This window comes from Galeopterus variegatus, unplaced genomic scaffold, assembly GCF_000696425.1.
Source record: "Galeopterus variegatus unplaced genomic scaffold, G_variegatus-3.0.2 Scaffold1823, whole genome shotgun sequence".
Lineage (NCBI taxonomy): Eukaryota > Metazoa > Chordata > Mammalia > Dermoptera > Cynocephalidae > Galeopterus > Galeopterus variegatus.
In genome coordinates, this window is record NW_007727934.1 from 160,486 (window position 1) to 304,664 (window position 144,179).

The 144,179-nt window shown below is 40.9% G+C and overlaps 1 protein-coding gene across 4 annotated transcripts; it reads right to left on the reverse strand.

Annotated features, from left to right (window-relative positions):
• Positions 1 to 6,559: 6,559 nt before the first annotated feature.
• KIT (v-kit Hardy-Zuckerman 4 feline sarcoma viral oncogene homolog) lies at positions 6,560 to 85,940 on the reverse strand. Of its 4 annotated transcripts, none has more exons than XM_008579152.1 (21): positions 85,819 to 85,940; positions 49,695 to 49,964; positions 46,283 to 46,564; positions 45,111 to 45,247; positions 40,933 to 41,101; positions 36,785 to 36,974; positions 34,667 to 34,782; positions 22,789 to 22,903; positions 21,012 to 21,193; positions 19,715 to 19,821; positions 19,497 to 19,623; positions 19,108 to 19,212; positions 18,913 to 19,023; positions 17,523 to 17,673; positions 15,286 to 15,377; positions 14,656 to 14,783; positions 13,461 to 13,583; positions 10,059 to 10,170; positions 9,852 to 9,951; positions 9,393 to 9,498; positions 6,560 to 8,217 (listed from the first exon to the last, which is right to left on the reverse strand). In XM_008579152.1, the coding sequence occupies exons 1-21, from the start codon at positions 85,883 to 85,885 to the stop codon at positions 8,089 to 8,091; spliced, it is 2,919 nt and encodes a 972-aa protein (XP_008577374.1). In that variant the 5' UTR covers positions 85,886 to 85,940; the 3' UTR covers positions 6,560 to 8,088. The 4 variants fall into 4 exon arrangements, with proteins under 4 accessions (XP_008577374.1, XP_008577372.1, XP_008577373.1 ...); XM_008579150.1 differs by having other exon boundaries at positions 21,000 to 21,193; XM_008579151.1 differs by having other exon boundaries at positions 40,933 to 41,104.
• Positions 85,941 to 144,179: the final 58,239 nt, after the last annotated feature.

Consider the following 144,179-nt stretch of genomic DNA (forward strand, 5'->3'; position numbering starts at 1 on the left):
TGGGATAGATGCACAACTCTATAAATTTAATAAATACATTGAATTATGTACTTACAATGGGTGATTTTACATGTTAATTATACCTCAGTAAATGTACTAAAAAAATTCTCCATGCACAGGAGTTGAAGGGAGGTTCAGATAACAGGAAGACCAGAAATTATCTTGCATGCAGCATAGAAAGACAAAAAGAAGGAAAATATGAAAGATAAAGAGACATTGGGGATAAAGTGAGAGGCTCTAAGATGCATTTAAATCAGAGTCCCAGAAAGAAAAGAGAAACAGGATGGGGCACAGGCAATTTAAAAAGGATTGGGAATTTTCCAATATTGATAAAAGGCACCAATCCATACATCTAAGAAGCCTAAATAACTCCAAATAGTATAAATAAAAAGAAAATTCAAACTTAGACATACCATAGTGAATCTTCAAAGACCATAGACAAGAGAAAATGTCACAAACAATAAAGAAGACAACTATCTTAAGAAGAATGACTGAGCTGACTTCTCAATAGCAACAGTGAAAACCAGAAGAGGCTGGTAATAAATGTGCTGAAAAACATAACTGCCGTCTTTGAGTTCTATATCTAGTGAAAATATATTTTAAGAATAAAGGTGAAATAACAATTTAGATAGTAAAAGCTGAGGGGGTTTGCAACAGACAACAGGAATACCAAGTCCCTCCTCTGTATTTTACTACCACTGGAACTCTGCATTTCTTCCATGAGCTGGACATTGAATATCCAGTGATTAATTAGGTACAGTCCTTAACTTCCAGAGGCTCAAAATCCAGACAAGGGTTACAAGATTTAGCAAACAGGACGCCAAGTTAAATTTGAATTTCAAAAAAAGAGTAAATTTTTAGGATCTGTCTGTCCTAAGTATTGCTAGGGACATACAGATGATCTTTGATATTTGATGTGGTTACTCCCCAATAAACCCATCATAAGTCAAAAATATCATGTCAAAAATGCATTTAGTATCCCAATAAACCCATTATAAAGTCAAAAAATTGTAAGTCAAAACATTATAATGCTGGTGCCACCTGTACTTATGTTAAATGCTATTTGTTCATTTGATATTCAAATTTAACTGGGTGTCCCCTATTTTACATGGCAACCCAAGTATATATGAGGGGACAGGTGTCAGAGCCAGAAACAGTTGGAAATTGTCCATTGGTAGGTGACAGCCACAGCTCAGAGATTAGATGAGATAGACCAGAGCTGAAAACCAGAAGAGGGTGGTAACAAATGTGCTGAAAAACATAACTGCCATCTTTGAGTTCTATATCTAGTGAAAATATATTTTAAGAATAAAGGTGAAATAACAATTTAGATAGTAAAAGCTGAGGGGGTTTGCCACCAACAGACCACAGGAATACCAAGTCCCTCCTCTGTATTTTACTACCACTGGAACTCTGCATTTCTTCCATGAGCTGGACGTTGAATATCCAGTGATTAATTAGGTACAGTCCTTAACTTCCAGAGGCTCAAAATCCAGACAAGGGTTACAAGATTTAGCAAACAGGACGCCAAGTTAAATTTGAATTTCAAAAAAAGAGTAAATTTTTAGGATCTGTCTGTCCTAAGTATTGCTAGGGACATACAGATGATCTTTGATATTTGATGTGGTTACTCCCCAATAAACCCATCATAAGTCAAAAATATCATGTCAAAAATGCATTTAGTATCCCAATAAACCCATTATAAAGTCAAAAAATTGTAAGTCAAAACATTATAATGCTGGTGCCACCTGTACTTATGTTAAATGCTATTTGTTTATTTGATATTCAAATTTAACTGGGTGTCCCCTATTTTACATGGCAACCCAAGTATATATGAGCAAAAAATTGTAAGTCAAAACATTATAATGCTGGTGCCACCTGTACTTATGTTAAATGCTATTTGTTCATTTGATATTCAAATTTAACTGGGTGTCCCCTATTTTACATGGCAACCCAAGTATATATGAGGGGACAGGTGTCAGAGCCAGAAACAGTTGGAAATTGTCCATTGGTAGGTGACAGCCACAGCTCAGAGATTAGATGAGATAGACCAGAGCTTGGGGAGAGCATGGCAGCTGAAAGAAGACATTAAAGGACCAAACCCTAGAAGTCTGACCTTTAAAGGGACAATGGAGGAAGATGTGAGAGAAGGAGGACCAGGGAAGGCTGGCAAGGAGGCAAGTGTCAAGGACGAGGCTGCCCCCCTTGCATAAAACTTCATTTCTTCAACAGGTGTCGAGTGTGCTGTGGGCCAGGTATGTTCTCAACCTTGTTCTAGATAATAGAATAATTGCAAAGAGGGCTCTGAAATTGGCACTTTGGAGATCATTCAAGAGTTTTCAGAGAACCAATGTCATACTCTAGTGAGGATCAGGTCACATGCTACAATAAAAAGGGTTTTTGAGACCTTTCTGTTATGGGTTGATTTGGGTCCCTCCCGATTCATATATTGAAATCATAACAATAACCCCTAATACTTCAAAATGTGACCTTATTTAGAAATAAGGTCTAATAGATGTAGTCAGTAAAGATGAGGCCATACCGGAATAGGGTGGACCCCTACTCCAATAGCACTGGTGTCCTTATAAAAAGGTGAAATTTAGACACAGACACACACACACACAGAGGGAGAGTGCCACGTAAAGATGAAGGCAGAGATCTACAGCCAAGGAATGCCGAAATAGCCAGCAAACCACCAGAAGCTAGAAGACAGACATGAAATGGACTCTCTTACAGCCCTCAGAAAGAGCTAACCCTGCCAACACCCTGATCTTGGACTTCTAGCTTCTAGAACTGAGACAATTTCTGTCGTTGAAGCCAGGCAGTTTGAAGTACTTTGTTACAGCAGCCCTAGCAAACCAATACTTTCTTTCCTTTATAAAAGTTCACTCAGAGGCTGCCCAGCTGGTACTCTCTGAAGCCCGGCTGTCCCAAGACCTCTCTAGCAGGGGCGTTTCCCCATGAAAGCAGTGGCTCTGCTGACCCTCTGCAAGGTCAATGCTGGGTGGCCTGGTCTTTCTTCAGTCCTCAGCTTCTGTACCTCAAGGCCACAGACTTCTTGGCAGCTTCGGCTCCTCTCCCCACTTGTGAATAGGGAAGAGAACTTCTACACACTTTCCCTTCCTCTCCACCCTTCCCCATCTACCCCAGCCTGCTTTTCTTTACTTCTCTTCTTGTTCCCACAACGGAGCTGCACAGGCCTCGGTAAGGAGTAAGGGGAAAGGCTGCCCAAAGGAACATTCCCGGTTCCCCTTTCCCTCTCCCCAAAGCCCCACCCCTAGTGTGAAATGAAGGTGTATTCCTAGTCCCACTCTGGGTAAAAGTTTTGTCTTCTTCCATTTCCTGTCTTTCCTGGATCCATTTCCTCCTGGATGGCTCTTCCTCATTCCCACATTAATGTCATTTGTTCAGAAAAGTGTTCATTAACCACTCATGAAGCATTGTGCTAGCAGCTTTAGTGAAGTCTGAGATGGAAAACACCTGTACCTCAAGAAAATGGAAACTTGGTAACCATTTAAGGGTGATAGGGAAGTCTTAGGCTAACTCCAAGTGATTTGTATGGGCTTCCCGGAGAAGATTGAGACTCCAGGCATCTTGGCCCAGTGGGAGAGTGCTAGGCTGGGTGACATCTGCATGGACAGGGCCCTAGCAGATGCAAGCATGGGAAGACCAGGTATTTGCTATCACTGAAGTGCAGACAGATCTGGATTCAAATCCCGCCTCCATGTACTGCTAAGAGAACTTGTGCAAGTCTTACCTCTTGCAACCTCTTGGGCAATTTAACCTGTCCGGATAATTCAAGAAACAAGTAAATGATACTAGTGAAGCCAGTGACTCTAGCACACATGGGTACTTTATGGTAACTGATTTTAATTCTGTATATAGTAGGGGTGGGAGAAAGCTAAGATGAGCCAAAATAATTATTGTACAAGTCAGAATCGAGTGTAACAGCCATAAATAGAGTGTTACGGGAATTCAGAGACAACCTCCAATTGAGGTGATTCCACTGACCTTGGGAGATGGGGGCTTGTGGGAGAGAAGAGACAACATTGAGTCTGAGGATGGGAGCAGAGAAGAGCATGGGGCATATTCGTGGTCTACAACAATGGGCAGAAGCTTGGAAGGAAGGCTGGAGCAAAACCGGAGAGCCTTGAATTGAGTCTGAGGATGGGAGCAGAGAAGAGCATGGGGCATATTCATGGGTCTACAACAATGGGCAGAAGCTTGGAAGGAAGGCTGGAGCAAAACCGGAGAGCCTTGAATTCCTGGCTAAAATGGGATTGTAGTAAAATCACAGAAGTCTCTATAGCAAAGCCACTTTCAATAGGGCTAATCAGCCATGACAAAAGTTACCATTTTTGAGCACTCTTTATGTGTTACACACAGGAACAAGGTGGTCTTGACATCTTCATATTAATACTTAGCAGTAGAAACTACTACTATGGAACTGAGATTTCAAGAGCTGATCTGCCGAATGTCACACAGCAGTAAGTGGTAGAGACAGCGCTGGCATCAAGATCTGAACCCAGTTTGAGCCTGGACACCAAGCACCTGATAGTACTTTGCTGTGAAGAGCTGGGCTGGTGAGAGAAATTAGCTAGACTCAACACGAGCCGTCATTGGTTTCCAACTCAAGATCTGACGCACATGAAAAAGGCTGAGAGTGAAAACGCTGGAAAAGAAACAACTTGTTTTGTGGTCAATTAGCATTCATTGCTGTCTGTAACAAAATAATGGCAATTCCCTGACTGAAATGAGGGTCTGTTTTTCACTGATTATTGATGTGTTCCTGGCCACACTAATTCCCTGCTGATTTTAAAAGGATTCCTCTTTATTACAGGTCAAACCCTTCCTTCTCCATTTAGGAGACACTTCTGCAGGTGTAGATGTCAGGTCAATTAAGGAAGTTAAAAGATTGATGGTGCCTGTGCCTTACTCATGCTTAATAGGACAGCATGGTTCAGGGTGGTTCTTTGTGTCAAGCTGGAATAACTTTCAGCCTCTGTGAAGGTTCCAGTGGTCTGGACAGTATTGTGTGGTCATGCAGCATGCTCCAGCCACATGACACTACCAAACAGGCACAAGGCACCCCCTTCCAAGTGAGTGATAGAACTTAACTCTTCCAGAAGCAAATAAGAGTAAGGATTGAGGGTGGAACATAAATATCTTGTGATGAAAAATCTCTCTTCAAAACCTAAGCCAATAAGAACACAAAACCGCTTTCTTGGGATTCCTGATGTCAACCTTGTGAATTTTCAGGTAGTCACTTTTAGGAGGAAACATGCCAGTTCTATTAGACTGGACTACATGAAATTGCTGTTATTTTGCTGACAAAAAGGGTCATTTTCACATGAATCAACCTAATAATGATCAAAGCTATATGCAAACTTCTCACAATGTTTTCTACATTTACTTGAAAAAAAAATTTTTTTTTGGTAGACGGCCAGTATGGGGATCCAAACCCTTGACCTTGGTGTTATAAACCATGCTCTAACCAACTGAGCTAACTAGCCAGTCCTATTTTTCAATTTAAATAGAGACCCTGGGTTGTAGGAATAAAATGAGAAAATAAAGCACATACTAAAATTCCTAATAAATGTCTATTGAATCTTCAAGCATGTAAATCCCAGGCTGGCTAATTAGCTCAGTTGGTTAGAGCACAGTGTTATAACACCAAGGTCAAGGGTTTGGATCCCCATTCTGGCCAGCCACCAAAAAAATCAATCAATCAATCAATCAATCCCAGTGTAATCTGATAGTCCTGAGTGGATTTTATGCAAACTGGGTACAAAACCTTCTGAATGTCAGGGTGAAAGCACTTTAATACTTTAAAGTTTAATTTCACTAATCATGAAATAATCAAAGAAATCCATGTGACATATATTTACATTTTTATTAGAATTCTTCAGAACTGTCAACAATTAGACAACATATCAGGAAAAAACAAATGAAATACCAACATCCTTTAAACTTGCACCGCTTACATATTTACACATAAAGTTACTGTATATATAAAAAATATTTTCAAGGACTCATGAGCTTGGGAATTTTCAAAAGACATTATTGCTACATATCAATATTTACAAAAAAGGCCATAAAATAATTTCAAACATTAAGCCACTGCAAAGAAACATCTGATGTAAAAAAAAAAAAAAAAAAAAAAAAAAAAAAAAAAAAAAAAAAAAAAAAAAAAAAAAAAAAAAAAAAAAATTATAAAAATATAAACTTTCCAGAATATCCAAGACAAAACTCTCAGTGAAGTGCCCCTGAAGTACCTAGACATCTACAATTAACAACTACTTCTTTTACTATAATCAAAGTCAACAGAAACACAAAGGAATTTTTCAAAGTATGGCAAACAGTGACAATTTCTTAAGTGACAACACAACCCCAAAACCTGTTAACTTTGGAAAGGTGCGAGAGCATAGAACTCCAGTGCAAATGGTTACTTCCAGATTCATGGCCACAGTTCTCTAATGTAGTCTAAAGGATGCAGGAGGGGGAAACTGTAAAGGTAACATACCTGAATCTTGTAAGACAACACAGAAACCTTGCCATGTATGTATTTACCTCTTATATTGGGCAGTAATAAGGGAAGGAAAAAAAGGTGAACTACAAGAATAATATCCAGGCTACAGCCTAAAGGGTAGACTTTAAATACGTTCTAGTGGGACAGTAGCATTATATACGGCCTAAGGAATGGGTACAGTATGTTAACTATAAATAACAGAGTGCCTTAAGTGCAGGTGGATTGCAAATAAATAGTTCCTTAAGCACTCTACTGCTTATGTGCCTCTATGTATGCTCTGGTAAGCTACTCTAGACAGCTATGTGGAGAGAAATAGGAGCACACTGATGATGAAAGCCAAGTCACTTCTCGGGTACTGAAGGACCCTCTTGGACTCAGGGCAAGAACACTTCCCCAAAATATTTGTCTGCAGGCATACATATGCACACACACATACACACTTATAGAGATACTGGCCCAATGTCCAGGCCATGCCTGTCAAAAAGGCTAAATCTAAACTTTATTTCCTGCTATGTAAGAATCCAAAGGAAGACAGCACTGTTTTCTCACTCCTGTGGGACTCTCATGCTGTAAATCATTAACTTTCTCGAACAGCATCAAATCCATTGAGGACAATGCTATTCTGAAGCTGGCAGGCTTGTTCTAGAGAATCTATGAGCAAGTTCATCAGCTAAAAGAGGAGATTTTGTTAAGACTGTGCTTGGCAGTTACAGTTTTTCTTTAAAAAACCAACAAAAGTATTAACTTTTTCCTTCAAACTTATATGGCTCTTAACTTATCCCTACAGACAGCAGACATAACACCAGGGTTGTGTACAGAAACTAAACCTTGTGGGGTTTTCCTCTCAAATGTATGAATGTGTACAATTTATAGATGCATATATACAGATGCTTGTTGGGGAGGCCTTCTCTCCTAATTCAACTCCTAATAGCAAATTCTATTTAAAAACCAGACAGGTCAGTAGTATGTAAGCTCGTGCTGTGGCCCAGGCAGTGCCTTTTTTCATACTTGGGGAGTATTTTTTAAGACCTACATCTCATTCCCAGCATGAAATTCTAGATTTCTTAAGCCCAGTTGTTCATACATCTGTCCTTTGTTCTAATAATGTTCTATTTTCCATATAAAGGGCTGAGGCTTCAGCTTCTCATCTTGCTGCATCATTACATCATTATGAAACGTTTTGAAGGCCAAATGTGACTACTACCATTTATTCAAATAAATTATCAACCACAGTTTTCAAACAGAATTGGAGAAGCCTTGGAAAGGACTCTGGGCATCTAGCCCATCTCACTCTTCCTCTAAATCAGAATTGTTTTCTGTCTACAGTAGGGGTGCTACTCTGCTATTGGGGATATATACAGTTCGAACCTTTGCAATGGGATGGTGGCCGATAACAAAAATCATCGGCCACTAAAGTGTGCTCATAAAGACAGGATTACAGTGGGGTGCCCACTACTACCCTGGAGTAGGATGCGAGTCGAAGGAAAATAAAATAACCATTATGGAAGCCAAAAGAATGGGGATCATTCCTGAAGGGCAGACGCGTATGCTCATTCTGCTCAGACATCTTCATGCACCAGCAGTGGCTGGGAGGAGGAAGCGGTGCTGCCGACAGAATTGATCCGCACAGAATGGTCCACCGCGGGGTTCTCTTGGTGGGGGCTGCAATTTGCTAAGTTGGAGTAAATCTGAGAAAAACAAGTGCACAGTCAATACCCCAGTCCCTAACAAGGAACACAGCAACAGAGGGTACGCTTACAGTTTCAAAATTGCAAATAACTGGTGAAAACTATAAAGAGAGGTGGTTTACAAGAACTTTGCAGCCAAAACCCAAATCCTATTGACAAAACAAATACAAGCTTTGTTTTTCCCCTCATTTTCCCCAAGGACATCACTTGACAAAAGATGTAGTGGCAAAGCATGTGCAAGTCTTTCCGTGGGACACGTCTGGGAACAAGAACCATCTAACCTACGAAAAAGGTTTATAAATCTCTGTAGCCAACTATAACCCAATAGCCACTGTAATTTGCTGAGGAAACCCATGGATCTCCCAGGGGTCTCCTGTTAAGAATCAAAGCACTTGGGTGGAAAATGCTGTTTAACTTGAAATATACTTTGACACCCAGAAAAGCAAGCTTTAACCCAAAAGAGTACCAATGGTGTGCTATTAGAGAAGAAGAGAGAGAGCTCCAAGCACACAACCAGAAAAAAAGCAGCTTAAAAAAATCTGAGTCAAAGTAAGGATCACTAATTCTTCCTTAAAAGCAGGAGAAGAAATAATGGATTTGAGTCTTCATTTCCCCCTCTCCAAATCACCGGGAGGGCTTTTCCAACTTCAAACAACCCTTCATTATATATGGCTCGTGGGCATGACAGCGATCTGCCATTTTCTGGCTATGCTTGTTTAAGCAGAAGGCTCATTTCCCTGCAGTAACAAGCTGTCCTTTCTATGCTTTTATTCTAGCTCACATCACCCCAACCCTCCAAAGGATGAATGGCCCTGACATGTGAGAGGGAGAATATACCGACCCCATGACCAGCATTTGGGGTGGGGTGCGGTGGGGGAGGAAACATGGTAAATTCTCATGGAAACTTCTACTTCTACACTTCTGAGCACAAAGCTCTCCACCCACCCCCTGCCTCATCTCACATCCTTCTTTGGCTCAGGACAGGGGGGCTGGGCAGAAAGAATTGGTTTCCATTGCTTTACTGCCCTCATCTGAAACCCAATTTACAACCTAAGCCAAGGAGTAGAGGAATAGAGGGGAAGGGAGGTTAGTCCTCATGCTTAGAGTGCCCAAGAAAGATGACACACCTAGAACCAGGAGAAGGGGATTCTTATGCCTGGCCACAGTGTACTCACGTGACTGGTGCTATCGGAAATTTGCTTCTCAATGAGCTGAACGATCTGCTTGAATGTTGGCCGTTTTAGGGGATCAGCATCCCAGCACGTCTTCATTATGTCATACCTGCAAAATGAGAGTCATTTACTATATCACTCCTTCATGCCCTTAACCTGTCTTCAGGTGTATGCCACGCAACAACTTCAATAATAATTTCAGGGCTATGCAACTGGACATATGTAAGGACATATGCATAAAATAAAACCCTGTATGTATGAAATGTTGCCAAAACTTTCTGTATCTTTGGTGACAAGAGATTATGAAAATACAGAAATGACATCTGACCGGGGTGTTCTAAAAAGGAACCAAGTGACATGTCTAACTGTGCTACTGAAAACCCTCAACACCTGGGTTTCTATTTTCAAAAAGAAAATTAAAAGAGGAAACATTATCTAAAGGAAAAACTTCTTGGCCCTTACATTTCAGCAGGTGCATGCTCAGGGCTGAGCATTCGGAAGCCTTCCTTGATCATCTTGTAGAACTTGGAATCCACCGGCATTCCAGGGTAGGGGCTGCTTCCTGAGGCACAGTTTGCAAATCAGTGTTAATCACAAGCAGGAAACTAATAAAACATCAAGAAGATACTCTGAATCTAATGAAGGGGTCTTTGACAAGGATCACTTTACCTAAAGAGAACAACTCCCACAGAAAAATCCCATAGGACCAGACGTCACTTTCAAACGTGTACACACAGTTGAAAATGCTTTCAGGTGCCATCCACTTTACAGGGAGTCGAGCCTGTCATGGAAGCACAGATTCAACCATGTTAATTAAGAAGCTCAAAAAAAAGTGAACAGAAGATATACCTGTAGATGTTGCTCCTGCTGAGAGGTGGGGGTGAGAATTTGGATACCATCTCAGAAACACCTTTTACCTGTATGATCTCAGATGATCCAACCACCTCTGAAATATGTGGCTCATAATTATATTATCCCCATTTTAAAGATGGGGACAGTGAGTCAGTATAGCATGGTGATCAAGAGTACAGACATCAGAGACAGACAGGCATAGATTTTAATCCTGGCTCCACCACTAGCCTTGAGTGATGCAGATTTGTTAGTTGTCACCAAATATGTTTCCCTCTTCTTCCTTAATAGAAACATGGCCTCCCACAATTAGGACTACATTTCACAGCCTTTGCAGCCAGCTATAGCCATGCGACTCAGTTTTGGTGAATAATCTGTACGTGTTAGATGGCAGCTTGAGGAAAAACTACTTAAAACGTAGTTGGCACGTGCCCTCTCCCCTCTTTCCTCAAGTGTCCTTTCCTCCATCCTGCCCCTGGGATGTGATGAATGGATGGATGGAGGACCACGAAGATGGGGGGGCTACCCTCAGGAATGGCAAAACACGGAAAGGTAGAAGGAATTGGTCCTGAGGCCTTCATGGAACCTCTGTACCAACCATGGACCTGCTATCCTTTGGCTTCTTTTACTTTTATTTTGGGTTCTGTGTCATATGCAGCCAAAACTATCCCTCACTAATACATTGGGAAAGTCACTTAAATATCTGCAAATAAGCCTCAGTGTCATCTTCTGCAAAACAAAAATAATACTTCCAATTTCATGAGTTGTTATATGGGTTAAATAAGATACTGTAGGTAAAAATGTTTATGCTTGACTCACTAACATCTGAAAAAACCATGCAACATAGGCAAGTGCTCAATAAATAGTAATGGCTTATGGTGATTATGATCACTCTGAGGTGTAAGTGGCAGATTCAGGGCTTAAATTCAACAGCTAAACTTCATATTCTGAACTCTTTCCACTAAAGTCAAGCCAAACTTACCATGACTCTTAAAGACATTCTGGATTCCCAGATCTTAATCTACCATAAAAAGCTAAACCAATCCTTCTCTTAATCCATTTAGGACTGAAAACTGAGAAGGCAATTTTTTTCTAGTCTTAAAGTTATTTTAGTAGTTAAAAGAAAAAAAAAAAGCTTTCCAATATTCCCTCCCAGATTTTGTGCAAAAGCCCCTATAAGGGCTCTTAACCTGAGATCTATGGGTGTCTTAGTTGCAGAGGCCTGTGAACTTGGAAGGGAAAAAATTACATCCTTATTTTCACTAACTTCTGAACAAAGTTTACATTTCCTTAAATCGCAAATGAAAGCAAGAAACCATAGTAATACTAGCAGTATTTGTGATTCTGTCACCAACAGTAATCACAGATATCTTTATATCCTATTACGCTATTTACAGATATCCTAAAATAATATTCACATTCATCACCACTTTGCATTTCCACTAGTTTTTAGCACCACAGATAGAATCTGTTACTCTGTGTAATAGCAAAGCACATGTACTGACATATCTCAGATTTACTTTCTAAAATTTTGATAACTGTATTTCAATTTAATTTCTTTTCTTGGTAATCCTATGTATTTTATTTTATGCATTTAACATTGTATTCTGACAGGTATCCATAGGCTTTACCAGACTCTGAAAGGGGCTACGGCATAAAATGATTAAGAACTCATGCAAAATGGAAGAACCTTCAGAGAACCCGATCCACCAAGGAGATCTGAAATGACTACAACATAAATTTGGGGGCAGTGATATGGGTGAGTTTTCTTGTTTTTAACTTGTTCCATAAATTCTCCTTACCCAGTAGCCTGGTGAAAGCAATGTCTGCAATTGGTTAGTTCAACTGACTAGAACTGGAGTCCACAATCTGGAAGCCTGATGGGGCCTAACCTGTCCTTGTCAATTCCAACTAGTCACTAACCAATAACAAGCTAGTAAGAAGTATGACATAACCACTATCATGATTATTTAGATTTCAAAGAAGACATCTATAAAGAATAGTAAGAATGTGCCTGACGGTTCTAAGCACTATATATATTAACTCATTTATCCTCTCAACAACTTTATGAGGCAGGTGCTAGTATTATTCCCAAGAGGAGAAAAACCAAGATTCAGAGGTATTGGGTAATTCTTGCCAAATATTACACAGCCACCAAATGATGGAGGCAGATTAGAACTCAGGAAGGCCAGGTCCAGTGGCTACAACCTTCTCCCTCTTGCCCTTTGGTCAGTGTTCAGAGACCTGGAGAATGAACCACTTTTCCTTAGTCCTTCCAATATTGCACCAGAATGAAGACAAGTTGGTTTTATTAGCACTCCTGATGATGATATCTAGCCTTGGGGGAGCCTTTTCAGAAATGCATGCTTTTGTCAGGAGACAAACCCAGCAAGACTTTTACAAAACCAAGTTGATTACAGCCTACCAATAGAGATGCCACAGTGATGAAGGAGAAAACATTACATTATCATAAGGGACACAAAAATTCACCTCGAGGAATAAATCTGGACTGTAGAAATGAGCCTAGGAAAACAGGCATAGAAGAATACAGGGCACTGCAGTTTTACATACTAATGGGATACTGCTCTGGAAACCATGGGCTCTTGGTTTCAGCCTCAGATAAAAATCACTAAAATATACTGTGCCATAGTTTCTCCAACTTTTAAAATGTGAAGATGCTGCATTATAGGGCATGAGTTTGTCCAGAGAATACAATGATAATTGGCAATGAAATAAAGCACTCTCAAAAAATTCACTATGTTCTACAAACCTATCATTACTTATGAGCTCTCTACTGATTGTAAGATCCAACATTCTACATAACCAACTCTGAACATGATCTTGGATTTTAATCTTTTTCACACAGCATGTCAATCTTAAAACAAATTCTCCTGCTGTGACCTTCAGGTCTACATTTGTTACACTTGAACAAAATCAAATTTGTTGCTATTCTCAGGCCATAATGAAAATTAAGGCTATTTCTGTTTCCTTCACATGCCCCATAATTACACAATTAGAATTAAGAATTCTATTACTGAATGTTAGTTGTAGTAATGTTCAGCATACCATGCAAATTTTGCTGAAGTATACTTAATTTGACTGCTAACATGCATGATATCTCAAAGTATGACTTGCATTATGAAAATCATAGAAAACAATTTTTATCAAAACTTGAAACTAAAAATCCTTTACAGGATTGGGAAGCAGACAATGGATACTCACGTTTCCTTTAACCACATAATTAGAATCATTCTTGATGTCTCTGGCTAGACCAAAATCACAAATCTTTGTGATTCGACCACGAGTAAGGAGGATATTTCTGGCTGCCAAGTCTCTGTGAATACACTATTAGGTTGGGGGAGGAAAGAAAACCATTTAAATTCATTTTAACTTTTAAAGAGTGAAAACTATTTTTAATACTAGAGTGCTGCTTATATTATAAAAATCCAATACTTTTTGTTTTACATTTAAAGTATTCAGTGCACCAAAAATTAAAATCAAAATTATGCCTTGAATGATGTTCACATTTTGTGTTTCACGTTATCAAGGCCCTAATTACTATAATCACTTGCAAAACCATTTCTAATAAATGCTTTTCCTTCTCAGGACTGCTTGCATTCATAGGAAAATACATTATAAATAGTTGTGTAATATTTTTGAAACTGAAAATTCATTTTGCATGCATCTCTTTGAAAGTCCTTTCAGAGAGTTTCTAAAATGTCTTTGCAACTTCAATTTGTTGTCTCCCAAGGATGCAAGGAAGAGGGTCTTTATTTCAGCCATCCTATATCCCCTTTTAGTTTGGTAATTGTTTAGAAATGTCACCAGTGACTCTTAAGGGTAGGATCTGTAACCTCATTCTGTTTGGTTAGTACCATTTCCCAGAGAATTCCTCTCACCCTTCCAGAGACTATGTTCACTGTTTGGTTCCATGATTCTCTTCCCATTTCCATCCTTTTTCCAAATGCTTATTATTCTCTCTGACTTACTTCCTGACACTTCATAAGCCATACATATAATTTTAGGGGTCTAATGTCAATAAAACCCAAGGATATGTTTCATCAAGCATGGCAACTATAAGTACCCCCTGCTTTTGCTAATAAAATGATTATCTTCTCTATTTTCTAGGAGCATATCCTATATCGTAAAAGCCAAAAATTTTAAGTGAATTCACTACACATAAAAGAATATTCATGGAAAGCTCATTTAGACAGGCTTGCACTTTAAAGCTTATAAATTAGAACAGGAATTCCAAAGAGACAGCAGTTGGAACATGAAGAAACTAAATTTCCTCTGCTTTTGGTTACCACACTTCAAAATGACACTGCATTCTAACTATGGCTCTAAAATGCTCTGTTCTCAGGAAAAAAAAAAAAAAAAGATCCTTCTGATGTTTCTAAGAATCACCCCCACTTACGTTCTTCGAGGCGAGGAAAGCCATACCCTTTGCCACCTGGTAAGAAAAGCTCAGCAAGTCTTCCAGGTCTAGGGCCAATTCATCATCCTCCATGATGGCAGGAGTCACATCTCTTTCTATGTATGAGCCTGTCAGGAGGAGAAGAATTTTCTTAGCAATTAAAACCTTAAAGGTTAGGAAAAGAAAAGACGGTGACAACGACAATACCAAAGGTGGTAATGAATGAATGGATGTGTACTTGCAGGCTAATCACCTCCCCAGTGTTGAGGAAAGGTAGGTGTTGAATCAGAGCATTAATATTCAGCAACTCTGGGCTACATTACAAAATCCTTTAGGGACAGGGATGGTGGGTTAATACAAAACACACACACACAAAGATGCTCAGATACAAAATCACACACACCACACACACACACACACGCACGCACGCACGCACGCTCAGATACAAAATCACATGCTCTGACCCCAAGCACCCACTTGCAGCCTTAACTGCCCACGACCGTGGTGGACACTGCCATTGGACCCTGGTGTAAAGGAAAACTGGTCACTACCAGGAATGGTATTATATTTCACAGTGGTATGATATATCCTCCATAAATGAAGTTATTTTGTTGTTTGATAGGTACCCACCTATTCTCGCAGATCTCCTTTTGTCTGCCTTGGTTGGGACAACATAAGAAACTCCAGGTTTCATGTCCATGTACTCATTCGTACTGTCACTGCTGGGAGAGATGAAACATCCATCAAATCATTACCGAATAAAGTGGAAAACAGGGGAGCACGAATGAGTCAGGCTCTGGGCTCTATCTCCACCCCCCTTTGTTACATAACTGATTTTATTTGAAAAAAGTAATGCAAAGTTTGAACAAATAGTGAAAATCTTGTTCTGTAATACATGAGTTTTTAATATTCCTGGGGATCAGATTAGAGTTCAATCCCCGGGAATTAGACGTCCTCTTTGTGTTCAATCAGAGAGGACTCAGGTTAGAAATGTCCCCACCTCTTGACATGGTAGATTTAATGGGAAACAGAGCCAAAATATTACCCCATATTACTTCAAACTCTCTAAATTAGCCCCAAAAGATAAGATGAAAGGAAGACAAAGAAGACGAGATTCTGAGATGTGTTACGGGGAAGGCAGAGATCGTTAACATGTAGCAACTGATGGAAAAGGTTTAAAAAAACCAAGTCTGGTTCAGATAAACACCAATAATTTGGATGATTTTCTGAACCATCTGGACCTCTTGAATCTGCAACATTTGGCTGGAGATTCTTCAAGATTTCTAGTACTTCCTGCTTCTGATTAGCATAGAAACACCATGACAACAATCTCCTTCAGAATGTGCTGGTGGTTCCAATCCCATATGGGATCCCAAAGCCACAAAGAACATCACACAGGACTGAACAATTTAAGCCATTATCTCAGAAAGTTTAAAAAAAAAAAAAAAAAAAATATATATATATATATGGCCAAGGTTTCAGAAAATAAGGCAGAACAGCTCATTTCTTCATATAAAGAGCATATGCTCAGGAGAAACTAATGAAAGATGGTTTGTACAGTATTTTACTACTTTCTTTAAGTGTACAGGATTAAAAAATATGTACAATCTTTACCTGGGATTTTAAACTTTAGCCAGAGGTACAGAAAATGGCTTTAAGAGGTAATTGCCCATCAATCATATTTACTGAGGGGCTGGCCAGTTAATTCAACTGGTTAGAGTGTGGTTCTGATAACACCAAGGTCCAGGGATTGATTCCTGTACTGGCCAGCCACCAAAAAAAAAAGACAGAGAAGAAAAAAAATTTACTGAGGTCTCCTCGAGGGCCTAGTGTTAGGAGTTCAGGAGACAAAGTCTTGCCATCTCAAAATGTAGGGGACATCGAGTGAATAAAAAAGGAGAGGAGAAGACAGAGAAGAAAAAAAATTTACTGAGGTCTCCTCGAGGGCCTAGTGTTAGGAGTTCAGAAGACAAAGTCTTGCCATCTCAAAATGTAGGGGACATCGAGTGAATAAAAAAGGAGAGGAGAAATCCACCACACAGCTGCAGCAATATAAAGTATAGCGGATTGGGTATGATACCTACAATTTCTCTTGGGCTGGGTGAATCTAGGAAGTCTTCTTAAGTGGTGGATCTTAATGGCATTTGGAAAGAAAGAACAGATATGGTACGGCAGAGAAGAATTCTACTCCAGTTGTAAAACAAACTAATTTTCCTTAAGAACTTGAAGCTTTTTATACATCATTTAATTTCAAAATGGTAACAATGATGAAAGAGATGAGAATAAGATCCAAAATTTTTTAAAAACGTGCTAGAGTAGTTATGCCTCTTTACATCATGATGATAGGGGGGGGGGGAAGGTATATAGAAATAATTCAGAGGTAGGTGGCAAAAGCCTACATGTGGAGATGTGCTCAGAGCTCTTTGCCAGTCTGCGAAAGGTTTTAAAGGACTTTACTATGACAACTTGACAGGCTTTAGCATTTTCTCTATAAATAGTGTCTCACTATAAAGATGCATATAGCACTAAGCTAAACAGTATGGAAATACATGCAAGTACGAAACCACGATAAGAGAAACAGGTATAGAATTCATTCAGTTGCATAGAACTAAAGCTTGGGGGTGGGGGGAACCCTAAAGATGCATTTTTTAAAAATCAGCAAAAATCTAAGTTTAACACAACTTGAATTTTTAAAAACACTACTTGAACTTTCTAAACTGTTAATCACATTTAAATGATTTAATAATTTTGATTTCGCACCTCAGAGTACCTCAGTTCATTTTTTAAAGAATCAACCTTGATTGCAAACCCTTATGACCCCACGAACTGCCTGCCAACAGCTGACGATTTATGTAAATCAGTCCTACCAGGAATACTCCTTTGAATGCAGAAGGTTCTTATAAAGTGCTACTTCTGTGTGATCTTCCTGCTTTGAGCAAATAAATGAATCACGTTTTCTTCTCAAAAAATTCAAAAGATCTCCATAGCAACAATATTCTGTAATGACCAGGGTGGGCCCTACAAGCATATAAGAAAAGGTTAGGAAGAGCTGATATATACAGATAAGTCTGCCTCCTGCATAAATACCCAAGGGTATCATGGCCATTAACATTCGGCTTCAATGGATAAGCTTACTTAGTCCCAATACAATCCTATCTATTAACATTGCTTATCAACAAAGGAGCATCACATACAGTAAAATAAAACAAGCAAGCCTGTTTTTACCTTAATTTCTAAGTGATGTTAGTGTTTGGGGCCAGGCGTGACTGCTGGTTTTAACAGACAGAAGTTACTGCTTTCAAAGGTTCTACTATTATCAAGCTTCCTACATGAATCCTTTGATTCACTTCTGTTTACAGCAGGGCTTCACGTACTCTCCGTAATGTTATCATGGAAATGATGAAGAGCACAAATTGTGGCATAGTAGGAAAACCAACCACATGGAACAGCCAGCTGAGACAAGACTGGAAAGTGGGTGAAAACCTGAAATGACCTGGATTCTGAGCACTATGAGTCCAAGTATTTTTTGGTGTCATGAATGCTTAAAACTGAAGCTCTGAAGTAACAGGCAACTAATTAGCTTGGGTAGAAATTTTCTCATGAACAATTCATGATGTGGTAAAGCAACATTTATGGGGGTTGTTTTCAGACATTATATAAAGCTGTCAACTTTACCGTGGATCTCTCCAGATCTCGAGGAGCTGTCAACTTTACCGTGGATCTCTCCAGATCTCGAGGAACGGCTCATTTTACACATCTTTGTTCCTTTAGAACAAAATGTGTTCACAGACATCCTTGATGGGAACCTCGACTTAGGCTTCAGAATTGGAAATTCATTTTTACAGAAGTGAAATGTTTGCCTCATTTGGTGTATATCTGAGAAGTGGTAGACTTAGGGGCCTATTTTAAATTATGGTATGCAAATGATTTTAACCCTTTAGTGACTAAATACAATCTGGCACTATGTAAACTCACAAAATAAGCCTTCTAGTCAAGACAAGATGTTCAAGAGGTTAATGTTATTGAATAACATACATGACAGCAACTAGCATATGTCCTGGGCTGTTCCACCCCAGGATATAAAGCCAAAACCTACATTCTTAACAATACAGAAAAACAAAATCTAGCAAGAGAGAAAAATAATGTGGGTAAAAATCTTGCAAGCAGTTAGTAATCAACCACTGCCAAAATCATATTAAAGTGTTCCTCTTTTGATAACTTGACACATTATAAAAGGCGATGTGGACATGGCTTTACCTCCAATGGTGCATGCTCCGAGAAGATTCACAATATTCATATGATTACCGAGGTAACTCAGGACTTTGAGTTCAGACATTAGGGCTTCTCGTTCCGTTAAATGGGCACTTGCTAAAATCAGAAACATCTTATTTTAGCAAAAAACAAATGTGGCAAATTGCCATTGAGCGCATGCAGCAGCCTACAGGGACTTACGTTTGAGCATCTTCACAGCGACAGTCATGGCCGCGTCTGACTTAATCAAGCCGTATGCAGTTGCCTCAACCACTTTCCCAAAAGCACCAGCACCCAAGGTTTTCCCTGCATAAAGGAAGAAAACAAGGTGAGAGGTAGTGGTGAGAGTAGGAATGAAGGACGACCATTTGCGTAATTTGAAAATCAACAAAGGACTTAACAAAGATAAATTTGTCTAGAGACATTTCCCTACACTATTTTCTGCGAAACCTATCAAAGGTGGTAAAAATTTCACAGAAAACACTTATTGTTTCAGGTGGAATAACACAAAGGAAGCCATCCAGGTTCCCTAAAGTCACTGTTATGTGTACATGAAAAGGACACATGGAAAGCCCCCGTTTCATACTGACCAAAACTCAGCCTGTTTCTGGGAAACTCCCATCTGTGATCATAAGGAAGCTGGGTTGGGTCTATGTAAACATAATTGTTTCCATTTATCTCCTCAACAACCTTCCACTGTACTTCATACATGGGTTTCTGGAGGGAGAAAGGGAAAGATATATCACCTTTTAATGATTAATGTCTCAGTCATTATAGCACTCAGGGGAGAGAACAAATAAAAGGTTACCTGTAAATATTTGTAGGTCAGAATCATCACAATGATGCACATCATACCAGCGACGACAACGAAACCAATCAGCAAAGGAGTAAAGAGCGTGTGGGGATGGATTTGTTCTAAAATGAAAGAGAAATATGGAATTACAAACTATTAGCAGGAAAGGATCTCTGCCACAATCATGCATCCCCAAACTGGCCCACCTCCCTTCTTACAGCCCGTGGCAGGACACAAAGCTATGAGTCTCAGAACCATGCCTTGGTTATACCTTACTCTTGCTATTTAAATACATCTTTAAAAATATAACTTTAAAGCGTATTACTTCGGAAGAAAAGTTGAGATTTCTGTAGGACAAGAATAATTTTATGCTGTTTTCAATGAAAAGCAACATCAGAATGAACTTCGTATTTCAATCAAATTCCTGCCTTGGACAACTTTACAAAGAAGCTTCCTTTATAGATGATTTATATTTTCTTCTTTATGCTTTCCTCTATTTTCCAAATTTTCTACAAATATAGAATGTCTTCCATTCTAAGAAAAACATTTTTAAGTGTTCTTTTCATCACCCTGTCTGGAAAATCGATGATGTAGAACAATGTAAGATTCTTCTCCTCATTACTCAAAAACAGAAAATACAGCACTTTTTGGCACTAGTCTTTGCCAACTCAAAAAAAAAAAAAAAAAACCAAAAAACCCAAAAAACCAAGCACTAAACACTTGAGTGCCCAGTTTCTTTGTTTTCTAACTTTATACCAATTCATCCACAAGAATCTATTCAACTTATGTTAGAAGAACTAGATTCACCCATGAATCAAATTTTAAAGATTCTAGCTTGCTGAGATGACTTCAAACAGGCACTTAACTTTCTGATATAGTGTCTGGCTAAGTGTTAAAATAACTCATATTAATAATAACTAAAATTTAAAATTAAATTTTAATCTTAAATTGTTCTAAGTCTGTTTGCATGTAAGGTAAACACATTCCTCTTTGCTTTCTCTACCCCTCTTAATAGAAACAATTATAAATATACAATTAATTATATATATATATATATATGTAGAGAGACACACACTCACATAAGGTATATAAAAAGCAGCATGGTAAAAGCATAAGCTTTATTAACAAACTAGTATGAGACGAAACTTAGACATGAAACAGCTGAAGACAGTACTTGTATGGTATGATGTAGGTTATTACCAGAAATGACATGACCAATGTTGGAATGAACTTAAAATCATGACTGATATGGTAGACAGAGCCTAAATATCCCCTTAAATTGGATTAAAAAGAAATATACCTTTGTTGTTACCTTTAAATGCAAAGTTAAAATAGGCAGAACTCTTGCCCACATCATTGTAAGCCTTACACTCAACCGTGCCATTGTGCTTGAATGCACTAGAATCTATGGAGCTCTGAACCACTAGTTTTCCGAACGGTGGCACAGATGAGTTTTGTATGTGCACATCCACTGGCAATACAGGCACAGAACATCTAAGAGGGAAGAAAACAACAGCCCAGGCTTACTCTAGGAAAATATATAAATACACAAAATACTTTGGATTTGGCTTCCTTTTAAAACAAAGTTACAGGTTTATAATCAGTAAAAACCTCCTTTCACAACCCTCAGTGTCTGATGAAGAACGAGCACTTCTGTGGCACAGTGAGTGAGAAAAGCACCGGGTAAGAAAAGAAACCGGGGAGGAGGCTGTGGACATGTGACAAGTCACTTAATGCTCCAAAACTTAGTTCCTACCACTGTAAAATTGGGATGGTAAACCCATCTGGGAGGGTGACTTAAAGGATTAGCAAAGAATGACATAAAATGGCTGGCACGCTCCTGGCACAGAGTAGAGCCTTATAAAGGAACAGTTGAAAAGGAAGAGTGTGGAGGAGGAAATATGAAAAATCTGTAAGGACGAGGACAGGGAGACCCTCAAAACCACACCAGCGAGGCCCCTGAGGTTCCAGGTTCTAGGCAGGGAGGTGCCGGTTGTGCTCCAGGTGGCAAAGACCACGACCACTGTGAGGGACCTTCTCATAAGCCTGGCCCCCACTACACTGTTTTAAATGTCTAGCCATTTCCTATACCCTTCTTCACACCTACATACATTAGTCATTTATTCTGTCTACTGTATGTTTCTACCCACTAGGATACAAACTCATAAAGGCCGAGAGACTCAGGTGAGTTTTGTTCATTAGCACAGAACTGGGCACACAGTTGGCACTACATAGTTGCTGAATGAATGACCAACTACTGAGGTTGCTTCCACTGTGGGCTTCCTTTCCAGGAATCTTGAACCCTTATTATTCCCCCAAAGACAACAGTCTACTACAACTCAGCCAAAAAGAGCAATCCTGAGTAACCTCCTTTAACATGTTGTGATAAAGAGGTCTGGTCCATGAAAAATAAAATTTCCACTATCATCCTGACTATTCAGTTGTGATCGTAAACTGTGATTTTAAAGCCAAGCATAAAATAGCATCTAATGGATAAAAACAGCAACGTTGACCCCATTTTCATCTTCAGGTAATGCGAAAGGACAATTTAAAGCCTAAGTGTAGATTGAGAGGAGAAGCAGCACAATGCCAGATGTTCTCTGTTCAGGGGCTGGGCACCTAATCAAGGAGAAAACCTTTTTAAAACCCATAGCTTACAAACGCCATATGCATGTTGTAATTGTATGATCATTACTTTTTGGTAACTTGGCAATTAACTTCTGGGGTAATTTTTTCATGATAACTACAGCCACATTTCCCACACACATTACCTCCTGTGTATAGAATGGAAATCTAATTACTCTGTCCTGGAAAATTGTTCTACCTACCTGCAGGCTAGAAATTGCATGATAAATCCAAAAAGATAGCTACCAAAATAGAGAAGTCATTTAGTAATCATTTTTTAGCAAACAAAATTAATGTCTACAAGGAAAAATACAGCAATTATCCCCTGTAAAAGTCACATGGATAGAACAAAATAATAAGCAAAACAAAGCTTTAAAAAAAAATATATGAAAACGCTTGAAATTCAAGTGAATTGCAGTCCTTCCCTCATGCATTTTAAGCAGTGCCAAAAATAATCATCTCACCTCTGCTCAGTTCCTGGACAAAAATACCAGTCTATTGTGGGCTCTGGGAATCCTGCAGCCACACACTGGAGCATGCCATTCACAAGCCTGTCATAAGTCAGGATTTCTGGTTTTGCTGCAGGGAAAGAGAAGTTGCCATATGTCAGACTGCTGAAGAACCTCAGCAAGATTTGCTCCACGATCTTTCTAATCCTCAGAACACAGTGAGGCTGCTGAGGAGCCAGAGGGAACATGTTACTCACAGGGAAGAATCTGAACCAGTGAGAGGCATGTACAAGGAGGCGGATTTGAGGGGCCACCCAAACAGGTTCCACAGTTCCAGCTGCCCAGCCCCAGAGCTGCAGGGTGACAGTCCACCCTGCAAATGTGGAGGTCTTAAGAACTCTCTGTCCTGGGACATGGCTGCAGCAGAGGTTGCAGGGCCACCCAGCAGGGCTTCCAGTGAGGGGCAATCTGAAAGATTGCTTCTAATCAAGACTCTAGCATTCTAAACTGTTCTAAAGCTGGAAATCCTGTTTAAAGGATTCCCACCAATGGGATTTCAAGTCACTGCACCTGCCATAGGAATTTCAAGTTATTTTGGGAACTGGAATAGATGAAATTAGAAGTTGATACAGGAAATGAAAAGGCCCCACTCTCTCTGATGAATTTTCTCTTTTTTGGGGGGATGGAAGGGGCAGTGCTGAATCACCTTATTTACAGGGAAGTGAAAACATAAAACTAAAATAATATAGGATTTTAACTCCAAATTTTTATTTCAAATGCAAAACAAGGACAGAAAATTATAAGAAAAAAAAAAGTCCAAGAATTTTATTCATACATTTATCTGTACCTTAGTATAATCACCAAAAAAGTAAACTGTATGTAGGAATACTCTAATTTGACGTTTCTATGTGTAGCTATAACAATCAACGGATATTCAAGAATTTCAAATTCTTGAAACTTTCTAAAGTGAAAGGAAGGTGAACTGTGTTCAGTTACTCTAATAGCAATATATTTGAAGGATTCTAATTCTTTGGGAAGAAGTAAGTTGAACTGTAAGCATCTTGATGGCAGGGATGGCAGTGACGTGCTCACCCCTGCACCCTTGAAGGTTCAGCAGTGGTTGTGCCAAGTGCAAAACCAGAACTACGGGATCTGGCAGATCTGAACACCAGCTCCCAATGCTTAGCAGTTCTCTGCCCTTGATTAAGTTTCTGAATCTCTCTCTAAATTGCTGTTTCCTCATGTGTAAAATGAGGATAATAACAGTACCATTTCATAGGGATGTTGAGACAATTAAATGAAATGGAGCATTCAAAGAACTAAGAATGATTCACAGAAATGAAACAATACAGTTATTATTTACTGACTCAGTTATTCTTTTCTAATCAGAGTATCCACTCTCCTTGGTTAATCAAGTGTGCTGCAGATTAAGTTAAGTGTATTTGCTACTCTAGATATTGTCTTCAATGATCTAAAAATTGCTTCTTTAAGATAGTCTGATAATGTGTTCTATGTGTTTTAACCTGATGCATTAAGAATTTAACATCGATTATGTTGCAACTGGTAGATAAAATAGATGTGGTGAGAAGGAGACTGACAGATCAGAAGCTTAGGAAGTGTATTTCCCAAAAGAAGGTAACGCTGACAAATAACACCTTTGAAGAACAACTTCTCAGCATCTTACCATCCTTGGAGGCACAATGAGTTGGCAGAGATCAGAGTGTCCACATGCATGACACACCCACATGTCACTCAACCTGGCCCTGCTGATGGGCAGGCCATTTGGCTAATACACACAAAAGAGCAACTCTCCAAAGCAATCTCAAGGTAGGGGCATCCTTGAGAGTTTGGATCCAATGCCAGCTTTCACAAATAGAGCAAGAAGGCGAGCCATCGTCTTGCGAAAGCATCCATCTGGCAAGTTTCATTTAATTATCATGGGCAACTGTGTGATTGGGCTGAAAAGTAGGACATAACACAAAAAAACAGTGGACCCTTAGGAGGAGAATGCTATTTGCTGGAGAATGCAAGGCACCATACGGTGGGTCTCTCTGGACTCAGTTTTTTAAGTGACACCTCCTTTTCTAAGCAACCCCCAACTCTCTGAAGCCAAGCTGATTGGTCTCTCTCCCTATCCCAAAAAGCACCTGACACTGCTATGCAAGACCTTGATCTGCCTCCTCCATCAGACTATATGTTCTCAAGGTCAAGAACCACACCTTACTGATTGTACTTATAACTCCTAGCACAGAGTCTGACCCACAGCAGACACACAGTAAGAGCTGTTGAATGCTTAAAGATCCCACCCAATGAAACAAGTCTCTAGGATTCACAAGAAGGGACCTGGGAGAACAGCCTGGTGACTTTCCTAGGTAGGGGCACTATTTCTAAGATTCTTGCAATAGAAGCCTATAAGATAAGAAATCCACATGTATGCCTGGCCATGTAAAACTTTTTTTAATACTGAGATTAATGGTGAGGAGAATCTACACATAGATGACAGAGATTATCTGGATAGGACTCAAATGGGAATCAAGTTCATAACAGATTTACTCATACCTACACTCCCTTTATCACTCACTTTTCCTAATGGCCATAATGTTATGTGATAGATTTGTTGTGGAATTAAATATTGACTCAATAATAAAAAAAAAAAAGTCTGAAAAGATACCTTAAGATGTTAACAATGGTTATCTCTAGGTAGTATGGTTATAGATAGTTGGTAGCTAAAAATGAACCTATAAGACATTTTTTAATTAAAAAGTTGGAACAGCTCAAAATCACATAATCAATTACATTTAGCTTCGGTTACAAGTGCTCCAAGATCCAAGCCTTCTAGCGGGACACCTGGCAGCAGTTATACAATGGCCATGGCTGGCAGTGGTGCAGTCCGGCTGGCCTACTTTTTCCTGTATGCCGGTTAATTAGGCAGTTTTTTAAAGCTACTGTCCCAGGTGGGTCATAACCTGAGGCTACTGGAGCAGCTTTTGTCCTGTTGGGACTGAGAGGGTCCTCAAATGGCAATGTGCATTAAAATCACTATGGGAAGAGGTTAAAATGCAGATTCCTGGGCCCCACACCTCCAGAGATTCAGTAGGCTAAGGCTCTGACCCAGCAATGTGCTTCTTTAAAAACACCTTCAAGAAACCCTGATCAGGGCCAAAACTAGAGAAGCATCTCGAGGGTATGAAATTTAAGAAGACACTAAACCTAAAGATCTTGCAAGTTGCACCTGTGAGGGAGGTACCTCCTTCAATTTTGCACCTTAGGTCTCTCTCTAGCCTCACCCTAGTCTCAGTTCCATCCCTATTGTTGGTGATGTAAGACATTCTGAAAAGGCTGTTACACCACTAGCGTGTGGGCTGTACACAGCAAGCGGCATTATGAAAATGTTTAATGCATAAAGAATGAACCAGGTAGAAATCTGATTCCTAAAAGTGAAAATCTGGGCTCATCTGCATTTTGTAAGTGCCTCAATGCACCATGTAAAGCATTAAATATACATTTTGCTTTTAAAGATACAAAACTCCCTGCAATTTTCCAGGTTAAATCTGAGCTGTGGTTTCTTAGATAATCTGCAATACGCAGTATACCAAATGACACATTCCCTAATTCCTCCCAAGTTGGAGGTTTAGATAAGCCTAAGAGGTGTATGAGTTATATATTTCCTGTGGAGATTAAGGGGAAAAAAAAAAATAGCCTTTTCTACTTTCAAAGCATTGTGGACCTGAGCCATTCTGGTGTCTCCAATAATACTGATCAGCATGTTAGGCAGATTTCAGAGTGCTTGTAATTCTACCAAGAATTTATTGCTCATGCAATTAAAAATCTTAAACATCCACTGATTTACCCCATAGATTTGTGATCTTGAAAAATATTCCTTTTCACCACCATCAGGTCTATGTGGAAGGCAAGAACAAAAATGAATTTTAGGAGTATGGCATAGATGAGTTGGGGGCTGGGTGTGGGGGGATCTGTCTTTCATTCATCTAAGTGCGGGAAGCATTTTTGAGTACAACTCTCCTCTCTCTCCAACCACCTTAACAAACTCCTGCTGTAAATGCACACTTGCCACACTGTATAATCAAGAGGACAAAGAACAGAGACTCCAAATAATAAAAGATTAAATGGAGAGGGATCATAAGAATGAATTTCTGGGTTTTACAACACCAGGTTTGCTTGTGTTTAACAGTGAGGCAGCAACACTTTCCAACAATTTGTCATTATCCTGGTTTTGGTCTCGGTGAAACCTACATTCCTGCCATAATACCATTATAATAAAGGAATTTAAATCAGGTACAATAGGAGCATAAAAATAACTCACATTAACTTTTACTTATAAAAGGAGTATTATACTTCTTTAAAAATCCGCAGAATAGATATTTTGGAAACATATTGTGTTTTGTACATTCTTAAAGATATCCAGAAATTGGCATATGGGCACTTCAACAGAACTTTAACAAAATTTCAACTATAATCTCCTGCACCCAGTTGTTTTTAACAAAGTGTCCATCGTTTAAAAAAAAAAAAAAATTCTCCTAATGAGGTTTTAAACTAGGAGTCAGCAAATTTTTACTGTCAAGGGTGACATAAATATTAGGTTCGTGGGCCATAGGTCTCTTGCAATGCCTCATCACTGCAGCTACAGCACAAATGTAGCTGTGAACATTAGGTAAGTAAATGGGCATAGCCGTGATGCTATAAAAACTTATGTAGGGACACTGAAATTTGAATTTTATTCTTATGTCTCATGAAATCTCCTTTCGATATTTTTCAAAATTTAAAAACTAAAAAAAAATAAACATTCTTAGTTCTCTGTGGACCATTCAAAACAAGGCTTCGGGCAGAATTTGGCCCACAGGCTGTAATCTGCCAACCCCTGTTCTAAACAGCCATTAAAAAGACAACCCAATCTCAAAATTAAGCGAAGAAATGATAAAACTACTTGGAGAAAGCCTTCCTCAGCCAGAATCACTGTGCTTATACACCAGACATGGGTTGCTGTATAACCCAGATGTGGGGAGGAGGACCTGTCTATACATCATAATGCAACTCTGCTCGCTGCCAACGAGTGCAGGCATGGGACAAAAGACTATTTTCCTCCTCTGTAAAAGTAGCTAATTCATTTTTGCCATGTAATTCAGAAGTGGAGAGAAGGGTATTGACACAATGCCCATGGAAATATTATCTATCTATTCTTGGATTAATTTAAATTCCCACTAAATTACAGGTGACCCCGCACACATGTGTTAATGAAGGGGGCTAATTTGATGTAAAACACACATGGCTCAACTGAGATTTCTATAGAGTGGAAGTTCCACAACATAAAAGGAACTATTCATGTTGTTTTCAGAAAAGTTCAGGGTCAATTCCAGCAGAAGTGTACTCGGTTACATACCTAAACCTGTTTCTCCTGCTTTTCCACCATAAACATAAAAAAATGGCTAGACCACATAAGCAGGGACAACAAAGGGCCTACAGATCCAGACAGGTTACTTTGTTCTCAAACAATTTGGGAATTTAAATAGATTCCCCCAACTTAGCAACACACCCCACAAGACCAACTTTCTTATGAGATATAAAGGAAAAATCATGATACCAACATTTGAGTGGTGGAAAATGTTTAGTTCAGAGCTACATCTGTTAAATTTTTTCAGAATAGAAGAGAATCAAGTTCTACTTTAAAAGTAGGTTGCCATGATATCTTTTTTTTTTTTTTCTCAATTTAAGTGTCTATACAATTCTTGTATCCACAGAGATTCTCTTTATAAGGAGAAAGAGATATTAGAATCATATCAAAAACAACACTCATCATTCCCAAGCAATCTGAAAACAAAAAATCATTTCAAGTTCAGGAAGAGAAAATAAAAACAGTTCAAACACTGTCAGATATCTCAAATGAACATGCATTACCTACAAAAGATTAATGTGAACAGACAAGCGACTATTTTTACATGGATTAGCTATCACACTAAGAAAATCTGAAAATTGTTCCTTAATTTAGAACTGTCCTGAAAGCTAGCACAGTGTATCTTCAATATAATATGTTGAAGACATAAGGACATAAAAGATAATGACAGATGATAACCTTATTAACTTCCAGGCACTTACGCAAGGTCACTCATTTGAGATAAAACACGATAATTATAAACTTTAAATAACCATCTGACAGATTTCTTTTAAAAATTCAGTCACATCATTTCAGAGTCCCACCTTACTCCATGATGTTTCAAAATTGCATCAGACGTGGCCTAAAGAAATTACGAAAGATCCATACAGTGAGATACCAAAATGATGCTGCAGAAGAGTATTTTATGACATGAAAAGATATTCACAATGCATTTGTTGTTCAGCACCAAAAAACCAGATTGGGAAGCAATATGACCTCATTTTTGAAAAATAAATAAATAAAATGAAAATGGTCTGGATCAATATATATATAATAAGGGATATTACTAATGGTAATCTGCAAAATATAAATAAACTTAAAAAGCTAAATTTACAACTTGCTTGATTTTTATTTTTGCTTTATTTATATTTTCTAGGTTATTTTGTCCTTCAAATAATACTTTTATAATAAAAAAATTGTTTTAATTTAAAAACACATTTATACAAATGTTTGCACAAACCAAGTTACATTCCGGTTACTGTGGTAGCCTTACAGCGAACTCTCAAAAGCAAGTAAATAAATTGGAAAAGAGTTCTATTCAGCAGTAGCATTATTTAATGATTAAGAATTCCGATTATTTAATATAGGAGTAAGTCTAACAGAATCCACCCAACAGGAGGAAAACACTAAAAAGCAAGGCCACTCAAGCAAAAATCAATAGATAAACGTGATAGTAGCCAGTCTTAAAATTTTGGGCCTCTAACACAAGTATGGCTTGAACAACCATGTGTTTGGAACATCATACCATTTTTTAAAAATGGAAATAGAAAGCTAACAGGTTAAGAGGTGGGAAAATGTTTCCATCTTCCAAAGAGGGTAATGTTCTAGTAACTTTGCTCTCTGTTTTGTAAGGATCTTCTTGAAAGGCACAGTGGTCCAAAGGCCCAAAACTGAGCAGAGTCCCTGAAGGCAAGCCTGGCGTTATTATTTTAGCCTGGGTAATGGTCCCTGAGATTCCAGCCAGATGGGTGACCCAGATGGCTAGCAGGCAGTCCAAAGCCAACTAGGTGGCTAGCCTGACAGGTCTACCTCCACTCTTGGCAAATGGTGGGCCGGCCATGTGCTTTATCTGCAAGGTGTTGCACTTTACAGTGGCTTCTCCCTAGAATTGGTTCAACCACCCGTAATTGGATTTAACTGTGACTAAAAATACATAAAACACAAAAAAGGTAGCTCAGACTTTGCGCAAATATGGTCCCAGGGGAACTTTCTTATCAAGAGGCCTTACTCCAGGTGATTTATTACTTTGGCTGACTTTGGCATACTGTATGATCTATAAATAATTGCTAACACCAGATAGGATGTTAATTATATGATGCAGTGATTTAGAAATAATACATTATTTAGCATTTCCTTAAATGGTTCCTCATCCCCCTGTGAACACCCTTCCATAAGTGGAGTAAAATTGGTGACTTTTGAGAGTTAATTTGGTGCATTTCAGCAGTCAGTTGGGTATCCAATCTAGCTCAACATTAAATATGTTCTATGTAAGCCCAATGATGAAAGGGGAATCCTTTAGTTCTCACTGTCTGCCTCCCTGTTACCAGTGTCTGAGGACCCCGGTACCCCACTCAACTGGCTGAGGTTTGTCATAAAAGGATATACCTTTAAGACTGGAGAGCAATCTATTTATGACCCCTAAATACCATTTGCCACCTACTTTAAATTCATAATATTGTATCTGGGAATGCTCTTCGATAATGTTTTGAAGTATCATTTTAAAGTTACTGGATCTTCTTAAAATCATTCCAGAGGCTTGAAAACAACTGATTTATCATATCAAGCATAATTTGTTTCTACAATTATGTACATAACTCAGGATTCACAAGGGTATTTGAAATTAGAAGCCAAAATAAACCTACAAAATATTTACTTTACTGATTATCATTTAGGTCTACTATAAAGTTTATTATTTATTCAGGAAATATTGGATGGAGTAAGAAGAAAGCCAAGTGGATAAATCAGAGTTCAAGTGCATATTTGCCTTTTTATTTGTCCTAGATCTGGTAAAAATCTTACTGTGTGACATTTATTGTAACCAAAGAGACCATGAGTTCCTAAACACATAGCACAGGTGCTACCTATAGAATCTTGGTGGTGTCATTTTTTTCTAACATCTCCAGGAATTTTGGAAAGAGTAATGCCTAGTAAAAAAGCTTACTCTGAGGTAAAGTTTTAAAGTTTTTAAAACTCTCCTTCCTCCCAATTTTCATTTGCAAGGGAAACAAATCACCAGCTTTACCAAAGGATATCAAACTTTTTAGAAGAATTTGATTTCTATATACATTTTGGATAAGCAATTCTATGAGTAATTATAGTAATGCTAATTTAATGCAAAGAAATCACTGACTTTTTGTTTTGTTTTTTAATGAAAACTCCCACCTGTTTCCAGTGGTAGTTCTACTCAAAGATGGCAAACATATTATAAGTATTGGCCATTATAAAGTACCTTGAATGTCACTGAGCCAATTTAACAAACTCATGTAAATCATGTCTTGGTTAGAGAGGTTAAAAACAGTATTAAAACAGAAGCTTAACATGTTACATACTTAATTGTTCTCAACACAAATCCTCAGAGCCTATTTTTTAAAGTCTCCCACATAAGTATTTAACCCCCCCAACATACACACTCAATTTATTCAAATCTATATGTGGAATTTTCAAAACAAAGGGATTTTTCAACAAACATTTAACCATTACAAATCAAGGATTTTTCACTTGCATTTCTTACGGCTGAATCTATTAAGCAATTATGCATCTGTGTCACTGAGTAAAAAGTAGCCCAAATTTTTGCATTAATACTAAGCATTTATTATTCTGATTTTTATCAATTCTAAATTTTGTAGAACCCAATTCCTTTCATCCTTCAAGCTAAGCTTATTTACAGAATAAACCATACGATAGATCTGCATATGTAACTGGCTCAGCTAAAATGATGTGAAATGGACACATTTTTTTTTTGGATGGCTTGCTGATATGGGGATCCAAACCCGTGACCTTGGTGTTATAAAGCTGTGCTCTAACCAACTGAGCTAACCAGCCAGGCCCCTCAAAATGGACATAACTGTTCCAAGTTTGAAATTTTAAAACTATTTTGATTTTAAAATTTAACAGAAAAAAATCCTACCCCATAGAAGTGTTAACTAGAATTTTTTTCAACTCCCAAAAAAGAAAATCGACGAAGAGCAACTGGGACACACCTCACAAGAGGCAGACGGTTTAAGGTCCACACAAAAAATGGTAGCTGTCAAAGTATTTAGCAATCAAGAAATCCAGTCTGTTAGGTAAGTAAATAAATGCCTTTAGTCAGTTTACTGTTTGTTACAAATTGTCATCAACGGAAAGACTTCCCGAAGAGCTTAACCAAAGAGGCACAGCCTACGTTATCCTCATCTGGGTCCCCAGTCTGATGAAGCAGGAGCTCAGAATATGCTGGGTGGAGATTGGAGACTCGGCCCCAAATATAGAAAAGGCCTCCTACTAACGTGTATCCAAGAAGGGATCATTTTGGAAGGTGAACAGCATATCCTACATAGTTTCAAAAAGGTAAGAGCTCAACAGCAGAAATGATTAAAACTGATCCTGTAGGGTGGGAAATTAGCCTGGTAAGTAAAATGGCAATTTTGCCACACAGAGAAAAGTTGGAAACATCTTTCTGAGGTCAATGTCTCAGGACCAACTGGCAGACCACACACTGGCAAACTGAAGCATGAAGACAGGGGAAAAGAGACACATCAAAATGCCCCTTTGGCCTTGAGGGCAGGGAAAGAAAGATACACAAAGCACCTGATTTGATAACATTCCCAACGGCATAGAGGTAGGCCACACCCCTGATCTGCTGTTACTGGTTCACAGGAGGTAAGTACAGAAACTGAGAAGAAGCATTTAGAAGGAGCAATGTGACAAGAGTCATTTTTATATCTTTTGAATCTAATATATTTACAAAACCAAGCTTGTATTTTTTATGTCTTTTTTTTTTTCATTTCACTTTACTAGTTATCGGTTTTCACTGTATTTTACAAGAAATATTGAATCATAACTAATTGGGAATCTTGGGGGGAGGGGGGTAGGCCTTTACCATAGATAGGCTGAGAAGCACTACACTAGAATACCCAAAATAAAGTTCTGTACGACCAATGTGCATATACTTGCAAGGATATTGATTTACCTATAGTCATCTCTTAAATTAGCTGAATATTAACATTTTCCAAAAGCAGATAATTTTTCCCGTGTATAATATACTAAACTCCTTTAATTAACATCTGAATTAATCTAGAGATATTTGAATTGAGGGCCAATGAGATACCATATAATCAAAACTGTTCCAAAGAACTGAGTTGTTAATTAACATGTTTCCCCTTGGAAAGGGAGCATTCGGTGGTCAAACAAGTTTGGGATACACGCTCCATTCCACAGCCCCCTCCTAGGGAGGCAGAACATATGTCAGTATATTAAGGACTCTGGGAAGGACTGTCATAAAGAAATATGCTTAATTACACGAATGTGACCCTCTTTATCTAAACTCATATTAACATCTTATTTAAGAAACACAATTTTTGAAATGCCGATATATTAAAAAGACTCTAGATTAGCAATCAAAACCTGTCCAGATATCTCTCACTAGCTGTTTCTTTTCTTCATTTACAAATGGATCACACTACCCACCCCACCCTCCTTGCTGAGCTGCAGTATCAAATGCGAAAGTTATATAAAACCACTTCATACAGCAGCTAAGCACCTCAGGGCAAGGAACTGGCACCCATCCTTTGTTCCCACACCCCTTCCTGTAGCCCACCACACAAAGTGCTTGGCCCAGTTCCCAAGATGTTCTCTAGGGAATATTCCAGGTTTTCTCCTCATCTCCCACACCCCAAGGATGGCCAATTCTCATGGTCATTTATCGTGTCGCTCCCTTGGAATTCCAAGTCTTTGGAGGTCCCCCTTGCTCTGGCAGGCATGGTGTGGCAGGTACCCACCAGCACCTCCTTAGAAATGCAGACCCAGAGTGGAGCCAGGAGGAAGCCCTGAACTTGGCAAAAACCCCAGCTGGTTGGCGACCATGCTCCCTTGGCCTCAACCTCTGTGCAGACATCTAAGAAGTTGTGGGAGTGGGGGGCAGCTGAGACCACAGCAGTGCAGGACTCAGGAGTTCAGGTTCCCGTGACCACAGCCACCCTTCCAACCTAAACCACCTGCTACCTTCTCCCACAGTACACGCATGATACTCAGCAGTGACCTGTCGATCAATACTGCATTTGTCTTAGTGGGAGAACAATCTAAACGCAAATAATACCCCTTCAGAAGGGAAAGCACTGTAACAAAGAAATCACTGCAGGGCTTGATAGCATCTCTTTCCCACCTAAACACCATAATCCAGCTCCTATTCAATCTCTGGCTCCCCATTTCAACAATCAATAGTAATACATTTTCCCTCAAACAACTATTACTTTCAACTTCTATGGCTTCTCTGTTTACTTCGGAGGCAGTACCCAGAATCTGAGCGACTTCGACAAGGTCATGTGGTCAGTGAAATGTAGGACAAGGAATTGGTTTTCTTACGTACTCTTCTAGCCACCAAACCACAAGGTCTTTGTTAAGGTTAAAATGATCATGAAACAGTATTTATAAGGTACACAATAAGTTCAGTTCTGCAGCTGTTACAAACATGAGCCACAACTTAAAATAATAAGAGATAAAAAGATAAGGGTCCTTTGTTTTACTTACTGTTCACATAAACGTTAAATGTCACAGAAGCATTGACATCAGAATTGGACACTAGAAATGTGTACGTGCCTCCTTCGGTCCCTTTTAACCTGGTTAGATGAAGTTCACTTACATATCTACAAAGAAACGACAAATCAATCACCTGTGGATGGGCTGCCTTGAGGCCATGTCTTTTTCACAAACTCATTTAATTCAAAATCCAAATTAATGAATACAAACACACACACATATATATTCCATTTGGTGGGGAAAGGCCATCTCAGCATAAAGGCAACCTCACAGAGACAGCGGCCTCCCCTTGGCCCCTGGCTGCCCTCGTGACCACTTCCTCCTCTGCTTTCCCTCTCTACAGTGTCCTGAACTCTCCTGCCCTTAGTCCACACGTCCACCGCCTTAGCTGACACGCAGGGCCCACTCACCCAGGTCAACACCAACATCCCCTGGTTTTCCTCCTACATGGACACTTCCTCCAGTGTCTGTCTGCTGCAGGATTTGCTGTTCAAGCTTCTGTTTTATAGCAGGGCCCCAGATCTGGCTGTGTAGACTGAGCACTGTACAACCCTTATGGGAGTTACTGCCCTGGGCAGTCACGATCCATCTGGCCCACATGCGCCACACACAGCAGCCCTGTTCAGGCTCTCCCCTCGCACTCCACAAGCTCCCAGACCAACAGGCACTCTCACCCTGACAGCAGGCTGCTTGTGCACAACTTTCAGTCTTTACCTACAGTGCAGACTTCTCTGTCCTATGCCTCCTACACAGAGCTATTTTCACATCCCCATGTCCTCTGCCTGCTAATAATGACTCACTTCTGCAACCTTCTCCCAAGGACTCTCTTTGGGTGCTTGGACCCACTTGGAAGTTGGCCACCAGCTAGGTCTACAGCCATTGAATGACTAATGATGGGGAAGTACAAAAGCCCAGCTCAGATCCTTGAGGATCAGACCAGTGCCCAAAACTGCTTGGCCCTCATCCTTCTAGACTTCCTTTCCCCTCCCCATCCTGCTTCCCCTACTCCCTGGCAGGCCTCTCTCTGCCTTCATAAATCCCCTGCCTCAGAATCTCTGTCTCAGGTTCTGCTTCTAGAGGACTTGGCCTAAGGTACTTCCTAGCTGGTATCTCCACTCGAGGTCCCACTGTCAACCTCAAACTCAACAAACCACAACTGAACTCACCATCTTTCCTCAGGAACCTGTTCCTCCTCCTCCTCCTCTTGAATGGTAAGGCTTCCCACCACCCAAACTAAGAGCATCTGCAGCTCCTCTGTCCTTCTCCTGCCTTCTCCATCACCCAGTCTTAAGAAGGTACCCTGGACACCTCCCAAAACCACTCTCTTCCCTCCCACCCTTAGTTCTGGGCCCAGGACACTATCATCTCTTACCCGTGTTCTTCCAGCCACAGCTCCTGACTTAAAAAATACACAAACTCTACTCAGGCACCTTAAAAAATACACAAACTCTACTCAGGCACCTATCATCAGCTACTTGATCTCGGTCAAATTATTTCACCTACCTCGGTTTCCTCTTCTATAAAGATAAGGGGAAAAAGACTTCCTACTCACAAGGTTTGTAAAGACTAAAACTACTGAGTTAATACAGGTAAGGTATTAGAAGCATGCCCAGCAGAAAAAAAGCACACACAGCTCACATAAAGTATTACTATTGCTACTATTTTTATTGTAACATTGCGAGAATCAAATGAGAGGTCTGATATAAAAGAACTTGAGTTCATTGGCTGGCCCAAAGCTACTTAATGGTTCTGTTTTCTTAGAGTTTTAAGAAATGATTAAAGGTACTAACTTTCCACTTTCTCTGGAAAGAATTGTTTATTGTGTCCTGAGTATACGCCAGTCACTGACTTGAGCTAGCTTCAGCCCCTCAGAACTTAAGAAAAGAACTATCCTCCGTTTTACAAATGAGAAAACTGAGGCACAGAGACCTGTGTGTGCTCTAAACACAGCAAAATGGAATACCTGAGTGAGGACTCAAGAGGCAGCCCAGACTTGTTTCTGTACTAGCTGTCTTCTCATGCATTTATGGGCTACAGAAACAGGACCTGGAAAGCCCAGTGGAAAAGGGAGGAACACATGCAATCCCCAGGGCAAGGCTCTTTTCTTACCTGATGTTACTTTCATTCTCAGACTTGGGATAAGCTTCCCATTTATCAGTGGAGGTTATGTTCATATAAACCCACTGCTGGTGTTCAGGTTTCGGGTATGCCTCGTATTCAACTATCAAATCTACATTTTCTCCATCTTTTACAAATATTGTAGTGTTCATCATGGGGAAGATATTAATGAATCCTTTATCTAATTAGAACAGAGATAGACAGGAAAAAACTGTTATCCACAAGTACCCAGCAAAAAACACAACCTCATCTTGGAAATACAAAGATAATTGATTTCTAGAATTAATTGGAAGTAACAAGTAAGAGAGTCTTAACTAGCCACTGTTTTTTTTTTCTCTTGTAGAATCACTGTCATAAAGTGAGAAAGGACATACTCTCGAAATACTCATTCTGTCATCTCTGTCTCTTAAGCAATTCTCTTAAAGATCTATCACCACCTTAAAAGTCTTCTAAATCTCTTAGTCTTGATGTTTATTAGGTTAAAAAAGCATTTGGACTAAACAGTTAGCCCATATCCCAATATAATTATATGTGATAAGAAGGAGTCATAAATCAAGAAGAGAAAGACAACCCTAATGTTTAATAAAAACATTAAAAGAATGTCATTATTCAAAGAAAAATAAATTTAGGTTTTCTCCTTATATCATATATCACAGATTACTCAAAAACAGCATTTTAATAATCAAATCATGTTTTTAACTAAACAACAGAATTAACTCCTACCAAACTGCCTTTCTACAGAGGGGCAGTTTTCTAGGCAACAGAAAAGAAGCAACAAAAGAAAAAATCATAAAAGAAAAATTTGAATAATGAACATTTTAAAATGCCTACATAGTAAAATTAATTAAGGCAATGGAGAAAAGAGGATATTAAAATATTGTAGTAAAAATGCTTAACTAAACTAGTAGTTAAAATAAGACATCACTTTATTAAAAATAGCAAAGCTATAACAGCCAGCCACCAAAAAAACCCCCCAAAAACTAATTTTAAATAAGCTCAATTTTTCAAGAGTGGTAAAAGCAGCACACTGAATTACACACTGTAAACTGGCACAATTCTTTTAGAAAGCATTTAGCAATATAGATTTATAAAATTATCTATATTGTTTTTATTTAATCCTGTAATCTCCATTTGAGAACTCTTCTTAAAATGGGATAAATAGCTACACGCAAAAAGAAATGGTATTTGCAATAGTTATAATGATTTTAAAAATGGCAAAATAGAAAACCAGTTAAATAAAATAATGCAGCCCTTAGAAGTGATTATACAATATAATAGTAATATAAGAGCTTGAAAAAGAGAGCAACAAAATAATTGCCAATATTATTTTTATAGCCACCATTTATGGAATGCTTACAATGTGCTGAAGACTACTCTAAGCATTTTAGCATACATTTCACTTAATAATTATGACAAACATTTAATCTTATAATACTGAGAGATGGACTTATAACCTCTAATTTATAGATGAAAACAATCAAGGCCATAAAAGCCACATAGCAGAGCCGAGATTTGAACACAAGTCTGTGAGAAGCTAAGGCTGGCCTCTGCTACAAATAAAAATTTAAATGATATATCAGAATCTTAAAAATGGTTATATCAAGTTAGTGGGATTATGAAAAAGTTTTAATTTTAGTCTTCTACTTAAATTTTTTTAATTAATGATAAAATTTTAAATTAGCACTTATTAACTTTTGTGCTGTGTTTAAATATATTGAAGTCCCACATGAAGCTGTGATGTTTTTACTGCTCTTTAGTTTCTTATAGATTCAGAATCAAAAACAGTCCAACTGACCTTTGTCCACTATACCAATTTAAAAAAGGATTTTTCAGGTGAGAGTGAAAAATCACCCAAATGAAACTGGAGATGGATACCACCAACCTGTTCTATCACCTGAATCATAAGTGATATTCTCTCCTGCCATTCCTTAAGCTAATGTAGGCTCATTTTGAGGGAATAAATGTTTCATCTGAATACTGCATTAAATTTACAGGTTCTCAAGGTCATAAATTAAAAGACAGTACTTCATGCAAAATATTCAAATATTTCAGACACTATTCACACTGAAATTATTTCTCTCAAAACTACAATACACAAAATGCTTAAGTCCTCGTGAGTTTTCTACAGTCTAGCTTGCTCAATATAGTGTTACGTCCGAGAGTAGAATATAGCTTCAAATTGGTGAAGCATATTATTAGAAGAACTCCACTCGGGTTGTTTTAACAGAAAGCATAATTTTTTTCAAACAGTACTGCCTTAATAAGTTCATGATACATTAACATTTAATCAAGTGTAAACTCTATGCGTGACCCGTCTATAAAACCTGCCTTTTCTCCTTTCCACGGTTAGACTATGTTTCTCAGAAGAGAAAATGCAAGCAGAGATAAAGCAGCGTGCTGGAGGAAGTTGAGTGGCAGTGCCCCCAACTCAAAACCAGGTCAGATTTCAACTGCTCTTGCCATAAAAACAAAAACGGGTAACCATGTGAGATGATAGATATGTTAATTTGCTTCACTATAGTGACCTTTTTACTTTACGTATCACATAACATGCTGTGTTGCCTTAAATATACACGATTAAAAAAAAAAAAAAAAAAAATCCAGGCTAGGGTGATCCCAAAGCCTTGTTCTATACCATGCTGTAACCAAATCTGACTCCCAGCCCCTAAAAAGTTACTCTTCTCTTTGTCTCTTCCTGTTCCTGTTCTACCCCAACCTACTCCCCAAACAATATAAAACCAGATTCAGATTTCATAGCCACAAGTCTTTCCAGTCATACAGTTACATTCTTGGAAACTGATGAATGGATTTTAAAAATCAGATTACATACAACAATATGCTCAAAACATCTTTACTAATTGCTTTCTGGAGCTGAAGCTGATATATCAACATGCTCCCTAATCAACTTAGCAAATTAGAGCTTATGGAGTTTAATATTTTAAAAGCACAGCCTTCTATTAAAATTAATAAATGGCTCACAATCACGTTTAGGGACAATGTAGTACACCTTCTGTGAGGTGACGGTATAATTGTAAGTGAAGTGTCTTTTTCCATGTTCAGTGAGATACTTTCCATTATAACATGCACAGAAACAAAATTTTATGAGATTATTGGGGGATAAATCCCAGAGCTCTACCACTGCTACGTAAATTACTGAAGAAATATGGGGAAGGGGGAAGGAGAAATAGAAAACAAACACAGCGTCATTTTATCCTTGGCTCACAATGAAGAATTTCATCACCCTGCAAGTACTTTATTAAAGTCAAGCACTAAGAATATGGTTGCATTAAAAAGATAGGAAAATAGACTAGATTCAAACAACACTAAAAAAAAATGTGTAAATGAAGTAATTTTAAAATAATTATTGTTCTCAGGAAATCAAAAACATTAAGTAACTCACTACGTGATGCTCTCTTTAAGTAGATGCTTGGAAAATAAATGTTTAGTGAGATTTCTAGAGCAGGGCAGACAAGGCTAAACCAATTGTGCATATAAGGTGATGGGGCTAGGCAGGGGACAGACTACCATGTTCTAGTTTATGCTCTGGAGTACCAATGACCTATGCCCCAATGAGCCTCCTTCTGAAAGGTTTATGCTATAATCTTTAAGGTTTCAGAATTCGGTGAGATGGAGGAAGTGGAGAGACTAGGGGGAGAAGCCAAATTTAACCCTTACTGCAAATGAACTAGAGTGAGTGGGTGGTAAGACAATAAACCAAAAGGTAGAGGTGCCCCACACCAAAAGATCCAGAGAAATACTTCATTTGTGTTCCATGACAGAAAAAAATCTACATCCATTTCCAAGCTCAAGTCACTTGGCAAGGGCTAGAATTTCTGAAAAAGCTCAACTTGTATTTTGTTTGTTTGGTGGGGAGGGGAGGATGGGAAGCCCAGAGAATGACAGGTCTGAGCAACTTCAGTAACAGCTCTCCACTTTTCTCTGTTAAAATAGTAGAATTTGCTTTTGTGCTCTAGTTACAAGAGGCTACAACGATAATTTTCATTCATTCATTCATTCATTCGGTGATAATAAAATTCTAAAAATCTGTTCAACATTCAATTTACATAAAAAGGAAACTATCTAGTCATTTCTTCTTGCACTATTGCCAGTAATTTATACATTTCCCTAGAGATATTTACCGACTACTTCCAAGGTGGTTGTGACATTTGCTGATCCAAAAGTATTATTGGCATAACACATGAACACTCCAGAATCATTAACTCTTGCTGAGCTGATAGTCAACGTTTCCTGACGTTCATAATTGAAGTCACCCAGGTGCCAGCTATTATGTTTTACCTGTGCTTTAGTCTGCTGGTTTCAGGAGGGGAGGAAAAAATATCAAAGATTACCATGTAATTTATATTCAGGATCTTTCCTAGATAAATTAAAAATAGCAGCAATTAACTTCTCCATATTAGCATTCCTTTTACACTACTTAAATAAGAATAATAAAGCATCATGACAAGTCTGTCACTGGAACACTTCATATTACAGGATTATATTGAAAGACAGTCGTTATTAATGATTGGAAAAAAACACAAAAATTCATTTCCTAACCATAGCATATATAATTCCAAACTCTCTGCAAAGCTAAATTTTAAAAGTTACTATATATGAAATATGAAATACTGATATTTTATAATGAGTCAGCATACTTGTGTCATATCAACATTTCCTGTTATATACCTTTTTCTATTCCATAAACCAATGATTGAAAGAAAACACCTTGCTAATAACAATAATGTCCTATTCTATTAACATTAATATTAGCAGGAATAAAAATAGAATCACAATGTCTACAACTAACTTGGAAATTCATCCTAAAGTTCTTACTCAGCAGAATTTTGACAACTACTCAAGATGGAGTTTCAAGGCATATGAGACATATAAGACCAAGCCCCAAATTACTTAAGCATGAGCTAAAGAGAAAAGGTTGTGAATTTACCCTTGTGATATTGCCACCACACTCTTATTATTTGTCTGCAGATGAGACATGGAGAGATTTCTTGTATTTAAAACGTCATGGGAAAACCATAATATAAACTACAGCAGCTCTCTGAAAAGATTAAGGAGTCGAATATAGCTTTCTGCATCTTCCAAATTTTCTGTAATGTGCACACATTCCTATTACAACGGAAAAAACAACAACTAAAAAAAGAAAGTAAATAGGAGCTGATACTGACATGGAATGAGATCAAGGGTGACTCTTTGGCCAGGCTATGGTGAAACTACTAGAGTTAGACCATCTGACAGTACTGTAAATTAGAACAATCCTTCTGGAAAGCAACCTGGCAGTATGTTCGTACCCACTGATCATCCCCAGCAAATTTATCTCAAGAAAATAGCTCAACAGGAAACAAAAGCTCCAAGATGTTGACTGCAGTGAAAACTCAGAGATGACCTTCATGTATACCAGGTATACGCAGCAATGAAAATTACAACTATGTAAAAAATAAGAGATGCTCATATTACTTAAAAAGCATAATGAGTGTACCTTAAAAATGCAACCATGTGATAATACATATGCATAAGGGAAGAGAGAAAAGAAATATGAAAAAAAAAAATTAAAGGCTGTGTAGCTTTTATAAGGAGTAGCCGCTTGTGACTACTAAGCACTTGAAATGTGGTGGTCCAAACTGAGTTGTGCTATAAACATAAAATATTTTCTAGATTTCAAAGACTTAGTAAAAAAAAAAAAAAAAAAACCGTAAAAATCTCATTAGTAACTTTTATGTTAATTACACGGTGGAAATGATAATATTTTGGAATATACTGGGTCAAATAAAATATATAATTAAAATGAATGTTACCTTTTCTTACCCTTTGTAATGTGCCTACTAGAAAATTTTAAATTATGTATAAGGCTCAGGTTATGTTTGTTACACAGTTCTGCTTTTACCTGCGATGGTGGGATTATACCTATTTCTCTGTTTTCTAATGTTACTTTATTATATTTTTGGAAATTTTTTTACATTACAATAAGCAAACACGAAAGCTGACTGCCAAAGGTGAATGCTTCAAAATAAAAAGAGAAACCTGCTTTGCTGTTAACTAACTGCGTGATCTTAGGCAAATCAAGGACATCACTAATATCAGTTTTTGTTTCTAAAAGGATATAAGGGAACAAAAGTGTCTTCAAAGGCTTTTCCATTTTGGAACACTCTGTAGATTTGAAGCTACCCACTTTTAAGGGATTCTTCTAATAACAGGCAGAAATCTGCCATTTCACGGCACGAGATCAATTGTTAAGAAGACGCAACAGCAAGGTGAAGTTACATTTTCACAGTGGCCTTTCCCAGTCCATGGTTTCACAGACTTTTCTACAAAGGCAGAGTGACACTGAACAGGTAACATACCAGATTCTAGATTTAAGGTATCTTCTTTCTAGTTCTTTTAAGAACCCAAGAGTCCACAATAGGGAGCTAAACAGGAACACTGAACTTGTCAGTGCAGGAAGGACTAGCTTCATCACAATTGATGCAACATCAACACCCAAACCCCAAAACTATAATTTAGGCTACTGTCAAAGATCACAACTAAAAGGAAGCAAAAACACTAGGGTTTAGAAGCATTAGAAAAACTAATCAATATTTTATCCTAAATTTCATTTTGAATTAAACTGATTCTAAATGGTCAGAATCAAATATTACAGATTTTAAAAATAATTCAATAGTGCTAACAGCATTCCAAATTAAGCCAAAACATATCAATAAAAGATTCATGGATGAACCTTGGCAGATAGCCATGAGCCCCATCTGCAAGTCACACATCACATATTGTTTGCACGTGATTTGGTCTTCCTTAAACCTTGGAGGCACACACTGGGATTTCCCCAAAGAGCTCCCAACACTGAAGGCTTATCTACCAGCACCAGTGGATTAATTGGGAATGGCATGCAGGGCTCCTGGGAAAAATGGTTCACAACAAAACTGCCTGGGGCAATTTAATTTCTCTTCTCAAAAAGGCTAATTTTCAACTTATGTAGAGGCTCGAATACACATGGTCCAAATTGTTCTCTCATCTGAAATCAAGGATTATAGAAAAGTCAATTAATAGGGGATTGTGTTCTGTAAGGTTAGCCAAAAATCTATACACAACCTATTATTTGAATTACATTATATGATAAGAAAACTAAAACTTGTTTCTCTGAGCCATTGGTTTGAAAGAACAAGTCTATGGTACAATCCATTCTCTTAGTCAGTGGTGGATTCATTTAGCAAGATGCCATCCCTTCACAGGTCACCCATCACATGAACACCATCACAATATTTCTGTATTACGCTAATCACCATGGTTATTTGTTTAGTAAAGAATTCTTTAAAAAGGTGTGAATTTGCCAATGTTGAATACAAGGCATGAGGAGGAACAGAACAGGAGGAAAATCAGTATTTCTTTTTTCAAGAAATGTAATGTATACATGCGCAATAAAGAAAAAACACTGTGACAGCTAATAACTAGATGGCCAAATCTACTGGAAACTTGATCAATGGGAATTTTAAAGCAAAATACTAGGGAAATTAAGACAGCTTAAAGACACTGATATTAACATGAGTGTTTAGAGAGAGAAAAAACTTCAAATATAACTGGCTAAAATTTACTTAAGATATGCCTAACAGTATCTGAGATATAACAGGCATTGAATATGCATTTGTTAAGTGAATGAGAACCTAAACATGTCCAAATGTTTCAGATTAAAGATAACCATTTTATTAATAGCCACTAAAACAAATAGAAAACCATTAGCAACTTAATCTCAGGTAACCAGTCTCAAAGGAGGAAATCAGATCCATATGAAAAGAAACCCATCTCTCAAATGGATAGGCCATTTTGTGGGAAAGGGAAGAGGTTTCTGGTTAATATATGAGACCATTTAATTTTTTTAAATATGACGGGAAAAAATTGGCAACTCTTTCCAATATTTTAAATAATCTGGCCTGAACAGTATCAATAGCAGCTTTAAATCAAAGTATGTATGCAGTGAACCATTCTTTTTAAAAAAAGTTCCCTACTAAAGTCAAAGAAACAGCATGAAGTAATTACATGAGTCTGAAGTTCTCCAACTTTCTCAAAATAAATGTACAAAAATGACGTTTGTTTTTTTACTCATAATAAATGTACATATCTTCATATGGAGGTATGAAAGGGGGAAATATACATCTTAATACACTCTGAAATACACATCTTAATACACATCTTAATCCCACCTCTGACAGACATACCAGCTGAGTCATCCCTAGCACAGACTTTTAAAGAAAAACCTTAACATCTCCCACACAGAACAACCTATTGACAAGAATGAATGAGACAATTCACTCACCTGACTGCTTTCTAGTATCCACATTGAGTCCACGGAACTAGACACATCTTTTATTGTGCACGTCACTGTGAATTCTTCCCCTTCCCTAAGAAGATAGCTTGCTTTCGACACAGACACAACTGGCACAGCTTTGAAGGCTAGAATAAAAAGAAAGTGGTTCTCAAATCATCTTTTCTATGATAGCATGAAATTCTAGCATACCATTTTTCCTCAAATGTGTACTTACTTCATCGTCTTTTAAATAAAATACAAAATATGGTACTGACCTATCTGTATTACTTGGGTATCTGAAGACATTGTCAATTAAATCATGCATCCTTCATGTAAATTCATTAATATTGAGTGAAAAAGATAGGATGTCTACAGTGAGACTATAATGGTTCTGAAAAGTGCTTTTTCAAAACAGGTAGAAGCCCTTGCATAGCAAAGCAGCTTTAATCTTTATCTGAGGTAACCTTGATGGCTTCATGAAGATGTGGTCTACAAATAATTAAATTCTTTTAACTAAACAGGCATCTTTCCCATGCATTGTAAAAATACCTTGTTCGCTTCTGAAAATCCTAGGTTTAAAATAATCAAACATTCCTAATTTCAATAAGCATACTTTTTCAAAAGACTTAATAAAAAACTCTACGCAATAGCTAAATGCCAACTGATGTTGAATTAGATGGTCGCTGAGGTACAAAACCTTGATAAACTTCCAGCTAAGGAAACATTCTATATAATGCCAAAGTAACAAGTTCCATAGTCAGTCTTTCCTTTTCAGGTCTTGAATAGTTTGAGAATGCATTAAAATTAATCAGCTGAAGAGAAAGTCAATTCACGTGTCAACAGTAAATCAAAGAATGAATAATCTGTATGCTAATCTTTCAAGCTGTGTAATTAAAGCTCCTCCTACCTCAAGAAAAACTTTCCCAGTGGGTTTTCTTGGAAGGAATACTTGGCACAATTATGAAACTTTGGGGTGATGACCTATGCCAGTCCAACTAAATGCCAATCTATGGCAGACACACGCACCTCTGCTAGAGGCTGCCATGGACCAGTCACTTGAGGTTAGGACTGTGAAGTAATTTACAAGCAACTGATGTTATTTTGAAGCTGGGGAACTGAGCTCCCTCTTCCTTAGATGAACATATTCTTGTTTCCCAGAAGAAAGAAGGAAAGGATAGTACCTGGCCTCACTTTAAGGATGAATTTGTCTGACAGCACCGACTTGCCCTCCTGGTCGGCAGAGCAATGCAAACAGAGCCGGTGGTAGGCGCGTTTCACACTTCTGATCATGATGCCGGTCTTGGGATTGGGGACAAACGTCAAATCACTGGGAAGAGGTTTCCCCTGGCACCCCTTGAGGGAATAATTGGTCACCTCTGGGTCTGTCAGAGGACAGCGGACGAGGGTATCATTGTCTTCTTTCCCATACAAGGAACGGTCCACAAGAAAAAGCTTTGTAGGATCTATAAGTATATCAAAAATTAGTATTTTGAATGGCTGTTCACAGACACTGAAAACATTTTTAAAAGATCTAAAATGTTGCCTTTCATGGCAGCAATCCCTAGTGGCCCAAATGGCTACTGATTTTTTTCTGTGTGAGCAAAAGCAAAATTTATCCAAAAATAGTACTAACAAGAGTTAAACTTTTATTAAACATTTTCCATGTATCAGGCACTGCTGCAGATTGGATGTCCCCCAACCTCACTGAGGCTTAATCCCCACTATAACTGTTGAGGGTAGGAAACCCTGTTATGGTAATTGAAAGGTGGGGCCTTGAAGAGGTGATGAGACTGTAGGACCATGCAGTAGTGAATGGATTAATAATGGTGGTCAGGGGCGTGGTTCTGAGGGCTTTCAAAGGAGAGTGAATGAGGTTAGTCTCTCCCTGCTTCCATCGTTTTCACAGTGTGATACTCTGCCATCACTGTTGCCACCACCAAGGCCTTCACCAGATGTGTTCCTCCCTGGACTTTGGACTTCCCAGCCTCAGAAACTGCAAGCAATAAATTTTGTTTACTTTATAAATTATCAGTTCCAAGTATTTTGTTATAAGCAACAGAAACAGACTAATACAGGCACGAAACTTGGACCATTACACACTTTACCTCATTTAATCTTGAAAACACCCTGATGTGATGGGTATTATCATTATCACTATTTCATAGATGAAACTGAGGTCTCAAAAAAGCAACTCTCCTAAAGTGATGTAACATAGAAACAGCTGAATAGAACTCAGACCCAGGTCTGACTCTGATACCAAAATCTGAGCTCTTAAAACCCTGGGAATATTTTATTACTATAGTTACTCTTTTTCTACAACAGGTAACACTCCAAGGATCATCACCTATGAAAAAGCCAGCCTGATGATTCCTATGAAAGACAGGGAAGGTTTCCTTTCATCTAACCTCTCCATGTGGGACCCTTTCTAGAGTTTCCAGTCTCCAGAATCTTTCAGCTTCTGAAGAGAATCTAGAAACTCTTGGCAGGCCCCTCAGTACAATTAACATGTAAGGCTCACTCTATTCATATTCCTCGAAAGAAATGCATAGATATAACTTCTGGGAATCAAATAACCTCAAATGCACAGGGGGAGCTTCTAAGTTTCAGAGAAGCTGTGGCAAATACTTTATTGTCTGAGCCAGGGCACTTATGAGTGAAAGGGGACACTATTAATCATTACTACCAGGACACCAGGCACAGACTGGGAATGGCTCAAGCAGAATGCGACCTCATAAGAGCAAAGGCAGACCTGATTCTGTAGACACAATATGCTGCCATCCTCTACTGTGTACTGATAGTACCAATGTATACTTAGGCTGACAGATTACTTTCAAACTCTTGTTTCTATATGGTTCTTTCCACCTGGAAATCAGTGTTCCACATAAATGAATTTGACATCATTAAAATATACTTTTTTTTTTTTAAAAAAAAGATGACCGGCAAGGGGATCTTAACCCTTGACTTGGTGTTGTCAGCACCACGCTCAGCCAGTGAGCAAACCGGCCATCCCTATATAGGATCCGAACCCGTGGCCTTGGTGTTGTCAGCACCGCACTCTCCTGAGTGAGCCACGGGGCTGGCCCTAAAATATACTTCTGTTTGACCATTTAATTTTGACTAATTTTGAAAAAAATTTTTTCCAAAATTAACTATGCATCTCCTGGCCTTACTAATTTATTCTATGAATAAATTACCTCATGATGGTCCAAGGTCACAGTGATTTTTCATCTACTCTTTCTCAGTTACTTGAATCTAGCGCCTACAACAACGCCCTGCTCTCCCTCCAAACATCTGAGATCAGTAATAATTAAGGATAGTTTTAATTTACAGAAGATGACTTCCCCTATTAAGAAACTCTGTGAGCTCTGTTAGAGTGATTTGGCTAATTTGGCAGTTTTCCTCATTTATTCAATTGTCTATTCATCCTATTAATAAGCATAATGGTACTTCATCACCACCTGAAAATTACAGAATTCCTTCTTGAATGTCAAAGAACAGCACATGGGTTGGCTCAACAATTACAGAACCACACGCTGAAGCTAAGCTGTGACTGACTGGTGCAGTTTCCTTCAGCTACCCATCTAGGAAAGAAGAGGCACAGTCAATTTCGTGGCCACCTTCTCTACAGTGAACATGTGAATCAGCTTTATTAACTCTTGAGAGAGCATGCTAGAATTTACACAAGTCTGGCTCCCTAACAATAATTATGTAAGGAAGACAGGGCAGGTAACCTTATCCAAATACTGCAGTGAGGGAACTGAAACCCGTCATTCCTTCACAACACCGTGGATAAGGCCTCCTGCCTCGGGCCTGTTGCAATGACAGCCCAGTCCAGGTACAAAGCCAGGACTAGCAACTAGGACTCTTATTTCTCTTCCTGCAACTTGGTATTCTTCTAAGCTGTCAGTACCTCAGTTTTTACTAACATCAACCAAAAGATACACCCCTGCCCAGCATATCTACTCTTGACAAGCCATTAAAAGCACAAACATTGGCGAATCACTAAATTTGTCACAGAAAGTGAGGTATAGAAATCTAACTATCATATTTCTTTTTCTTTTGTTTCAAAGAGGTTACAATTTTTTAAATGAATCAACTCTACAAAAAAAAAAAAAAAAAACCCATGAAAGATATGGGATGCTTAGCTGACCAAGTTATTTTTCTGGAATTTACTCCCTAAGAGTAGGCCAAATCTTTTGAAGTGCTGGTCTGTTTAGGCCTTTAGAGGCCTTTGGTTCCCTGAAGTGTTTTTACTAAGTGGGAGTATCTAGTATCTCAGGGCATTAAAATGCAGCTTTCCCAAAGGACCTAATTTATTCTCAGGGTTTACTCAAAGCACCAGGACAAATGGGCTAAACATACCGTAATCTCATTAGGAATAGTATCACAGGCTTGCAGGCCTCAGCTGGGGTCATACCCAAAGCCACTGTGTATCAAAAGATGGGGAAACCAGCAAAGAAACACTTGTTTTTGGCTTTCCAGACTCAGCCAGTAATATTTTGTCTGTGGCTCAGGAATCTATATGTCATCCAAAATTAAGAACAGGATATTACATTCTCTAATGCATAACATCAAAGAAAACTAAGTGTTTACCTCTAACAAACACATAAATGGAACTGCTTAAGCCGCCTATGTTGGTGCACGTGTATTTGCCTGTGTTAGTGGCCTCTGCTTTTTCCATGATCCATTCATTGTTCTTATTCTCACTCATTTGATCCAGGATCTCAAAAGTCCATTTGACAAAGCCTGGATCGGTGCATAACAGCCTAATGTTGTCACCAGCGCTGACTATTAATTCTGATGTTGCTGGATGGATGGATGGTGGAGACAGTTCCCCTGGACTCACAGATGGTTGAGAAGAGCCTGCCAAGAAAAATGAGAATAGTGTTGAGTATGATCTTCTTCCCTAGTGAAATAAAGCATTTCTTCCAATATTGAGTTCCATCTTCTGTGTACTCTACAATAAAAATAGGACAAAGCTGCCCTGCTATTTATGGCTGGAAAAAGAGTTCTGTCTAAAGTTTCTTAAGCCCATCTAGAAAATTATTTTCTGCAACTCTCAATTAATCCTAAGGGTCATATTTGCTGTCGAAGCCAGGATTTGCTGGATGCCTCAGCCTTCTATGGGTTAAACACACAACTGTGTCATGTTTCCATTCTGAATATGGGCTGTCGTTGTAGCACTGACATTCTGACACCCATCTTAGAAATAACAAAATCTCACACTATGAAAAAAAAAAAAACTGGCCTGTCACTCTTTTGGCAGGATGTACATGACCATGACATAGCTTGGCTTTTTCTTAAAGCTCTGTAAATTATTTCTATATAATTCTCCTTACATGGCAGTGTTCATTAAAAGGACTATTCACGAGTCTCCACACTATAAGGCATAAAACAACAATCCCATTTTAAAGATAGGCGTCCTTGATAGGAAACTAGTTTATATAAAGAAGCATACTTTAAACTCTCAATATGAAACTTGGCCCTTAGAAAATTAACAACAGCCAGTTCATTCATTTATGCATGCATGCATCCATTTATTCAAATATCTGTTCATTAATTATGATCTGCAAAAGTATCATGCTCAGTGCTGGGGAAAAGTCCATGGAAGTGTGCACATGGTACTTACACACACTTCAAAGCTCAAAGGACAAACTGCTTAAATGCCAGAATAAGTGAAACACAGCTACAAGATTTAACATTAAGTTGAAGAAAAACTAAGAGGCAGGCTGGGCCTTCACCATATAGGAAGAGGCATAGGAGAAGGAGGAGACAGATGAAGAAAGGCTAGCACTAAGGTTGGCACATGAGGCCTTTAGAGCCATAAAAAACCAGACTGGCTGAAAAATAGTATTCCTGGTGGAGAAGGTGAGAGGTAGACTAAGTAGGATAAAACCAGATCATCAAGAGCCCTGAACATCTGGGTGCAAATACTTGGAATATACCACAGAGTAGACTCACTACAGGTTTTTCAGGAGGAGAGTGATATACCAGAAAATCAACTAGATTCAAGGAAATGAGTGAAAAACACTGGTCTGTAGGCAGAAGTGATGAGCTCCTATAGTAAAGAGTTGAGAACAAAGAGGAAGAGATGCAATATATAGACAGAGGAAGAACACATTAATGGTTCCAGTGGAGTGGGGGGAAAAAAAATGTTGATTCACGGACGACCTGCGTGAGGGGGCAAAAGGAAAGGGCCCTGGTGGAGATGGGCTGGGTGACTTGTTAATAGAGTTCCCTGGGACTTTCAATCACTTCTGCAGGATCGCTGGGAAATGGTCCCTGAGCATCAGATTTGTTCCCCCTTCCACACACATACAAGGCTGGAGATGAGCACTGACCCAAGTTCCTAAGGAGGAGTAAAAGCCACCCAAGCCAGGTAAAGAAAGGGGCAGGTGGGAGGCAAAGGCAGCAAGGATAAGTCACACACAGGAAACTCGCCACCATCAGTTCAGGATGGCTGGGGGTGGGCAGATGGAGACACGATCAGAAAGGGATTGAGACAGGAGAACAGAGACCTGCTTACAGGTGCTGCCTGGTCAGTAAATGGACTTCTCAGCAGTAAACTGCTTACAACCTGAAACGCAGATGGTTGTGGAATGGTGATGACTTGTTAAGTTAGAAAAACAAAATCAGATCATCAAAGAAAGGGTCTGTGGAAAAAACCAAGCAGCAACCTTAAATGGCTGTTCCAGCCAAGAGGGAGTAGAAAAGAGTCAGGAGAGACTAAAAAAACAAAACAAAACTAAACAAAAACCACCAGAAAGGAAGGGGAGAGGCTAACGAGAAGTGCCAGGAAGGCAGTGCAAAGGGAGGCTGGTGGTTCTGGGAGTAAACGCCAGGAAAGATCACAGGAAATGAGCCAAAGTCCCCTAATTTGGTTACAGAGACCTCTAGAAAGCCAAGAATACAATTTCGGGTAAAAGCGGGAATTTCTGTTTGCTCCAGGGTTTCAGGCACCAAGTGTAGACCTTTCCTTGGATAGCTATGGCAGCAGAAGACAAAAAAAAAAAAATTTATAGCCAAGCAAGGCTAAACAGTAAAGAAAATGGGAGGCCTATTCACATGTGCAGATAGCAAGAAGAGTCTGTGGACAGTGACAGACCGAAGGTGCTCTGTGGAAGGGCCGAAATTGTTCCCCACAGATGTGTGTATGTATAGATTGGTCATTCTCAATCCCTGTTTATTATCCAAATATTTCAACTGGTGTCATCAATGGTAGCCCCATTATGTCCCAGATACAAAAAGCAAAGTACATCCCAGATCAAAAGACTCCCAGAAGCCTTGATTTGCAGAAGAAACCAAGAAGGTCAATTATAATCACTGATATTTATTAAACACAGACAACGTGAGAAAAAGTGCTACAGAGTGAGACTACCTGTGTGCACGAGGCTCGGCAACTAAATGGAGCAGCCAGAATACAAACATAGACACGGAGTGGTTAGGATTATTTTCAGAGGTGCACAGAGTTTTAAATAATGAAAATGGAGGCAGCAATAAAAGGAGATGCTATTATTTCAATTACTTATCCCTTTTACTCATCCACCAAGTAAATATGCATATTATAGTAAATTTAATCGAACAATTCTTAAAGAATTTATACTGCAACATATTTCAATCAATTCAATTTTCTCATGAGTCAATCTTAAGGACGTACATAGATAAATGCAATTCAGTCAAATAAGTACTGCTGACTTCCCGAGACCTACCATGCAATGTAGTCAAGTCCTAGCTGTGTGACCTAAAGCAGGTCACTAGAACTCTCTGTGTATAACTTTCCACACTGGAAAATAAGGATAAAAATACGTTCACCTCATAGAGTTCTTATGAGAATCAAGTGAGGTAATACATGAGAGGAGCTTAAAACAAGACTGGGCAATTTTTAATAAATTCTACCTATTCTTGTAAAGCAGTAATGCATTTTAGCACACTAAGTAGGAGTTTGGCTCTTGAGTTATGATGGTCTAGATTTGCATCCTGGCTCTGCCACTTACTAAGTGTGCAACCCTTGAGCAAATTGCTACTCAGCTTTGCCTCAGTTTCCTCACCTGTAAAGTGAGGATAGTAACAGCACCTGTTTTATAGGGCTGTTGTGTAAAGCACTTAGAACTGAGCTTGGGCACACAGAAAACACATAATAAATTTTAGACACACATTCTGGAAACAGAACCTCTTATCACCCCTCCACATCAGTCTGGACTTGCCTACTTCCCATGTACATGAACAGCTCCCATGTCTCCCAAACATGTTCCTGTCTGACTTCTCCCTCTCCAGCAGCAAATCCTAGCAATCTTTCCTTCAGAGCCTCCACCACGCATCCTTGTAATCCCTTTCCACTCCTGCTGTCCTACCCTACACTAGCCATTTGTCACCTCACGGAGAGACAACATCCTCCCCTAAAAGATCTCCCTGCCAGCTTCCACCCACCCCACCCCAACTCATCCTACTTCACAACCCTGAGATCCCCCAGCCTAAAACACCAGCTTTTTAACAACTCCACCACCAGCCTCAAAACCATTAACAGAGGCGGTGGCAGCTAACAGTGATGTCACCTACAACTTAAAACACACTTTCCTGGGATTAATTTCTAGCCATTTTCTTCAGACCCACCCTGCCTCCACTTAGGCTGACTGGCTAAGGATCCTGAGAACATTCTTCATCCCTTGCCGTGCCCATCTTTCTGCCCATTTCTCTTTGGGTCCCTAGGACACACCTACTCTGCCAATCTACCTCCTTGTCATGTGGGAAGCCCAGCAGAAGGCAGCCTCTTCATGGATGCTGTTCCCTAACCACCCCAGGTCATGATGACCTGTTCTCGCTAAATCCTCTAAATCCTCGACACAGTCAGCCCCAGCCCCCATTCAGCTTGTACTGATGCTCAACAGGGATCTATATCTTCCCTCTCACACCCACTGCAACGTCTCAGAGCCCTCAGGTAAGGATCCTAACTTGTACTTTTTACCCTGGCACAGTCATATAAACAAACATTCCCTTCAAAATCCCTGAACTTATAAAAGATAGAAGGGGGCTGGCTGGTTAATTCAGTTTGTTAGAGCTCAGCCTTATAACACCAAGGTCATGGGTTCAGATGCCCGTTCAGGCCAGCCACAAAGAAAAAAGCCAAAAAAACCAAAAATAAATAAATAAAAGAAGGGAGGACAGCTCCTCAACACCCAATCCCTACAACAGATGTCAACAGTCCACTGCCTGTCCCCAGAATATGACATATGTCACCTCTGCTGTTTTACCAAGAAAAGACAGCAGCTTAATCCATTAATTAAAAACAGCTATAGATACCTCCACAGAGGGAATTCCAAATTCAAGATCGTTAGTTTAAGCTTTACTTCTAGAGTCTTAAAAAATAACTTTAAAAATAATTACCACCAGAAGCATTCAGGGTCTTATTTTCAAAGTAAATGATTTACAAGTTCGACCCTTAAACTCACACTATAAAATAAAAATAGATCTTTTATTAGGGTGGGGATGTGGGTAATATTTATTCTTTTTTTCCTCAAACTATCTTGAATGTTGTTGTAAGATTCATGTTAAAGAAACACCTCTCAAAAAGGTATTCCAACTGAGCACAGAAATTGCTCTGAAAATTCCACATTTTAAAATGTGTCTAGGTACACAGCAAGTTCTCAACAAATGTTTGTTGAATTGTGTTTTATCTGCATCAGGATTTTTTGCGTTAGCAAACGTACTTCCCTAATTATGTTTGGCTAAGGCTAATATTAAGAGTTGTTTTCTATTCCCTGAACACATGTTAATTAATGAGCCAAAAAATGATAAATGGCAAACTCCACCACTCTGGGGACCAACTTACTATAATGAATGATGGCTCTAGGCTAGAAACTCCAGGAACTATGCAGTAAATGCTTATCCCAAGTGCCTTGCTAAGTGCTGAACCTAGACCTTGCTCTCAAAAGAGCATATGAGGGATAAAGGGGGCACTTACAGTCAACAATGCAAGATTTTAATGATAGTTTATTTTTTTAAAATAAAAGCCAATATACCCTCTGCTTATAACCTGGCTTAGGTTATGTCTCCTCCATCACCAGTATAAAATTCAACCATCCCCAAAAGAACTGGAAGCAGGAACTCAAACAGATATTTGTAACCTGGCTTATGCTATGTCTCCTCCATCACCAGTATAAAATTCAACCATCCCCAAAAGAACTGGAAGCAGGAACTCAAACAGATATTTGTAACCTGGCTTATGCTATGTCTCCTCCATCACCAGTATAAAATTCAACCATCCCCAAAAGAACTGGAAGCAGGAACTCAAACAGATATTTGTACACCAACATTCACAGCAGCATTATTCATGATAGCCAAAAGGTGGAAGCAACCCAAGTGTCCATTGACAGATGAATGAATAAATAAAATGTCGCATATACATACAACGGAATATTACTGGGCCACAAAAAGGAATAAAATTCTGATACATGCTACAACACAGATGAACCTTGAAAACATTCCAAATAGACACACAAAAAATATTATATGATTCCACTTATACGAAATACCTAGAATAGGCTAATTCACAGAGACAAGTAGAATAGAAGTTACCAAGGTCTGGGGAGGAGGAAGGAGTGGAGAGTTACTGTTTAATAAGTGGAGTTTCTATTTGAGATGATGAAAAAGTTCTGGAAATTAATTGTGGTGATGGTTGCACAACACTGTGAATATATTTAATCCCACTGGATTGGACACTTAAAAATGGTCCATTTCATGTTATGTATATTTTACCACGATTAATTTTTTTTTAAACTCAATTCTTCCAGGCCCAGCTAAAGACTAAAACCTTCCCCTGCTACCCTAGCTCTTTCTTATCTGACCACTCCAACCTCCAGTGTTAGCCTCTGTGTGCCCCTCAATGTTGTTTTAAGTCACATCATTAAAAAAAATAATTATTGTCACTATTTTTAGTTGTTCCACACAGCTGTGCTTGAGGGCATGAACCGCATCTTCTTTCCCATCTCTCACACTACCTTATACTCAATAGGCACTGACAGTAGAAGCTCTTCCAACTCTGAGCTAAATGACCCAGAAGCTCTTGTTTTAAGCCACAGTGACTATCACTGCCCAAGGCATTTTTAATGCCCAAGGCTAGTAGTAGGTTCTTTAGTGTGTCTTTGCTCTTCTACTCAAACCATCTGAGTCATCTGGTTTTATTTCCAAACCTGTATACAGGAGTTGTACTTGATACTGTATTATGTATAAATTACATGTATAAAGTACCTGTTATGAAAACTGATGAAAAATGAGTGTGTGTATATGGGGAGGGAGAGCTGTTGATTTGCTCATATCTAAGATTTTAAAAGGGTGGTTCAACTAAAAAAGGTCTGTTGTTGAATTTAATGTGGGTGAAACATTAGTAGATTAGGGGAGGGCTACCTATTCACAAAAATTTAGAAAGATTCTGCATTCAGATTGTTTCACAAGTCCTACACTTAAGGAAACTGAGATTAGAAATTGCAGACCTTGCACTTTGGGTGTGGCATACACATGATAGTAGCTCAGAACTCTCCTGAGAACTCCTATCAATCAAACAAAAAGTCAGGGTCAACCAAAACTCTTTAAAAAAAAAAAAAAAGGCTTTGGTCCTCCATCAAAAGATATGCCAACTGTCCATCTTTCGGTTTTTAAGCAAAAATAAAATATTCAAGGCATACCTGTATTTTTAATTATGTGTCAATTAGTGGACTAACTGGGAGTCCAGACGGTAATTCTATACTCAAGGGCCTATGTCAGTAGGAACAACTTGCTAATTGAGCACAGGGTGTTTCCAGACACCTCTGGTAGCAAGCAGCTGGCTCACGTCACCCATTACTGCAAGGTCTGTACATCTTTCACAAATGTCTAAAGCTGCTAGGACTAGATTTATAGCTGGGGTTAAAAGTGAGAAAGCCTTTTCAAAACCTTTCCTCCTTTGTACACAAAATATAAGGAACCAGGCAAAATAATGGTGGGGAAGAAAACCCACGTACAGAGGCCTCTTCTAGTTTTGCAGAAGTGGAGCAGAAAGAATATGACTAAGGCAGAACCTCTACATTGCAGTCCAACTACTCCTTGGTTCACATAATGTTTAACCACAATTCGTAATCAAAAAAAGCTAATGATCTGTATATCATACTGTTTCTGACATACTTTTATATCCCCATAGGAATAAAGTGAATAAAAACCAAGATGGAAGAATCCTAGTAATCGCCCACAATACCCATGAGGCTTTAAAAACAAAGAGATGATACTGGAAATAGAATAAAGCTGGGGGGGGGTGAGTGTGAGCTCAGTGAAAACCACACAAGTCCTCCAGAATGCTCTTGCCCAATAGCAGACACTGTAAATCAACTCTGGATCACCCACACAAACTGAAAGAAGCCACAAAATGGACAATCCCAGAACTGTTGGTGTTCTACTGTGGTGTGCTGTAATCACCAGAGTTTATCCTTTCAACACGTACCTATTGCATAATTAGAACTTGACGTTGATGAGAACTCACAGCCCTGTGTGGGACACAGACACGATGCAAATGAAATTAAAACACTGAGAGGTGATGAACATGCCACAGGACTCAAAGGAGGCAACTATTATACTGCCCGGAAGGACCATGAGAGGCTGAGAGTTAGCTGAGCCAAGAGAACTTTGTGTGTTTGCATGTGCATGTGTTTGTATGTGTATATGAGGAAAGGAGAGGCAAAGGTCCCAAAGTATGAAGGTGTGTGGTGATTCAGGAAGGGCTAGTCCTATGATGACACCCACATCCCACTCAAGCTGTGAGCTCTCAGAATCCAAAGCAAGGTCTGTGTCTATCTCTGCAGTCTCAAGGCCTCACAGAGTCAGGCTCAATAAGTGCACAATGAAGGTACATACTACTGTGTAGGAAACGTGAAGGTGCAGACAGGGGAAGAATGGCTAATTTGGGACATAATCCTGCAGAGCAGTGTTTCTCTCACCTAAGGCGTTTGCTTACAAGTCTTCTTGAAGGTCAATTTCAAGTGGAAAAACTCAGTGGAAAATAATTTTTTTTTTTTCCCTTTTTGTCTTTTTTCGTGTCCGGCAACGGATTGCAACCCTCAGTGTCGCGCCTGTACTGGACCAGGACCGGCAACGGGATCGCAACCCTCGGCGTCGCGCCGGCACCTCGCTCAGCCAGTGAGCGGAAACCGGTCTGTATGTGGGATCCAAACCCTCGGCGGGAGCGCCGCTGCGCTCCCAAGCAGCGCACTGTAGCATGCGCCACTGGCCGGCCCAGTGGAAAATAATTTTAAATATTCTTTTATACTGTTTTACATATCGTAAAATAGAAGGTAAAATCAAATGCATTTTTCAGGGCAAAAAAACATGAGCTTTCAAAGAAACCGAACTACTTTACAACTACATACTCCCAAATGCCCCACCCAAACCCGAGTACCTCCAACCTTTAAAAATAGCTCCAGGGACAAGTTTGAGAACACCCCTGAATGGACCACACATTCTACTTCCAAAGGACTTTCTGGGTAAGAGTGAGTTGATTTATACCTTTAATCCAATAATACAGAGATTAAAGTACTTGTCTGGGTAGAACTCATCACTAAAATCTACTCAGGTTTAGACATGAGATAAATAAGAAATAACTGTTTTTCAGCATCTCCTCACTGTCTTTAAGTCTTTGACTGTAATACTCCTATGTCCAGGGCCTGAAAAACCAATTCCTTTGTACAATGCAAATTTCTATTTAGCTTTTAAAAATTAAAAAAAAAATTTCTATCTGCATGCCAGGTCTTGGTACTATATTAGGGACAGGATATTTAGTGATTATACAAACTTTTAATATTTGAGACAGTTTAAGATTTCAGACAATAGCAATATACTATTGTAAAATGATCAGTTATTTGAAAGTTGATTTAAAATCACAAGATAAAGGCCGGCCCTGTGGCGCACTCGGGAGAGTGCGGGGCTGGGAGTGCAGTGACGCTCCCACCATGGGTTCGGATCCTATATAGGACTGGCCGGTGCGCTCACGGTGCGGGCGACACCACACCAAGGATTGTGATCCCCTTACCGGTCACGAAAAAGACAAAAAAATAAAATAAAAAAATAAAATCACAAGATAACAAAGACTTCACTGCGGCATGTTTTTTTAAAAATGCAGCTCCTTTAAGTATATCTCAAGGTTGGTTTAAAGATGATGAACTAATTGACACAAGGGAACTGAAGGACAGAAAAATAAAACTAAAGTTAGAGCATTAGTAATTAATGGCGAACAAAGCTGGATCCGTAACAAAGCACTTTTGAAGTGTCTTCATTGATGAAATGGTAATTAAGTTCCTACCATTTGTCCTGGGTGGGGCTGGGGACTAGGAATACAAAGAAGGAACTCCCAGCCCAGTGGGGAAGATAAGACTCACAGATAACTACCATACAATGAAGCAAATACAGGCAAAAGCACAGGGCAGAGTATCAAGGAGAACCCTGCTGGGGAACTAAGGGGGTGGGAAGGGGAAAGAGGGGTCAGAAAGGATTCCTAGAGCTCAAACTAAAGAACGTGTGTGGCCTGGCCAGGCAGAAGGGCAGAAGAGCAGGAAGGTTTATTAGATGGGGTGGGGGTGGGGGTGGGGGGGGACGACACACAAACAAGGGCAAACATCACGGAACTAGTAAAGTGAGCGTTTAGGAGTCACAAAATCATTCAGAATTGCTGCAGCACAGAGGTGTGAGGCCAGAGAGGGCCCAGGGCAGGACACCATAGGACTGCCTTGGTCACGGTAAGGGGTGTTCCTGTCCTAATGGGGAGCAACTGAGCTACTGACATGTGTTTTGGGGTGACACCTCTGGGAGCAGTGAAGGAAGGTGCTGAGAACAGGACTGGAGATAAAGTCAGCTAAGTGACAACCAGTGATCTAGGTAAGAGCTGATGAGAACATAAGCCAGAGAGACCCTGGGGAGTGATTGAAAGTTGAGGTATTTACCAGCTGAGCCCAGGCGATGAAGCAGCAAGAAGGAAGACACCCCTGTTTCTGCCTTACACGATGTGGGGATGGGGTGCCAACAGATTGGAGGAGGAGAAACATAATTTAAAGGCATGTGGACCAGCAGATGACAGCTAGAAGATCTTGGAAGTTGTGGGGAGGGGGACGTCAGGGCCACAGACATCCTCTGGAGTCTTACCAGTACACAGGGGGCGATAACCAGAGATGTCATAAAATCACTCAGGGAGAGAGTGGGGAGCACAAAGAGCAGAGGGGGCAGAGAAGAAAACGACACGGCCCAAGGTGTCTGAAGTAGAGTAGAGATGACAATGATTCGATTGTTAAAGGAGAACCAGAAATTCCAGACCAGCTGGTACAGAGGACCTTCTAGATGCACACCAGAATCTCTGAGGATGTAGCAGCAGGTGCAGGAGCAAAATAGGAAGGGCATCAAGTCCTTGGTGCACAGGCTGGGGCCTCCGACAGCAGCAAGGATAGAGTCCCCTCACTCACATCACTCACTCAACCCTGGCTGCACACTGGGATCAACACAAAGCTCAAGAAACAAAAGTGCTGGCATCCTCACCCTACACGCTGCACTCACACAGCATCTCCACGTGCAGGCTGGGACACTGGCACTGCAGTAGTGGGACGTGGGAGAAGGGGGGCCTTGGCCGCATGTGCGATTGGGGAAGTGGCCTCAGGAGCCAGTTGGTGTTGGGGAGGAGAAGATGGAGGGAGGGCCGTGGGACAGTGGCTGCTGGTGGGATGGAAGACACACACAGGGGGCTTCCGGAGGGCTCAAAGAGTATCCACAGAGCCAGGTGGCCAGGGAGAGCAGTAAAGAAAGAAGGAAAAGGGGGCAGGGACAGAGAGGAGGGACTAGAAGAGAAGGGCTGATCTGCCTGAGCTGCTTCCCCTGACCTCAGGGGCTGGTGCAGGTGGCCACGAGGTGCAGGCACCCATTCTGGTTTCCAGGGCACCACAGGCAGGCTGAAAACACTGCCTTTAAGCCCCCCACCCCTTTCTTTGGACCTACTCTTTTCAGGAATCCATCTACGGCACAAAGGAGCCTGTGGTACTGCGTGGGGGTCCGACATTCCCAAGGACGTTCCAGGAAGTGATTCCCAGGCTCCCCAATGCTAGAGAGGGATGTCCCTCCCCAGAGTGCCCTTCTCTGGGTAGGCAGGATCAGGCTGTGCCACCCCACCCCACCTTCCCACCTGCTCATCTTTGGGTGGGCTTTCAGCCTGGGTGGATTCATGTGGTTTGGGCCCTTTCCTGCCTGTGCTGAGAGCAGTTTCCTCCTCAAAGCAAACTCAGCTCCTTTATTTTCTGCCTTAGCCACATGGACAAACTCAGCACTGATAAGTCACCTGTGCCAGTCATACCTTTCCTGTAGTATTTGCATTTTCTGCTTTTCTGGCTGTTGTTATTATGACCCCTGGGCAAATCAGGCAGATCTCATTCTCTGCTATAAAGCATTTCCCCACTTGAATTACTCAACATTGCCCAGCTGGGAGCTACATTTTAGTAGAACCCTCACCTCATTCATTTCTTCTGCTGATTTGTTCCCGGTTAGTTCCTGATTCACAAGCGTGCCATCTGGTGGCAAGAAAAGATGCCCTTGGGGTGCTTTTGTTTTTTGAAAAGCACACCCAAGATCGAGGAATGTTAAATGTTCCACGTGCTTCTAAGAAAACCTACTAAGAGGTTCAAGCTTCCAATGAGTGCTTTTTAAAGATATGACATCTGTCAAAGCTTTTCTCAGGTTGGAGGAGCTGAGCAAAATTATTTAATGTTTGGTGTCTGCTAAGATATTTAAAATTTGTATCTTTTAGATAAAATGTATAACTGCCTATTTTTGCTCTCAAGCAATTAGTCAAGGAAGTGAAAGAAAAAATATACTGGTGGAGACATATAGAAGTTCTGGACTAGAACCTATGTTCTTGAGCAAATCACTTAGGTTCTCTATGCCTCAGTATTCTCATCTGAAAAATTAAAGCGGTAATCTAAAGCCACTAAAAGCTCTAAAATTCCAGGATCTGTAATCAAATACTTAGGCCAGAGGAAGGCCAAGATCAAGAAACTCCTTATAAAGATCCAGTGCCTGGACACAGAAGGTACTCAAATGTTTGTGGCAGGAGTAAACAGTAGTGATTCTCTATGATATAAATAACTAACTACTTTGTTTTTAAATTCTATTTGGACACAGAATTAGAACAAGGAATTGGATCTTACACCTTATAAAGTTAACTGTGAAGATGCACTTACGATTCGGCAGTCAAAGAAGGATCCTTAGGATCCTTATCAGCTAATTACTTTGCCAAATTTCTTCTAGATAGGTACATACACACTACCAGCAGCAATGACTTTCATAGGACTACTTAATACTTTCTTACTCACTCATCCTAAGAAAAATACGACCCAATGTTTGAGGAAGCAGGACTTCCCCTTTTGATCTCAGACAATAAGATACACACAGAGAGGAAACCTTTCTTAACCATTATTAAGTCGGTCTCTGGGGAGTTAGATAAGGTCTGAATTTGACAAGCACAAAGATATATTAGGATCCATCCCTGACCATAAAGCAGGAACTTTCTCATTTCCAGCGGGTTTTTCCCAATAGTCCAGTAGAGCTCCTGTTGTAAATATGTAGGTTTCCATGTTTTGATTCTGGAAAGCACTTACTGAAACATGAACCAGATAAGAAGCACTAAAAGATTCGAATCCAATAAGCACCAGAACAAGGTCTCACCATCTGTGAGGTCTGCACTGGGGGGCGGGGGGAGGGAGCTCCTCACTTCTTTCAACATGAACTTCTTCCAACTTAAAAGAACTAAGAACAAAGTCAAAAGGAACAGGTCAAGAAGAGCATGGCAAAGGTCGGCCACACTAGCCACAGGCCAGCTTTAACCCCAAGACCTCATAAGCACAAAGGTGAGCGAGCCCTGCTTGTCCATCTCTCCCCCAAGCAGATCCTCCTGGCTGCACACCTACAAACAGATGGGTGTAGCCAGATCCTCTGCTGCAAGATTCTGCAGCAGAACAGGTCCTGTGCAAACTGCCTTCACATTAGCATTGTTCTGGACAGTTGGCAGGGTGTGGGTCAGTGTGGGTGCAGAGTGTTCCAGTGCTAACTCACCACCATTCCATCTCCTCCTATCAGGAAATTTAGAATTTTGCAAAATGCCAATTCTTGCAGGCTCAAGAAGAGAAACAAGGTTTGCAATGGCAACAAATGAAAACTTTAAGAAACAAAAAAGCATGACACCTGAAGCTCTAGTTCTAATTCTGTGGTATCTAATTTAATGACATCAAATGAAACATCAGTGAAGGACTAGCTGGTGAACATTTACACACACACAAATATACACACAGATGTATCCAAACCTTGAAAGTACTGATACTGAGATGTATATCTGTATGTGGGGGCAGGGTTATGAGGGCACTTCAAAAAGTGCATGGAAAAATAGAATTAAAAGATAATACGAGTTAGTGCCCCTCTCAGGAAAGTAGCAACTTAGAATAAAACCTGGCATGCCTAAGGTCTTTGGGGGACAGGGGATGCTTATTTCCTCTACCTTCCCTTGGCTGCCATGAATATCTAAGTCCCTTTTGACTAGATTGTGCCCTGTTCTCATTCCCATGCTGAAGTTACTATCTTTCTTAACACAGGCATTGATGTGCAGCAGGTTTCTGTAGTCATCAACTATGACCTTCCCACTAAAAAGGAAAAGTATATTCACAGAATTGGTCGCAGTGGACAATTTGGCCGTTAACTGTGTGGCTATTAACATGGTGACAGAAGAAGACAAGAGGACTCTTCAAGACATCGAGACCTTCTATACCACCTCCATGGAGGAGATGCCCCTCAGTGTTGCTGACCTCATCTGAGAGGGGCTGTCCTGCTACCTAGCCCTACCCAGGGCTCAATCCTGGGGGGCTGAGGAGCAGCAGGAGTGGGGAGGGAAGGGAGTCAAGGGATGGATATCTTGTTATTTTTTTCTCCTTTTTTTTTCTTTGAATAAATGCTACTTTTTGAGGCAAAAGAAGGAACTGTGAACATTTTAGACACCCTTTTCTTTGGAGTGGGCTCTTATGCCAGGCACCATCTCTTCCCCAAAACACTAACTCATTTCCCTGGTCACATGTGGGTCCCAGAGGCTCTCCCCAATGCAGCTAAATGCCTCTGAAAATGCTTCAAGGGGCTATAATACCTCACTCAGCCTCATTTGCTGGACCAGATCTGGAGGGAGAGCTGAATAAGGATGCCCAGGGGATTGTCCCCAGTTGCGGGAAGCAGCAGGGAGAAAATGGTAGCCCCATTTTTACACTGTCCTGTGTAGTATTTATTGACTCTGGAAACAAACAAGAAATTCTGAATAAAATGAGTTGGAAACTGCCACCAAAAAAAAAAAAAAAAAAAGATAACATGAATCTTTCCATGAACTTTTTGAAGTACTTTATATACACATATACAAATGGCAATTAGGATATTTTAAAAAAAGTCTTATTATGATAAAATATAAATAATATAAAATTTATCATTTTAACCATTTGTTAAGTATACAGTGGAGTGGCATTAAATACATTCACCTTGTCATGCAGCATCACCATTAGCCATTTCCACAACTTTTTCATCTTCTCAGAGAAGTCATACCCTCATTCCCCCTCCCCCCAAACCCCGTCACCATTATTCTTTCTTTATTAATTTCATTATTCTAGGTACCTCATATAGGTGGAATCACACAATATTTATCCTTTAATGTCCTCAAGGTTCATCCATGTTGTAGCATGTGCCAGAATTTCCTTCCTTTTTAAGACTGAATAATATTCCATTGTACGCATATATCACATTTTATCTGTTCTTCTTGACATTTGGATTGTCTCCCCAAGGCATTTTAAAAACCCTGTCTTCAACTATGATCTACGCATTGCAAAGGCCTCTCTGGCTTTCTAGCTCTAAAACATGCTAGGAATTATACTTGGCATAGATATTTAAGATAATTTTTATTTTAATGGGTAAATCAATACATTTTACTAGTGAATTTTCTCTAAAATCCTGCTTGTAATGAGCCTGACAAGACAAATTGTACCTTCCCCTCCGTTCTACACACTGAGCAGATAGCAGGCTTCTTCCTTCTATTTCCACTTTCAAAATTGTTTTATCTGGGGTATATAAACAGGACTGGTTTATACCAAAGGAAGTAAAACAAAAGTAATAATTAAAAAAAAAAAAAAAAAAGGAATTTTATCTGAGTTATCTGAGGCAGTTGCTAGAGAAAAGGTTACTGGCATTGATAACTGTCCTGAAGACAGACTTGAATTAGCAGGGGGCAAAACAGTTTACCTGCAGCTCTGGATAACAAGCTGAGGGCGAAGCCCCTTCTCCTCTCTTTTCAGAACAGGTAGAAACATTTGGGAAGCCCCATTTTGCTTGTCTTTGTGTCACCTTGCCATAGAACATCTGTTCTTGGGGTGCCAGAGAAAGCCGATTTCCAGGAAGGCAGTGACTGTGTTCTAGGGTCTGTGCTGAACTTAAAGGACTCAGGCAGAGCTAAGGGGTTCATAAGTGTGACACTCAGTGTCCCTCTCCCTACTCTAGAAGGAAGGGGAAAGCCCGCACTCAGGTGGAGGGCAGAAGGAACTCATCCTGGGTGTCCTCAGTGTTCTCATAAAACACAAGGCTGAGTATCCTTTAGTGGGTTTTCAAGGGGGCACAAAAAAGGAGGGGGCATGTTAGCAACTTACTCTTAAACTGCTCAGAAAAAATAATATGTATATAAATAGACAAAGTAAACGTGGAGAAATGTTAACAATCATCATTGTCTGGAGTTCTTTGTACTCATTTAGAAACTTTTCTGTAAGTTTCAAATGACTTCCAAAACAAAGGAGCTGAAAAAGAAATGGATCCAGCTTTGTAACTTTATTCAGCAATATCTTAAAGTCTAGAAGGATCTGAGGCTGGAAATTATGGTGCTTTTCTAAGCTTGAATGAGTAAGTGAAGCAACAGGAATATAATGAAAACAGGAATGGGTTTTGGAGCCAGACATGCATCCATCCCAATCCAAGCTACGCTGAGACTCTGGGGGAGGTAACTTGACTTCTCTAAGCTTCCGTTTTGACATCGAGAAATTGGGGGTAAAGTAGTTCAGTAACTTTATTATCCTCCCTAAATTCTTTAAGTACCTCATACTCAATACATAGTCCTGCTGTTACTACTACTGCTGTCATTACTGCACTTGACAGCAATGAAGGAGGATAAGGGGGATAGAATAAGGCGATCTGAAGTCCAGAGAAAAAACAAGGGAAGCAACCTCACTGGGGTCCAAGATGGGCAAGGAAGGCAGGGGGAGGAGGAATAAACTGAAGTTAGGAGGAAAACTGACATCTGATGAAGATAAATAAAGGACGCAGGTATCAAAGCACAAAAGTATTAGCCTTTGTACTACCAACACTCCTGGCCAGCTCAGCAGATTGTAGCTATTCCAACAGTGACTGAGAAATTGTGTTTATGACTTTTGTTCCTAAACTTACTGTGTTTTATTACATTCACTTAATCCAGGAGGAGTTTACAACAGGTATAACAGAGTATGAGGTATAAGAGAGCCCCCAATGTAAAAACTGAAAAGAAAAACAAACCCACACAACAATCAATTAATTTGCAAAGAGTCAACAGATTACCAGTTCCTCTATCAAAGACAAGCTTCCCAAGCATGTCAGCATCTTTACCCTCCAGGTCTTAAAATCGCTATCTTTAAAAAAAATTTGAGCCCACACTTGCAATATATATATTTTTATAAATTACATACATGTATGCTATTGCCAGCCCTTACATTAAATATCAGCAATGTTGAGTTTCTTATTATAAAAAAATGATCCCAACCTTGGAGCTGTTGCCTCGGGGAGGCAACTCCCATGGCTTCATCTTCTAGAATAGGAATGAAAAACCCTAGTATTATCCAGGCCAAGGCCAATCGGCTAAAGTGGGCAAAGGAGTGCATCTCTATTCTTTTAAATGGATTTGGAAGTAGGTGGGAAGAAATATGGTGCCCCAACATCAACTTCTGTGAGCAAAGGAGACCCTACTTCTCAGAAGCCCCAAGGAGAGAAGGGACAACAGTCACTTCCCTTAAAACTTCTCTCAGGTGTCCCACAGCCCAGACCCAAAATTGGAATCAAATTTTGAGATTCTGTTGTTATTGTGTCAGGGCCCTGAATTTCCAGTGGTAGGATTTTATGGTGATGGCAAACGCTCCCAATGCACCTTCGTAAAACTCATTAGGTGACTCCTCTATCAAAGCTGGATAAATCAACCAGCCCACGTGTCCTAGGAATACAGATGGGGACTGCCTTCACCATTCATTTGTTCATCCAAAAATATTGATGGAATTGCTTGCTTGTGCTGTGCCCTTGGGCAGCAGTGAACAACACAGCCCACCCCCACCCATAAAGTTTATATTTAGCTCCAGGGTGAGCAATGAGCCAATAACTATACAATTAAATAATTACAATGTGAATAAAGTAAACTGTACAATGAGAGCTGACCTGACCCACCCTGGGAGGTCACAGAGGACTGCAAAGGAGAGGTGGGGGTTGGGGTGTGCACTGGGCTGAGGCCGAGGGGCGGGAGGAGCTTGACACCTTTAGGGACAGAGGGAGCACTAAGAGCAAAGAGGGAGGCAGGTGCAGTGTGCAAATTGGAGATCAAAAGGAGACACCGCAGGCTTTGACAGGGATCTATAGAGACAGACTTTACTCCAAGAGCTGTGGGCAGTCTCTGAAAGGTTTTAATCAGGGTGGGGCACAATCACATTTGTCTTTTTAAAATACACTATGAAGGGGCCTTCCCTTCCTCTGCCCCCTCCACATGTGCACGTTTCTCAAAGCCTCCATGGCAGCACTGTCCTACAGTCCAGCAGTTGTCTGTTTTCCTGTCTGGATTAACCGAAACTCCTATCTATCTTTCTTAGTCTGACAGAAGGAGAACTGAGAATTGCACCGTGGTCTGACATGGAGGGGGTTCAAGAAGCCACCAGAGCTCTGCCGCTGTGACAAAGCCCGGTCACTTTTACACTCTAGGCCAGCAGTTCTCAAACTTCAGCCTGCAGCAGTCACCTGGAGGGCTTGTTAAACAGATTGCTGGACGCTGCTTCCAGAGTTTCTAATTCAGCAGGTCTGGGGTGAGGCTGGAGATTCTGCATTTCTAACAAGTCCCAGGGGGTGCTGATGCTGCCATTCCAGGCCACACTTGGAGAACCATCACTCCCCTTCCCCACAGGACAGTCAGCCAGAGGAAACCATGGGTATTAGTGCAGCAAAACAAATTTTACCAGATTCTGTATCTTAGAACTCTACGCAAACGTGCAAAAACAGATTTTCTTGAGTGAGCAAATCTGCCTGGCTTTTACACCTAGAAATCGGCCTCGCATTGGGTCTCCCTGACAAGATTTGGCAGCCAGTCGGGCACAGATTTCTCGAATCCCTAAGCTTTAGAAGTGGGAAATGTTGCAGAATTCTCCAGTCACAGCTACAGGGCTCCAGAATAGTGACACTGGGTGGCAAATACAACTTCTGCGGCACATCAGACCTCAATCTGGTGCACTACATCTGAGGGCCCACAGCCCACATCCACAGCCCATGGTAATCCAGGGAAGGCCTCTGAGCCCCCATTTGCAGTGGGAGAGAAACAGCAAATACTCTCCTTGGACAGTCAGTGTTCTTGCACATAGCCCCACCAAATATCAAACATTTCTTGGTGAGTAGTCAGACACCATTCACCAATTTTCTAAATTGCTAATTAGGTCATTGCTGCAATAGTTAATTCTGCAGCCATTCTACATTTAAATAAGCGAAATAGAAAATAATTAGACCAAAACAATCACATGGGTTTAAAAGCACACTAATGGACAAAATTAGTTTATTCAAATTTGTTTCAACATTCATCAGAACACTTGCCGATCAATTTACTTAATGAGTGTTCACTTTCCCTTAATTTTTCTTGGGTGACATTCACTTAGAGCAACACATTATGGCTTCTTCTCTTTTGCAAAGAATTCTTAATATAAAAGCCCCTTGTTTGAAATGATTTCTTCTCAATCTCTTTGTAGAAAACAAGAGGAAACATCTGAAAACAATTTTGCTCTATTTTCCATAATTAAAAAAAAAGAAAGTTTCCAATATGCCCATTGAGAAAGTTTTACTACTTCCTTACCTGGCTTTAGAATAATAGCCATCACCAAAAGTCGGGGTGGGGGAGGGTGGGGAGGGGAGAGGCCAATTCTAAAACTGTAACCTTTTAGTATGTAATTTAAATCGATGGCCAACTGGAGGAAACTCAAGTTGGAGGAAGAAAACTTTATATTTTTGGAAATCTAAATTAATATTATGTTAAGCCCTGGCAGTGTTTTTTTTTTTTTTTTCCCAAATGACTATAATTAAAGATATGCAAATTTTTCACTGGGGAAAAAAAGCTGAGCAAGAAAAATGCACCTAATTAAGTAATGATGTTATCTTTACTAGATGGTATTAAAAGTATTAGTGTGGTTTAATGCTTTTAAAACTACAGAATAGTAGTACCTCCTTTAGAACTCAAGGAATCTCACACCAAACAAATAATGGCAAATCATGTCACTTCTTACAAATTTTCCTCCAAAACAATAACTCAGCAATGAGCTTCCTGGTACTCAAACGATTTCTTTTTTTTTTTTTAATATTATTTATTTTTAAAAATTACTTCAATCATTACATTTTGTCACAAACAATAAGCTTAGAAAGTTAACTTTAGGTAGGCCATAAAGTGTTCATTTTCATATTAAACAGTCTTTGGATATTTACAACCACTCACTTTTATCACCACAACAAATTTTTAATAACTTACATTGGAAAAAAATTATTTTTAAACGTAGTTACTATGACTTAATATTGTAAGACTTTACACCTTGGGGTCTTGATTTGGTAGACCTAAAGGTTACCAAATTTTGTATCAAAAAGTTAGTACAGGGCTGTCCAGTTGGCTCAGTTGGTTATAGAGCACTGATACTGGTAACACCAAGGTCAAGGCTTAGGATCCCTGTACTGGCTAGCCATCAAAAAAAAAAAAGCCAGTATAGTTTCTGGAATGATGGTGGTGGCTGTGGCTGTCGCTGCAGTAGTAAGTAGCATAATTACTGAATCTCCCCTACCACAAAATAGAGTAGGCTCCAAACCACGGATAACATCTACAACAAAACTAGTTGAGAAGGTATCCCACGAATGCTATATTAAAGTATGAGGAGGTGGGGACAAACTACCAACAGCTACAAGAATTACCATCAGCCACTCACTGGAAAGCTCAGATGGTCATTCTGAGAACAGCCATAGAAACTGAGAGAGGATGCTGCAGGTTCCAGTTTTACTAGTGAGTGCAGAGGGGGCTGTGACACCTGTATGTCTAATGTGCTGGAATGTGCTGGAGTCGGGCGAAGTCTGATCCCTATGAACTTAAAACCAGGACACAACTCTACACTGAGGGGAAATTGCTGGAAATGAAATCTAAGATGAGCAAAATAGGGGCAACAGGGGCAAAAGTAAGGGAAGGTCTGGATGGGTGGAGAATGGGGGTAAGATCTAGGATGTGCGAAAATGGAGTCCATATTTTTTAACCACTTCATGAAGACAAACTAAGAGGGTACCCTAGATCTGTGGTGCTAGAAAAGCTATTCTGGCCCTCCTAAAAGTACAGGAAAACTCAGTGAATAATAGGAAGGAAGCACAGTTAAATTACAACTAGTTATTTTTTATGAAAAACTAAGGAGCAGAATGACATCCCTAGTACAGACAATAAAGTCATGCCAGAAGGACAAAAACTGTAACTTAATATTTAAAAATGAGATAAAAGAAATTAAGTTAATGAAAGAAGCTATAAAGAATACCATAAATCAGAATTTTTAAAACTCAGAAATGAATTGACTGAAGAAAATGAAGATTTGAATATGGAAGTTAAAGAACTAAGAAAAGAATTAGAAATAAAAGAAAATCACTTCAGAAATGAAGGGTAAATAGAAAGAGCACGAGAGCACACTAAAAGTAGAGGATGGAATGGAGGAAAGTTTTTAAATTAAAACAAATTATGAAGGGATTAAAAGAATGTGAAAGTGACAGATATAGAAGACAGGCAAAGAAGATCTAATGCATGCATAATGAGAGTCCCTAAAGCTAACAAAGAACAGAACAAGTAGTAAATGCTACACTTCAAGAAATCTTTATTGAGGGGAAATAATAAGAATACTTAAAATTACAATTAAAGTGGCACATCATGTCCCTGGAAAAATTAGCCCAGAGCAACCAATATTATAAACCTACTGGACTTCCAAAAATAAAGGTAAAAAACATTCCTTTGGGTATCGAGGCAAGCATACCAAATTAAATGGGAGGGAAAGAAAATCAGATCATACTTTGACAACACTTTATGACAACAGACAATACATTAAAATATTAAAGATATTTGAGCAAAGATAAGATGGACCGAGTATTTTATATCGGCCAACCTGTTCTTTAAATATAAAGACTGCAGACAAGCTGTTGTGAACATATAATTCAGGAAATACTTCCCATGAGTGCTTCTATTAGACCATTAGCTTCCAAAAACCAAAATGTCAGGAGAGGCATTATATAAGGATGTGGCCAGAATTAAATACGTATTTACACCTGTACAACTAAGACTGACTGATGTAACAAAGGAGATAGTAGAGTATGTGACTGCTGTATGTTCTGAAAAAGTAGTTTTAGTATGATCATCAGAAAAATGTGGAACAGGGGAAACTCTGAAAAGTAGAATATATACTCACTGATTGCCTTATAGATATTAATTGGGAGTAAAAGGTATTAAATACTTCAAATCCCCAACTAGGGGGAGAAAAGGGAAAAGAAAGAAAAGACTACTGGCTAATTTAAATGTTACTCACAGTAGGAAACCAATAGGAAATAGCCCTCCAAAAAGAGCAGACAAGGGTAAAGATATCAGTATAAAGGCAACTATTAGAACAAAAAATACAAATCTAACAAAAATACAAAGGTATATTTAAACAGACACAGAAAGTAGAATAACAGAACACACCACCTATACAGTACTCTCGTAAAAAAAAAACAAAAAACATAGGAATGCAATCAGAATTCAGACTGAAACTGTACGGGACAAATACCCGGTTTCTTCAACAAAAATAGGGGGCTAAAGCCTACAGACTAGAAATGGCTTAAAGGACATATCAACCAACTTCAATGTGTGGATCTTCTTTGGTTTCCCTCAAATATTTCTGTATTTTGTTTATATTTTTATATTTATTTTCATATAGGGGAAATGTGAATACTGGACACTCAATGACATTGTGAAATTATACTGACTTAAAAGGGTGTAATACTGGCATCATCATTATGTTTAGAAAAGGGAGTCTTCGTATTTTAGAACTACTGACTGAAAATGTTTACAGATGAAATTCTATGATGCTTGAGACAGGCTTCACAGCCATGGGAGGATGAAGTGGGTGGAGGCAAAGCAGAAGGTTGGCCATGCTGATGAGGTGTTGAAGTTGGATGATGAACACGTAAGGGTTCACTACATGTTCTCTGAAATGTTCCCTTAAGAAAAATATTCATTTCTTAAAAGTTAATGTGAGGTTTAAGTCCTCCATATTGAAATAAAATGGTTGCTAATTGATTTTCAAACAAGCTGGGGAGTAGCCTAGAAATCATGGGCTCCCTACTGTGTGTGTTTTTTTTTTTTTTTTTTTTGAAACTTCCCTGGTCAACTGATAGTAAATTTTAAAAAGGTCTATTTAAATGTAAGCCCTAAAATTCTCACCCCAAACAAGAGGTGCTGATCAATGATGACTACAATGGATAAAAGAAATTGTCAAAACCTGGATCAAGTACATTAAAGCAACTGACTTTCTAATTAGTTAAGTACCCATACCTGTATACCTAAAGCTGGTCATTTCATCGAAATTGTTAACTGACATCCTAGCAAGCACCTAAGGATATCTCCTTAATACCTTCAACTAAGACTGAGGTCACTGAGTATGCCTTCTTGCCCATATCCCAAGAGGGTACCACATTCTGTCCCTAGACAGCCTTTATCTTGGATTCCTTCCTGAGGACCAGAACTAATAACAGTGACATAGGCAGCAAGAGTCCTACTTTAGTGCCCAAGAATTGACAGAGAAGGAAGGAACTTTCGAGTCCAGAGTACTTCAACCGGTGTCAATTCTCATTTTGAGGCGTTCATTTGAAATTTGAGAGCTTATTATTTCAAGGATCTCTGAAAGGCCACCCAAGACTAAAATGCAGAAAGTCAGATGAAGTCACCTGATGTCACCTCTCTCCTGGCACCTCACCCAGGCCAACTACAGTAACAGAAGAGTTGAAACTCAGTGCACAGTAGGACTGACAGTGGCTAAATGGCACTTTGCCAAACACTAAGTGCCATCAGTGTAACACAGTTATTTTTAAAACCAAAGTTCACCAGATTTTAACAAGAGAAAGATGAAAGAATTTTAAAAGCAGATGCAGAACCTCCAGTTTTTGGAGAGAGAGTGAAGAGCATTCAGCCTGAACTCCTGAAACATCTCTCTCGGCTGTGGAAGAGCATTCTGGTAGGTTCTAGAAAAAAATAGTTCCTTGGCAAATTAAAGGCTGTGAAAGTCCTGAAAGTGAGGACACCAGTCTGTGCTCCCCAGTATTTCACACACTTATTCGACTCTTCAGTAAATCCTTCACCATGAACACCAGTTGAATACAGAGGCCCACTGCTCTGAAGTTACAGAGATTGCAGCAGTGAAAAAATGGACATCGGCTAATACGCAGCCCTCCCCAGGCCAGGACAAGTGGCAAGTAATGACAAGCACCTCAAAAAGCTTCCAGAGGCCGGCCCATGGCTCACTCGGTAGAGTGCGGTGCTCATAACACCAAGGCCACGGGTTCGGATCCTATATAGGGATGGCCGGTTTGCTCACTAGCTGAGCGTGGTGCTGACAACACCAAGCCAAGGGTTGAGATCCCCTTACCGGTCATCTTTTAAAAAAAAAAAAAAGCTTCCAGGCACTCCGCTCTTACCCCTGTGTATCCCCACCCCAAAGTCAGTCTCCTTTTTCTATTCTGGCTGCCTTCTCTGACCCTCCTCTTCTCCATAATCCAGGCCTCTCTGACTCTGATTACCTTTCCTTTCGCCACTTTCTTCCTTAATTGACCATAATTCAGAACAAAAATAAATCTAAATTAAACTGCATTCTATGAGAGATCTTCAACTTTCTTTTCTTTCTTTCCTTTCCCTCTCCCCACTCCCTGTCTGGACTCTTGAACCTAAGGTCTTGGGAGAAAAAGAAGTCACTAGAACAAAAGCCCCAAAAGCCAAGGTTTTTTGCCTGGTGTGTTCCCTGCTATACACCTCCACCCAACACTTCAATAATTGTTTGTGAATAAATCTATGCGTTCCTGGTATACAGTCAATTTAAAAGATACCAGAGGAGACCAACACAATGAAGCTGTAATCTTAAGCACAGCTGCTGTTCCAGGGGTCGCGTTTGGAGAGAGGAACCCACCACACCCTGCACTGGACTCTCCTCACCTGCAGGCATCCACTCACTTGGCCAGCCTCTCTGGAAGACAGTAGTTCTGAAACTAAGATGATCATTTAAAATAATATCCCTTAAAAATGTTGGAATGTGAATTAGGCAACACTTTCAGATCTACTAAAAAAAACCCACAACCCCTTCTGCATATGCTAGTTTATTTTAAAAAGCAGGAAGAGGGGGTTCTTTTTTATCAAAGTGATGCGTTTTAGTTCAGCTAAAAACTTATTTATTTCCCTGCAGTAAATATACAGACTATCATAAAATAAACAGAAAAACATTTAAACATTGCAATTTAGCATTTTCATTGGCTAATCTAATGACACATTCTAGATTAAGAATCCTGGTTTAATTTAACAATTATGAAAATCCTTAAAACCAGTCCATGAAGTGTTTTACCAGCCAATTCAATATCACCCATTTCTTAAACTGAAAATCTTTCCAAGGTACATTCTCTCAACATTGGCCATTAAAAAGGAAATCTAATTGTAAAAATTAGGATGGAAATGCACTTAAAATATTTTAAAAGCTAAAAATTGTATCACTTTAAAAGTACCTGTCCTGCCTTTATTCCAGTCTTTCCAAATAGAATTCAAGTTTTTTTTAGACATAGTCTTGCTTTCTTTTTAAGCATACACAAGCCAAGTAGAGTAATAGATAGCCAGTGTTATAAGCTACCTTTCACACTTCTAAAATCTCCAGAAAATACTTTCCCCAGAAGCCAGTATCTACATTGGATCCCTTTCAATAAATACTTCCTTCCAATGAAAAGGGACACTAATTTCCAAAGTTCTTTGTCATAATACCCTCTTTTTGTTCTAACTCTGTCAAGCAATTCCTCTGCTTAAGAGTCAACATAGGCTATTATATATAAATTACTGGGAGTCCCAGATTGTTTTCAAGAATTTTCTAAAACCTTTTGAAATCATCTGAGTCACATGGGGTAATCTCAAAGAAGTTGAGATATTTTGCCTCATTAAACAGCTTAAAGATACAAGTAAAGAAGTAAGATTTCTCCTCTTTTTCGTTTTTTCTCTTTTTTTCCCCCCCTCTAAGTCAAGAACAAGGCATTCACTGGCAAGTACCATCAGTCTCACCTTTTCCCTAAGTGACAGAGTTCTGCCCACCACAAACAGCCACCAGTGCCTAACTGCCTTCTAATGTAGGACTGGGGAATCCCGGGAAGAATCTGAAGATGTCCCAAGCCACAAAGGACCCTTAGCAAGATTTGGGGGTTTGCTTGTTGTTGTTTTTGCTTTAATGAATGAATTGACATAAGCAAGATTTATATAGTCTCTTACATACCAAGTTCATCATTTTACTAAATATTTAAAGTATGTTAATACACAAAAAATCAAAGATCATCTACTGGGCACCATCAGATGTTGAGCCCACAAAATACATAATCCTGGGCCCGCCCGGTGGCGCACTGGAGAGTGCGCCGCTTGGGAGTGCGGCGGCGCTCCCGCCGAGGGTTCGGATCCCCTGTGGAGACCGGTTCCCGCTCACTGGTTGAGCGCAGTGCAGGCGCAACACCGAGGGTTGCGATCCCGTTGCTGGTCCCCGGTGCGGGCGTGACACCGAGGGTTGCGACCCCGTTACCAGTCAGTATAAAAAAAGACAAAAAAGGAAAAAAAAAAAATCCATAATCCTGGCTGAGGGTTGGGGGTAAAGTGTAGGAAGGTCGGGGAGGGTAGGGTAGTTAGCCTTACGCTTAAAAACAACCCAAAGTTGGGGCCGGCCTGTGGCTCACTTGGGAGAGTGCGGTGCTCATAACACCAAGGCCACGGGTTCGGATCCCACATAGGGATGGCCGGTTCGCTCACTGGCTGAGCGTGGTGCTGACAACACCAAGGCAAGGGTTAAAAACCCCCTTCCGGTTATTTTTTAAAAAAAAAAAAAAAAAAAAAAAAAAAACAACCCAAAGTACATATCAGTACTGGATTTGCACTGTACATACAACTTAGGTAACACATGCAAAACTGAGATCCAAACTTTTCCATTTTCTAAAGTTATTTCTCTGACCAAGCATGTACTTGACAAGATTACACTTACAAAAACCTCATCACATATGGCAGTATCAGAAATACTTCAATTATAGAAGAGTAAAAATCCAAGTGCCCTCAAAAGTATCCCATCTCACCTTCCACTAGTCTCTGCAGAGATTCTATGAGAGCCTTTGGTCAACCCTCGCCCTTCACTTTTGATGTTCACATCTTGACCAAACCCTGTCCCACTCTTCAAGATTTAACTCAGGTCCCATATCTTCCTTTGAATCAGCCATTCAACTCAAGAAGTGATGCCAATGGCCTCCACCCAATGGTAACGAATATGACCAGAACTTTTGCTTAAACTCTTATTATAAATCATATTACATGAGTGTCTACCTTCCCACATTTATTTACCTTCCTATAGATTCTAGCCTCCTTAAAGGCAGGTATTCCATCTTAGACATTCTCACACATTTCCACATGACAGGTAAGATGATGGTATCAACTAGAAGCTGCTGAACTGAAACTCTGTTTCTATCACCTTCCCCCATCGGAAGCAGGCTGATCTAAAACATGCCATTGAGCCATGACCAAAGGGAATGAACAGACGGGAAGGGAAATCAGAGTGGTGGGCAAACCACAGAGTGAACCATCCATCCTTGAGTAATCGAGGAAAAAGGGCAAACCGGTCAGTCTAGGTGCGGCTTTGGGTGATCACAGAGCACAATCATTCTTAGGTTAGGGCTAAATGATCGATTATGGATTTCTCTAGACCTCCAACTTCCTTTTATTTTTTCTTGTTGTGACACTCAATTTAAGCTACCACACTGCACAATTTGTTCTGTGGTTAGATCCCCCTACCCCCAACAGATTAATAACCCATTCTTAGGCTGTGGGTTCTTCACTGGCTGTTTTCAGTATAGCCAAAATTGTGAATATAGTAGTGAATCACATTAGAGTCTACTCAGCATTTATAAGGAAACACTTTACCCCGCAGCCATGGCAGTGAGAAAAGAAAAACGGCTGGTTATTTTCCTATTTCCAAATTATTTTTGAAAGGATTTCAGACAGGCCCTTAAAGGGTCATCAAACCAATGGAGTTGGGCAGGACCTACCATTTCAAAATGACAAGTATTGGGCTTTCCTCATACCTCCAGCGAAGACCCCATAGCTAGGCTCTGGTAATGCAATAAAGTCTTTTCCAACCCTTCCGATTAAAGAATTTTCCCTAAAAAAAAATCTCAATTTCTTTCCAGGGCAATTTAAACTACTCTCACTTTCGTCCCATTCTTTACTCACACACTACAAATATTTGAAGACTGTCATTCACTAAGCCTTCCCTCACCTTATCTTCTCCAGGCTTAATAAATCCAATTTCTTTAAGTTGCTTTCACAGGGCCTATTTCCCAAAGCTTTCATCAACTCTGTCCTCTACATTCAAAATGTCCATTTTATTATTCTCTGAGGAAAACAGAAAGCATACCTGAAAAATGGCCTAAATGCAGAGAAGAAATAATAGGATTATCTTACCACTATATATTTCTTTCATGAAAAAAGAAATATAATTAAATTATATTTCATTACATGAAATTATAAAAGAAATATAATTAAATCACTTTTCATTATATGAACACAGTTAACACACAATTCTTTATAATCCCCAAATCCTACCACAATATTACAGAGCCATGTTCTGCGACTTTGGGGTTTAGTTTTATTTCTTAAACATGGACCTGACCCTAAGAATTTCATTTACATCTACCATCATGTCTGTAAAATTGAGTTTTGAATAAATGTAGCCCCGTAAATAATGAATGAACAAACACATCAGAGCCCAATATCATATTCCTTCCCTCCAACAGGCTAACCATCCTCTTGGCTTTATTTCCATTAATTCCATAATACTGTACCCGCCATTGCTCCCAGTTACACCCAGGATAACTCCTGTTCTCTTTCCTCCGATCTCAGTGCCTGACACATAGTCATGTCACTTAAGCGCTGTGCCTTCTTTCCAGAGCATGTACCCTAATACCCAGGCCCTTTACCCCTGTATGCAGAGATGATCTAAACAGTCTGACTGATTATCCTTCTGCTCAGCTCTCTACCAACATACAGCTCTCAGCCATGAGATTAACCATCCCAAAGAGCACCCTAAGCCCCCTCCCCCTTAGATACTTGTACACCAATGCTCATAGCAGCATTGTTCACAATAGCCAAAAGGTGGAAGCAACCCAAATGTCCATTGATGGATGAATGGATAAACAAAGGTGGTATATACATACAATGGAATATTATTCAGCCTTAAAAAGGAAGGAAATTCTGACCTATGCTACAACATGGATGAAGCTTGAGGACATTATGCTAAGTGAACTAAGGCAGTCACAAAAAGACAAACACTGTATGCTTCCACTTATAACAGGTACCTAGAATAGTCAAATTCAGAGACAGAAAGTAGCATGGGTTGCCAGGTGCTGGGAGCAGAAGGGAATGGGGAATTGTTGTTTAATGGGTACAGAGTTTCAGTTTTGCAAGATGAAAAGTATTCTGGAGATTTGGATGCACAATAGTGTGAGTGTACTTAACCCCACTGTACTATACACTTAAAAATGGTTAAGATGGCAAATTTATGTGATGTGTACTTTACTAAAACACACCCTCCCTCAGTCCTGGCCACCCACAACAAGGGGGTGTCCACATTTGGAGGACTTGACATCCTGCTTCCTCAGACCACAGAGTGGGTTAGGAAGTGTGCTTAACTGGACAGAATGGTGGAGCAGGTAGCTGTGGACTAGCAGGCAAAGCCTGGAGGGCCACTCCCGGATCAAGTCCATCTTAGCCTTGACTTCAAAGCCTTCTTCATAATCTGGACTGAACTCAACACTAAATATACCTTCCCTCTCCAATGCTCCTGTATGCTAATCAGAGAAGTGTATCTTTCCAATCTCCTCCCCTCCAATTCCCTACCCCAACCATCATACCAATCAAAAGATTTGATAATCACTAAATAAGGTCTTTAATGTCTTGCTCCATGTTTCTGTAGCCTTTTCCATTGAAGCCTCAACTACACTGTACCCTCCCACTTTAATATGCAGAAATCAATCTCAAATATTATTTCATGGACACTTTTAGGATCCCTGATCTCCATCACCTGCACACCAAGACTTAAACCCCTCTGCTTTAAAATCCTGCCCAGAGCACTTTGTACTTATGACAACAAATTCTACTTTGAATCAGTGGCTGGACTCTTGCCACCCCCAGCCTATTATCTGTAGTCCCTATAAGTACCAAGGCATAGGGATTGACAAACCTTTGTTAAACTGAATCCAAAATGTTTACTGAGCATTTATCATGTTCAAAGCATGGTGCAAGTGCTGGAGAACAAATGTTAAACCGATATTTATTGAGTGCTGCTGTGTGTCTAGCCTGGGGCAATGGACAAGTTCAGCTGGGTCCCTGAACACCTAGAGAAAGCAGTCAAGGAAAAGGTCCTCACTCTTAAGTAGTTTTCAAAGCCACGAAGGTAATAGAGCCCATGGATCCTAGGTGAGGTACACTCACTTATTCACTCAGAGAAAATGGCCATTTACAGACTTCCCTCCACCCCACTTAAACTTTTATTTAGAATCTATGTCCCCTTTGGTGGAAAGTAAGCTAAGAATAAAGGTAAACAAAGAATCGGGGAGAGAAGTAAGCATTACCACTAACCGTGGACTTTTTAAAAAACTAAACATGCAATGTACAAACTTCATCTTAATAAAATTTTTTAAAAAACACTATATAATCTGGTTTTACATAATTACCAAATTTTTCCTAAGAGACAAAGATGAAAGAAGTACACAAGAAAATCAGCCTGATAGTGGAGTCCGCACAGTTCCTCTATAAAGGGCATGTTACGTGGGGAGTCTCACTTAATCCTTGTAGGAGCCCAATGCCATTATTCCCGTTTTACAGATGAGGAAAAGAAGCTCAGAGAGAGGGTAAATGGTCCAGTCCGAGATCACACGGCTGGCAAGTGGCTGAACTGGGATTAAAAATTCGGCTTGTCAATTTCAGAGCCCAAGCTCTTAACTCTGATGCCACATGCACTGAATAATAATTTAGCTTACAGCTTAAATTTTGCAAAAAGTGTTGAAAGCCTAGCTGTCAGAAAAGAATGCGTTGGAAGATAACTAACAAAAGTGTGTCATGACCAAAATGTAAGCATGAAGGTTAAAGCATAAAATGAATGGGAAAATTATCAGGTACAAATGTTTCCGTTAGAGAAATCTGATATGTCTGGGTTTTTTCTGGGGGGTGGGGGGGAAAGTCCAAGATCTGTTCACAATCTCTAAGACCAGTGATTCCTATCTATTATACCAAAAGCTATATAAAACTCAACACAAAAATTAAAAGTTTCTTTCATTTTAAAAGCTGTCAGGTTAGTACTTATTGTTACCAATGTGCAAAGATTATAACAGAGGAATAGTCAAATTCTACATACTGGAGGAGTTCACTCAGCTATTAGATGCCTATCCTGTCCTAGGGCCTGTGCCAAGCACTTTCCCAAGAATCTCTTTCTAATCTTCAGGGCACTTTATTAAGAGTAAGCATTATTCTCATTTTAGGGATAATAATAATTCCTATTTTACAGATAGTACTATGGCTAACATGTATTGAGCACATACGATGAGACACTATTCTAAAAGCTTTATAAGTAGCAACACATTTACTGACACAGAGACGTTAAGTAATTTGTCCAAAGTTAAACAGCTAGTATGTGGCAAAACTGAAGCTCAGAAAGATTAAACAACTTGCTCCAAGCCTGACAGAGCTGTCAGCCATGGAGCCATCAGACTAATATATGGCGTCCTGCCTATGCTCCTTTTACTTGTCACCTGCCTGGTCCACCTGCACTCACCAGGGCCCAATGTAAAATGCCTAAGGGCTGGTAGTAGAGAGCGCAGAGCCTAACACAACCTAAAGAACACTGGTCCTATCTAAAGGCACCAGGCAGCAGGGTCTTCAATTCTTCAAGAGGATAGAAAAATCGAGATTTTTTCTAAAAAAGATGACTGGTAAGGGGATCTTAACCCTTGACTTAGTGTTCGCAACACCATGCTCTCCCAAGTGAGCTAATCGGCCATCCCTGTATAGGGATCCAAACCTGTGGCCTTGGTGTTATCAGCACCACACTCTCCCAAGTAAGCCACGGCCAGCCCATCGAGATCTTAATACAAGTTCTGTAGATGTTTAAATATCGCCTCAGTGTTTTCTAAAAAGCATCATGTGAGCCAAACAAAACATGTCCACAGGCTACCAGCTTACAACTGCTCTTTACTTATAAAGACTTAAGTCAAAAGATGAACTGTATGATCATGACCAAAAATGTCAGAAATCAGAGATGCTACACCAGACTTACAAGTCCTCTCTTCTTTCAGTGAAGATTTACACTGGATTTGCCCTCAATTGAAACTTTTACCTCTGCTTACTCTCTTCCAAGCCTTCCTCACTCTGGACTTGGAGCTGTGAAAATATCAATCCAAATTGCTGAAACTGCATATGAAATTTTGCATATTTGGATTTCTGTAAATGTCATTTAATCCCACCTTTTTAAAGTTGCCATACATGAATGCAGCAAAATAAAGCACTTCCCACATCCTAGCCTGCCAGCTTTTAAGCTAAACTCCTTCTGGAGAAAACGCTGCCACAGCCTTGACCACTACCTTTAAGCAGTTCAGCTCAGAGAACTGAGCTCAGGACACCACAACTCATTTCCTTGTGTCCTTTAATCAGCTGGAGGAGACTTGAGGAAATGAGTCAAAATCCTAAGGGCAACTTCTACCGACTGTCAACAACAGCAGCAAAATTCATCAGCACAACAACATCTGTACATAAATGTGATCCAACGGAAGCCCATAAATACTTGGCACATTTCTGATGAAAATTTCTTTTGGGAGGAGGAAGGTTATGAGTGGAAAATTGTCACTACATCTCACCACACTCATCCACGGTAAACAGCCAGTGGTACCAGCCATCGTTGGGGGTTTTCTCTTTCACAAGTATGCACAAGTATACAAGGCTAAGGCCATTTTCATTTTTATTTTTTGGAGTGGGGGATGGATTTCAACTGACTTCCATCATAATTTTAGAGATAGCTCATCTTCATTTCTGAGGGACCCTAACTGGAATGGAACAGCTAACACCTAAAGCCCTCAAAATCACAGGGTCAAATACCTACACACCCTTCCTCCTCCAAGCTATAATTTAATGAATCCTCGCTAAGCAAATTCTTCCCTAAAGTTGAGAACACTCTAACTCAAACATCATAAGACAGGCAATTCTAGGTCTTTTCCACCAAAATTGAGAAGATGGTGACATTGCCCATCCTGTATTCCCAGAACCTCCAACAATGCCTGGCACAAAGTAAGCACTCACTGAATGTATTTCAATGAGTCTTACTTTACAACAGATTCTGGTGAGTCATGTAAATGGATACAGTTTGGGATATGGAGCTGACCTTAGGCTTCACCAGTGATTATTTTGGGCAAATGACTTATCTAGTTCCTTCAGTTGTAAAAGAGCAGGAGTGGTAACAGTATTACCACCTGGGCTTGTTGAGAGTACTGGAAATAGCAGGTAAAGACCCAGCACACGGCCTGGCACAGTTTCCAATTAAAGAGCTAGAGCTATGTACAACACACATGTAATATGAAATTTAAGGCACATTAGAAAGCATGTGGCAAACACACAGCACACATGATTTACAAAGTCATAATAAAAGTGTGGATGAGTAGGAAAGACCAGAATAGGGATAAATGAGTTGTCTAGGATCCTTTTATAAAACCATTGTCTTATTTCCAGAGGATAATAATCCAGAATGCCTTGTGTCCAGCTGCTGAGAATGACTCTAGCCTCACACACACACAGGAACAAGGAGAAGGTATGATTCACTATTCCTTGCAGGTGGAGCAAAGGAGCTGTAAATACTGAGGGGACAGGGATAGGGGCCAGCTAGCCCTCGAAGGACAATGTAGGGGGGCATGTGGTAATTGAGGGGAGGGCGGCATAAACCACAGCTCCCTGATTTAGCCAGGGGCAGACCAGTAAGACACAGCTGTACACCAAGTGGTCCCTGTGACCAGCACAGGCAGAGCAATTTCAAAAAAGCAGGAAGATATCAGGGAAAGAGCTGAGAGTGCTGTATCTATGCTCAGAACACTGGAGGAGAATTCTGGACCCAAAGGATCCTTCATATGCAGATGCCTCATTGTGCTTTTGAGGAAACTGGACTCCCCAGAATTTAAGCGACCTGCCCAAGGACACACAGCCCATGAATGGCAGAGAAAAGGAGACCAAACTGGAGGAGCAGAGCAAGCCTTTGTCATTTACACCACACTGCCTCCCAGGGAACAGACCTTAAAATTCCCTTTGCCAAAAAAACTATTGGATGGAGCAGGCTAATTATGAGGAAGGTTTAATTTTTTAAAAAGGGAAATATTTGGCATGATTTGTCTTTCTAGCCTCCTAGAAAGATCTAGTTCATGTACCTTAACTGATATAAAAAGGCCGAGGCACAAAAACATAAAGACGAAATGTGTCATTTTGACCTAGGCGATCAAACCCGCCAAGGAATCCTGACACTCACTGGTGACCCCTGGTGACCCCTCCTCCGGCACAGGGGTCCGGACGCAAGGGCTCTCTTCCCCTACAGGAAAGCCCTCACAATGCCTTACAAGACCTGGATGGTGGAGGCGGCATCTTGAGACTTTCTGGAGAAACTGACCGGTAGCCGACAGAGCCTCACAACAGTTCATCGCAATGCTTCCCTAAGACTGCCTGATTCCAGTTGAACTCACTTTCTATCCTTACATCATCAGGGTAACCACATAGGATTTTTCTAAAAAATAAAAAGACCTGGGAGAGAGCAGGGCTTCAGGAGTTAGCCAGGCGACCCGCAAGCGAGGGCGCATCAGCGACACCTGGAAAAAAAGGGAAGAGGAGGCAGGAATCTGACTGGGGGCTCCAGAAGCCTGCAAATCCTCCTCCACTTTAAGATACAAGTTCCCTCGTGGACATAGCTGGATTTTCCTAACAGCTTGAGGAACCAAGTAAGATTGGCAGGAAGTTCCACTCCATCTCCCACACCCCACCTTAGGCAGTCTTGAAGTACAAATACCACGCGGGAGGAGGTGTCGCGAATCTCAAAATTGCCGAAGAAAACGGACACCTGCGTTTACAAGTCGCAGACACCGAAACGAGGGGCTTCCAGAGCCCGCCAGGCTGGCCAGGCTGGGTGCGAGAGGCCACCGGGGTCGGTCACCGCAACGTCCCAGCGCGCTGTCCCTGCCTACCCGGAGCAGGCGACAACCGCAGCCTCCAGCCGCTCCCGGGCGCGTGGCAGGAATGAAACAGCACCGCGGCAAAAGGGGGCGAGCCTCCGGCACGGGATTTACGAAAGCAAAAAAGTCTGCAACCTAGTGGCTGCTTTTCATACGCCGTGCCCGAGTTGTCCCTGTCGCCGCCACCTCCAGCCTCCTGGGGTCCCGCCCCAGAGCCGCACGCTCCCCGCGCAAAACGATAACCAGAGGGACGGGAAGCACCGCAGCCTTCGACTCGTCTGCACGGGTGGCGCCGCAAGCTGAGGCGGCGGCGGGTCTGTCCCCAGCCCAGGGCACAAAGAGCGTCCGCGGTCGGAAAGCAGCAGCCGCAGAGCAAAGAAAAGGCTCTCCAACTTTGCCCTCGACGCGGCCGGGAACCTGCCGGGTGGTCCTCGGGTGCGCGGGTCACACACACAACTTTTAACAAAAGGAAGCTGTGACCGCTCCTCACACGGCGAGATAACGCGCTCGGAGCGAACCCCCGAGCCGCCCGCCTCTGCCACCCGCGCACCGTCCGCACAAAAGCAACCCCCAACTAGCCCGGCCGCCCGCAGCCTGAGCCTCGCTCACGCCTAAGCCCCCTCGCTGCCCCCGTTCTCGGACGACCTCCGGCTCAGCGCCCCACGCCACCAGCAGCGGGGGCCCCTCGCGCAGGTGAGCGAGGCAGGGCGCAGGAGAGTCCCGGGGCCGCCTCGAATCTTCCCGGAGGCTGCAACACGGAGGGCCCGCAGCCTCCTCTCCGGACCCACCCCTCCGGGGCACAGGCTGCGCCGAGGGTCGCGGCCCGGTGGCCGCAGCAATGTCCCACCTGTCTGGACGCGGAGCAGGAGGAGCAGCACGCAGAGAAAATCCCAGGCGCCGCGAGCGCCTCTCATCGCGGTGGCTGTGCTAGGACCGGAGCTGTGTTCCACGTTCCAGCTCTCGCCCAAGTGCACCGAGCGCGGCAAAGCCGAGCCCCCAGAGCCGCGAGCGCCGAGCAGCAGCCCCTCCTCCCAGCGCCCTCCCCCTGCGCGCCGGCCACGCCCCTCCTCGGCGCCCCTCCTCGCCTCCCCTCCCTCCCTCCCGCCTGGGTCTCGCTCCCTCCCGGCGGCGTCTGGCCCCAGCTCCTTCGACGTGCTTATCCCGGGGGGCTGTGCCCGCTGGGAGGGCAAGGGGGCTGGCGCGCAGGCCCTCAGCCGCCCGCTCTTGACCCCCGAGCCTCTTCATCTCTCCACCTCTCCTCCCCTGTGATGCGATCTGCCCGCCCGAGGCGGCTCCCGGACGCGGGTGGTGCTGCCCGCACGCTGTGTGAAGCTGGGCACCACGCGCACATCAGGGCACGGGCCCACCACCTGGCAGGTGCTCCCCAGACAATAAAGGTTGGCCGCCCACCCCTAGCGCACGCTGAGGAGAAAGCAGGCTGGACGCCGCTAGTGTGGAGGTGGCGCGGGGACAGGAGGGGGAGGTGAGGTTGGGAAATTGGACCCCGACATTCTTCTCCATTCCTGTTAGTCGAGGGGGACCAAGCGTGGCGCCTGGCACCGCAGTAAAAGGCTGAGCGGGGGGTTAGGTAATTCTTTATGCTAAGTTTCTTCACCTGCTCCGTAACCTGTAAGAACACAACTGGCTTCTATTGGTCGGTGTGGCCTCCGCCCAGCAAGCCCTTGCCGAGACTTTGGTAGAGACTGGGGCGGTGGGGTGGGGAGGGGTGCCTTGCGAAGTTTGCTCTGGGAGCCCTGGGCGCCTTCCCCCCCCCCCCCCCCCCGTACGGTTTCTCCGCTTCTGTATCAGACCACAGTTACAGGGCTGGGGATCCCTGCGTTCCTCTTAGCTGCCCTAGCACGTCCCAGGAACAAAATAAAAGTAAAACGATTCTCTTAAGCCAGATTACATTGCTTAGGAAGTGTGTTACCCATTTACTCACTGTGGCGATCCTTGAATGGAAGGTAATAACAGTTATCTGTATATGGCTTTATAGTTCTTCCCCGCGCTGACTTATTTCATGCTCACAGTAACAGCTTTGTGAGGTAGGTAGAGCAGATGTGTTTATTTTTTTAGTTCTAAAAGTGGCCCAAGATCACAAAGCTAATAGAAAGGAAACTCAGGGTTTGAACTCTCATTTTAAGACCTCCAATTATGATGAGATTTCCCTATGCATTCTGATAAACTAATAAAACATCCCTCCAAAGAACTTAACAATGGAAAATAAATGGCAGGCGCCCATCAGAAAAAGGGGATAGAATAATTTATGTACACCTAGACTCCTCTAAAGTATCATCCAAAATTTATAATTAATAATTTATAATTGCCCACTTAATATTGAAAGCTCTCCAGTTTGATGGTGCCAGGACCCAGGTTGATTTAAGAAAAATGACTTTTAAGGCTAATCACTTAAAAATTATCAGTACTAGAGGACGATCAAATGATCAGTGTGCATAATTGCCTCTCTTTAAATTTGTGTATTTATTCATTCAACAAGCACTTATTAAATGTCTACGGTGACGCAAGGAGTAGCTAGGCACCAGGAGTACTATTGTTCCTAGACAGATGTGGGCCCTGCCCTTACAGTCCTTACAGTCAAGTGGGGAACCCACCCTCCAGGGTCCTAGCAAGAGGTTCAAGTCATCCAGCTGTCGCAGAACTGAGACTCAAAAGGTCTCTGTGCCCCGGACCATCAGGCCACATTTTTTCTTAGAATGACAGATAAAAGATACCACTCAAAGCAATCATAAGTTTCTGGGATCTTGATTTATTTCTAAAATCCATTTTGTATTGAGAAAAAAATCACTGAGTTAAAATATCAACATTATGCCTGAGAGAGAAAATTTACAATTTTCTTCTTCAATCAACTGATATTGCAGAGGATAAAATCTTCAGCAGAGTGGGTGAAAAGAGACCATATTGCAATTTAATTCTAGACAAGAAACTTCTATGGGGGGGGGGAGGGAATTACACAATGCTGGACTGTCATTCCTGTTTGTCATTCAACGAACATTTATTGAGAACCCAGGTAGGCACAAGACCTACAAAAATGAATAAGACAAAGGTCCTGCCTAAGGGAATTCACAGTCCATCAGGGAAAACAGGCACCCAAAAAAGAAACTATAATATCTGCTAACAGAACTCATGTTTAGCCAGTACTCACCAGTTTGGCCATATTGATTGGTAGAATATTAAAATTCTTCTGTAATGATTAGGAATAAGCCATTCCTAAACACCTCCTAAATGCCCCCCTTACCCCAACTCACCTTTGAGACATCCCAAATCATCTTAGATCCAGCAACTGAAGGTTTAATGCTGGGCACAGCAGAGAGCCTCCAGTACCTGTGCCTTTAGAGTTGTTAGCTATTTTTAATAATACCCCCTGTCTGTTTTGTACTAAAAGGAGGCATATCTAAGGTGCTATGAGCAAACTGCTATGTGAATGAGCTATATTGTAGACCAGCACTGTCCAACAGAACGTTTGCAACAATGGAAATGGTTTATATCTGAGGTAGGACGTATGGATCAGTTCTATTCTGTATTTTGTGATGGTCCTGAACTCTTTCATGAATTGTGCTTTCTATACTTTATTGTTTTCATAATTGTTTTAGTGAGGACTCTTGATTGCAGCTGGTAGAAACCCAGCTCAAACTGACTTAAGCAAGCAAAGAAACGTAAAATGTATTTGGCTTTCATAACTGGAAAATCCAGGGAGGATAATGTTTCAATCTTTCCTAGATCCAAGGACTCAAAGTCATTAGTACTTGAAGGGTGGAGGTGTTTGTGTGCGCATTTTTCTCCATCTTAATCTTTCAGCGATACTTTCCTATGTTGCTTTGCTGTCCTCGTGTTTATTCAGGCAGCTCTAGGATTACAGCTCATTAGTACCAACAGAAACAGAGCTTTTCTTCCCCCATAAACATCTCCTTTAAAAGTATTGAAACTGGGCCGGCCCGTGGCTCACTCGGTAGAGTGCGGTGCTGATAACACCAAGGCCCCGGGTTCGGATCCCATATAGGGATGGCCGGTTTGCTCACTGGCTGAGCGTGGTGCTGACAACACCAAGCCAAGGGTTGAGATCCCCTTACCGGTCATCTTTTAAAAAAAAAAAAAAAAGTATTGAAACTGAGTCTCACTGATCTGGCTTAAGGCACGTGCTCATCCCTAACCACTCACTGAAACCATAGGAATGGAATATGATGAGTGGCCAGGTCTGAGTCACATGTCCACCCCAGAGCAGGGGCTGGGGGTCCACTTCATCCACACCACGTGGCCTAAGATGAGGAGGGGTGTGCCCCATGTACTCTCACCATAAGGAGGATTGCTGCTGCACAAATAGAACAAAAGATGTTCAGTGCATCATATTTCTGATTATAAAAGTAAAGAAGCTTATTGTAGAAAACTTGGAAAATACCAAAAATTATATATCAAAACAAAAATCACCCAAAATATAACCACTGAAAAGTTCATTTTAGCATATTTCTTTCTAATCATTTTTCTCTGCTTATATGTGAGGGCTTTTTTTTTTCCCCCTTTAAGATCTTAATATATTTGCTAGTTTTCTATTCAGTTTTTTCGTGAAGAACATGAGTGTTGTCCCAGATCATTAGAACTTCTTTGGAAACATAATGTAAAATGGCAGTATAATGTTCAATTGTATGGATATACCATAATTCTGTATGTTTAATCATTTCTCTCTATATTTTTTTCTTCTTGTTTTTCTTTACTATTATAAATTACCTGGTGATGAGTATCTTGGTGAATAAAACTTGCTTGTCTCTGATTATTTATTTAGTATAGATTCCTAGGGGTGGAATTACTATACCAAGAGTATAATACTTTTCAAGCTTGCTTTTTAATAATCCTTGTTTTACTGGTAATCATTTAAAAGTCTTTTGTCCATAAGGTTGAAAAATGAATATACAATCCTCATTGTTGGACTCTACACTAACAATAACCACCTCACGGTTAGTGAGGATGAGAGGAGATAATGCATGATCTCGATTACAGCTTTCTGTAATCAAGATCCTCTATGTGCCAGATGCACTACATTAGGTGCTGGGAGTACAAAGTTAGATATAACACAGAAGCTGCCCTCATGGTATTTATAGTGAAAGGGGAGAGACGCGTAACAGGGACAAAGACTACATTGTTGTAAGTACTCTAACAGAGCTATGCTATACACAGGGTAATGTCTGAACCCAGAGGAGCACCTATGTGACAAGTACAGTGACCTTCTGAGGCTTCCCCAAAAAAGGGTCAATAGGATGCCAAAGGATAGGGAGGAGGGGAAGGGAAAGAAGAGGAGGAAAATGTTCAAGCAGTGGGAAGTACCCATGCAAAGGGCTAGAGGCGTGAAAGGGCACAAGGAATATGACATGCAGTTAGGGAAGCAGGACTTGGAGGGGAGGGAGGTTGAGACCATGGTGATAGAACAGAACCGTAAATGCCAAGAAATGTGAACTTCATTCTCTGAGCTAGGAAGAATCACTAAAGGACTTTAGGCTAGGGCCTGATGTGATAAGGTTTACATTTTGCAAAGATGGGGGGGAAGCTCAGTGCGGATGAGTTGAAAGGGGACAAAACTTGAGGCAGGAAGTTTGTAAGGAGCCTGATGCGGTGATACACGGGGAGAGATGGGGATCTGAATGAAGTCTGCTGAGGTGGGAATGGTGAGAGGGGATGAATGAGAGATGTGAAGTAGACTCGGTAGGCCTCTGTGAAAGGCGAGAGGAAGAGGAACTCCAACTTCCGATGTGAGCCACATACTCTCCCTTCCAGCCAGACCTGGAGGCAGGTTGGTATGGAAGGTGAAGGATTTGGAGTGCAGCCAGTTGGATTTGAGTGCTCATGGATTTCTTAAAGCTAGGTATGCAGGCCTGGGGCCTGAGGCTCAGCACAGGACCAGGCTACAGAGAGGTGGCTGCAGCCTCAGTTTGGATGAGGTCCTCCAGATAGTGTGTACATTCCAAGGAAAACAGAGGGCAGATATCATCTCTTTGGGGAATACCCACGTTAAAGGGATAGGCAGAAAAAGGGGACCCCATAAAGGATCTCAATAAGCAGGAATCAGACAGGAAAAAAGGAGAGGGCTGTGGCAAAAGGAGATTTTCAGCCAAGTACGAGTGTTCAACTGTATGGTATCTCTTAGAGAGGTCAAACAAGATAAAGACAGAAAAGCATCAATGGGAGTTTGTTGTCATAGCAGGAGCTAACAACGCCTACCACTGTTTTAAATCCTTTATGTACACTAACTCATTTAATCCTCAAATAATTCTACCAGGTAGGTGCTCTTGTTCTACCCATTTTGCAGATGAGGAAACTGAAGCCCAAGGAAGTTAACTAACTTGCACAAAATTTAACCAGGATTGGAATCTTTGGCAGGTTGATTCCGTAGCCTCTGTGCTTAATTACTGTAATATCTCACTTCTCTTGTTACCCTAGAGGTCTCTGGTGATTTTAATCACATACTCTCACACCCACACAGAGTTTGTGGGGCCAGAATTCAGACTGCAAAGGATTGAGCAATGCATTAGAAATGAAGAAGCAAGCCCAAGGATTTGTTCCTTGATAAGTTTTCAAGAAGTTTAGTGGTATGAGGAAGGAGGGGTGAGGCAAGAGATCAAGGGAAAACTGGGGAGCCCTGAGCAGTTTGTAGGCTGGGGTGAAAGCACCAAAGGAGAGGGTTCTTGAAGATCTGGGTGAGTGGAAAGATGACTGAGAAAGGGAGATGGAAACACAATCTGAAGCCAAGATGGAAGAATGAAGATAAGGAAACAGAAGGGACAAGTTCAGTGAGAAATAGGGAAGTGTGTAGAATCAATTAAAAACCCCTAGAGTCCCAGATATATGTAAATTTATGAGTACTTAAAATATTTGGGGCCGGCCCATGGCTCACTTGGGAGAGTGTGGTGCTGACAACACCAAGTCAAGGGTTAAGATCCCCATACTGGTCATCTTCAAAAAAAAAAATGATACTAAGAGAGTGCTTTGCCATAATTATTAACAATCATTGCCAAGAACTTTCTATAAAGCGAGCACTGTGAAAAATAAATGAATAAGTAAATACATACTTGCAAACATATATAACAGATAGGACCTCTTATCTAAATCCATATCCATGTTGCTTCCCAGAATTAGGAGTATTTTTAAATTTTAAAGTCACACTGAGTTCCCTAAATCCCCTCCACATGGTTCAGACAACTCAAATCATATATCTTTCTTTGCCTTATATTAGAATTATTTGTAAACTTGTTAGAGCCTCTCCACTAAATAATAAATTCTTTGAGGAAACTGCACTAGAACTCAACTTGGCTCTCACTGAAGGGATTGTCTAAAATAAAGCCTTGCACCCAGTAAGCACTGCATGTTTCCTAAACTGAATTACTGACAAATTATGTGTCTGGGTGCTGCTTTTTTTTTGGTGGCTGGCATGTGTGGGGATTCAAACCCTTGACTTTGGTGTTATGAGTGGGTGCTTTTTCCTATGTTTTTTATTTCATCAGATTTTGTTTTAGCCCCAGGAAATCATCTTTTACTATTATTATTATTATTATTTTCCTTTTTGTCTTTTTTCGTGTCCGGCAACGGATCGCAACCCTCAGTGTCGCGCCCGCACTTCGCTCAGCCAGTGAGCGGGACCCGGTCTGTACGTGGGATCCGAACCCCCGGGCGGGAGCGCCACTGCACTCCCAAGCGGCACACTGTAGCAGTGCGCCACTGGGCCGGCCCTATTATTTTTGTTATTATTATTAGTGTCATAAATTTATATAGTAATCCAAATCTGTTAATCTCATAGTGTACTTATTACCTTCTTATGTTTTCCTAATAAAGAAGTCACATTGCATTGCTATAGAAGAAACATTTACTTAAAACTAGAAGTCTTAAATGGTTGAATAAATATAAGGAGTAAATATGTGTTTAACCCAAGAAAGAGTACAGATAAATCAGGTTTCCTGATTGGTGAGGAACTAATTGTTTATGACCTATGTGCAGTTCTTAAAATTTGCAACTAAATGGTCTCAGATAAGGGACCACCCCTCATTCTTTCTTTGTTTCAGTGGCTGGCTGGTACTGGGATGAACCTTGGATCTTGGTGTTATCAGCACCAGGCTCTAACCAACTTAGCTAACTGGCCAACCCTCATTCTTGATTGATAGAAACTACTTCCACAGTGCAATACAATCACGACCCTTGTCATACCAGTCCTGTAGCATAAACCACTTCCAGCAACAGAAGGAGCACTGGTCATTGCTTGTCCACAGGCTTCCGGTGGTTAAAGTGATTCTGGAGATGAGTAATTACACAGCAGAGCCCAAGGGTAGGGGGACAAATTAAGGAAGGTTGACATTAAAATATATGCTTTTTAAAAACACACCTGATGTTTTGAATTGGGTATAGGTAGTGTATAATTTACCATCCACACTGGGACTCTTCTGGGAGTGAAAGGGGACAAAAGGTACAAACTGGGCAATCCAAGATGAATAGCCATCCTGAGCACAGGGATTATAGTAGCCACTCTGCTGCTACCCAGTTGAATTAGGGATCAGATCTCTTCTGGCTCCTAGGCCCTTTAGGAGAAAAATGCCTTGTAGATGTGGCTGCAGGGACTGAGTGCTTCTGACCTCAGCTTGGAGGAGGGTGTGAGCAGAGGCAGAGGGAAATAAGAGAGCTTGAGGGATTGCAAAAAACGCCAATAGCATTGACTTGCATATAAAAAAAAAAAAATTCCTGGCCCAAATCATCATCATCACCACTATAATAATACATAATAATAATAATTATCTGTTATTATTATTTATGGCATAATGATCAGAATGACCCACCTTTCTACTATAAAAGTGCCTTTAAGACTTATTAACCATGCCAGGTTATGATACTAGCTAATGTTTATTGAGTGATTAGGATGTTTCATGTGCTTATCTAAGTGATTGTATTATCGCATTCCTCCTTCAAACAGCCCTTGGCAGTAGGTCTATTATTAGCCCCATCTTACAGTTAAGGAAAAAAAGGCACTGATAGGTCAAGTGACTTACTTAAGGTGCTCTGGTTAGTAAGCGGTAAAGGTAGGCACAGAACCCAGACCGCCAAGGTGCAAACCTCTGTCTGCACTGCTGCCTCCCTGTGCACCACGTGCACTGTTGTTCCATTTTAATAGTAGGTTTTCAACTTCATACTTGACTGTTCAGAACCAAAGGGTAGGGATTGTTTTCTGGCCATCCCTGTATCCTCCATAGTCTCTTACACTGGATAAAAATTCAAAGCTTCCTTGCTGCAAACCAACAATTAAAAAAATGTGGGTGGTGTATGGGGCAGTTTGAACACTGACAGAATATTTGACAATTTTAAGCAAGATTGTTATTTTTAAGGTGTGTAGTAGCATTGTATTACTATTAAAAATAGAGACCTTATAGTTTAGAAATACACGGCAGTTATGATGAAATGCTGTGATGCCTGAGATTCACTTCAAAATTTTCCAGTATGGGGTGGGAGGTGGGGAACGTGTGGGAATATAGGAATACAAGAAGCAAGGTTGGCCAAGTGGTTGTTGAAACTGGGTGGCAGGACCTGGGGGTCCATTATATTATCGCAGATGTTTAACTTTTTCTACAATAAATAGGTTTTTTATCTTGCATGTGGTATTTAACCAAAGGGGGAAAATGACAGGACCACAGACAACAAAAAACTGTGCCTAGCACTCTCATCAGCAAGCTTGAACCTCGCCCAAGTTCCCTAAATGATCTGGCCCAGTGTTTTCCTCTCTTCACATGAGAAGTTTGCCTTCACAGTCTCTCAGGTTCCATCAACTCTAAAATTTTATGATTCTCTGATTTGGGGGCAATAGTTAAAGGAAAAAAAAAGTTCACCAACTCCTGGCTAGTACTGGTGACCAAGAAGAGCTGTTAAGACCACCCCTACTTCTCTTTTTATCCCTCTTCAAGCATTGGCACCTCTTGCTTTTATTCCTCTCACTCCTGAGCTATGTGACCTTGGTCACATAGCAAGGTGTTTAACCTCTTCGCAGCTTAGTTTTCTCACCTGTAAAATGGGGTCAGAATAGGGTCATAACCACCCCCTAGGGCTGTGATGACAATTACATGAGTTAATATATGTAAAGTGCTAAGAGCAGTGCCTGGTGTATAGTAAGCACCCAATAAATGACAGATATATTTTTACTATCCCAATTTCGTAGCTATTAAAACTAATTGTGGCTCAGTGAGGGTAAGTGATTTAGCCAGTCTATCAGTTTTAATAAACAATAGAGCGGACATTTAAACTCAAGTTTCAGACCATAAACCCAATGTTGCTTCCACTCAAATTGCCCTCCGAGGGCATTATTATGAAAAATAGCAAATTATGAAAAATTATACTAGACAACAATATAGGAGGATCATGTAGTATCCCAAGACTCCAGCAGTCATCAGAAAATAACTTAACATTTGTTGTTAACACAAAAACATAGTCGGAGTTGCAGACTATGGCTTCTGAGTCTTGGAGCCAGGCCCCTCTCTCCCAGACAGCCTGGAGCCCGGCACAGTGCAGTTGGAGAGCGCTGGGTGGATGAAAGGTAAATTACAGGAGCCAGCAAGAGCCAAACCAGCACAGAGAATGGGACGGGGTGGTTCTTTTGTTTGCATACTGAAAGCTTCTTATCCACGTACACTGGGCCCCTTGAAAAGAACTGGGCCTTCTGGGCACACTGACCTCAGGTGACCAGGAATTGTTTTTCAAACTGTTGCTTATTATGAGTAATTTTTCCAGCAGCTCTACCACGACCAGCATCTCCTCTTCTCTGTAGCATTAATCTATACTCTCTAGGTTACTTTTTAATAATACTTTTAGAGATGTGCCATACGAATAAGATTAATTTCTATTTTTTCACATAAAGTTTAAAGATATGTTGTTAGGGAAAAGATACCACAGAATAACGTGTGTAGGATGATTCAAATTAGGTTAAGTATTAGGCTGATTTGTATGAAGTTGCAGATAACTTGGCCGTTTCTGACCAATAAAAACAGCAGTTTCGTGTGGTTCCACCTAATACATAATACATCTGAAAGGAGATACACTAAACTATTAATTGTTCGTCTTTGGCTGGGAAAGTAAACTTGGGGTATGGGGAGGGTAGGTAGGGGAGCTCACTTCTATTTGTTTCTGTATTGTTTGAACTTTTATTCAAATACATCCATGTATTAGCTTTATAATTTAAAAAATAAGTTGCTATTTGCTTAATTTAGCTATGTCAAATATTTTCTGGAATGAACTTACGACTTAATAAATATTTATGTCAAATTAAACATTTCTATCCTCAAATGCTCTTGCATTTTGCATATATAAGGGCTACACACTTAAGATGTCACACACTTCCAGTTTCCCACCTGACTGAATTCTGTACTTTTCTCATTGTGACTATTTATTTACTTAGGAGGGGAGAGTAGTGGGGGTAGTTCACCTTTCATTTGTTTTTAATTGGAGGAAACGTTTCTAACCACTGAAGACTGGGTTAGGGGCCCTCTGTGTTTCAGTGATCCCCTGTGTGCCCACTGACACACCTTCTGTATCTTAGCATTTGCCACACTGTACTGTAATCTCCTAGTCTCTTGCCTGTCCCCACTACAAGCAAGTGGAAAATAGATACCAGTCTGCTCATTGTGACCTCCCTCGCATAGAACATCCACCATAATAGGAGTTCATCGACATTCTTTAAATGAATGAAAGCTTGCCTACATGGGGGAGGGGGTAATTCTTTTTCATAAATTGTTCATTTTTATCTTAAAGAAAATACATGCCACAGTTATAGAAATGACAGAGTAGGGCTTTAAAGGGCTTTAAAGAATTATTAGTGCAATGGTTCAAGGGCTAAAAGCAAATCAGAAAGTTCTTCCTGTTTTTGTTTAAAGCCCACTAACACTTCAACATGTATTAAATGTTAATAAGCAGCTGTCTGGGTCAGCGGGTTAAGTAATAGCGATGGCAGAAGGTGAGAGGTGAAGAAATACACGGAAATTACATTCGGGGATGGCTTGGTTCACCAGAGCACAACTTGTATAATAGCACGCAAGTGATTTAACCATGTAATCTTTTTCCTTTTCTCATACAGCAGGCTTCGTACAATGACAACATTCTCTTTACTCAGGCATCTGCAGAACCAGGTAAAATTTGGAAAATATTAGATGTATCCAAGGGTTGGGTATTGGGTCACCTTCTCCTTAGTGAAAGAAGAAAAGAAGCTCACTACATTTAACAAAACTGTTCAGGAGCTGATTATACAGTTTGTGACTTATCTTTTTCCTATTCCTTGCATTTGGCTATTTTTCCATACTTTCTCATGAAGGCCAAAGAAAGAAACAAAGATTTTATAAGCAAAAAATTGAAAAAAATAACAACAACAATAATAATAGCTAATATTTTTTGAGCACTTACTATGTGCGAGGTACACTTCCAAAATCAGTGGTTGGGGTAGGGGATGGGGCTTTGACCTACAGGGACATTTGACAATGCCCAGAGGCATTTTTAATTGTCATTACTGAGGAAGAAGGGAGTGTAGGGAGGTGATACTGGCATTTAGTGGATGGAGTCCAGGGATGCTGTCACATGCACAGGACAACCCCCCACAACTAACAGTTATCTGGACCAAAATGTCAATAGATTGCTATATCTTTCTTTAAATAAATTATCTTATTTAAACTCAGGACAACCCTAGAAGAGTATTGTCTCCATTTCACAGATGAGGAAACAGGCACAGAAAGGTTAGGCAGCTTGCTCCAGACCACACAGCTATAAGTAGCAGGGCAGCTTCCCAGTCCAAGCCTGTCTGACCCTGAAGGTCTTAACCTTGACTACTGTGTATTGGTGGGAAAGCAGCACGTGATCTTGGATTAAGCTGTGGGTGTGATTAAATCACAGAGAACTGCTGCCATAGGGTCTTAGTCTCCATCACTGTTACCTTGCAGAAACTTGGAGGCAGATGACTTCAACTCCACCACCTCTTTTGGTTCAAAATGTGAATTCTGTGAGTGTATTAACTGCTCTTTGCCATCTTGTTTCCAACTAAAACATTCTGAGCTTTATTACTTTTATTAAGATAATATTGATGTGTAGTTAGTAATACTAATATTTAATAAAAATATTCATAAGGGAGTTTGTAAGTAGTTCTCCAAAATAAAAAATGTATTAGCAAAATAATGAAATATTAAATTCAGCCTTTCCTTATTCCATGGAATGTTTCTTCTGCCATGCATATCAATAGGCAGAATGTGTTCCAAGTTATATGAAATTCATGAAATAGCCTTATATTCCTTATCAGCTGTCATTTTCCATATTTCATAGGAATTGAACATTTAAGTATGTCTCTACCAGAGCAGTGCAATAATACCTGGCCCAGCATAAGACATTTCACATGGTCGTAATTGCTTTTTATACATAAGGGCTACCTTTTCCTTTCAAAGTCCCCAAAGGTCTGTCATTGGCAGACTTTACTGAAAATCATCCATTTTCCATGAGGCCAAAAATAGGTTCCATGCATAAGGGACCAATGTAAAACATACTAGAAATATTAGCATGTGTGTATGTTTTGTACCCTTCCTAAGGGTTATGCTTCTTTTTCATTCCTACTTCTTGTCATAATCAAATTTCTTGCTTATTGGTTTATTACTGCATTTGACTTAATATTTTCCATTCCATATGTCTTACGACACTCTCGGCTTTCTTCAGCAAAAGGGAACAGGGATCCTTTAGCCCCCCCAAAAAACTGTAGCTGAAACTACCATCCCTGTTTCAATGGCCAAACTTTATTGCAAACTCATAAAGTACTACAAAATTGCTAAGACTACAGTGAAAGAGGAAAAGAGAAGGAAGAGGAAAAGGCCCTAGGAAATCCATAAAGGGGGTGGGGAGAATCCTTAACTAATTGAACAATGGTTATTTTTTACTTATACTTTTTAATGAAGGAATATATTGGAATAAAATAATACATATCATTTACTTTAACAAAATAATTAAATTTACTGGAAGGGCTGTTACTCAAATCTAACCTTAAATTAACATTAAACCATGTCATTAAACACAGTATAAATTAAGATATTTTATTTTTTAGATTTCAGGCAGAAGATAGTGACAAACCCGATTAGAAACTTCAAAATAACTTTGACTCTTTCTCCCTCATTTCCCTGTCCCCCATCATAACCTTACCTCCATTCCATGCTGCACACTGCAGGGAAAGTTATTTTTCTAAAATAAAAATATAATATTTCTCATGCCTATCTCAATAACTTTCAATGACTTTCACTACTGTCTAAAAATAATGTTCCGATACCTGAGCATACCCTTCAAAACTCTGCTCGACTTGGCTGTAACTTAGCTATCTTGCCTTATCTCTTGGCAATTCTCACTCCTTTTTATTTCTCTCATCACCCAAGAGACTTCAACTCCAACATAGCAGACCACTCAGGGTTCCCCAGACATGTATTGCTACCATCAGACCCATTGATTAAATGCTCCTTGTCATTTTACCAACCAAGTCAACCCATCCTTCCAGCACAACCTAAATACTATCTTCCTCCCATTTCCATAGTACATTGTTTATTTCTCAACAACAGACTCCTTTAAAATATCCCACAGGTATTTTTGTCACTTGCATAGATATTTGTACCATACACTAGCTTCTGGGCTCAAATTTTACCCATCTTTTGTAATATGGAACCATGCCCATAATTTGAATTGAGCTACGTGATCCCAGAGTATGATTTTGACACTGATTTGCTGTGAGAAGCTGTGAGTAATGTCTACACTGGCTACTCTTTCCATCTGGCATATTTTGAAGGAGTTTAAGTGCAAGTGGTGTTAAAAACACATCCTGAATATGCCAATCCCTCCAATAACTGTGAGAGCTGATTAATTCACAAGCAGGTCTATATCAGTTCAATAGCATCCCAAATGTAAGTCCCTCTACTAAAGGTAACTGCCCTTACCTTTAGTCTTAAGATGCTTCTGAAAAAGAAAAAAATTTTTTTTCCCTTTTTGTTTTCCCAGAAAAACTATTCCCTTTCAGCAATTCCAATCATACAGTAATTATTATATTGGTTCAACAATTTTGGACTCAGTGTCATGCAATTTTCATTATAACTTGCAAAGACCTGGCAATTTAGTAATGTCCTGGTTCCTGCTGGAACTGCACATAACCAACGGTACAAACATTTGGCCTAAATAAGACCCATTTGAGTACGGAATTTGTAAACATAGAAATTTTAGTCCTTTAGATCCTTTCTAAAGGAGCAGCATTGCTTCAGTCCTCTATTGTCTTGATTTTTAAAAAAGATTCTCTATGCCTTGAAAAAAGAACAACAGAAATTGCTTTTCTTTTTCTTTTTCTTTTTTTTTTTTTTAAAGATGACCGGTAAGGGGATCTTAACCCTTGACTTGGTGTTGTCAGCACCATGCTCAGCCAGTGAGCGAACTGGCCATCCCTATATGGGATCCGAACCTGGGGCCTTGGTGTTATCAGCACTGCACTTTCCCGAGTGAGCCAGGGGCCGGCCCAGAAATTGCTTTTCTGACTTCAAAATTAAGAGGGAATAAGCAGCTGCTAAGGGTGCCAACCAGGCACAGTCTTGTTCAAAAGACCCAGCCCTCAGATATACTCCAGAGAATCAAGGGATGTTAGCACTGAACATGACCTTAGGGTGAGAGTCAACAGCTCTAACATCCAGGCACCAAACAGGAAACAAAAAAGGATAAGCAGACTGGTGGGTGTAGGGAAAATATAGGAAAATGGTCAGGGCCCCGCAGATGTTCAGAATCTTGCTAAGCATTTGATGTAAATATGCATGTGCACCCAGGTGTTCCTTGGTTGTCTAATGTAAGCATGTGCACCCAGGTGTCCTGGGTTATTAGACTTAAGTATAAAGGATGATGGGCTCTGATCCATAGCAGGGGGTACGCCCTTGCCATGCCCCCCTGGGCAGGGAACCACGCTACTGCTGCTGGTGGATCTGCTGTAAGCCGCCACTGCCAAGGAAGCTGAGGACAGAGCTCGTGTCGTCTACCAATGGCCCCAGTATCTTTTCCCAATTACCTAGCGTGGACCTGCGTGTGAGGGGTCCTGCGTGTGTGTGGTGACCCAGCCTGGCATGTAAGAGTTCTGTGACCTAGCCTGTACAATGGGAAAGGGTCTGTGGGTCCTAACCCCTAGCCCAGACAATACAAATGGAAAACTTAGTGTAACTAAAATGATGAATCATTTTGGCTTTAGTTATGAATTGCCTAGCCATACAATTGGCGTAGTCACTTAGCAATACAGGTGGCTACTGTTGAAATGTAAGAACTTGAGGCCCTTTTATTTTTATTTTATGTTTTTAGTGGCTGGCCAATTCTGGGATCCGTACCCCTAATCTTGGTGTTATAACACCACACTCTAACCGACTGAACTAACCTTGAGGCCCTCTTAAAAGAAACAAACACTACTCTACCCAGGCAACAATTACTGGATGAGATTGAGTGGCCTGGTATTGCCCAGAATTTCCAGTTTTCCAAGGGAAGCTAAAAAATCCAGATTCTGGGATGAAACATCCCTATTTGGAATCTTAAACAGAATTTATTTTTAAATACTGTGTGAGCCCAGCTAAAATCGATCTGCAGGTTGGATGTGGCTGGGAGCTACTAGCTTGCAATCCTTGTTTTAGGGATTATTTATCCCACCTCCTTCATTTCACAGATGGTAATACTGAAGATGAGATTGATTTCACACAGCTGGTTGGAAGCAAGAAAGTGACTAGAACTCAAGTTCTCTGATTGTCCATCCCTTTATAATCATTCACCTGAGATTAGGCATTTGAATAGGAATGCAAGGACCAAATCAGCCTGGAGCACTCTTGCCTGGTGCAGATCATGGATTCCAGGCTCACCTGAGGTTGAAGGACAATAGGATGACAGATCCATTTCAGGTCCTTCTGGTGTCTCTAAAATCCTTTGGAGCTAGATCAGTACCTCCCTAATATGGCCAATATACCTGAGGAGTCTTACAAAATACAGATGTCTAGATTCCAACCTAGAACTAAGCAACCAGGGGGTGAGATATCAGGGGCATGTATATTTTTAATAAACTCCATCAATTGTTCCAAAGCTCAGCTGCTGTAGGCTGGGGAATCAATGTGGACCAGAAATTCCAGATTAATCCCAATCCAAGATAATGGTCCTTGAACATGAGCAGTGCTACTATTCCAGTAAGTGACTTCATGTTAATTTTTTCCATGTTTTAAAAGTCATTCTTTCCTAATTTTCTATATTCTTATTTTCTCACCCTTTCAAGGAAAAAGAAAAGAAGAAAAAATAACCGCAAATCTTGTTGTGGTATAACTTCCGGTTTTTAATAATACTGAAGGAGCAAGATATTTTTATTCAGGAATGAATCTGAACAGCTGCAAAGAACTACTTAATTAAATCATGAATGATAAAATTCCTCATAAATTATACTTAAACATTTTATAATTTTGATAGTTATTTTTTACTATAATCTGTAAACATTTAAGTGGAAGCTATGAATTAGACTTCAAAATAGATGAGTAATTTTAGAATGTGACATCCATTTTCATAGCATTCCAGTTTATTTTAAGGGACAATTAGTAGCACTTATAAAAATGTATCTATCTAATTGCTAGGCTAAATCAAACTCAGCAATTTTGGATGTTTTTACTCTCATCAGGCCTATTTTTTTCCATGGTGACCAAAACAAGTGAATAGAAGCAAAAAATAAAATTCTAAAAGAAAAATGCTTATAATAAACTTAATTATCATTTTGAAATGAGCCCATACTTACTTGGACCAATAACTCATTTCCAGGTCTCATCAATTACATCTCATTTTGACCCTATTGCCCACATGGCCAGAGTGTTTCCTTAGCTTGTTTTCAAACATCCGTTTTACAATTAAGACTTCCACAGTGATGATGGTGGTGGTGGTGGTAGTGGTGGTGGCAGTGATGATGGTGGTCATGGTGGTCATGGTGGTGGTGATGGTGGTGGTGATGGTGGTGGTGGTGATGGTGGTCATGGTGGTGATGGTGGTTGTGGTGGTGGTAGTGGTGGTAGCAGTGATAATGGTGGTCATGGTGGTCATGGTGGAGGTGATGGTGGTCATGGTGGTGGTGATGGCAGTGATGATGACAGTGATGGTGGTGGTGGAGGTGATGGTGGTCATGGTGGTGGTGATGATGATGCTGCTGATGGTGGTGGTGGTAGTGGTGGTGGCAGTGATGATGGTGGTCATGGTGGTGGTGGCAGTGTTGATTATGATGATGGTGGTGATGCTGCTGCTGCTGATGGTGGTAGTGGTGGTGATGACTTTGGTAATGATGATGGGGACAGTGGTGGTGGTGGTGGTGGTGGTGGTGATGGTGATGGTAATGATGATGGTGGTGGTGATGCTGTGCTTTTAACTCATCCTGAATTGATACAATGTGCACTTCAACTTGTCAAGACATTCATTATTTGCCAACTTTCAAGGTATATGGCCCAGGAATAGATTTAAATATTGCCTGTATGCTGCTTCCTCCTTTCTTCAGAAGCTGGGGGCATGATGTCCTTGTATAATTATGAGTGGAGTTGAAATCAGTTTACCTTCTTACTCTGTCCCCAGAATTTGACAACGTAGATGATCTCAAGGGTAAATCATTTCTATTCCAGCCACTACCTACAGCACCACTTGAAGAGAGCTTTGAACAAATCTGTGAAGGACTAACCAGGCTTTACACCATCTCAATCTTATACAAATATTCCCCAAGTTAGTTTTTCATTTCTGATGAATCTTCTGATGGAATTCTATATTTACCCAGTTTACAAATTCCCACTATTATTTTCAGGATTATTGTAATGGGGTAGTATCCTTCTGCCAACACAAACTTTAGAAAAAGTGGATGGAGAGGATACATACCTCTAAAAGGGGCAGCTGCCCCCAGCTTCAGCCCATGACACCATGTGGTAAAGAGGACTCTGTATGGCTAGATCTTCTGGCTTTATGAGACAAGTGGGCATTGGGATTTTTACATGAAATCTACCAAGTTTTAAATATTGGCAACTGGGCCGGCCCGTGGCTCACTCGGGAGAGTGCGGTGCTGATAATACCAAGGCCACAGGTTCGGATCCCATATAGGGATGGCCGGTTAGCTCATTGGGTGAGCGTGGTGCTGACAACACCAAGTCAAGGGTTAAGATCCCCTTACCGGTCATCTTTAAAAAAAATAAAAATAAAAAAAATAAATAAATATTGGCAACTGATTTAAAACAATTTAAAATATTAACCAGGTCAAACAGTACACTTATGTGGGATACTTCTAATCAATAGGCTTCCAGTTTGCAAACTTTATAAGAACCATTGCACTGTGGATTTATAGTCTTAGCACTAAATCAATTTAGAAATTTCACCCTGGATTGCTTTTATGTAATAGCACTACATACATAATGCCTCCTATATGCCAAGCACTGTTATAGATACTGGAGATTCAGCAGTGAGCAAAACACACAAAACGAAACTTATGTTTGTGTTCATGGAAGTCACAAAGGACAAGAGAAAAGAACATAAGGAATTGGATAAAAAAAACTCCAAGAAATTTACAACTAGATGATTTTGACACTTCAACATGTCATATAGAGTTTAATAAAATTAAAACTTTAAAAGTGGACTACTTTGGGCCGGCCTGTGGCTCACTCGGGAGAGTGCGGTGCTGATAACACCAAGGCCCCAGGTTCGGATCCCATATAGGGATGGCCGGTTAGCTCATTGGGTGAGCGTGGTGCTGACAACACCAAGTCAAGGGTTAAGATCCCCTTACCGGTCATCTTTTTTAAAAAAATAAATAAATAAAAAATAAAAGTGGACTACTTCATGGAAAGTGCAGCCATGTTTAAAACTGCCTATCAGAATAAAGTGTTTCCTCATTCCATAAACATTTATTGAGTCCTTAACTTTGTGCCAAGCACCTTGTTAGATGAAAGGATAAAATGATGAACAAGAAAAACATGATTTTAGCCTTCTAATTCAAGTGCAGGAAGTAGAAAATATATCAGAAAAAATAAAAATAATAAATAAAAATATGACAAATCATGATAAATACTACAAAAAACTAAAATAGAGACTAATGACAAGAATGAGAAGCCTACCTGTGAGAAATGCCCTCACCTGTCCAATGCCAAAGGACGGAAACAGAGACATGAGGTACAGCAAAATGAGACTTTAATGGTGGTCTTGCAAGATTGAGTGTCTGATGGCAAGCACACCTGAAACTGTTACATAGAGCATTTTATTCCCTAGTACGCAAGTCCCTCCCCAGGTTCCTCATTGTAGGGAAAATATAGGAAAATGGTCAGGGCACCTCAAATGTTCAGAATCTTGCTGAGCATTTGATGTACATATGCACATATGCTCAAATGTTCCTTGGTTATTGTTTAATGTAATTGTGCATGTGCACCCACGTGTCCTAGGTTATGGACTTAAATATAAAGGACGGGTGGTTCTGATCCACGGTGCACCCCCCCTCCCCCAGAATGCCCCAAGAGGCCACTGTTACTGATGCTGCTGCTGAGGAAGCAGAGAACTGAGCTCATGTCATCTGCCAACAGTTCCCAGGATCTTTCCCAATTATCTAGCTTGTGGACCTGCATGTGAGGGGGTCTGGTGACCCAGCCTGGCATGTGAGGGGTCTGTGATGCAGTCTGTACAATAGGTTTGAAGGGTTTGTGAGCCCTAGCCCTAACCAGACAATTGGAGTAAGAGCCTTAGCAGTATGCTCATTGGCTGAGTACTATGGAGTATGCAATCTTCCCAAACATCACCTAAGTTTTATTACTTCCTTATAAGGAATTTATTGTCCCCTTCCCTCTGGTAGAAAGGGGTGGGCTCAGGACAAGCCCATGAAAAAGGCCTGCCAGAAGTCCTGAGGGAGAAGAAGAACCAGGAAATAAAAATGTGACCAGCCACCATCTTGAGAAGTCACCCTAGGGAAATTGTATATTCAGGGGTAATCACAACACAACTTAGTCAAGCAACCCTTGTTAAGCTATTCTTGAAAATGAATCAGTTAGGCTATTTTCCCACACTAGTTTAAATAGTCAGGCAAGTTCTCCCTGAGGAAGTGATATTTAAGCTGAGTCTAAAGAAGAAGATAAGAGACAGTCAATTGAAAGAAGGGAGAGAAGATTTCTAATTAGAACAGTGTAGGGAAAGTGAAGGAAAACTGTCAGGACCCCTCGGATGTTCAGAATCTTGCTGAGCATTTGATGTAAATATGCACGTGCACCCAGGTATTCCTTGGTTATTGTCTAATGTAATTGCGCATGTGCACCCAGGTGTCCTGGGTTATGGCCTTAAGTATAAAGGATGAGTGGCTCTGATCCACAGTGCCCCCGACCCCAGATGCCCCTAGGGGGAAGGGCCATAGGGAGGCCGCTACTGCTGCTGGATCTGCTGTAAACTGCAGCCACTGCTGCTGAGGAAGCTGAGGACTGAGGACAAAGCTCATGTCATCTGCCAATGGCTCCCAGGATCTTTCCCGATTACCTAGCGTGGACCTACATGTGAGAGATCTGGTGACCCAGCCTGGCATGTGAGGGGTCTGTGACTCAGTCTGTACAATGGGTTTGAAGGGTCTGGCAATACAAATAGAAAACTTAGTGTAACTAAAATAATGAAACATTTTGGCTTTAGTTATGAATTACCTAGCCATACAATTGACAGTTGTCATGTAGCAATACAATTGGCTACGTTGGCAGGATTATGACAATGGCCCTAACCTGACAAACAGCATGTGCAAAGGTCCTAAGGCCTGAAAGAGCTTACTTAAGGACTGGAATACTAAGGATGCTAGAGGATAGTGGGTTGAGCCTGGAAGAACAAGCAGGGGCCAAAACCACACAGGGCCACATATGCACAGTAAGAACTTTGGGTTTACCCTAAGCATAAGGAAGTTACTATAGAGTTTTAGTCAGGGGAGTGACTTGATCTAATTTACACTTTTGAAAAATCACCCTGGCTGTTGTGTTTGCAAAAAGCAAACAAGAATAGAGCAAACATTGACACACCGAGATCAATTAGGAGGCCACTGTAAGTGGTAGTCTCAGTAAGAGATAGTGGTTGACTGCCCTAGGATGGTGGCATTGGAAACTGTGAGAAGGGCATAGATTTCAGATACACTTTGTGTAGGGGTTTTTCCCTCAAGTCTCATGACTCTCTGGTTTACCCGTTCTTCATGTTTTCTAGGAAATAAAAACCACAAGGTTTAAAGTCAACTATGTCTTCTGGTATGAAAAGTCAGTGCAGGAAATGGACAGTCCACTCCAGCCTAATAACATTTCTGTGAACTGACTTTCACTGAGTTTAAGTCCACAAAGATAAAAGTCAGGGGTATGATCCTGTCTGCTAAATGTCTCCCTTAATGCCAAAAACTTGGGTCACCAAGAGTTCTTTGGATTCTGAAAGATATGAGCAGCAGGGTTGCCCCTCTTACCGAAATACTTTGTACGTTTGTTTTATTGCTCACTTGCTAAAAGAAAGGGAAAGAAAAATCTGACACCATAGTTACAGAAGAAACTCTATGGCGACCTTTAACCAAATAAAACCAATGAGGAATTAGTCTTGGAGAAAGTTTAAATGAGTCCAAAAACCTGACTTGCTATGTGTCTTGGGATTCTTGTGGCTTGTTTATTTTTTCGCTTTGTGGGGCAGGACACCAGCAAAGCCAGCCTGGGCCCAGTGGAGCAGTGTCCCCAACAAGCTGGGCTTGAAAATCAAGCACATCTGGAAAGGTAAATCAAAGTAAACATCTGAGGTGTTTCCAACATGATACAGAAGGAGAAGCAAGATGAGGAGAGGGACTGAGGCAGGAGCTCCCAGCCTGGAGCCTGGGCCCGGCAGGGAGAACGATCTCTTAAACCCACTCTCCACGGCTCCCAAGTAGTGTGGGCCCAGCTTCATGCTGAGAATTCACATCTTCTGCAACCCTTTCCAGCATGGGCTTGCCAAGCTGAGATAGACCAAGAAAAAAGAAATTGGAGACAACTAACACAGGGGAAAGTGGCAGATTTGTAAGGGTTGGGGTGTTGCAAGTTCCTCAAGTCTTAACTTTCCATGTGAAAAAAGAATTATGAAAAGGTCATATAATGCATAGAGTTCAGCCTATCTCACCATACCTTATTTTACCTTGATGGGAGGAGGCCCAGGAATCTCAGTGAACACCACCGCTTTAGCTGATCCCTGGAATTGTTTTTTCCTAAACCTCTTTTCTCCACCCAATCCCACCTCAAACTAAAGAAAACATCATCCTCTTAGACCAGCCTGTCACACTTGTAAATGATTAAGTATGTAATCTAGGGAATCAGTGCTAGTGAAGGGTTAACCTAGTGACAAATGAAACAGAAGGTTTGTAATCAACTTTAGGAATTCAGTTTGTATGTCTGAAGTGTTTTAAACTTCTTGGGAAACCTGTGAGGTCTGAATCACGGGACTTTTCCTTCAGTGTTGCCTTTGTGGATATGTTGTAGTGTAAGAATAATAACACATATGGCACCTACTATGCTTTCTCTCATTTAATTCTCACCATGACCTGCGAGGTCATCCAGGTATGTCTCACCTGGCTCCAGGTGGTGTGCTCTTAACAGCCCCTCCTCCCACCCTCCAACCCCCAGTCCCTGACCCCCAACCCTGGCATCTTAAATCATAGTGTGCATTCTTATAGTATTCTTTTCTTTCCTTTCCAGCTCACATCTTGAACATCTGGGTTTGGGTCAAAAAAGGATAAGAAGGCAAAGAATTGTGAGAATAGTTGTCAGGCTAGGGCCCACAGACCCTTCAGACCTGTTGTACAGACTGGGTCACAGACCCTTCACATGCCAGGCTGGGTCACCATGACCCCTCACATGCAGGTTGCAAGCTAGGCAATTTGGAAAGATCCCAGGAGCTGTTGGCGGATGACAGGGGCTGAGCTCAGCTTCCTCAGCAGCAGCTTGTAGCAACAGCCTCCAGTAGCAGTAGCGACCTCCCCAAGGCCCCTGGGGTGGGGAGGGGGCACTGTGGATCAGAGTCACTCATCCTTTATACTTAAGTCCATAACCTAGGACACCTGGGTGCACGTGCACAATTACATTAGACAATAACCATGGAACACCTGGGTGCACGTGCATATTTACATCAAATGCTCAGCAAGATCCTGAACATCCGAGGGGCCCTGACCATTTTCCTGTATTTTCCCTACAATGTTTTGTACAAGTTACCCCTTGGAACCCTCACAGTAAAGGAATAAAGTAAAATACTGCTACCTCCATTTTACAGTTGTAGATGGCAAAGCTTAGGGAGAAGTGAGTTGTTTAAGGTCACAAAATTAATAAGGAGATAAACCAAATTTGTGGATACCAAAACTGAGGTAGTGTGGTAGGCTGATTAATGGTCACCTAAAGCTGTCCGTGTCCTATCCCCAGAACCTGTGAGTACATCATCATACATGATGAAAGGGACTTTGCAGATGTGATTGGATTAAGAATCTTGAGATGAGAGAGAGCCTGGATTATCCAGGTGGGCCCAGTGTCATCACAAGGGGCCTCGGAGTGAAGCAGGAGGGTCAGAGGCAGAGGGAGCAGAGCAGAAGTGGAGGTAGGAGAGGTTGAGAACCATCGCCCAAGGAGCACGGGCTGCATCTAGGAGCTGGAAAAGGCAAAGAGACGGACTCTCCTAGAGCCTCCAGGAGGAATGTTGCCCTCTGAGCCTGTGACAGATTTCTGACCTCCAGCGCTGTCAGGCCTTCTTTGTGGTTATTTGTTGGCTCTTTCTACACTCTCCCACTCACTCTTTTGCATCTGTGTACTTGACACTTTGGTCTCTCACCACCTTTCCCTTGGAGTAACGTCAGGCTGATCTTTCTTCTGTTCGGAGAAGCCCTCTCCCAAGTGAAGTCGGCCAGCACTTGGCCACCAGCCCTGCCCAGGGTGGAGGTGAGGACACAGGGCAGAGGAGGGACCCTCTCTTAGGATGTCCTTAGTGGAACCCTCTGTCTGTACCTTTGGGAGCAAGTTGGTCACTCTCAATCTGGGGTTGCTTGTTGTGCTGCTTGTCACTGTATTCCCATCCCCACTTCCCTGAGATCAGGGCCAAGCTCTTGGAGAAGTCTAAAGCAACTCGAAAGGAACAACCTGGGCAAACACAATGTCTTCATTCCTCTTCAAGATCCAAGTTTGTATAACGGCCAAGACCTAGTTTGGTTTTTTTAGGATTGGGGTGGGGGTGGGAAGAGAAGAAATCCTAGCCTGTTGGAATAGAAAATAGCATCGAGTCCCTGCTAGTGTTCGTATAATTCCTATTTTACCAAGGAGAAAATTAAGGCTCTTGCTCAGGATCACAAGCTAAAAAGTGGCAGAGGTGGGATGCAGACCCACATCTGTCCCACTCCAAAGCCCTTAGGTGCTCTCTTTATAGACTGCCTCTACTATAAAACTCAAATTTTAAGAGTGATGGAATTGTGATTACGCTTTTCCCACTGTCAAGTCTGAATTCACAAAACACCATGCCCACTAAATTGTGCATTCCCCCCACCCGCCCTCACCATTCCACCTTCTGCTCTACGCAGATCCTCCGGGGCCCCCCTATACCACACATCTATACTCCATACTAGCTCTCATTCCCCCAGGATCAAAACATTGTTTTCTTGCCAAGTGGCTTTATCTCCCTGAAGTCTCACTAATGCTTCCGGATTCAAGCATCTTAGGGCTTCAGAATGAAATTCCAAACCAGTTTAGTCTTCTTGCCTCTTTTCAAATTCCTAATACTGTGATCTCTGCACCCACTTGTTTCCAGAACTGCAATGATTGTTTTCCTGACTCCTATTGTGAAATGCGGGCATTAAATTACAGAACTATAGAACTGGTCAAGGTCATCCATTTTACAGATGAAGAAACTGAGGCCCAAGTCACACAGTTAGTTCCGTGGCAAAGCCTACTCATTGAGTCTGTAACAGGATTCTACATGCTGCTCTACATTTTCAGTCATTGATTGGGCATATTTACGGATAAAGAGCATGAAATCTGAACCCAGACCACCCAGGGTTCAAAGCTAGCCTCTGCCACTTGCCAGCCGTGTGAACTTGGACAAGTTTCTTAACATCTCTGTGCCTCATTGTAAACTGGGAATAATATCACTGCCAACATCATAGGGTTACTGTCAGAATTAAACAGGTTAATATTCGTAACTGTAGATAGTAATTGTTCACCAAGTGTTATTCATTATTATTTCATCCAATGAGCTGAATATTTTTAAGAAACAGAATTACCAAAACTTGTCTGCAGCGGTTTGAGAGACCTCCAGACACAGGTGAGCAATATAGCAGGTTGATTAAGAGCAACTCTGGAAATGAATGATCAGAGCCCATTTTCTGGTTCTAGCTCCTTCTGGCTCCAAGACTTTGTGAAGTTACTTAACTTCTTTATACCTCAGTGTCCTAATCTCTAAAATGGGAAAAATGAAAGTATTGCCAACTTAGGGTTATTGGAGAAATTAAATGAGATAAGTTTAAGCACCTGGTACATAGTAAATATTTGTTAGCTTAATATTTTAGCTCTTATTATATATAGGAAAAAACAATGTGGACTTCTCTCCATTGCTTTTAGTCCATTCATTTAATAAGTCATGCAGAATTGCTTAGTATATATAAAGCTTTGCATTTGCAAAATGATTTGTAATCACTGCATTATTTAACCGATTAATTAATATGTGTTGCTCAAAATATCCCTGGGAAGTTATCTGAGGTTCTCTGTATTTATGATAAGTCTTAGAAACTCAAGGTCACACAGGGAGTTGATGGTAGAATTAAGAAAGAAATTTGCAGTCTGCCGCTTAACCCCTTGAGACTTGCTTCTTTTCTATCTATTCTTGATAACTTATCTCCATCAAAAGCAAACAACGCTTGTTTAGTGAGGTATCAATGGGTGACTTTATTAAAGGAAATGCACATGTTCTTTAGGGGGCTCAATCCAAAAGCCCCCCAAACCTACTAGTGTCCTTGCTAAGAGGAAATGTGGTTCAAGTAGAAATTGAGGGTGCAAGGCGGGTGGACATTCTGATCTGGAAATTATGGGTAAGATGGGGAGCAGGGTCAAATGGGGAAAATTTGGATAAAGAACACAGGATTCTGAAAAATTATAAAGAGAGCAAAAGACAGTGAGTGACTCCTAGGGGAAGAGATCAAGGGGAAAGAATGATTTTGAAGAAAGGCTGTGAAATACAGTATCAGTTAACACCTACAAACCATGAGTCCTAACTGGGCTGTCCCTGTGTTCACAGTCCGTACCTTCCCAAGGACAGAGTCACCTGGCAGGGGAACCGGCCACATGCAAGTTTCTGGAGGCTTGAGCCAACTTCCCAGAGAAAAAGAAAAGATTTGCTAGTTTAGCCCAGGAATTGTTCCAGGAACCAGCCCAATTCCCACCTCATTGTGGGTCCCTGAATGACTCCAGGGAGCCCTCCCAACAATCTGGCCACAGGCAATAATAACTCCACCTCATTACAGCTGAATGGGTCACTTCACAGACAAATGCATCTGATAGGAATCTGGTCGAAGTCAGTTTTACATTGTGAAATCCCTGCTCACCTTTCCAGGCAGATGAGCCCATTTCTCTTACTAAGTCCCCTCAGGCAGATGGATGACTAGAGCTTCCTTTTACACAATAACTCTGAACTAGAGGAAAAAACAAAAAGCTGGGTATAAATCAGAAAGTGTATGAGAGAGTGCGTGTGCACACCAGTATGTGCAAACTGAATACTCTTAATATAACAGGGAGGTTTGCTTTCTCAAGGACTTCTCTCTTGGGCTTCTGGGCTCCTTTTTTTTGTTTTGTTTTGTGTTTGAAAGAATGAACTTTTGCTTCTTATTTCTTGAAGTGAAACATACCTTTAACCTGCAAATGCTCAGCTTTTAAAAATGATGCTAACAAAAACAGTGAATAATTGTTGCAAAACAATATTGATTGGTAATTACCCTCCTTTCTGGATCTGAAAACAAGGCCTTCCTGCAAAAGGCCCCCTAGGACTTTCTAATAAAACAGATTTATTTACATAACACAGTGAGCAGAGTTTCAGGAAACTCATTCCAAGGACACCTTTTCATTGCAACTAAAGAAAGGAGTTTGGAAGGGTGTGCATCGAGCCTCCACCCCACCCCATGACTTTGTAGGGAAATTACAAAGACCTGACTACAAAACAGTCCTTCTATATGACATGGGTGCTTTGTTTCCAATTTGGCTTCATTTCTTTCTCCATGTGTTTTAAATTGCTCTGTATCAGCTGGATAGAATTCAAGTTTCATACATAAAATATCTTCCCTCGTATCGGGCTACTACAGGTCATTTCCAAGAATGTGAGTTCCTCCTGCTCTGATGGTTTAGGAAAATGTGCCATTGTCTAGGAACCCAACCCACCAAACCAAACACCAGCCCCAGTAAAGGATGGCTGGCCCATGCCATGCTGGACCCTGAATGTCAACAGCGAGGCATTTCTCCCAGGCCGAAAAAATAGGGGCAGGTATTCTAAAAATGAAGGCCCTCTGTTTTGAATACCCTGTGTTCTCATTTTAAATTTGAGGGGTATCAGCAAAGAGCATCGTGGCATGTCTTAGTAGACGCCAAGGGATGAAGAGTAATTACACAGATGCTCGTAACCAGCTGTTCCCCAGCTCCACTGAGGTCAGAACAAGAAACAACGTTTTAGATCAGTAGGACGGAGGGCATTGAGTGGAAATTGAGACACCAGAATAGAAAGTGTTTAGGAACTAGAAACTTTCAGAGAAGGTATGCAATATATATCAGATCAATAAATGCTCAAATGAATGAATGGATGGATGGATGAGGTTGTAGAACCTTCTGTTGGTAGATGTATTAGGTTCTCAAACATATCTGAGGGATGGGCAACATGTGACCTTGATGAGAGGTTATGCCCATTAATTCTTTAAATCCGTAAGGTGTTACAGTTCTATAAACATTTTATTGAGGGTGGCCTCTGTGCCAGCCACAGAAAATTCCTTTGAGGAGTTCAGTCTAGTGGAAGAGAAAGATACTTAAACACAGAGTCCTACTGACTAAGGAGGCGTTTATGAGAAGAAGCTACATAGATTTTAATGCAGAGTATGAAGTTCTGCTTTCAAACTCAACCTGTAGATTGAATACATGAGTTTATTGACACTTCTTAATTCATTCAGTCATCAAATATTTATCAAGTGCTTACTGTATTCTGGGAACATTCTAGACACTGGAGATATGGTAGTACACACAACAGACAAAATCCCTGCCTTTGGGGGACAAATACGGCAGACAACAAATACATTAAGTGTCAGGCAACAATACGTAAGTGTCAGTTGGTGAATATATTGTCAGGAGAAATAAAGCAAGATAAGAGGTGTACAGAGAGTCATAGGGTGTTGATTTATACAGCCTAATCAGGGATAGCCATTCCAATAAGATGACATTTGAGAAGTAAGGGGAGCAAGCCATGCTGCTGTGTGGGAGCAAAGCATTCCAGGTGAGGGAATGGCAGGTGTAAAGGCCCTGAGGTTGGAATGAACTTAGAGTGTTCCAAGAACGACAAGGAAGCCCATGCTGCTGAACCAGAGTGGGGAGGGGAAAGTGGAAGGAGATGAGGTCAAAGACATAGCAGAACCAGGTTTTCCAGCACCTTTGATCCGAGTGGGATGGAAAACCATTGGGGAGACAAGCAGAGGAGTGATGCGATATGACTGATGTGATGCTCTAAAAGAATGACTCTGGCTGCTGTGTGGAGAATTAGCTGTAGCGGGGCAGGGGTGGTTTTAGGGAGACCAGTCAGGACGTTATTGCAATAGTGTAGGTGACAGATGATGCTGTCCTGGACTTGGGATGGTAGAAGTAGAGGTGGTGAGAAGTGGTTGGATTTTGGGGGATATTTGGATGGTAGAGTTGACAAGATTTTCTATGAATTAGAAATAGGGTATGAAAGGGAAAAAAAGAGAGTGATAATTCCAAGGTTCAGGGCCTAACCAACCAGAAGAATAGAAGTGCCATTTACTGAGACAGGGAAGGTTGCAGCTCCAGAGGAGGGAATTAGGGCTCCGTTTTGGACAAGTTAAGTATGTGGTGCCTGTTAGATATCCAAGTGCAAATGTCAAGTCAGCAGTGGATGAAACCAGTCAAGTCTGGAATTCAGGTGAAGACCAGGCTGCCAGGGCACATCCAGGGTAAGCATATGGCTAATATTTAAAGCCATGAGATTGAATAGGGAGTGAAGATAGACAGAGAAAAGAAGTGGTCCAAGGCCTGGGCCCGATGGCACTTCAGCATGTGGATATCAGAAGGAGCTGATTCTCCTGGTTCAGAAAAGCAAAAGTGATAATATAAATCTCGGCTCAGCAGTGACCACAATTTCACATAATCACAATGATTTAACTGCTCAATAGTAATTCACCCAAAAACTGTCCATGTGACTACATTAAGAGAAAGGAAGAAGAGAGAAAGGTATGTGTGGAGGTATAAAAGGGATACATGATCATCTTCCAAAGTAGGAATATAATAAATAATATGTAAAAATTGTAAATAAATAGCAGTATAGACATGACATATAGAACCACACATATAAATACCAAGAGAAATAACCCAAAGAATAGAAAGTGGCTTCCTTTGGGGAGTAGGAGAGAATGGAGCAAGGGACTACTCCTTTTTCATTAAAACTTTACACGTCAGTGGATGAATGAACAAACACAATGTGGCATATCCATACAACGGAATATTCGCCATGAGAAGGAATGAAGTATTGATACCTGCTACAAGAAGGAGGCTTGAAAACATTGTGCTGAGTGAGGGAAGCCAGATCACATACCGTATGATTCCATTTCTATGAAATATTCTGAATAGGCAGATCCGTAGAGACAGAAAATAGATGAGTAGTTGTCAGGGACTTGGTGGAGGGGAGAATGGGGGGTGACTACCATTAAGGTGTAGAGTTTCTCTTCGGGGTGATGAAAATATTCTGGAATTAGAATGGTGGTGATGGTTGCACAAGCTTGGGAATATATTAAAACTATTAAGTTGTAGTTGTATTCTTTAAATTATGTCTCAATTTTAAAAATCATACTATTTGAAATGTTAAATTATGTGAAAAGTGCTATCTCAATAAAAATTAAACTTAATTCAAAAATATTAAATGCAAAGCCCTGAATTACCTTTTTTTAAAAAAAAAAAAAAAAAGATGACCGGTAAGGGGATCTTAACCCTTGACTTTGTGTTGTCAGCACCATGCTCAGCCAGTGAGCGAACCGGCCATCCCTATGTGGGATCCAAACCCGGGGCCTTGGTGTTATCAGCACCGCACTCTCCCGAGTGAGCCACGGGCCGGCCCCCTGAATTACCTTTGAAATAGGTAAATGAACCCCACAACTGATTTAACTCTAGAATCACACTGTTTTCATCTTGTGATGAAAGCAACTTCAACTGGGAAACACAGCTTCCTGGGGCGGTGGGTGTGAAGGAAAATGGATCCACCCCATCTCTGCCTTCCAGATCTCACACAAGGGAAGCAAACTTGTGCACGGGGTTTGCTACATAATATTTGGGCCCCTTATTCAAAAAGTTACTAAAATATAAAGCCTTTTCCTTTTTTCTGTAGTCTTGTGCTCGACTAGTCATGGTGTTTTTTATTTGCTGTTAATGTCTTTCTGAGCAAGAAAAAATTAAAAATTAAAATTATTAGCATGAATTTTATTAGCATTCAACTTCTAAGCAGAATCACTAAAATCACACAATTTGTGTTTTGTAGCTCATACACATGCAGATGTATTTTGTTCTGACCAGAACAGTGGAAACACTATACAAAACCAACTCAGCTGTTTTTATTTTATTTCCTGATATGTGCACATTCCACCAATATTCTTTACCTTTGGATTTACTGATGTGTGTGGAAGGAGAGAAAAGAAAAGGAACTATGGGTTGCCTGATCTTTTCCTTTCCTTCTATGTCTTCATTTTCAGCATAAGTGGGTGATTAACATAAGGAGGTAAGAAATATGCAAGTAAGAAAAGATATGAAAAGGGTATTTTGGTATTTCATATTTCTGTGCAAAAGACCCTCATCTCCTTTTCCCTCCTAGGTTTTCTTTCCCTCTCTTGACCTTTTCCTCCTCTAACCTCCTCCTTTTCCAAAAGAAATATTCATTTTAAACCAATCCCCATTGTCTTATAATAAACTGTATTCATTTCTGCCTTCCTATATTTTGCTCATAATTTTCCTCTGTCTAGTCCATTTGGGCTGCTATAACAAATTATCATAGGCTGGGTGGCTTATAAACAATGGAAATTTACCTCTCACAGTTCTAGAGGTTGGAAAATTCGAGATCAAGGAACTGGCAGGTTCAGTGTCTGGCTGTTTTCTTGATGTCAGAGGTAGGGTCCGGGGAGCCTATAGTTGGTCTCAACCCACCCAGTCCTCTTACCAGGTTCTTGACTCTGCCACAAGGAAGAATTCAAGGGCAGAGTCACAGTAGACAGTGAGAACAAATTTAATATAACATAAGAATACAAGTTCCACAGAGAGAGTGTGGCATAGCTCCAGAGACTGAGCAGGGCCCACGTCAAGTTCAACACAAAAGTAAGTTCAGTACAGACATCAAGTCTAACACAAAAGCAAGAAAAACATACTTAAAGTTCAGTACAAAGTGCAGGCTGGCTCAAGAGAATGAACAGCCACTTGCTGAAAGTAAGTTTGATACAAAGTAAAGTATACACACTTCAGCCAGGGAAGAGTGGGTTGCCTCCAGGAAAGTGAGCAACAAACCCACCTTCAGCTGGGAGTCAGCTTTTATAGTTTCTCCATCTAATGAATATTCAGTTAAGGGGGTGGCTCCCAGTTATGTAACATTTAGTCTTGCACATGCTCTGTCAGTCTCTTCCTGGAGCATGTTCATTGGTCAGATCCTACCACATGCACCAGGCATATTCAAGGATATTCTGTGCTCTCTACTGAGCATGCCCAGCCACTGAATTTGCATAAGCCAGCCACATGTGGTCTCATTTTCCCCAGGTTGGTGCTGAAAATAGGTCTAACTAGCAACGGTAACTTTTCTTTTCTTTTTTTAAAAAATTTATTTATTAATATTATTTTTTAGATTCTAAGATGTTGCAGAGCAGTTGGGGTTTAGGGGGTAAGGGGAAGGGAGAGGAAAATAATGTGGGAGGAGGAGGAAGTGGAGTGTGTGGTTGAGGCCTGTGGCACCCCCCTCATTCTGGCAGGGGAGACCAGGGGGCTTCCAGTGGCAGCTTGATCATTGCTGGGCTGGATGCAGACATCAGGGGTGTGTGGCTGAAACCCTTGGTCCCTCACTGCCCTTGCTTAGGAGCCTGGAGCACTTCCAGCAGCCACTCAGTGGTCATCACTGGGCTAGTTGCAGATGTCCAGGGGGCACAGCTGAGGCCCTTGGCCCCCTACTCCCCCAGCTCGGGAGCCCAGGGCATTTCCTGTGGTGGCTCAGTGGTCATCACTGAGCTGGCTGCAGATGTCGGGGGGCATGGCTGAGGCTCACGGCCCTCCCCTATTTCAGGCTTGGGAGCCCAGGAGGCTTCTGGTCCTTCTAGGTTTTATAGGTGTTCTTTGGTGAAATGAGACCCTTACTAGTTAATGTCAAACTTTGTGTCTGGTCTGCGGGAATTTTGTTTTTTCTTTCAGTTCTGTGTTGGATTATTTGTTGTTCTCACCACTTAAACTCTGCACTCGAACTAGATTGTTGTCCTTTGCTTACTTCTAAAACGGGGGACCTTCCTGTGGGGACCAGCACTTGAGCCCTGTGGTTGAGCTAAATTGCTGCTTTGCTTCTCTGGAGAAGGCTTTTTGTGCAGCTCAGGATTTAATTTTTAATTTTGTAAGCACTTCCAGTCCTGTGGGGTCTGGTATACCTGGGTTGTGTGGAAACTCTGATCTGGGCCTGAGTCTTTTCAGCAGACTGCACTCCGTACAGTTCTATATTCTTGACCAGTCTCCACTGAGTGGTCCTGTGTTGAGTGGGGAGCAGATCAGCTGTCTGTGCTATGTCCTAATGTTCTCTTGGTGGGCCTGTCTCCCCTACCGCCAGTGCTCCAAAACACTTCCCATGGGACAGGCCAGGTGCTGGTCCCCCATGATGACTCACCTGCTTCTGAGTGGCTCCTTTTTTCCATTGTCTGTGACCACTTGCTCCTATGTGGGTCCAAGGGAACACTACTAGTGATCTGGTTGGCCTGGGGGCCACCAAGGCCCTCTTCTCCCCTGCCACCTCCAAGCAACTTCATCCAAAGGATACAGCTGCAGTTTTTGCCAGCTCTTGCTCCATGTGCTCACCAGCTCCAGCCTTGAAGCGGCTGGGATTTGAAATGGTGGGAGTGGTCCTTTCTTTGTCTCATTGTGGCTTCTCCTGCCTTCATGAACTCCATAGGTCTCTCCTCCTTTTCCCCTGAGCTCTAGTGGCCCGTGCTTGGCTGTTGTTGCTTTTTAATAGTTGTAAATTGGTTGATTTGTGGGAGAGAGTGATGCTGGGGACTGTCTATTACACCATCTTGACCAGAAGCCCTGGGCGATAGTAACTCTCCACCAGGGAAGAGTTCAGGGGAGGGGCCTGAGACCTTGGGGAGTGGCTGAAAACCCAGAGGCATGTCCTGAAACCTGAGCTCAGGGAAACTGAGCACCTCCTATCTCATCCTCACTATAGCCTCACATTGTGGAGGGGTGAAGGATCTCTCTGGGGTCTCTTTTATAAGGGCACTAATCCCACATGACATAATCACTTCCCAAGGGCCCCACCTCCTAATACCATCACCTTGGAGGTTAGGATTTCAACATATGAATTTCGGGAGGACACAGACATTCAGACCACAGCATCTCTTTGACAAGACTCACTCCGTTACCACTCCCACCCCACAGTTCTAAAAAAACCTCCTGTCTTCACTTCTGAGATCAAGTTCCACCTTCAAAACCTTGACAGGCAACCTCACACTGAACTTTTGAAGAACTTTTCCAACCAGAGTACAAAGCACTTAATTATTCTGGTTTTGTTTTGTTGCTTTTTGCTTTTGCTATGTTGGCTTTATCTCTTCAACAAGATTATGATCTTTGACTTTAAGAATTCTCTTACATTTTTTTGGTATCCTTCACAGCCCCATTACTGCTGTGCCTATAGTATTTGCTAAATGATTGAATAAGTGAATGAGTTAATGTGTGAGTGAGTAAATAAATCAGAAATTACAGGATGAAAGTCAGAAAATCTGAGCCTAGGTTAATGGCTTTTCTGTACATATTTGATAAGCTGTGAATGTACTTATTCTGGCCTCAGTTTTCCCTTTTAATTAATTGAGACATTTTGGGTATCCCTTCACTCTGTCCAGGACAAATTGCATGATTACCACAATTGTTAGAAGTTCTTGGGAAAAAACTATAGTAGTATGACAACTTTACCATATCCTTTCCTCTTAATTCCCACTAGGGTGGTTGAGGACATGGAAATAATATTTAAAATATTTATTCATATTCCTATTTAGTATGATATCCTTAATATGAAAAATAATCACAGATTCTCCAAGTGCCAAAAAATTATCTCAAATCTTGGTATATCTTGGAAAATAAAAATATTACCCTTACCTCATGATACGATGCCAGTTTCACTGATTTTTCTGTTTATAATCCAGTTCTCGAAATCTATGCCCTGCATTGTACCTTAGTTTAAGAACTGATTCAAACACAAAATTAGTATCAATTTATATAGGCTATCACAGGCTTGAAAATGACCCCCCAAAGTACTAAGTTTATAGAAAAAATGTTTTTTTTATTAACTTCCTTGAGAGATAGATGGCTCACTGAAATGGCCCTATTCAAGTGTGAAGCTTTGATGGAGTGATTGAGTTAGGTTTCTTTCCCATCCTAAAACAGAGCCCCATTCAACCGAACTGAACAATGCCAATTCACCCTTGAAATGAATCATCTAAGAAGGATCCGACTGTGAATGTGTATGGGAAATGATGGAGACACACTTTCTGGGGTCAGATATCTTGGTGGAGTTGATGTGCATATTTAAATTTATAATTAAGGGACACTAGGACTCTGAGAGGTTAATTGACTTGCCCTAGGTAGTACAGCTAGTAAGTGGAAGAGTTTGAATGCAAACCTTCTGTCTATTAGACCAATAGGTAGTGGAAGTACTATTCAGCACGTATCTTTTATTCCTAGAAAGGGGGTGGGGGGGAACCTTTAAGGATTTGGAGAAGACTTCTACATTTGCTATCAGCATTTACCAATTTTGATCCTAAATACAAACCGGGCTACCAGAAACATTAGTAAGTGAAACAGGCAAAAAGACACCAATGAACCCAATTGCCATTTCTTTCTATTATATGTACACAGTTACAGTTGGGGAAGCTGATGTTTAAATCCCCATGTTTCATGACCCCCATGGGAAGATGGGGGTCAAAGGGGCTGTGATAGGAGCTGCTAGCTGTTCACCAAAATGTGTTTCTTCTTCTTCCCTGGGAAAAAACTGAGCTACATTTCCCATCCTCTCTTGTGGCCACGTAACTGAGTTCTAGCCAATGGGAGAGAAGAAGTGATGTGTGATACATCCAGTGAAGTTTGTAACCTTCCACGTGTCTTTCTCCATCCCACTAACTGGGATAGAGATCCTTTGAGCAGCCTTGGAAGCTATGTGCTGAAGGTGGCAGAAGTGCCATCAGTCACCTGAATAACTTGAGTCCCTTGCCTCCCACTTCTAAGACCTGGAACCATGCTGGACTATCATGTGAGCAAGAAATAAGCTTCTGCTTTGTTGAGTCATAACCTGTTTGACTCTCTATATTACTCCTATCCTATCCTAATACAGGTCCAAAGAGTTCCTTCATCCACACCCAAGCAATGCCCAAGTGCTGCAGCCTTGTTTCTAAGCGTAGTGTTTAGGCACATCTGTACACCCAAAACAAGGAGGAAGAGGGCAGGATTTGATCATTTGTCTTGGGTATCTAGCCATGATTTATTCACTGCATTTCACAGAGTGACTGCTGGCGTGCCCCACGATTAGTAGGTTGGAGATTGTGCCACCAACTAGCCATTCATTTCTTCTTCTGTACAAAGAGGGAATAGAAGAATAAGGTGTCCAAGGTCCCTTCCAGTTCCATTAAGAGATGATTCCAAATTCCAGTGTCAGCATTGAACATAGCCCACAAAGAGAGCAAGACTTTGCAGGGCTGATGTTCAGCTTGAACTTGGCTCCAGGTTGACAATTATCCACTCTATGTACTGGTACACATGCTAAATGTGTTGTTAGGTATTTTGAATATCTTTGAATATTTCTTCCAGAAGTCAAATTTAGATGTTTCTCAAGTTCCCCACTTTAGTCAGATTATGTGAAGAGGGAATGAGTAAGACCAGGGTGTTCCCAAATTTGCTTCTGAGAAATACTAGTTCTGTGATGTTGATAGGAGTTATAAGAAAAGAAAGTGGGTTCTTGGACAAGTAACTGGGAAATGCTAGGTTGAACAGATATAACCCAGTTGGACAGACATTCCATCCCATCCCATCTTCACACACTGATATCATCTCAACTCCATACCTAGTGGCATTCAACCCCATCACCATTTACCATAAGAAATTTCAATTACATGCAGCCATTTTTTAATTTTTTTCCAGTCTTCATTGAAGTTTTCTTGGGAAAAATGAGGTAGAAGCATTCATTTTCCCCCACAGCATGATATTGTACATATCTTCATTTGATATACCTCTTTTCCAAGACTCCCTTTACCTGACCCACACTGAAGTTCTCTTTCTCTGTCTTTTCCTCATTTACATCCAGCTGCTTCTTCATTGTGCAGAAAATTTCCATCTTGGTCACAGATTTGCACACTGCACTCAGTAAAATGAAAGTCCTGCAGTTAACTGGCCTTACTCTTCACAGCAGGCATTCAGGGACCATCTGTTATTTCTCATGCAGGCCCCTTGCAGATTCAACACCACCTAGGTCCTTGTTAAAGTAGACCTTCCATCTACCTGTAATGTTTTTTCGAAGAGCTGTTATATTAAACTGCATTTTCTAAATTATTTGATGCAAAGTTTCTTTACTGCACAACTTCTCAGGTCTTTAATTTGCTGATTTGAAATATAAATCCTCAGTGGAGAATATAGTATGCAGTGCTTCTGAAGTTTATTTGATCATGGGGAACTAATGTTCTGTGGAATACATTTTGAAAAATCTAGGGTGTAAGTTAAGCTTTGTTTGCATTGGATCAGGACAGGAGAAGAGATGCTTCCATCCTGCACCTGCCTTCTCATCTTTGCAATAGAATCCTAAAATCCCTTGGCCTTCCACCATGGCCCACTTGCCAAGCCTTCCCTGGTATGCTTCTCTGGACAGTTCTGTGCAACTAGAGTCACCGAGGTCTGCCGATAGAATTTAATATACATTCATGCAATCTAACCTCAGTTCTGTTTCAGGTTGTTCATCACTTCTTTTATACACTATTTACAGCCCTGGTTGTTAGGGCTATTTTTTTCCAATCCCAAATTGGGCATAAGGCTGGACAAGCATGTAGTCCATATGCATGTATTTATGGAGGGCAGTGGGAGAGAAGTCACGGCTGTCTGCTTGTCACTGTCTTAATCCCCACAGAAGCCACACCCCGCATTTCCTAGTCTCCTCCACCACAGCAGTGCCTCTCCTCTCTTTATTGTCAGCAGGACATTTTCTCTGCTTTCATTCATTGGGGTTAGGTTTAACTTAGAGTCTCTCAATTTTCTTCCTTCTACATAAAAATAGACCAGTGCCTTCCACCCATTCTTCTCTTCTTCTCCCTGTTTCAGGGGAAGAGGTGTTCTTTCCCCTTTCCAGGGCTGAATTTCTCACTGGGCTCCTGATTCCATCCTGGCCATGAAGTGGGGGCTGATCTTCATTCACCAACAATCCCTTTCCATTCACACCGTTAGCCTCTCCTAGTCTACTTATGGGCATTGTCTTAGCTCGAGCTGCTAAGATAGACAGATATATGTATAAATATCATAGACTGGGTGGCTTAAACAGCAGACATTTATTTCTTACAGTTCTGGTGGCTGAGAGATTCAAGATCAAGGTACAAGCAGATTCACTCTCTAGCATTCAGACAGCTACCTTCTCGCTCTGTCCTCACATGGGGTGGGGGGACGAGCTCAAGCTCTCTTGTGTCTCTTCTTATAGGGGCACTACTCCCATCCCGAGAGCTCCACCCTCATCACCTAATCACCTCCCAAAGGCACCAACTCATAACACCATCACATTGGGGGTAAGGGCTTCAACATATGGATTTGCGGGGGGACACAATGCAGTTATAGTAAATCAGCTTTCTTACAAACAAACTGCAAACACCAAACTTTTCAAAGAGTAGTCTATACTTACTGCCTCTTCTTGTTTATTTCCCAGTCACCTCACAGTTCACCTCACCGTCCATTGCAATTTGTCCCTGTCCCTCCTTCCGTCTGTCACTCTGACAGTCACCAGAGCATTCTGAATGTCAGATCCGGTTACTACTGTTAGTAACAATAACAAGTGTTACTCGCATTGATTGGGCAGGTCAGTGTGTTAAGTGCTTATGTGCACTATCTCATTTAATCTTCACAACCCTCTAAAGACAGGCTGGAGTTAATAATGGAAAGTCACAGCTCAGAGGTCACACAAAGCTCCCTGGGAGGAGGTTAGAAGTGTTTATTGCTGTTATCTTTATACTGAATGGAGTTAAATTTCAGTTCTTCCACTTATTAGCATTCTGACATTAGGTCATGTTACCACTCTGTGACTCAATTTCCTCATTTGCAAAGTGGGAATGAAAAGAAGGACCTTTTCATAAGGATGCTGTGAGTAGCAAAAGCAGCCATCACACCCAAAACACCCACACAGGGCCTGGCGTGTAGCTGGTGCTCAGAAAACATTGATTCCCCAGTCCCACTTCATTTGTAATGTACCTTCGCCATTCATGATAATACGCCATCATCAGCCCGCTATTTAAATGACAAGATTTTAACTGCAGCAAGACAAATCTCAGAGCATGAATTGCACGTAATCAAGTCGTGGCTAAACAGGCTCGCGTTCTTCAGTCTGGCATCCTGAAAGCATTGCTCGGTTTCTTGCAGTCCTGAAACAGGTGGGCTAGCTCCTTCTGTAACCTAGTATTTTGATTTATTCTCACCCTTTTTCTGACCCCATTTCCTTCTTCTGGTATAAACTAGAAGCAATTTCTCTTAAGTTTTGGGTATTCCTGATGAAGGGAGGTTTTTTTGTTCTCCTGGGTGGCTCATGGTGTACTGGTGTCCACCACAGGCATGTATAACCTGGGACATATGTCCCTGGACCCTGACCATACAATTTCCTTGACGGAACCAAGTCTTCCCATTATTCCAAATATTCTCACTCCTCCTCCATTTGAAGTATTCCGCGTTTATGACCTGTCTTTGTTTCACAGATTATCTTAGGGTCCCTATGTCCTTTCTTCAGGCCGGGCTCTCATGTCCCTCCACTGGTGAAGTGTTTTCACTTACTCTGGCCTTGGGCACAAATCCTGCTGAAGGGCCAAATCTGGCCTGCCAAGGTGTTTTGTTTGGAATGCATGATATTTTCAATTTGTATTTGCTAATATTTCAAATGTGCGAGTTTCACATAAAATTACAGACTTCACAATGCCAAGTCCCTATGCATTAGAGCCCACAATTGGCTGGAGACAGGTCCCTGCTCTCTTTACTCCCTGCTTTCTTCCCAACACTGAGATACACCATCTCACACAATTATGCCACTGTCCTTAGTAGGCTTTGGAATATGCAAACCCTCCGCTGGCCCCTGCTGGGTTGGGATGTTTAATCCACGCTGCCATTCCAGGGAAGGGAGCATTTGCACCCCTGGAACAGGAGGAGCTCATGTTCAGGTCTTGATGCTCTGCTCTGCTCTAATACCACCTTCCCTGGCTCCATCCTCGGCTCTCTGCAAGCCCTCTTGCCTTCTGCAAGTCCTGATCCACACTCATTCCTCTCACCCCTCTGCCAGAGCCATGCAGGTTGCTGTGGTTCTAACTGCCCCTGATGTCCAGAAATGTTGCCCCACCTGGGATGCCTATAGTCCTCCCCATTGGTCAGTCAGATCGAGAGGTTTGGATGACATGGTGCCTCCTGCAATACTCATGAAAGGCATTATCCAAAGTGTTCAAAGCAAGATTTTGATCAATTCATGTTTATTCAACTTCCAAATGCAGTGGCAACTGGTACCAATGAAACCAAAGCTTGGAAGGCACTAGCAGGAAAGCTCGTGCTCCTCAAGGCACGGAAAGGCACACAATAAATCCCACACCTACTGTTAGCTAACTGTGATGCCATGTTGTGAGGTTAGGAAGTGTAGAGGGAGGGGATAGAAGGAACTTGAGCATTCTAAAATGTTAAAAGGGACTTAAAACTTTAAATTATTCAACTCCCTCAATTTACCTATGAAAAAAGTTCTCCTGACCTTGTTGGGGGAGTGTTTTCTCTTAAAATGAAACTGAGGGTTGTGGCTTTGTGAGCTTAAAGATCAGCCAGGGAGGATGCATGCTTTAGAAAATTTGCAGCAGCAGGATGGGCCTCTGCAGATGTGTGTTTGCCCCAGAACTACTGGGTGCGTGTTGTACGTACTTGTGTTGTGCCTGGGTATGTGGATATGGAGGGTCCCTCAGTGGGTGTGCTGGTATCTAAGGGCTGTAAAATGGTTTAAGTGGAAAGGCTTTATCTCCTGCAACATACCAGTAAAGGAAATGGCTGAATGAATACCTTCATATATTTAGGAATCCATTATAGGTAGCCTCCTTCAGCTTTAGGGAAATCTCTCATCACAAAGGCTTGCTCACCTGATAGGCTGCAACCATCCAGAGAAAACAAAAACTGGGGGAAGTCTTTTTGATTTTCACTACATAGAGAATGTGTGCTTTCAGATTCATAAGTTTATGCAAATAGGATTCATGAGACTGCCATAAATGGTATTTTTCCTATTCTGCTACACGCTGGCGGTCCCGAGTCTTGATCTCATTACACTGTGGATACTCGAAACCATCTATTTGAAAACTTCTATTGTGTGGGCTCAGAATTGCTTGCAGGCAAAACTGCCACTGCAATAGCAATTTGCATGTTTTTGTTCCATCCTCGTGACCCAGGCTTTGAAAAGGGGACTGCTGGGGACTGCTATTGGCTTCCAGCAGAGAACACAGAGGGCTCCTTAGGTGTTGCTATCACCCTTAAACCCTCTTCTTTTGGACTCAGATTGGACAACCCAGCAGTCATTAGTAACACTTTCATCAAAGGACTTCCTAGGGCAGATCTTGGAATGTCCTTCTCTTTCTTGGAATGTCCTTTTGTCCTCCTTGAAGATTCTTCTCCAATCTTTTTTCTGCCAGCGTTACCTTTTATAATCCTTCTCTGACCCCATCTCCCTATACCCGCGCCAATGGGGTACTCCCCCTTTTTTCTGAAACATCTGTTACGAACAATGCTCAATGGCTGTCCCTGTGTTAAGACCATGTGCCAGGAATTGGGGTCCCTCAGTCAGCAAGATTTGGCCCCTGTCCTCTCTGATGCCTGGTCTTCTATGAGACACCTTTATAAAGCCATTATAAAGACACCATTATAAATGGCAGGACAAGTACAATCATACAGGACTGTTGAAGAAATTCAAAGGGTTCACAAGAGAGAGTGAATTGGGAGAGGTGAAGGTGAGGAAAGATCTGAAATTTGTCAGAGGCAATGTAGAAGCTGAGTCTTGAAGAGTAAATGGGAGTTCCCCAGGCAGACAAGGGAAAAGTTTGTTCCAGACAAAAGGAAGAGCGTCATTCTTTCAGTGCATGTTTAGCAAGCACCTACTATGTACCAGACACTGTTCTAGGCCTGTTTTCACTGGAGCTTACATTCTTTTTTTTTGTCTTTTTTTTTGTGACCGGTATGAGGATCGCAATCCTTGGCTTGGTGTTGCCCACACTGCGCTCAGCCAGTGAGCGCACCGGCCATCCCTATATAGGATCCGAACCCGCGGCGGGAGCACCGCTGTGCACCCAAGCGCCGCACTCTCCCGAGTGCGCCACGGGGCGGCCCCAACTGCTTTTTTTTTTTTTTTCCTTTTTGTCTTTTCTCGTGACTGGTAACGGGATCGCAACCCTGGGTGTCACGCCCGCACCGCGCTCAACCAGTGAGCGGACCGGTCTCTATATGGGATCCGAACCCTCGGCAGGAGCGCCACCGCGCTCCCAAGAGCCGCACTCTACCGAGTGCGCCACCGGGCCGGCCCTGGAGCTTACATTCTAATAGGGAAAGACAAACAATCACAAATTTAAAAAATAAATATGGAATAGCAAAGGCCTGAGGCATTAAACAGTGTGGCATGTTTGGAAAACCACAAGAATTATAGCTGGAGTATATGACTCAAGAAAGGTGGAAGATGGCAGATGAGGAGGTATTTTCTTACTTCCATTGCATGTACAGCTGTTATAACTGATGACTCGTATGTGCTTGAGACCTCAGAAAATTGGGAACATCACAACAGGCTTCTAACTTTGGAAAACTCCCCTGCTCATTTTATTTAAGCCTGACTCTGTGGCTCTTAGTTCCAGATTCAGAGAGTAGAGGATAATCTTCCCTGAATTCTCCCACAGCACCATTCCTTACAATTAATTACCGACCCAGTCCTGCAGGCAGAAGACAGGTGCAACAGGGAGACCTTAGCCTGGCTGCCATATTTTACCTCTTGTCCCTTATATTCTGTCTCATGGGGGATGTGGGTGTCTGGGATTTAGCACATCAGCTTTTAAGACTCCTGGGTCTCCTGTGTACTCAAGAGTGCGGGCTGGTGCTGACCTCTGATCCATCTAGGGTATCAGGAATAATTGGAAGATTTGAAGCAGCAGAATAGCAAGATCGGATCTGAAGCTTATAGCTCTGGTGGTAGTGCAGAGAAAGGGCAGAGAGCTGGGGGCTGGGGGCTGGGGCATGGCTGATAGGAAAGAACAGGGAAACTGCTGGAAGAACATTGCAACAATTCAAACGAGAAACGATACCTGCCCAAACAAAGGCAGTGGCAGAAAGCTGTCAAGAAAGTGATGGATTTGAGAACTCTTTGGAAGGTAAAATCAACAGGATCTTGTGATTTTTCTAGATGCAAGGGCTAAGAAAAGGGAGGCATTTAGGATAATTTCTAGGTTTGGACTTGGGTGACTGAGTAGGGGGGTAATGCCATTAACTGGATCAGGAAATTAAGGGGGAGGGCAGGTTTTTTTTTTTAAAAGATGACCGGTAAGGGGATCTTAACCCTTGACTTGGTGTTGTCGGCACCATGCTCAGCCAGCGAGCAAACCGGCCATCCCTATATAGGATCCGAACCCGTGGCCTTGGTGTTATCAGCACCGCACTCTACCAAGTGAGCCACGGGCCGGCCTGGAGGGCAGGTTTTGAAGAGATAACAGCTTAAATGAGGCCACTCAGGGGCATGTTAAGGTTGAAATTCCTGTTGGGTATCCTGTAAGACTTTGGATATGTGGAGGCAAGGGAACTAACATTTCTGAACACTTCCATGTGTCAAGCACCAACCTGGATGCCTTAAATATGTGTCCTCATTTAAAAACCTGAGAAGTAGATAGTCCTCAGTTTATTTCACACTGGAAAAACCTGGAATTGGTGGATGTTGAGTAATTTACAGGTTTACCAGTTAGAAATGCAAGGATGGAAGCTGGAACAAAGCTTTATATGATTCCGTAAGTCTAAAGTTAATCAACAAATCTAAACTAGAGATACACATTTGAAAATCATCAGTACATGGATGATAGATAGCCATACTTTAGTGAGATTTTCTGTTTATTAGTTTTTTTGTCCATTAGATACTAAGCTCTTTGAAAGTAAGAGTCAGGTTGTATTCTTCTTTGCATACCTGAGCAGCAGTAGCTAATCTTATGCAAACTAGAAAACTTGGGGAAGTTTGTCTTCCCTTCCTCGTTCTTGCTTTTCTCCTGCTGCCGTCATCCAGCTGATACGATCTCTTCTTAGCCAGACTCTCTTTGTTCTGAGTTAAGTAATTCACGGTAGTGTTATCGAGCTCTTATTATGTGCATGCTTTGCAGGGTTTGTTGTTTTTAAGGCTGTGTATTAGCTTCCTAGGGCTGTCATAACAAATTTCCATACACTTGGTGGCTTAGAACAACAGAAATTTATTCTTGTGCACTTCTGGAGGCCAGTAATTTGAAATCAAGGTTTCAGAATGGCCATTTCCTTTTGGAGGCTCTCAGGGAGAATTCGTTCTATGCCATTCTCTTATCTCGGTGGTTGCTGCCAATCCTTGGTGTTCCTTGGCATATAGATGTATCACTCTGCCTCTGTCTTCACATGGATCCTGACTGTGTCTCTGAGTCTCAAATCATCCTCTACTCCCTCTTATGAGAACACTAGTCATTGTATTTAGGGTCTGACCTAAATCCAGGATGATCCCATCTCAAGATCCCTAACTTAATTATAGGGGCAAAGACCTTTATTCCAAATAAGGTCATATTCTGAGATTCCCGGTGAACATTTCTTTGGGGAGCTGCAGTTTAACCCACTACAAGCTCATAACAACTTTATAAAACAGGTAAAACCCCAGTTTTCTCTGTATTTCAATGAGAAAGTGAGGCACAGAAAAGATGAGTAATATGCCCAAGATCCTTATAGAGGATAGTAGAGCCAGGTTTCAGACCCATGCAGTCAGTCTCCAGGGACTTTCTCTAACCGCTTTTCCTTTCTACCTCCACACACAAATCTGAATTTTCTACTGGATTTGGCTAGAGCTTCTCTACCTCCTTCTCCCTACTAGTAAAAGTGCATTTAAAGGGCAATCTTCAAGACATGATGATCTCCCTTTGTTGTCAAAAAGAGCTCAGGAGAATGTGTCCTCCTCAAACAGAAGGAAGGGGAAGGGAGCAAGCCCTGAAAGGAAGGAAGCATGAAAAGACAGTGGGATCTTGTGGCTGTCCCTAAATTACAGCAGGTAGACAGCCACCAATTTGGCCTACAAATCACGGCAGCCCTGTCTAGAACAGGGCTGTGTGTTCAGTCTGTAGGCTGCTGGGATCAATTTGCCAGTAGGTAAGCCAATAGGAGACCATTCCTCTCTTACACTCAAGGAAGTCACTGGATCTCATAAACGACTCCTCCTCCAGTCCCTAAAATCTTTCTCCTGTGATGTTACTGAGCACACACAGTATGAAGAGCTCCCATGCAGAATCTCACCCAGCCACCAAGCAGCGCACAATGCTCTGACTCCTTCCTTGTGCCCTGTCACACTGGAGGCCTGAGTAGCCCATGTGCATTTCACTTTGCGCACAGGTACTGCAACACTGAAGCCAGGGCCCTTACTGCTGCCCTCCCACCAGCCATCAGCCCTCTTCAGCAGCTGGGGGCTGAGAGCTATTCCTCTTACCATCTGAGTCTGACCATTATATTAAATCTCGAAATGCCCTGGGTCTGAGCTCAGCAACAGTTTTCAAAAATTTTGTAGGGTTTAGTAGGTGATGGTAGGGGTATTGTGTGGAGAGAAAATTTGGAATTTTTTATCCGAGTTAAGCTGGCTCATTCATGTCATTCTGTCCCTGGCTTGTTGGATTGTTTCCCCAATTGTAGAGTCTTAGGTGTAGGGCCGTTCTGAAGATGACAGGTGTGATTATTTATGCCAATCTGTGAACCCTTAAAAAAACAGCAGTATATGAAAATAGTGTTTATAGGGCTGGCCATTTATCTCAGTTGGTTAGAGCATGGTGTTATAACACCAAGGTCAGGGGTTCAGATCCCCATACCAGCCAGCCACCAAAAAGAAAATAGTGTTTACAGAATGTTATCTTTTGTGTAAGAAAGGCAGATATCATTATATGTGTGCATTTGCTCATATGAAAAGAAACAATGGGAAAACAAAGAACAAAGGAAAATAATTCCTCTAGGAGGAGAGAGTGAATAAGATGGAGGAGACAGAGATGGAAACTAGACTTCTCTGTGCCTTATCATATGGTTCTGGCTTTGAAACAATGTAAATGTTTTAGATTTTAAAAAATACTTAAAGAAATTTCTAGAACATCAAAAAGTACCTGAAACAAATTAATCTAACTCTATTTCAAGTTGGTGGCTAATGACACAGAGTAGAGAATTACTTTAAATAGGGTGACCAACCCTCCAGGGTTGCCTGGGACTGTCCAGCTTTTAGCATTGATCTGGGGAAACCCCTCAGTCATGGGCAAACCAGGACATTTGGTTACCCTAGTAAGTGATTTAAAAATCTACATTTTGACTACATATCCCTACTGAGATATATTCTAAAGACCAATAATAACCCCAAAGAAATATTTAACTACATTCAGTTGGCTTAGTGTTTTATTGGGGTATTGTTATTTTGAAGCCATTATAGTATACCTATACTATAAGTATAGTGTAGTATAAGATAAATGAATAAGTAATCATGTTAATGTGGTTAGGAACAAAGGTTTTCAAAATTAAGAAAAAGGGTAAAATCAGAGAAGTTATGTAATCTTTGTAAATACCAGCATGAACTCATGATTTGTTATATCTATTACCTCTGCCCTCTGAAAAGCCTGGAATTAATGATGACCCAGTAGTAATGAACACCTCTAGCTCTTAGATTGCAACCTCTAAATACCAGTTCTCCTTTAAAAGGAGTCGAAGCTCTTTAGAGAAATGACTGATTTCAGATCTGGGGCAAGAAGTTTGTAAGATGAACCTGGACTACCTTATTGTGCTCAAAGCAAGGAAACAATCTAAGACTGACAAAATCTCATGACAAAGCACTGGATTCATCTTGAAGGGGCTTACATTGGCCTAAGAAGGGCAAGTTGAGCATCAAAAGGAATAATAACTACCATGGATTGAAAACATTAAATGTATAAAAATTATGAACTCATCGGAAGCAATCAAAAACAGATTTCTTTGGTAACTCCCTATGGCAGCAAATTATTGCTATCAAAATAAAAGAACAGAATCAACCATTTATTCTGCTATAAACCTCTGCTATAAGCCATTTTTTTTTTTTTTTTTTTTTTTTATAAACCTTGTTTCAGGGCAACCAAATAGTTGACAAGGAAAAGTTATTTATAAGGGAATTATAGCTAATTGTAGGGAAAATATAGGTAAATGGTCAGGGTCCTGCAGATGTTCAAAATCTTGCCAAGCATTTGATGTAAATATGCATGTGAGCCCAGGTGTTCCTTGGTTATTGTCTAATGTAATTGTGCATGTATGCCCAGGTGTTCCTGGTTTATAGGACTTAAGTATAAAGGACGAAGGACTCTGATCAACAGTGATCCCGCCCCTGAGATGCCCCCTGTGGGGGTGTCACAGAGAGGCTGTTACTGCTGCTGGAGGCTGTAGCTACAAGCTGTTGCTGCCAGGGCAACAAATGGTTTAAGTCTTTCAAATGATTTAAGTGGGAGGCCACCACTGCTGCTGCTGAGGAAGCTGAGCTCTGAGCTTGCGTTGGAATGATCCTGTTAACTCTGTCAACAGCTCCTGAGATCTTTCCCAATTACCTAGCTCGTGACCTGCATGTGAGGGGTCTGTGACACAGCAGGCATATGAGGAGTCTGTGACCCAGCCTGGCACATAAAGGGTCTGATGACCCAGCCTGGCACATGAGGGGTCTGGTTATCCAGCCTGGCATGTGAGGGGTCTGTGACCCAGTCTGTACAACGGGTTTGAAGGGTCTGTGGGCCCTGCCCCAACACTAATAACTTTAGAAGAAACAATTGAATAAGAAAATCATCTAATGAAACAATGGATCAGAGACAAAGGACATTTTTACTCATTGCACAGCAAGTGGCATAAACAGCATATCTATGTCAGTTCCCTTTTCTTCCAAATCCTATAGGGGCAACATGGATAGGGCCAGATTGCTGCACACATACATAGTGGATTGCCTTACAGGAGAGAAATTCTGAGCTTAGGAAACCCATATTTTATAATGGGCATTAAGCATACCTGCCCTTTGTCCTGGAGGAAGGGAGACATTATCTCTAACTTCTAAGGCTAGAAGCCAACTTGCCCTTCACTCCAGAGGGAAACACCATCTCTATGTATTAAAGCTGTTTGCTATCCAGACATTCTTGCAAAGCTAGTCTACAACAAAGGGCAGTGAGTACATCTGTTTGTGAGATGTGCATAAATGTGAGAGACCCACAGGTAATTGTGTCCTAATACTGCAGTATTGGTAGCAACTTTCTTTTTTTTTTTTTTTTTTTTTTTTTGTCTTTTTCCGTGTCCTGCAACGGATCGCAACCCTCAGTGTTGCCCCCGTACCGGACCGGGGACCGGCAACGGGATTGCAGCCCTCGGTGTTGCTCCCGCGCCTCGCTCAGCCAGTGAGCGGGAACGGTCTGTATGTGGGATCCGAACCCTCGGTGGGAGCGCCGCTGCGCTTCCCAAGCGGCGCACTATCCAGTGCGCCACCGGGCCGGCCTGGTAGCAACTTTCTTAATTTTTAACTTCCTGGAGGAAGTCATGTCTAATGGGAACCATAAAGGTCAGCTAGCTATTTGGGAGTGGGAGGTTAGCTAGGCAGGCACCTGGGGATGGGAGGTATAGGAAAAGAGAAAACAGCATGGATAAGGAAAATCTCAGTGACCATGGAAAGCCTTGAAAATACTAAGAGCACTGTATATGTATAGCTGGAGCATAGAGAACAAGAGGGTGGGGAGGACGAATGGGATTCAGCTGAGGTCAGAAAGGAAGATTGATTCTGAAGGGCCTTATAAACCACGAGATGAGATGCTGTTGGAACTTGATCCTGAATCCTTCAAATGTTTTAAGCTGGGGAATGGCATGATCAAACGTACGCTTTATAAAGACCACTTGGGCTGCAGCTGCAAGTGGACTGGATTCAGCCCAAGGTTAATTTTTTCCACTTGGTTTCCTATAAACAGGTTCAGGGAGATGGGGATGTATAGAAATTCTGCCACTTGGTAGTCAGGGCTGTCCTTGAAGATGAACAGATTTGGGGCCAATCTCATTACCTCTCCCCCATGCCCCCAGCGTTTTGATCCAAGTGCCCATAGTTTTGACAGGTGTCAAAGGCAAGCTTGAGGTGGGCAGAGGAAATGATTAGTCCCTTACACCGCGAGTCAATTCACAAAAGATCAGTTCTCCAAATGATCAGCCAGATATTCCAGTAAATTTGCCTTGTTTATCAATGTTTCTTTTAACTGTTCATAATGTTTTCATTAATTTGTTTTGGATGAATTATTTAGTAGATTTTAAGGATTTCCATGAACTATTAGTTGATGAGTTTGAAGTTTAACTTTGGTTTAGTTTTAGTTTTAATTTAGTTTTAGTTTAGTCTAACTGTTTTTCTGTGACCAAAGTTTAGTATATTCCAGATTTTTCTATATTTTGGGTCAATAACTTTGGGAAATGAGAATTTCCCTGTTATTTCAAATTAGAATGCACGTATTTTGGATGACAAGGACTTATGAACGGTAGAGTAGGTTTCTCTCTTCCGATACATTTCATTCCAGTTCATTGCCTTTTGTGTATATCTTAGTTCACAGATTTGTTAATCAGCTAGTTCAAATAAATATTTTGTCTTTATTTCAAGCACTTGAGAAAGGATTAGTGTCTGAAATGTGAGTCACACACAAAATTGAAATTCAGTTGAGTTGGACTGACAGCTCTGATGCAAAACAGCTGGCGTGAACCAGATGTGGAAAAGTTAAACCCTAATCTAAAATCCAAATTGAACAGTGAGCAGACAGTCCTTCAAGGCATTTAAAACCATTTCATATAAAATAATGTGCTGTTACATTTTGAAAATTAATTGTATTTAGTTTTATTTTGGTCCTTACAGTATAGACAATTTAGTTTATCATTCTTCTTACTTCATAAAATATTGTTATTATTGGTCCGTGCAACATCCCTCTGGTATTTTATTTTATATATTCACCTGTCATCTCTAATTTCCATTCCCATTCCCTGTCTTTGTGGAGACTTGCTTTAAAGTGTTTACTATATGTCCTTAAAATGAGTGTACCCTTTCAGGAGTGTTATGTGTACATTTGTTTTAAACTTATATACATAAAATTGTGCTGTAAATCTCCTGTTTCTTACCCTATGTTTTTTATACATGTTGATGTTTGTACATTTAGTTCATTGTGCTGGACTGTTACCTGGTATTCCACAGGATGCATCCAGCCCATTTTACTATCCATCCCCTAGTGATAAACTTGCCAGTTTTTGGTATTATCTTTCTGTATAGTATTTGCCATCCTGATGAATGTAAAGTCCAATCTCAGAGTTTTTAAAATTTGCATTCTTTGGATTATTATTGAGTTTGAACATCTCTTTGTATGCTTTTTAGCCATTAGGGCTTTCCCTTCGGTGAACCACCGTTCATATCCTTTGTTCATTTTACCGTTTATTAATAATTTCATAACAGAGTTGTTGATGAATTGATAATTTGGTGAGTGGGCCATCAGTGATTTGGTTTTAGCAATTTGGCTTTCAGCACATTAGCTTTCAGTGGAATCCACAAAAATAGCTTTTTGGTTGATTGAAAAATTTGGTGAATTAAGAGAATTGGTAATTTGGTGTCCCGACCCGTGGGATATTCAACGCAGACCCTGGAGTGGGGAGTGGGAATGGGATGGAAGCAAGAGACGCGAGAGATGGGAGACAAGACAGTATTCTGATCAAGTCTCGTTTATTGATTCTTAGGTTACATCTTATATAGGAAAAAGCAGGCATATTGTAAGGAGTTAGGAATGCAGGAATACGATAAGATCTTGAGAAGAAACAAAGTCAGAAAATCTCTGATGCAAAGAAGCCCCCAATCTTTACAAGAAAGCAGAAACTTGAAAGGAGATAAGAGGTCACTCTTGAGTAGACTTGCATAGCCAGGAGCACAGCGTTCCAGGCACAAACAGATTATGAGGCGGATATCCCGTAAGCACAGACATCTGGCACAAGCAGATTGTCACGTGGGCCTGGTCACACAAGAAGGGGTGTGGGGCTACAGGTCCCCAACAATTTGGAAAAGTGAATTTTAATGTGAATTCACTTTGAGTACATTAGCTTTTGGTGAATTGGCCTGCTTCTACTAAGGACGACTGCACTGTTAGCTCTTCCTAATAACCCTCTATGAGAACTTTCCATGAGGTCTGTAGAATGCATGATGGGGGGAATATACAAGGACGACTCCTGCCTCAAAATCAAAACCCCCTATTGTCTTCCTCATCATCCCGTTTCTTCTCATCTCTGATCCCTGTGCTCATCCGCTCAGTACCCTTCGGTACTGTCCCTCCCGTCTAGTATAGCACAAGATGCTATTTGTATTGTGACCTTGTCCCTCTAGTTTTGCCCCCTCCCCCTACCAGTAATATCACGCTCAATATGACTGCATTCAGCCATCCCTGTTGTTTCTTGGACTCAACACAGTCCCCTCCCATCATAGAAAAACTGCTTGAAAGGGTTGACTAGTGACTAGTAACTCCACTCATTGCCTCCCATTCTCTCTTCAACCTATTCCTGCTGGAATTCCATTCCCAATGCCCAATGGAGACTGCTTTTGCTAAATGCCCAGTGGACCCCATTTGGTTGATCTTAGTAGGCACCACTCTCCTCTCACCTAACCCTTCAGCAATACAATTGCAACACAACTACTTGCCCCTCTCAAGATAGTGTTAGCTCTTGGCCTCTGGGACACCACACTCTCACAGCTTTTCCTATGAGTTCCCTGGTCCTTCTTCCCTTCTGTGGACATCTCCTCCACTCGACCTCTATACACAGAAGACCTTCAGCACGTGCAGCTGGGCCCCTCCTCCTGTGCCTCCTCCATGCTCTCCCGAGGAGATCTCATTGAATACCACAGTCTTGAACATCTTTGTGCATATTCCCTTTCTCCTCAAGCTGAGCTCATTGCCACATCTGAGCCCAGCCTAGAACAGCCCCCCACTCCCAACCGTCCCCATCTTTGCATGTCTGACTCCTCTGTGTCATTCAGATATCACTTTCAATGTCATCTCCTCAGAGAGCCCTTTCCTGACTATCCAATTTAAAGTAGCTGACCAGTCACTCTTTAACACATTTTACTCTCTGTGCACACTTGTGATTTTTCTGATTTTTTGTTATTCATTTCTTTATTTCTGTCTACCCCAGAAAGAATATAAATTCCCAAGACAGTATAGACATTACCTGGCTTGTTAGGCAATAAGTAAGTAAATTAATGGATTTGCTTTAAAATACTTTATCATATACAGTTTAATGTTATGGGCATGCTACTTAGATTAAGCTATATGCAACCACACTTAAGACCAATGGCATTTTCACTGGAAAAGTAAAGTCAAAGGAAGATCAGTAAGCATTCTAATTTGGAATTCCATATTCTAGACCCTAGAGCCCAATAGAAATATAATGTAAGCCACATATTTAATATTAAATTTGCTAGCAGCCACATTGAAAAGTTAAAAAAAAGTTGAAATTAATTTTTGTAATATGTTTAACCCGATATATTTAAAATATTATTTCAACATGTAACCAGCATAAATTATCAATGAGATATTTTACTTTTTTGTTGTTGTTGCTTTTTACTAAGTCTTCGAATTCTAGTGTTGTAGGGAAAATAGAAAGTAAATGATCAGGATCCCCTGGGGGGTTTGGAATCTTGCTGAGCATTTGATAACTGTGCACATGTGCCCAGGTGTTCCTTGATTATTGTCTGATGTAATTGGGCACGTGCACCCAGGTGTTCCTGGGTTGTCTGACTCACACCCAGGTGTCCTGGGTTATTGGACTTAAGTATAAAGGATGAGTGGCTCTGATCCACAGGTGTCTCCCCTCCACACTGTCCTCCCCTCCCCAGGCCCCCAGGATGCCCCTGGAGTGGGGGTGGAGGGCACAGGGAGGCCACTACTGCTGTTGCTGTCAGGACCCCCTGGGATGCTCCAGGAGGCCACCACTACTGCTGGAGGCTGTTGCTACAAGCTGCTGCTGCTGCTGCTGTGGAAGCTGAGGGAAGCTGAAGACTGATCTCCTGTCATCCACCAATGGCTCCCAGGATCTTTCCCAATTACCTAGCTTGTGGACCTGTATGTGAGGGGTCTGGCGACTGTGCTGGACACGTGAGGGATCTGGGGACCCAGTAGGCATATGAGGGGTCTGTAATCCAGTCTGTACAATGGGTTTGAAGGGTCTGAGCCCTAGCCCAACACATGTGTGTCTTACACTTACAGAACATCTCAATTTGGCTTAGCTGAAGTGCTCAATAGCCACACATGACTAGTGGCTACCATATTGGACAGTACGGCTCTAGAGAGCCTACAACAAGTGTTTCTGTTAGCTAGATCTTGATCGACACTTGAGGTTGTTCAATTAGCATAGTGAACATCTGACTTTTTTTCCATTGGTGAACTGATAGCTTCTTAAATAGCAAGATGAATATTTATAATGGGCTTTCATGAGTGAAGGTATTGAAATGTGGATTGGCTGAAATATTTCATGGACACTTTTCACTCTATCATGCACAGAATTAGTAGGCTTGCACTCCTAGGGATGGCACTTGAAGCTAAATCGCTGAATGGTCCCATGTTCAACCACTGGTTTAGGAGGATTTATGGTTGACTGATGCCATGGATCAGAGCCACTCATTCTTAATACTTAAGTCCATAACCCAGGACACCTGGGTGCACATGCACAATTATACTAGATGATAACCAAGGAACATCTGAGTGCATGTGCTTATTTACATCAAATGCTCAGCAAGATTCTGAACATCTGAGGGGCCCTGACCATTTTCCTATATTTTCCCAACAATATTTCTTCAATAAATATATATTTGGCAGATTTTATTTTTTCCTGAGGCTTGTTTTCTTTGTAGCTACTTCTGGGGGAGTAGCTGACCCTCACCTGCTTCAAACTTCTTCAGAAATGATTGTTTAGCAAGTTGAACTGAGGAGTTTATATGACCCAATGAGCTCTGGTGAGTTCCCAGCACCCCTGATCCTCAACAAACCTCTGCCAACCTCCTCTCAGCCCTTACCTCTCAGCTGAAGCTCGACCTCCTGCACAGGAGCCTCCTGCCTCCCCAGGCAACCTTCAGCTTCCTTCCCGTCAACTCCCATGGCACCTTTTTAAAAAGGTCCTCTGCATTGTAATTATTGTTATGTATGTATGCATATTATATTGTAATTATTTTTATGTATGTATCTCTCACTGGACTGTTAACTCTTCGAAGGGTAGGGGTCATATCTTTTCATCTTTGTGTAATTAGCAAACTCAAATCAATGCTTCGCTCTCAATATGCACTTAGTGATGATCATTTGCTGGATGAATGAACTAATGAACCGCAGAATATATTCCATTTAATGCCAAGAAAATGCCCAATATGGATTGGAGCTATGATATGGTTCCTGCCTCAGTGCCTTATAATCGAAGTAAGACAATCAACAGACAAGAGGGAGAGCAGAGATGGCCTGAGGTGACAGAAAGTCACAGGAGTTGGTAGCAGTTTTCTTAATTTTCCCATTAATGAGAGTGGTAGGTTTTTTTTTTTGCTTTTGTTTTTTAATCCATCATCTGACTTCATTTAGCTAATTCAGTCTTTTCCATCTTTGGGTTGACTAACCATGGATCTTGGCTATGTTTGCCTTTATTAGTTTGGTAATGACTTTGAATTTAGGAGTCATTAATCGCTTCTTAATGTTTGAAAGTTTGACAAACAAATGCAAAATATTCCCTTCATTCAAAATTTGATCTAAAAATTAATTATATTAACTTTCCTTGCTTCAGGGTTTGTGTGTCTTTACATCAAAAGGTATGCTTTATTTTTAATTAAGTGATTTTTATAACCTTCCTCTGAAAATTTAAGAAGGGCACTTGCTCTTTTAATCTAAGTAATTATATCTGTTGTTTTGAATTAGCTTTTCTTTTTGGATGTGCTGGCTGCTTTCAGCATTTTTCTGTGTCTGTGTCTTCTGTATCTAGTCATAGTCTGTCCTGATATCCATGCCTTTTAGCTTTTAATTCCCTCTGGAGACCTAGCTATAAGGCCAGACCCTTTAAAAATGTTGTCATATGCTTCTGCTTTGGGGAAACTACACATTCTGAGGGGTTTTTTTTGAAGCTATTCCCTCCCCTCCTTTTGGTTTATTTTACACTGATGTCTACACTTCCCTGAAGGAAGTTATTTTTCTTGGCTTCACTCATTCCTGTGAATTACTCCAGTGGCCCACTCTGATTCAAGAAGGGAAGAATTATGACTTCCAGTTCCAGAAAAAAAACAGAGAGAAGACAAGTCAGCCCATCAGGAGGCTACTGAAGTGTTGGCCTCAAACCTGTAAGCTTCTGATCTGCAATGAGAAGCCCTGTGGCAAAGCCTGTCCTTCCCATCATGATACTGCGGCTAGTCTTGTGAGTGAGGAACATATGACTCCTTGAAAAGTATAGATTGGAAAACTTTATGAAATTGCCCTAATGTTTAAAGCCGGGAACCATAAAGCATAAAAAAGATAGAAAGAAATAATGACTAGCAAACTTCAAATAATCGTGTTTATTCAATGAGAAAAAAAATGTGACAACCATAATGATTTATCTTACTCGTCATGCTCCCTACATTGATTGGAATTTAAAATAAAGGCGTTTTGTTCACTGATTGGAAGGTTGGTTCATAGGCTGCAGATCTTAGATTTTTGCTCTTAATAATAGTAGAATCTTAATGCTGGGATAAACCCTGGATGCCAGCTAGTCATTTAGGCCAGCGCTCATCAAACTGGGACCTCATGGAGAAAAATGCTTCAAGGACTCCATAAATGTTTGATTCAAATATCATTTTTTAAATATTTGTAAACATGAAAAAAACCTGAGACTTTAAAAAATTACGCATACAGCCAAATGTGCCATATGCCAAATTTAGCACATTAGAGACCATCAGCACAGTATGTTCTGTAGGTTAATTCAATTTGTGTAAACCTCAGATGGAACACGTGCCATCCCTGTGAATGTACTTCCATTTTACAGAAATGTGTCACTGAATAATATGGTCTCAACTAGTCTTTATAGAATTCAGGCCAACCCATATTCACCTAAATTTAAAAGTGAGCACCTGACATCAGCTTAAATGTGTGGTATTCACTCAAGTGTCAGATAAGGTTCAGCTGCTGGTGATAGCCTGTTATCACGACACAATCATCAGACATATAAAATAAGAATAGTTACCATCTATGGCCTGCCGATCATGCACTGCGAATAATTCTAACTAGATAGATATTGATGATTTGATTATCTAATCAGAAGTCATTTAATAATATTTTCTCCCTCATGATGTTTTTATGATGGTTAAATGTGCATATGAACTACTGAGTGCAGTACTTGGCACATAGGAAGCATGCAACATATTTTAGCTATTATTAATTCTCACCAGCATTTCTGTAGGGAGTGTTTTTATCCCTGTTGTATTATCTGTAATTCACTTGAAAATACTTCAGTGAAGAAAAAAGAAAAACTTCAGTGTAGTATGCGTCAACTTTTATCTCTATCCTAGAGGCTGGTAGTTAATATTAGCAGTACCTTAAATGAAAATATACATGCCTGGGGGTTAGTTAGCATCTTAAAGATTCTAATCCACAACTCAAACTCCACCATCTTCATTTTTGATCAACACCTGAAGTTTTTCTAATTTGCGTTATGAACGTAGAAATGATATTTCACTGGAGAAATGAACAGTGTTCAAGAAGGAATGAATTGACTAGAAATTTTAAATTCAAAACTCCTGACTTTGAATATATAGGAAGTAAGAACCTAGCTAGCTACACCCAATAGCCTATACCCTTTAAATGGTAACCTGCGTTTAGAATTCTAATTACTTCTGGGTTTAAGAAATTTAATGGAGGATTATGTTACCCGAATGACTAGAAGTTTAGGTGAATCCTGCCAATGGACTATTGCCACCCCTGCCTGAAGTGAAACTTTCACACAAGGTGCTTTCTAAGTGCCTAAAAGGGCAGAGAGCTGGCAATTCACTGAGCTTACATAAAATTGGATTGAATGACTATTTTAAAAATGCTTCTATATATGGCAGAACTTGGTCGTTGTAACGTACTTCCATGTCTAGGATGTTGTGGGACAGACCTACTTCTGTTGGAGATTACTACTTATTGGAGTAGTACTTATTGGATCTATTTATTGGAGATTACCTCTATCTACCCCAAAGTAACTATTCACAACAATCCTCATTTTACAAATTAGGAAACTGAGGCTGAAAGAGGTTACGAACTTTGCTTAGGGTCAATCAGCTAGTAAGTGGTGGAGCTGCTTCAGGCCAAAGCTTATGCTTCTAGCCAACGTGTTCCACTGCCTCTCAGAAGGAGACTTTGTTGGGTAAGTAACTGCCATGTGATGATAATATCATATCATAGATTGTTTTAGCAGTTTCTGTAGGCTTTGGGTACTTCTAGTCTGACTTCTGTATTATGATAAGGCAGGAATGTGGTTGTAAGATATTGTTCATAATTCAGACTTCAAACAAAATATCCTGCAGATCTTCTCTCCAGCTCCTGAATTAGTCCAACTGAAGAGTATTCAGAGATATCAAAGAAGACAGTGAAAACACTGAACCATTTGCAATACTGTGAACAAAAACAAAATAAAAATATAATTCAGATGCTGAGGCTGATATTAGATGATATCTGTCATTCATAACTTCAGATATCAATTTTTTATCTTCAATAAACAGCTTCATTGTTCTCACGGATGGCTTTATAACAAGTAAATATTATACATTTGAAATTATAAAATAAGTGCATATTAATACAGTATGATTTTAACATTTTATAAATTGCACATAGTGTAAGATTTTATTTGAGAAAAGAAATCTGTTACCAAAAAAAAAAAAAAAGTTTGAAAATCATGGAACTGAATCATTTGGGGAGGAAAATAGCATGGGTCCTGGATCCAAACCACAGTGTTGATTATTCCGGCTGTGTGAGATTTGGTAAATTATTTAACCTCTCTGAGCTTTGGTATAGTCATGTGTAAAAGGGATCATTAATACTATAAAATTGGAAAGATTCTTGTAGGGATTAAATGAACTAAAATATGTGAAGCACCCAGCACAATGCTGGTACATGGCTTTCATAAATAGAAGCCACTATTATTACTATTATCATTATTATTCAACCCCATGTTCCAT

Bases quoted from the DNA above. Each gene is read 5' to 3' on its own strand.
- KIT (XM_008579149.1), bottom strand. From the start codon at position 85,885: ATGAGAGGCGCTCGCGGCGCCTGGGATTTTCTCTGCGTGCTGCTCCTC. The intron at 17,674-18,912 runs GTAAAGCCATGT...ATATGCTTGTAG, and splicing joins CGGAGCATGCACCATTGGAG to GGCCCACCCTGGTCATTACA. The intron at 14,784-15,285 runs GTGGGTACCTAT...TCCTCCTGACAG, and splicing joins AAGGAGATCTGCGAGAATAG to GCTCATACATAGAAAGAGAT.